Source organism: Bufo gargarizans, chromosome 2 (genome assembly GCF_014858855.1).
Source record: "Bufo gargarizans isolate SCDJY-AF-19 chromosome 2, ASM1485885v1, whole genome shotgun sequence".
NCBI lineage: Eukaryota > Metazoa > Chordata > Amphibia > Anura > Bufonidae > Bufo > Bufo gargarizans.
Genome location: NC_058081.1, coordinates 61,533,472 through 61,677,650, shown reverse-complemented (window position 1 = coordinate 61,677,650; position 144,179 = coordinate 61,533,472). Strand labels below are relative to the sequence as shown.

At 42.2% G+C, this 144,179-nt stretch overlaps 1 protein-coding gene across 5 annotated transcripts; it reads right to left on the bottom strand.

The window, feature by feature from the left end:
• Positions 1-32,301: 32,301 nt before the first annotated feature.
• On the bottom strand, positions 32,302-114,608 carry FGFR1 (fibroblast growth factor receptor 1). Of its 5 annotated transcripts, none has more exons than XM_044279029.1 (18): positions 114,018-114,608; positions 99,738-99,903; positions 73,457-73,720; positions 70,580-70,666; positions 67,722-67,888; positions 66,941-67,064; positions 53,808-53,998; positions 50,086-50,230; positions 47,658-47,860; positions 44,964-45,109; positions 44,754-44,875; positions 42,404-42,514; positions 41,481-41,671; positions 35,930-36,052; positions 34,531-34,601; positions 34,289-34,426; positions 33,859-33,964; positions 32,302-33,715 (listed from the first exon to the last, which is right to left on the bottom strand). In XM_044279029.1, the coding sequence occupies exons 2-18, from the start codon at positions 99,826-99,828 to the stop codon at positions 33,551-33,553; spliced, it is 2,445 nt and encodes an 814-aa protein (XP_044134964.1). In that variant the 5' UTR covers positions 99,829-99,903; positions 114,018-114,608; the 3' UTR covers positions 32,302-33,550. The 5 variants fall into 5 exon arrangements, with proteins under 5 accessions (XP_044134964.1, XP_044134963.1, XP_044134966.1 ...); XM_044279028.1 differs by having other exon boundaries at positions 114,022-114,608; XM_044279031.1 differs by having other exon boundaries at positions 44,754-44,901; positions 45,065-45,109; positions 114,022-114,608.
• Between the last annotated feature and the right edge of the window lie 29,571 nt (positions 114,609-144,179).

Below are 144,179 nucleotides of genomic sequence, written 5' to 3'. Positions count from 1 at the left end.
AAGAAGCAGAGTGTATATTTAAAGCACTAGGAGTCAGTTACTGCGCCCAATGTCATACATTTAGGATACTGTGATGGTAGAGACGCAACAGTTGTGCCCATTGGATTACCCCCGGGAGGCAGGTAAGGTCACAGAACATCCCAGCCTTTTAACCCTTGTGATGCCGTGGTCAATCATGATTGAAATATAACAAGGCACTGGTAATAGCCTGTACCGATGTAGTCTGCAGGCTTTCCTCCGTGAGCACAGGGCAGTAGCACCCATATCACATCGCTGCTCTGCCTGTGTCCGCTCTGCTAAAGCCTCAAATGCTATGGATGTGAACAGCGAGGTGACGGGTCAAACACCTCCAGAGGTTCCGGTCACAGACTAAAATACATGTTAGGGTCCATTTGCAGCATACGGGTAGGCTACCCGACACTGCTAGATTTGAATGTGTAGTTCCCTTTAAACAAGTCAGGCCGGTTACCGGCAATCCTTATCATAGCCAGCAACGGGAGCCCCCAGTTCAGTATAAATAGGCTAGGGCCTAGCTCAGGAAGTGAGAAGTTTCCAGACTCAGTGCAGAGAGGGTTCCCCTCCTGAGTCCGTATGCATAGAAGTCAGAAGGGTATAGCTAAACAGCCTGAAGACACAGAATACCACAGAGGCCAATCTGATAAAGCAAGAGGTACTCAAGATAACAGAGGAGGTACTAGATAAAGACAGCTTCAAGGGTACGCCAGCTATAGGGCATTGGACCTTGGAGGATAAGTCACATGTTTCAGGACCAGTCAGGAATAGTGTGCAAGCCGCCTGTACTGCATCTCCTGTAATTAACACTCTGTAAAGAACATTGCTAAAACCGGCCATTCTGTACTTCTAAGAACCAGCTGTATTCAAATAGAAACCAACTGTCTTCCATGGAACGGCGCTTCCAACTGCGTCCATGTATTATAATCACTGACATTCAGTAAAGTTCCAGTTTTTGGTTGGCTATCCCGTGGTTGCTTCCGTTATTCTACACTACTTTATACGGCGTGTCACCGTTAAACTGACACTGGCGTCACGAACATTGAATACCTGCCTGTTCCAGTAATTGCCCCAATTGAAGACGACAGTGGATCCCAGGTTAGTGAGTCAATCTGCACTACAAAGCCCAGCATACACTACTGACCCCCTGGGACACTGCACATTCACACGTCCGCAAATGGGTCCGCATCCGTTCCGCAATTTTGCGGAACGGGTGCGGACCCATTCATTCTCTATGGGGACGGAATGGATGCGGACAGCACACAGTGTGCTGTCCGCATTTGCGGAGCGCGGCCCCCGATCTTCGGGTCCGCAGCTCCACAAAAGATAGAACATGTCCGATTTTTGTCCGCAGCTGCGGACAAGAATAGGCATTTCTATAGGGGGTGCTGGGCGGGTGTGTTGCGGATCGGCAATTTACGGGTCCGCAACACACCACGGATGTGTGAATGGAGCCTAAGCTGTTTGGTCGAAAAACACTTCCAGACCCATGTATGGCGGCCTGTACATCGCTCAGTGTGGCTGGAGGGAAATCCGTAATCCCGTACACAGCAGTGCATGAGGGTATGGATTCTAGAGCGCGATAGCTATCTGAACTTCAGGCGCCTATTTCACTAGGAAAAGGGGGGGGGGGAAGTACGGTACATTGCAAAAATCATCAAATTTAGAACACGTTTTAACAGTGGCGTAGCTAGAGATGACCAGGCCCCACAGCAAATTTTTGAAAGGGCCCCCCTCTCCCTGCAACGTCTTCGCAACTCCTGACTCCTGTGCAACCCCCACTCCTGAGGCTAGTCAAGATCACTCTCTCAGATGAGGCCCGGCAGCCGCTCCATCCGTTTCCTACAGTGTCTCTGTATATAATGTCATTGTATAATATTGTTGAGGGGGCTCTGACAATAAAATCTTTCAGTCCTCCTTCTAGGTGGGCCCCTTCTGAGTTCAGGCCTCAAAGCAGCCACTTCCCCTGCTTCCCCTTTAGCTACGCCCCTGGGTTTTAATGAAGTGTGTGTGAAGGTTTAGGTACACTTTAAACATCATTTTTTTTTGGGGGGGGGGAATGTTTTTTTTTTACATTTTTTCATGTCACTATATATTATATTTTTTATATATAATCCTGCAATTTCCACACTGTCCACAAGGCTAAAATATGTTAAAGAAGTATATCTGTAAAAAATAAATCAAGGCAACTAGACGTACTGTAGATTTCTTGAAAACGTTTTACTCGTTCTTCCAACGAGCTTTCTCAATTCTGAGTGACTGTACAAGAATTCTGGTTTGTTAAAGAAGACCTGTCACCAAACATAAAAAAAAGAGATATTTAAATAGGGTCCGATTGGCCAAAGACCCTACAGGGACACTTCCCGGTGGGCTGAAGCCCAGGGGGCCACCTAAGCCCTCCTTATGGCCACCAACCAGGTAAGTAGTGATCTGACGCTCCTCTCCTGACTCCTGAATTCAACTGTATTGCCATCCTGAGGCAACTGGAGTAGGAGGACAGAACATGGCGAGGGCTCTTCTCTGCAGAGGTGTCTCGCTCAAGTCCAAGTGAGAGGATGTCTCTTTGGCAGCTATAGTACTGCTTGGTCTTGTAAAAAGTCATAAGATCACACTGCATCAGGAGGCTGTGTTACAGAAAAGGTCACCGCGGGAAGAAACCTACCTCGCAACGAAGAGAAGTGACTAGCCACACCTCTGCACACACTTCAGACATTACTGCCAAAAGTGGTGGTGGTGGTTGGGACGCATATTAACAAGTGAAATTTGCCATACTCAGGGAAGCATAACCATCTAGAATATATCTGCATAGACCCAATGGCCAGAGGGGACCTCACTGACTTCTGTGGGGCCCTGGGGGAGTTTTCTAGGCATGCTCTGTAACCTGTGCAGAGGTCAGGAGGGAGTAGACAAGCTGTGATATCACCTATTGTCAATGGTAGATCCAGTGTTATCTATACTGAGGTTGATATCTGTCATTGGAATCATGACTGTGGTGATAACAAACTACTGAAAAGTTACCTGTACAGAACAGTATAAGGCCTGGTGGCCAATGAGAAAATTGCAGGATTATATAAAAAAATAAAAGTAAAAAAAAAATAATATGTTTAACATAAAAACGTGATTTGAACAGTAGGCTATTTTCTAATGACATATTCCCTTTAACTGTACTCCATCTTACTTGAGATTTCCTGCTGGTAGAGGAGGGGAGAGAGCTGCTCCATTTTGTGTATGGTTCTAGAACTGTTCTCATGGCTTCTGCAGCTCAAGCTGTGAAATCCCGGTAGTGATTTACTATAGACAATACGACATGATGATCTTCTTCTGGGAGGTATTTGGATTTACAATCTCATTACATTAGGCTTTGTGCATATATACATGAAAATATATTAATAGTGATCAAATGAAAGGAATTTTTACTCTCGTCAAAGCCTCAGCGATAAAAAATTCTAATAACCAAGGTCGGGTTTGTGTATTTTTGCGGGTTCAGATAGGTTTTAAATAGACGCAAAGTATACAATAATTAGGAGAATGGACTGTTTCCAGTACTGGTGCCAGCTATTATAAGCCCTCCGCTCTGCACATCGCTTCTCTCATGGGCCGCAGCACATTGCCTCTTTATAGGCTGCGGCAATGTGATCAGCTCAGGTTTGATCATTCGCCACCCACCAGAGGATATTACTAGCGTTTTATGCTTCGTGGGGTTTGTGTGCGAGATTTATGAGCTCGGACTTTTCAGGCCGGGTCTGGAAACCTGTTAATGATCCTTTACTATAAAGAAAACATGGAGATTTGCTGACAAGGTGTAATGGGCAGAAGAATGTGCGCCGCAGAGAGGAAGTGGCTTTGTGCTTTCAGCAGCTGTTCTGAAGGAATTGCTAAATGGCTCCGATCCCAATTTCAGATTGGAAAAGACCCTGGAGCATTTGGCGGATGAATGACTCTGTAAAAACAGGGAGAATGTCTATCTATGGAGATGTAAGTGTGGTATAATGACCGTAGGAATACCCCGATAGTCTACACATTGCATAATAGCAAAGTATGAACCTGTGCTGACAAAGTATAGAACTTTGTGGGTGCTATATGGGCACTGTATAGCGCTGTGTGAGCGGTACTAGGCTCTATGTGTAATGGTCTGATTCCTGCCATACCCAAGAAAGAACCAACTGGACAGAAAATGTTCCCACTACTTTACAGGGAGTGCAGAATTATTAGGCAAATGAGTATTTTGACCACATCATCCTCTTTATGCATGTTGTCTTACTCCAAGCTGTATAGGCTCGAAAGCCTACTACCAATTAAGCATATTAGGTGATGTGCATCTCTGTAATGAGAAGGGGTGTGGTCTAATGACATCAACACCCTATATCAGGTGTGCATAATTATTAGGCAACTTCCTTTCCTTTGGCAAAATGGGTCAAAAGAAGGACTTGACAGGCTCAGAAAAGTCAAAAATAGTGAGATATCTTGCAGAGGGATGCAGCACTCTTAAAATTGCAAAGCTTCTGAAGCGTGATCATCGAACAATCAAGCGTTTCATTCAAAATAGTCAACAGGGTCGCAAGAAGCGTGAGGAAAAACCAAGGCGCAAAATAACTGCCCATGAACTGAGAAAAGTCAAGCGTGCAGCTGCCAAGATGCCACTTGCCACCAGTTTGGCCATATTTCAGAGCTGCAACATCACTGGAGTGCCCAAAAGCACAAGGTGTGCAATACTCAGAGACATGGCCAAGGTAAGAAAGGCTGAAAGACGACCACCACTGAACAAGACACACAAGCTGAAACGTCAAGACTGGGCCAAGAAATATCTCAAGACTGATTTTTCTAAGGTTTTATGGACTGATGAAATGAGAGTGAGTCTTGATGGGCCAGATGGATGGGCCCGTGGCTGGACTGGTAAAGGGCAGAGAGCTCCAGTCCGACTCAGACGCCAGCAAGGTGGAGGTGGAGTACTGGTTTGGGCTGGTATCATCAAAGATGAGCTGGTGGGGCCTTTTCGGGTTGAGGATGGAGTCAAGCTGAACTCCCAGTCCTACTGCCAGTTTCTGGAAGACACCTTCTTCAAGCAGTGGTACAGGAAGAAGTCTGCAAGGTAAGAAAAACATGATTTTCATGCAGGACAATGCTCCATCACACGCGTCCAAGTACTCCACAACGTGGCTGGCAAGAAAGGGTATAAAAGAAGAAAATCTAATGACATGGCCTCCTTGTTCACCTGATCTGAACCCCACTGAGAACCTGTGGTCCATCATCAAATGTGAGGATCCGGAATGAATGCCCATTGAAAGGCATTGATCCGGATCCGGCCTTAAGCTAAACGTTGTTTCGGCGCATTGCCGGATCCGACGTTTAGCTTTTTATGAATGGTTACCATGGCTGCCGGGATGCTAAAGTCCTGGCAGCCATGGTAAAGTGTAGTGGGGAGCGGGGGAGCAGTATACTTACCGTCCGTGTGGCTCCCGGGGCGCTCCAGAGTGACATCAGGGCGCCCCAGGCGCATGGATGACGTGATCGCATGGCGCTCTGACGTCATTCTGGAGCGCCCCGGGAGCCGCACGGACTGTAAGTATACCGCTCCCCCGCTCCCCGCTCCTACTATGGCAACCAGGACTTTAATAGCGTCCTGACTGCCATAGTAACACTGAACGCATTTTGAAGACGCATCCGTCTTCAAATGCTTTCAGTTCACTCGCGTTTTTCCAGATCCGGCGTGTAATTCCGGCAAGTGGAGTACACACCGGATCCGGACAATGCAAGTGTGAAAGAGGCCTTAGGTTTTCAGGGAGATGGACTAGGTCCCCCACCTGGCTTAGAGGAAAGACTTGTGTGAAAGATCTCCTACACAAGTTCAGTCTCTGAGCATACAGATGCTCAGAAAGCAGCCGTACTACCAGAGTACTCCATAGAGAAGGAGATTACAATGTCTAGAACCCCCAAGGCCATGCATAGAACTCAGACAGCAAGGTATTGTGCTTGTTGACCCCATACTTTGAGACAGATTGGCCTCCTGTATCTACGTACTGCACCCCTCAGTCCAGGACCTGCAGAAGGAGTTAACAAAAACCTTATTGCAAGCCTGTGGCTCTGCTGAGAGACTGGAAAGTGTCTTTAGAGACAGGGAGTACTATAAAAACTATCATTGTTGCTGTTCATACGCTGCTATGGGGAGAATATTACACTGTGAAGTACTTTGAAACTTTGCCTTTTGCTGCTATTTGTACTACGACCACTATCATAAACCTAGTAAAGAGAGACTTTATTTATTACAATATCCACCAGTCCTCACTTGTACCCAACCAATCTATCTACCATCAAGGGCACCCCAGCTACTACCAGGCTGGAGCCCCAATACCAGAATGTCCCCAAGGGAAATGCAGTAAGCCGGATTAGACTAATGCACACTGGCGCAATAATATGCACTGACTGGGTCAGGTATAGATAATAGTTAAGAGTTTTTGTTCGTGACGCCAATTGCAGTGTGCGCAGGCTATAGTCTCAGGGCCCTTTAAGGTGTTACAACTCACGTACCTGGTATGCCAGAGTGGTGTAATGTCTCTGTATGGTAGTAGGTATAGTGTCAACGGTGTCTCCTACCTTGGTACGGCTGGACTCCTGGATCCTGCCTCACTTGCAATAAATTGAGTGTTGCTAGTAGGAGTAATTGAGGAATTAATGAGATCCAGACTTGCAATATAGTTCAACTTGTCTTTACTGGATGCAGCATAAATCCACATGAGATACAGCAATAGTCCTTTAGGTCCCAGCAGGTATTGGCAATATGTGGCAGGGATCAATATCTCTTCTGCTTCTTATCATATGCCTGGATAATATGGCTGGTATCTATCTTCTGCTCTGTCTATCTTCTGCTTGGTGTGGGCCTGACTAGCTGAGGAGGAATTCGGTTTCTCCTGGTCTCTGGATATGTACTCACAGCTATGTTCACAGGGAATGCTCTTTCTGGAGGACTGGAGGTGGCTGCTTGCTTGTCAACCAGCTGAGGCTGAAGGCTCAGGCTGGGAATGCTCTCTGGTCTCAACTGAGACAGGGTCCTGGTTTGGGATCCCTAGAACTGGGAGCTCCTACTAACACAACCTTCCCCTAGCTGGGGTGGCTGGTACACTCACTAGAACTCCCCCCCCCCCATGAGACAGGATGTGGGACCAGCCCACTTCTGCTCACAGAGGGGGAACTAAACTGGAATGTACTATTTCAGTTTAGAAACACTAAACTGTCTAAGTTCCTGGTCACACATTGTTGCCACCTGCTGGTGTACATGGAAAACTACAGCAAAGGCATAAAACAGGCCTAGAAAATGCATATAATAAAAATAAATTAGACAGACTGACAATAACCATACACTTAACATGCGGTAGCTGGGAAAAAGAGTTTGGTAACATACTCTGGGATGTTACAGAAGGAAGGGTACGCCCTCCAGTCAATGCACAGTGGAGATTGCCATTTTGATTTGTGAGTATTACAACCCCCCACCCCCGTCAGAGCCACAACTACCACTCCTGTCCTCCATGCACTGGAGAAACTGTATGCCTGGTAATTGACTCCACATCATCTGCTGGCCCATATTTACCTCAGCCCTCCCAGAAAGTGAAGGGTGTGCCCCGTGGAAAGAAAGGGTGCTCCCTCTATTCCCTGTATGGTCTAAGGGAGTGTAGCAGTGAGGACAACCATGTGAAACACCACCATCCTACTATGACTACCACTCTCTTCCTTCCAGCTCTCTCCCTGCAGGCTCACTGCGCATATAGAAGTAATGATTGTAAGTGATAAGGAATGAATGGTTTGCTACCAATCATTGCCCTTGTATATCAGTTGTGGGGATTCGCTCTGGTAGTTGGGATAAGCGGGTGCAGTACAGAGGCAAAGTACAAGTTCGTAATTCAAATGTCCGTGTTTATTCACACATAAGGTCAAACAAAAACACTCTTTGCAAGGTTGGTGTATGTTCACACCGAGTAGTTCGTGGATAACAAAAACGTCACCTTGTCGGCGGTTCTGCCTCCAGCAGTCCAAATGCAGGCTTTAGGTGGCCTGCACTCCCAACACACAGGTCTCAGCTTTTTAGCCCAGCACAGGGCTCAGTTCCCACACCAGCGATTGCCAGAGCTCCTCTGTCAGAGAGGGGTAATTACTCCCAGCTGACACTGCCGGCTGTTTTTTTTATAGGCCAGTCAAGACCCGGCCTGGAACATGGGGAATAGTCACCCACCCAGCACTTTGACTGCTCCCAGTAAGAGCCGTCCCGGATCAGCTATACAGCCATACTAAAATAGCAAATTGTCAATCAGCATTAGCTGCTGCTGACACCTGAAAATACCGACTCTTACTTCACCGAGGCCAGGAACCTCTGTGACACATACCTTCCGTCAACGACAGACCTTTGTGCCTTCCGACACAGTACATGTAGATGGGCCCTTAGACTGTGTTTACACGTCAATTTTGCATATTGAAAATTCGAAGCATACACTCGGATTTATGCCACAGATCGGCTGTGAGTGCAGTGATGCAGTGGATCACTGCTAAAGGGTTAATACTGTGGATCACTATTAAAAGGTTAAAGATAAATACACAACTTCTCTACTTTAAAATGTTCACTTTGATGCTTATTGTGGTGTATGCACTGTGAACTCCAAAAAGCTATGTATAGGAGAAAACAGTTAAACTGGCAGTTCTTTGGGTAGTTGCTGGGAGACATGCTGGGCCTGCCCCCCTGGCTACAGTTAGTTGAGATTGTGCTGCTGATGAAGCTAGAGTGAAGACCTGCTTTAGTATGGTCTGACAAGTAGGCCCTGAAAGAACTGGTTTCCAGGATGGGTAAGACCATTCCTGAGTGTAAAAGTTGCCAGAAAGAGTAATTTTTCTGAGAACTACACATGAGGGAAAAGGAATTAATATTTATCCAGAAGATTGAGGACCAATTTAAAGGGTCACTAACTTTCCAAAAACATTTGAAACATTCGAACATTTTATCAAAAGTTTCAATTGGTGGGTGTCTGAGTGCTGAGACCCCTAGTAATTGTACACTTGTGGTTATTAGGGAGAATTTCTTGGTAAGAATAGATAGAGACTTAGAGAGGAATGTTATACTGCCGCCCCCTAATACAGAGCCTTCTAGAGAACTACTGCCTTGTGAACTACTGTTTATATTTGACCTGCAACTCTCATCGTCCATTCAGTAAAGAGAGTCTTTATTTGTGCCAACCAAGCTCGTCTGATCACTGCCTCCACCATCTGCAAACCCCTTGCCCCAGTCCTCCTGCCTTGAACCCTGCCAAACATCCACCATCAAGGGCAACCCAGTCACCACCAGACGGAAGCCCCAAGGTCAGGGTGTGCCCTTCTAACCACTGCAGCCAAAGTCTATGGGAGAGTTGGAGTCAGAATTAGCCACTGTGAGGAATACAGCCACACTCATATGCCTCAGCGACCACTCCCATCCTCTACAGCCCCTCCACCATGCCTTCCCTTTGGTTTTGGGCACTGAATGAGTTTGCAGCAGATCTGCATGAGGATTTCTGCCTGCATAGTAATGGGTTGCAGAAGCCACACTCACAGGAACAGGAAGCAGATTTTTTGTTGGATTGGATGTTAGATGTGCATATCTGTGCTGAAATCCACAGTGTCGGACTGGTGTTTCTTGGGCCCACTGGATGAAATTATTCTTGGGGCCCAACCCCTATATCATAAAAAAAAGTCGAATAGGTTTTAAAGTAAAGAAATAAACCCTAGTGGCATGTGATTATCTCCAAAGACAGCTCTAAAAGGGATCTTTTTCCTGGACCTTTGGGCCCACCAGAAGATCCTCTGATACTCTGGTGGGCCAGTCCAATCCTGTGAGCACAGTCTTAATTATTCGCCTTGTGGTTTTCCAAACTCAGACTTCAGTGTTGGACTGGTGTTTCTTGGGCCCACTGGATGAAATTATTCTTGGGGCCCAACCCCTATATCATTAATAAAGTCTAATAGGTTTTGAAGGAAAGAAATAGACCCTAGTGGCATGTGATTATCTCCAAAGACAGCTCTAAAAGGGATCTTTTTCCTGGACCTTTGGGCCCACCAGAAGATCCTCTGATACTCTGGTGGGCCAGTCCAATTCTGTGAGCACAGTCTTAATGGTTCGCCTTGTGGTTTTCCAAACTCAGACTTCACAAAAATTAGATCACAGACTGAAAAACTTTAGTTACGCCTGATCTTGAAATTTATACCTAATGATACAAAATCATTCATCATAAGGCACAACTGAATTTTGGGTAAGGGAACAATTGGGAGTTTTGGTCCACGGCTCGTCCCTCCATATGAACCTGCTATTATTCCCTTACTTAGTGCCTGTCTACTTTATGACACTAAGTACATGCTGATATATAAACTCCTCAATGTGAAAACCCTAATCGCTCAGTCGTTACAGAAATTTATTGTCCCTGTTGGTGCGGGGGACTGAGTGAAACAGTAAATAAGCTGTTTATATGCTGCTTGTGGCTCTTAGAGGAGGATCGTTCATCATATGAAGTCATCTAGATTATCACACATAACTGAGCACTCATTTACACGGTAAACGTGCTCCTCATAATCCGTCTTCTTAATATACAAGAAGGAGTCATTGGTATGGAGACGTTACAGGTATTTTCACATCGCCAGAGGGCTGGCCATTCAGGGGCCCGGTATTAGCAGTATAATAAATGAATGATTGACGGCTCATTGATGCTTTGAGGCTGCGATCATATTAAGTGAGGAAACATTTCAGTACGTCATCCTCATTATATGGATATGAGTGAGTGATATACCGTAACCTGTACTACGCTTCTCAAATGGCCTTCTGGGGTATGTTTAGTTAAAAGAGTAGTTATCCTTAATGAAGAGGTGTCACTTGGAGCTCCAGGGCCCCAATGCAATATCAGAGCAGGGTTCTGTCCTACCATACGGTGTGTATAAAGCCTCTTTCACACTTGCGTTGTCCAGATCTGTCGTGTACTCCTTTTGCCGGAATTACACGCCGGATCCGGAAAAACGCAAGTGAACTGAAAGCATTTGAAGACGGATCAGTCTTCAAAATGCGTTCAGTGTTACTATGGCAGCCAGGACGCTATTAAAGTCCTGGTTGCCATAGTAGTAGTGGGGAGCAGTATACTTACCGTCCGTGCGGCTCCCGGGGCGCTCCAGAATGATGTCAGAGCGCCCCATGCGCATGGATCACGTGTCCATGCGATCACGTCATCCATGCGCGTGGAGCGCCCCGGGAGCCGCACGGACGGTAAGTATACTGCTCCTCCGCTCCCCACTACACTTTACCATGGCTGCCAGGACTTTAGCGTCCTGGCAGCCATGGTAACCATTTAGAAAAAGCTAAACGTGGGATCCGGCAATGCGCTGAAACGACGTTTAGCTTAAGGACGGATCCGGATTAATGCCTTTCAATGGGCATTAATTCCGGATCCAGCCTTGCGGCAAGTCTTCAGGATTTTTGGCCGGAGCAAAAAGCGCAGCATGCTGCAGTATTTTCTCCGGCCAAAAAACGTTCCGGTCCGGAACTGAAGACATCCTGATGCATCCTGAACGGATTTCTCTCCATTCAGAATGCATTAGGATAATCCTGATCAGGATTCTTCCGGCATAGAGCCCCGACGACGGAACACTATGCCGGAACAGAACAACGCAAGTGTGAAAGAGCCCTCATGCTGGTAGGTTCTTTTGTGGTGTTGCCCTCATGAACTTTATTTTTCAATGGGCTGTAGCTATCTATCTATCTATAAAAATAAATACACCGCAGCACTTCCAGTAGGTGAAACAAGTGGGATCCTTTTATTCACCCATGCAACGTTTCGATCCACTTGCTGGGACCATTTTCAAGCGATACATCTCAGTGCAAAGTGCCTATTTATGAGGTCTCATCATATTAGCATACATAACTATCAATCAACTTTACATTAAAAAATATACTAGAGGAAGCTCATGTGTACATATAAAAACATAGTGCTAAGAAGGAGATATCATTTTGCGCATAGATCAATACACAAAATTTGTCCATATGCATTAGTATCGAAAAAACACCAATATTTTACATAAGTGGTAATTCATAGTGATTAGTAGTCACCTGTGTGTTCAAGAAAAAGTGGGAGGGCCAGGCATGGAGTAAGGCGTGCTCAGTGGTCGGTGGATTCCATATCGCAGGACTGAAACTCGTGGATACAGCGTTCCGGAACTCGAGTTACGCATGTTCGTGATGTCACTCAGGGAAATCACGTGACCCTGAGTGACACGTCACGCGACCGGTCACATGATCACTCACATGAACGTAGGATCGAGCGAAGGTAAACAAGTCAAAATAATATGTAATGTAATGGGCCAATCAGGACAATTCACCCTAGGTATTGTAGCGGAGGATGTGCTGTCCTTTGACGCACTATCCTCCGCTATATGCAAGTGAAAATAGCAAGGGCCAGCGTCAGCTATTCCCTGCATATCTCAGCCACACGTCACTAACCTGTAGCAGGCGATAATGTCCAAGGTGGCCGTAGTAAACGTTATTAGAGCAAAACCATTCATAAAACGCACACAGTGGAAAACCCACCAGATATATGTCTAAATGTCACGGAGTATACCGCTAGTATCCTAAAGAGCATCCATCCAACTGGTGAGCTGAGCCTCTCTATCCAACTGGTGAGCTGAGCCTCTCCATCCAACTGGTGAGCTGAGCCTCTCCATCCAACTGGTGAGCTGAGCCTCTCCATCCAACTGGTGAGCTGAGCCTCTCCATCCAACTGGTGAGCTGAGCCTCTCCATCCAACTGGTGAGCTGAGCCTCTCCATCCAACTGGTGAGCTGAGCCTCTCCATCCAACTGGTGAGCTGAGCCTCTCCATCCAACTGGTGAGCTGAGCCTCTCCATCCAACTGGTGAGCTGAGCCTCTCCATCCAACTGGTGAGCTGAGCCTCTCCATCCAACTGGTGAGCTGAGCCTCTCCATCCAACTGGTGAGCTGAGCCTCTCCATCCAACTGGTGAGCTGAGCCTCTCCATCCAACTGGTGAGCTGAGCCTCTCCATCCGTTGGTCCTGAAAAAGTGAAAATTAAAAAATATATTATTAAAAAAGGGACAATTTCTTCAATACTTCAGCTGACAAGGATTAACATGAGATCATATAAATAGCAAGGGTTTGTATTCCACGTTTAACCCCCCTAGTTAAACTGTTTGCAATTTAAAAATCCACTCAGATTCACGCTTTTTTAACATTTTAAGGCGATTACCCTCCGTGCGTGGTAATGGGACATGGTCGAGAATCATAAATCTAAGATCACTCTCTCCATGAGCCTTGTCTACAAAGTGGTGGGAAACCGGCAGATCTTTCTGTTTTTTTCTGATAGAGTAGCGGTGTTGATTTATGCGAGTTTTTAAATCGCATGTGGTCTCGCCCACATAAAGTAACTTACATGGGCACCATAGAACATAAATAACGTAACATGAATCGCATGTCAAATAAAACTTAAGGGTATAGGAGATCCCACTCGACCCTTCACCATGTATTTGCAATTTACACAGTGAAGGCACGGATAGCTGCCACATTTCTTGGGGGCCAAGTATGATTGTTGTATACCTTTATGCGAGCCAATATTGTTTTTTTACCAGCTTATCCTTTAGGTCGCGGGCCCTTCTATATGACATTATGGGTCTATTTGAGAATTCTAAAATGTTCTTGTGCCCAGTGTTCAGAATTGACCAATGTTTGTTAATGATTTTATTAACATATGGGCTAGCTTCACAGAAAGTGGATACAAAGGGTATTTTATTAGAGTTATCTCTCCTGGTACCTTGGAACAACTGGCCTCTATCTCTTTGGTCAATACGTGTACGTTGCTGTTGTAGTGTAGAAATTGGATAGCACCTCTGTCTGAAAGATTGTGTCATTTTTTCCAGAGTCCTATCTAGTATAGATGTATCACTAACTATCCTCTTAGCTCTGATGAATTGGCTGTAGGGAGGTGATCGGACCATCATCCGCGGTTAAGCACTGTCATATCTGAGGATGGTGTTACGATCAGTAGGTTTTGTGTAAACTTCAGTATTCAAAGTGTTTCCAATGCGATTTACACTCACCTAAAGAATTATTAGGAACGCCTGTTCTATTTCTCATTAATGCGATTATCTAGTCAACCAATCACATGGCAGTTGCTTCAATGCATGTAGGGTTGTGGTCCTGGTCAAGACAATCTCCTGAACTCCAAACTGAATGTCAGAATGGGAAAGAAAGGTGGGCTACAACAGCAGAAGACCCCACCGGGTACCACTCATCTCCACTACAAATAGGAAAAAGAGGCTACAATTTGCACGAGCTCACCAAAATTGGACTGTTGAAGTCTGGAAAAATGTTGCCTGATCTGATGAGTCTCGATTTCTGTTGAGACATTCAAATGGTAGAGTCCGAATTTGGCGTAAACAGAATGAGAACATGTATCCATCATGCCTTGTTACCACTGTGCAGGCTGGTGGTGGTGGTGTAATGGTGTGGGGGATGTTTTCTGGGCACACTTTAGGCCCCTTAGTGCCAATTGGCCATTGTTTAAATGCCACGGGCTACCTGAGCATTGTTTCTGACCATGTCCATCCCTTCATGACCACCATGTACCCATCCTCTGATGGCTACTTCCAGCAGGATAATGCACCATGTCACAAAGCTCGAATCATTTCAAATTGGTTTCTTGAACATGACAATGAGTTCACTGTACTAAAATGGCCCCCACAGTCACCAGATCTCAACCCAATAGAGCATCTTTGTGATGTGGTGGAACGGGAGCTTCGTGCCCTGGATGTGCATCCCTCAAATCTCCATCAACTGCAAGATGCTATCCTATCAATATGGGGCAACATTTCTAAAGAATGCTATCAGCACCTTGTTGAATCAATGCCACGTAGAATTTAGGCAGTTCTGAAGGCAAAAGGGGGCCCAACACCGTATTAGCATGGTGTTCCTAATAATTCTTTAGGTGAGTGTATATTGACATCCAGAAAATGGAGTGAGTCAGTAGAGAATTCTAAAGTAAATTGTATGTCTATTTATCTATCTATCTATCTATCTGCCTTCTGTGACCCGTCACTGATAACAGGTTAATGCTATTATATTCGGGTTCACTATTTTAAGGGTTACTGTTATGCCACCTGTGATTTATGCACCATGTGATCCAGCAAGGCTGTGTGTAGGAGGAAACAGTTAATCTAGCAGCCTTGGCAATCAGTTGCCAAGTAGTGGGCTGGTCCCACTTCCCCTGGATAGGGTATTGTAGGGAGTTCCTAGCAAGCCAAGCTAGACTGAAGACTTGTTTTAGTGTTTTTCAGTACCCGCACCTGTCCTCCTGCCAACCATCGATCATCAAGGTCAACCCAGCTGCCACCAAGCAGGAGGCCCAAGCCCAGGCTGTGCCCCATTGGAACAAAGGATGCACCCCTTCCATTGACTGCCCAAGAGGCCTGGGAGAGTGCTGGCACTAGGGTTATCCAACTTAAGTACTACAACCTTGCTCATGACCTTGGCCACTATTCTTCTTTACTTTCCATCCCCGCACCAGTCTGAAGGGCATATCTATCTTTCCTTATCGTCCCTCAGGCAGCACACACAAAGGGATATATGTGCTGCCTTTGGACTCACGGAAAGATACATTTCGATAAGCAAATTTAGACTATCTATCTGTCATATCTCTCGATCTATCTATTTTTCTGTCTGATACAATGGCGTCCCATGACTGCCACAGTGCTTGGGCACTGCTAGGGTTCATGTCTCTGTGTCCAATTGCAAATCAGCTGCTCCTACATATACCTTGCTAGGTCCCTCTTTAGCTAGGTAGAGTCTGTTAGTCTGCTATTATCTGTTAGCCTGTTTCCTCGTTCCTAACCTGTTCTCCGTACTGTTCCTAACCACCTACCCTGACCTTTGGGTTGTTGCATGGATTCACATGAACTCTGCCAGCCCTGAACTCTGCCTGTTCCCTTGGTGCCATGTACCGGTGTCTCTGATCCCTGTGGGACTATTCCAGGAGGTAGCTGCCTAGTAGCTCCCCTACAGCGAAGTCCAGATCACTGTACAGAGTTTAAAGGGTTAATACCAGGATAACACTCTAAGGCAGTGATGGCTAACCTCCGCCACTCCAGCTGTGGTGAAACTACAACTCCCAGCATGCTCCATTTATTTCTGTGGAGTTCTGAGAACAGCCAAGCAAATGTGCATTGTAGGAGTTGTAGTTTTACCACAGCTGGAATACCGGAGGTTAGCCATCACAGGTCTAAGGTCTAGCCCAAAGTCAAATCAGTTGGTTAGCACAGTGGTTCCACCACCATTGCTATAATGCTATCATAACTATTGGTGATATCTCTCTATCTGTCTATCTATCTAGCTATCTATAGATTTCTACTATCAGGACAGAAGAAAAGCGCACTTGACCCTTAGAAGGCTTTAAAATTTGAAAAAATCCAACCTGAAGAACAACACACAACAGATTTCACCGTGTCATTATTTATTCTACAAAAATTAATCCAAAATGGAAAAACACACACACCGTGAATAAAGCAATAATTTGAAGTAATCCTTTTCTCTATGACTTTATTAGTCTTTCACATTGTTCTGGAGGAATTTCGGCTTAATCTTCTTTACAGCGTTGCTTCAGTTCATTGAAGTTTGTGGGCACTGGTTTATGCGCAGCTCTCTCAAAGGGGTCCTCTCACTTCAGCAAATGCCATTTATCATGTAGAAAAAGTTAATAAAAGGCACTTACTAATGTATTATGATTGTCCATATTGCCTCCTGTGCTGGCGTGATTCATTTTTCCATCTCATTATACACTGCTTGTATCCAGGGGTTATGACCACCCTACAATCCATCAGCAGTGACCGTGCTTGCACACTGTAGGAAAAATGCCAGTCTATGGACACTCTTGCGGTCCTGGCCAACAGAAAGGCCAGCACTTTTTCTGTTAATGTGCAAGCATGGCCACCACTGCAGAATTGTAGGGTGGTCGTAATCCCTGGACACGAGCAGTGTATAATGTGATGGAAAAATGAATCAAGCCAGCAAAGCAGGCAATATGGACAATCACAATACATTAGTAAGTGCCTTGTATTAACTTTCTCTACATGATAAATGCCATTTACTGAAGTGAGACAACCCCGGGGATCAGACGCGCTCTTACTTTTCTTCCCGCTCCGAACTGTGATAAGAATAAGCCGGTTGTAGAGACAGAGTCAGAGCAGGGAGAGCGCCAGTGGCAGGGGCAGACTGGGCATGCGCTGCTCTTATTAGGAAAAGCAGCGCATGTGCAGTTAGAATAAAGCCATGGACGAGCTTTCTCTAAAGCTCCTCCATGTCGCGTGCAGCCATGGACGAACTGTCTGCACGCAGAGAGGGGCTGAGCTCATTATAAAAACATTACCATTAGGATTTTTTTTTAATAAAGTATATTAGGAAAGCCATACTTGTTCAGTCTTTCTCTAATTGTAATGTCATGAACTTAAACATTTAGCATGCTAACTGAGGCCTGTAGAGTCTTAGGTAAAGCTCTTGGGTTGGTTTGCAGTTTCTCTGAGCACTGCATGGTCTGAACTTGGGGTGAGTTTGCTGGCACGTCCAGTCCTGGGAAGATTGTCAGCTGTCTTGAGAGTTTTCTACTTGTGAATAAATTCTCACTTTAGAATGATGGACTTCAGATTGTTTGGAAATTTCCTTGTAACTCTTCCCAGATTGATGGGCATTAACAATTGCTTCTCCAAGATCATTGCCGATGTCTTTCCTCTAGTGTTGAGCGAAGCGGGGTTGGACTGCTCTGTCCAAACCTGATATGTTCCTAAACTTCATTCATAGTATGCGTTACATAGAGCATTACAATGTATGGGTTCCGCTGAGGCAATCTTCTTATGGCCACCAGTAACACGAGACTGGTTTAGTCTCATGGGTTTGTGGCTTGCGCCACGGTCATTAACGAACCCGAATTCGGATTTTGAAACATTAATGTATGCGCTGTAATGCCGTGTGTTCTGCCCAGCAGCAGGGTTAGAAAATGATTGTAGTTCATTCTGCAAGAGTCTTGGTATTTCTCAAGTGGTTAGTGTGGTGTTAAGTTGTATTACACTTTGTCCCTGAAAAGGGCTAAAGAGATGCTCACTCTATCTTATCTGAGGTTGCACAAAATCACCTCCAACAGCCGTGAGTTAATGGAGGCCTTTTCACCCCAAGACCATTCAAATTATCCAAAGGACTTGGATCTTAGCACCGACTCCCTACCCATGCAGCGGAGCCTTGGTTTGCTCTGGGATTTAAACAAGGACACATTGACCTTCCAAATCAGCAAGGAAGAAAAGCCCTTCACACGAAAAAGGACCTGTGGACAGGTTGGAAGAAGTCTCTGACCAGCCTTCACGTGGCACGACCTTATGCTTCCATGCCATCTACTAAAGTCAAGATGCCAAGACTATATATCTTCTGCGATGCTTCAGTCAAGGCAGTTGAAGCCGTAGCATACCTAAAGACCATAGACGTCAAAGAAAGATGCCATATAGGATTTGTCATGAGCCAGACCAAACTAGCTCCACTCCCGAACACACGATTCCCTGACTGGAGCTCTGCGCTGCTGTGCTTGCAGTGGAGTTGGCTGAACTTATAACATCAGGAATGAACCTGGAAATCGACGAAGTCGAGTTTTATACGGACAGCAAGGTAGTCCTAGGATATATTTGCAACAAAACCAGACGCTTTTATGTCTACATCTGCAATCGAGTGCTAAGGATCAAGAGATTCACTTGTGCCTACACAGCATATTCCTGCAGACCACGCGACTAGATCAATTGCACCAAGCCACCTTAAGGACACAACATGGTTTACGGCTCTTGCATTTCTGTACCGTTCAATGTGTTGCAGCATGGGATCCAACACGTTTGAATTGGTAGACCCAGATGCCAATGAAGAAATCCGACCTGAAGTATCTGTTCTACGTACGGTGACTTTGGACCACCAACTCAAATCCCATTGTTTTAAAAGGTTCTCCACCTGGGTGTTGCTCGTGTAGCCTGTGTAGTTCATATAGCTCAGTCTTACAAGTTGACATTACCTGTGAGCCAGAAGCCCTGCAAAGGTTGGCATCACTGCAAACACGCCTTTACCGCTCCTAATCTGAAAAGGTCCAAGAACATAATAATTTGCACGATATATGTCATGCTAAGGAAATAGACTTACCTCAGCAAAGGTCAAACAGTCTCCAAGAATAGCGCTTTGATGAAGCTTGATCCCATCATTGACCAATATTGGTTGCTAAGAATGAAGGATCTAGTAGTGGACACATCAGCAGAGCTGTCCTATGCATGTCTCCTTCTCAAACGCCACCATCCTTGTAAATGCATATCTGGTGAGAGATCTACCTTTGTTTCAGGGACATCATGTTATGCAGAGCTGTTCAGCTAGTTATAAGTGTTACTCAGGGTGTTGTTATTACTGTTAGCTAGCCATGCAATCTTATGTACAGGCAGCCATTTTACCATGTGCTTCAGTGTTAATGCAAATGTAGTACATGCTATGCTATGCCTTATACTTATACATGCTGTTTGTATTCTTGTAGTTTTACCACACTTGTACAATCTCTCTCACACGCATCGCGCAGAGGTTGACCAATAAATAAGTTAGACTACAAAGAACAGTTCTCTTATTTGTAAGACAGGAATGGTTTATGCTGAATTTCAGACTGCACACTGTGTGAAAGTGTATGAAGACAGAATACCGTGGGCTCCTATGACCAGTGTTGAAGAAAGGCAGGGACACAACAAAGTCACTTTAATACGGTCTATTGCTTGTTCCAGCCAACTTACAGTCCAGTACTGCCGGATCGCAGCCGGGTCAGGTAATTAGTCCAGGACATCCAAAATAAATAATGCAGGCTCGGGTCTTCTTTAGATCTGTACAAAGGCCAGTGTTGCTCCACACGTGGTTTGCCCTTAGTGATCTGTAGCCTCTCACACAACAGACACACCCTGCTTCATGCTGCAGACTTTTAAACACAATCGTGGACATGGGCCACGTATAAAATCTGGAGTGGATCGTGGGGAGTAAGCACCCACCCAGCTTTTTGTATACTCCCAGTAAAAGCCAGGCCCAGATTAGCTGATACCAGCTATACTAGGTAGCAACAGTGTCCACCATCTATGTCAGTGGACACTCTAGCTAGTGGCTTCTACTCCACCAAGGCCGAGTACCTTGGTGGCACATTTCAGATGCATCACAGCAAACCAGGATATGTATCCCCTCTAATATGTTTCCTGCACCATTCTCGGAGACACATACCTTCCTTCGTATATGAGGCCTGTCACTGCCACACAGCGCAGAAACTAACTGCAACGGGCCAGGCACGAGACTAAACAAGTCTCACATTACTGGTGGCCATAAGAAGATTGCCTCAGCGGAGCCCATACATTGTAATGCTGTATGGAGTGCATATTATGTATGAAGTTTAGGAACAAATCGAGTTTGGACAGAGCAGTTCGAACCTGCTTTACTTAACACTACTTTCCTCCTTGGCATTGTATTAACACACGCCTGAATGCCCTAGACTAGTGATGAGTGAAGTATTGTAAAATTCGATTCGGCTGCTTTGCCATATTTGACAAAATAATTCATTTTGTAATGCGCATTTTTTTGTAAGTAGTGAGTGCAATGACAGGGAGTGGTGATTGCACTGCTCCCCCTCAGATGCCGCGTTCATTGAAGATCTTGCGCACCCCCATGATGATGTCATCAGTCACCGCGCAAATGATTTCATGTAAAATCTTCAATAAAGAGGGCGGCGGCCAGCTCGTCACAATCAAATTGATGAGGTAAGTATGATTTTTTTTTAATTTTTTTTTTACTGCCGTTCAGGGAAAATCGATTCTCTACTACGAAGCACGAGGAAATTCAGCTTTGTGGTGAATCGGATTTTCCCTAAAATTCGGATCGAAGTCCACTTTGTGGACTTTGATTCACTCAACACTACTCTAGACCAGCAAACTGCCAAAACATTAGCTTTTATAGATGTGGCCACATGTGCTAATGATCGAGCAGCACTTGACGTTTACTTACCCTCCTATTTGCTATGGAAGCAGTAAGGGTGTACTTAATTTTTCACACACACCCTTCTGCAAACATCTTCTCTTCGTCTAGGTGGCCTATTAATTTAAATAAGAATGGAGTAATCCTCAGTTTCCCCTGTAGGGGTTGGAACCAGTGGCGTACACACAATCGATGGGGCCCCCTCCCCATCCATCCCAATTGCGGACAAGATTAGGCATTTTCTATTAGTGCTGGCGATGTGCGGTCCGCAAAATGCAGATTGCACATTGCCGGTGTCCGTGTTTTGCGGATCCGCAAAACACATACGGATATGTGAATGGACCCTAATACTATGCAACCCCGTCAGTGCTGGGAGGTCAGGATGGAAGCAGCTGCATACTCACACTGGGAGTCCGATGCATGGAACTCGCTCATCCAGAAGGTGCCTAAGGCCCCTTGCAGACGAGCATGTGTCACGCTGCTAGTCCGCAGCGCAGCTCCCGGCCTGAACTCCCAGCACTGATGGGGTCGCATAGTATTATACTAATTTATGATGCTATGTAACCCTTACGGCTGTTTCACACGAGCGGATGCCGTGCGTGACATCCGCTGCGTGAATGACAGCCAAGACCCGATGCGGACAGCAGAAGCACGGAGCAGTAACATGATTGATGATGCTCCGTGCCGCTCTGTGATCTCTTTACTACGAAATCACGGTGACAACTTTATCTCACCGTGGTTTCGTAGTAAAGAGATCACAGAGAGGCACGGAGCATTATCAATCATGTTACTGCTCCGTGCTTCTGCTTTCCGCATCGGGTCTTGGCTGTCATTTACGCAGCGGATGTCACGCACGGCATCCGCTCGTGTGAAACAACCCTTACAGTTCTGGAATGTATTGGATAACATTGACAGCATTATGTCAGTGTCATCTAATACATTCCAGAACTGTAAGGGTTACATAGCATCATAAATCAATATAATTCTATGTGACCCGCCAGACACACGCTCGTCTGCAAGGGTATGTTCACATGGCAAATTCTTAGTGCAGATTTTGGTGGTGATTCCATTCCATTGGTGCGGAACATGCAGACCTTCCCTATGGATTTCATTGGGGAATCTGCATGTTAATTCAAACATCACCTGGAATTTTCCGCTTGCGGTTTTATAAACCGCACTGTGGCAAAAGAACTGTGCTGTCCAACCGCATCAGTTGTTTTTTTTTAACACAAAAATACTCCATGTGAACATGCTCTAAAAGTGGACAACCCCGCTAAAGAACTGATCCAGTGTTGTGGGCCACCTACGTGCCCTCATTCTGCATTTTCCAGTTGGCATCTCCATAAAGGATGCAATAATGTATTCCGATGCGGCAGGAAATGTACTGTGACAGATCAGGCTTCATTGTAATGGATCATGATAAAAGATCAATGCAAAACACATTTCTTCCCTTTTTTTTTTATAGTGCGGGCTGATTATTTATGGTGTTATGTCATCTACCCACAGCTTTAATTAGACAAAGCAAAACAAGCGCGTCTCTGCAATTTCCCGAAGAGTCCATAGAAAACGAAATGAGTCATTAAGCCCAGTTAGCTCATGGAAAATCTACACACCTCACCCCTCCTTCTACCCTCTACCTGATCAACCGTCCTAACGCCAAATGCCAGCAAAAGACTATTTTCTGCACCGCTGCTGAAGACGACATGATGACTATTTATAGACAAACTACTCACATTTTCCATTTCTTTCTCACGTTTTCAAATTTTCTTATAAAGAGAACAAGGTGCTTAAAGAGGACCCCTCACCTCTCCTGACATGCCTAATAAAAGTTATGAATGAATTACTAGAAGCTTGCAATGAAGGTCCAGCTGGGGGCTACCAGTTGGGGGTGTGTCCCTGCACAGTCTGACACTGGCAGCACTGATTGAGAAAAGCAGAATGATTTGAATTTTTATTTTTATATATTTTTGAAACATTTTTTATTCTTCACACTTTTTAATAGTTCCCCTAGGAAACTATAATAAGCAATCATTAGCATTGGAGTCTATGAGAATTGCACTATGTTCCTGTGGAGCCCTGCCACAGATAGGCTCTCCTTAGGAACTTATGTGTGCCAGCCTTGGATCATTCAGGAGGACCGAGGCTGCCGCACACAACATCCGGCTCCCCCAATTTGTGCTAGTGAGAGCCAGTGAGCGGTCGGGAGTGCGATCACGGGTTTTAACATCACAGATGCTGTGGTCACATTTGACCAATCCATCTGAGCGGTTAAATGTTTGTGATCGACGTTATCGTCAACCGCATACATTAGCTCCGGGTGTGGCGCCTGCGAGTGGACACCATCTTTAAACATGCAGCTGCTGACGTATATATACATGAGGAGGTCGGGAAGGGGTTAAGGTGAGCTGTGCGCAGGCCCAACATCCTTCTCTCAGGCTTCTTGCACACGACCGTATGTATTTTGCGGTCCGCAGAAAACGGATCTGCAAAAAATACGGATGACATCCGTGTGCATTCAGTATTTTGCGGAACGGAACGGCATACCTGTAAAATTGGTCTCTGAACACCCAGGGTCACAGTAGTTGAGGGGTTAGGCAGTTATATATATATATAAATCTGTACACTAATGTGGGTTAAAGTGGTTGCCTCATTAAGACAATTTATCTCCTATCCACAGGCGGTTGGACCCGAACCGGTCATGAAAATGGGGACCCGTGCTGCCCAGTTTGAATGGAGTGGTGGTCATGCAGATAGGATGCGGACCGAAAATCCGGTCGTGTGAATAGGGCTTTAACAGCATTCAGAGAGATGCTTTACGGCAGCCACATGGTCTATAAGAAACAATAGACAGAATATGTTAATTGACTTATGGGAGAGTGTTGTGGGCATGCTCTGTGACCTGTGCCGAGGTCATTGTGCAGGGAAAGGGAAGGTGATCCTGTGCCTAGAGATGAGCAAATTTTTCTGAAAAAATTCAGTTCGATCCAAATATATTTGCGGTGAATTTCATTAAAAACTGCTATTTCCGGGCTGCAGAGAGCCTTTATAGTGGTGTAGAACACTGTGCCTTCCAGTAACACGCATAGGGAGTCTGCTGTGGTAGTGAAATAATACTGTGAGTCCGTATGACATGCAGATGACAGACGTCGCTCTTAGAATCACTGCACACTTCACTTATTAGGGCAGTCACGGGGCCAAAACTGACCAAATAATTCAAGTGTGAACTCAGCCTTACAGGTCGTTGTTAGCGCCAAGAAGAAGCGCACTCCTTTTACACCGTCACCAGCTGATTCCACATAGATGTCTACAGAACCTGTTCTATTAAACGCTTATACAAGTAGAGCCCCCGACAGAGTGGAGAGGGTGTCAGCAGTAAGTTTGTGTTGACGTCACTGATTATTTTGCCCTTCCTCTCATCCATCAGAACAATAACCCCAAAAATAACGGATCCTGTCTGTGGAGCATCCGCCTTCACTCGGTCAGCATTTGGTCAGTAATCCATCAGTATTACTAATGCCAAAAAAACAGGAGTGGATCCAAAACAGATAACACGTGAACAAAATATTTGCATGTCTTCTGTGTTTTGTACCCACTACTGCTTTTGGCTACCAAATCATAAGCCAATTCTGATTGGACCATACAGGCCTTACAGCTGCTACACAGAGAGAATCCGTTGTGCATCTTATTTTTCCTTCCTTCTGACAGATCAGAAGAAGGGTCAAATAAATGATGTCAGCCAAGCCAAAAAGGCTAAATAGTGGCCCAGTCATGAAGTGGGGAGGGTGGGAACAGCATGAGAAGTCCACAGAGTGGCCCTATGACATAGTGGTGAGGTGGAAGCAGCATGAGGAGACCACAGAGTGGCCAAATGACAGAGTGTGGAGGTGGCGGCAGCGAGGAGCCACAGAGTGGCAAGGTGACATATTGTGGAGGTAGCAGCAGCATCAGGAGACCACAGAGTGGCACAGTGACAGTGTGGAGGTGGCAGCAGCAGCATGAGGAGGCCACAGAGTGGCAAGGTGATATAGTGTTGAGGTAGCAGCAGCAGCATTAGGAAACAACAGAGTGGCAGGGTGACATATTGTGGAGGTAGCAGCAGCATCAGGAGACTACAGAGTGGCACAGTGACAGTGTGGAGGTAGCAGCAGCAGCAGCATGAGGAGGCCACAGAGTGGCAAGGTGATATAGTGTTGAGGTAGCAGCATCATCAGGAAACCACAGAGTGGCAGGGTGACATATTGTGGAGGTAGCATCAGCAGAGGCGGCTCTAGACTTTGTCAGGCCTTAGGCGAAACTCAAATATAAGGCCCCACAAAGATCATTGGGATGCTCGTGATCTCCCGTACGGAGCCCCGACTCAGTCCTCAAGAAATAAGCTGTGTCAACCACTGCACGGAGCGGTGGTGTAGTCAACACTCCCCCTCTATGTATCTCTATGGAAGACTCAGAGATACACAGGTGTTGTACCTGCGGCTCTCCCATAGATACATAGAGGGGGAGTGTTGACCACTGCTCCGGGCATGGGGAGATCCGGAGTACCATACAGGAGATCATCCTGATCAGACACTTATCTCCTATCCTTTTGATAGGGGATTTATTTTCCTATCCCGGAGTACCCCTTTAATATGCAGTGACATCACAGTAAATGGTTACTATGCACAGTGACAACACAGTACAGGGCGTATATTCACAGTGCATATTAACACTTTGCATTAACCATGGCCCAGTTCTCTAAATCGACCCTCCCCCCGCACACCGCATTTTGCTGTACTTGCTATACAGCAGCACATACCTGTTACATCCAGGGCCTTCCAGGTGACGTCTCCTCCGATGTAGATCTTCTCTGTCATCGTCTTCTCCATTCGGTCCGGACAACTTCTCTCAGCTGCCTCGTCTCTGCAGAGTGTGACACACAGAAGCTGTAAAAAAAAAAAAAGGCCCCCATTTTGGACCGGTAGCGAGGGTCCAAAAAGGTGGAGATCCAGAAGTCATCCCTCTGCCGAATGGTGACAATTCGGCTGTCACTACCCAAACAAGTGAGCATGCAGCGGGCCCTTTGCGCAAGTGACTCGGAGGGACTCCCTGCCTTAATCTCCACTGCATACTGCCATGGTGTGTCTGGGTCCTCTGCCTCATCTTCCTCATCGCCCTGTAGCTCCTCCGGCTGCTCCTGCTCATCCTCTCCTATCACCTGTGTAGAAATGCCACCCATTTCGTTACACATTGCTTGTGCTCCAATGTCCTCCTCCTTCTACTCCGCCTCCAATTCAGCCCCCACAGGGCTCATGTGGCCATGAGATGTAGGCACCACGTCTCCAGCCCCCTGACCAGCCAGATTTACAATCATCTGTTCCAGGACATGAAGCAGTGGAATGACGTTGTTCATCCCGTAGTCCTGGCGACTGACAAATAACGTGGCCTCCTCAAAGGGCCTAAGCAAACAGCAGGTGTCACGCATGAGCTGCCACTGGCTGACATCGAAGTTACACAAAGGAGTACTCCTGTCCACTTGGATCATCAATAAATCGTTGATGGCCTTTCTCTGTTCGTATAGTCGGTCTAACATATGAAGGGTGGAATTCCAATGGGTGGAAACATCGCATATCAGCCTATGTTGGGAGATTCTGTTCTGCCGCTGCAGCTCAAGGAGGATGTGATTTGCGGTGTACGAGTGGCTAAAGTGCATGCAAAGTTTCCTGGCCATTTTTAGGATGTTTTGCAGATTGGTGGATGACTTCAGGAACCGCTTGACAACCAGATTGAACACTTGTGCCATGCAGGGCTCAGCCCTCCTTGACGCAGCGCAGACACCATGTTCTTCCTGTTGTCAGTCATCATGGTTCCGATTTTGAGTAGTCGCGGAGAAAGCCAGGATTTGATTTCTTGCTGAAGGACACGGAGCAGTTCCTCCCCTGTGTGACTCCGTTGGTCCAGGCAAACCAGGTGCAGAACAGCATGAGAGTGATGAGAGGGGTCGCATATGGCTTGCATACATTACATGCCTCCAACATAATTCTTAGATTTCTACAGAGTCCTTTTGTTATGGCTTTGCACAGGGAGCAAGAATGTTACGTACAATTCTGATGGAACTCTAATCTTAAGAAACTGGACTTGGGCTCCAAAGCAGAGGCTCTCCTGTCATGTTTTGTGTGCTGTGGAGATCGAACGCAGATGGAGCAAATCAAAACACAGGAATATTTTCAACTTACTGAAGCTACTTGATTTAATTGTGAATAGATGGTAAAGGCAAAGTCTGCTGGTATGTTGTCACCACAACGTAATTCGGTCCATACCGCAAAAAGGGCTTTATAACTGCACCGCTGAACGGCAAATAGGCCCTATTTTTTTTCCACTTTACAAAACGCTTTTCAACATATAAGTGAAACACTGAACAGCGTATATATTTTTATTTCGCCACTAATACACTGCAAACAGGGCTGTAGAATATATCACTGCACCGCACAAGGGCAAGTAAGACTTACTGTAGAAATATTTCCTTGTAATAAACCCTGTTATTGGCTGTATCAAACAGCACTAGCAAGAACAGTTTGCTGGAATTACAGAGCTGGCAATTTGGATCCCCAGTCAGTGCAGCAAGGTGTAATAGGATTGTTCCTATTACCCAGGCTGTAACCTCCCCTACTGAGCCCTGTTCTACATAAATGCTGTGGAATGATTCCTCCCTATCCTTTCCCTGCACTTTGAATAGTTTTTTCACCACAATCAAGTCTTTTCTATCACTGTCCCTAGCGCCTGCTGACGTCTCTCCCTGCACTAAGTATACTCGTAAATGGCTGAATCCAAGATGGCTGAGGCTAGTTATAGGGCTGTGACATCACCGGGCTGACTGGCTCATGCATGGCATTATGGGTGATCCCACCTTCCCAGAGTTCCTTGCTCCATGTCCTCATACATGTAGCAGCCATTTTAGGGAAAAAAAAAAATGCGATTCGTTACCACGAAGCGTGAGGAAATTCGTATTCGTGCAAATCGAAGTTTTCCTGAAATTCGGATCGAATTCCACTTCGTCAACTTCGATTCACTCATTTCTATCTGTCTGTGATAATAAATGAGATGCCTGCGAAGAAGTGATCTCTGCAGCCAATTGTGAGGTGTTTTGAAGTTTTTTTTCCTCACAATATATATAGTGATCTGGAAAATACTAAATTCTTAAATATGTTCAACATAATGCCTTGATTAGGTTATTTTCTAATGGATCATTCCATATTAAAATTAATTTGTGTCCGCGTAATGCAAATGCAAAAACATGACTGCCCACTCCAGAGCGAGAGCTGCAAGAACTCTATTACGTACCTGTTCTGATAAGGCATGTGGAAATGCAAAAACCCTTTAACTGCTCTGCAGGTCTTCTTACTTGCAGTACCACTTTTTACCACTTTAGTCAGCAGCAGCTTTCACATTGATAGCAATGAAGCAGCACCCCCAGGTGGAGACAATATTATATATTTTGTGTAAACAGAGCAACTGTCTACGCTTACACGCTACCTGGTAGAGAAACAACTTGAGCATCGTATGTTCTGATTTTCTAACTTCCTTAGTTTTACATGATATTCTCATTATCAGGTTATTTTATGCTGCTGCTCCTCCTTTTTAAAGGGGCTCAAAGGGGTTATTCCATGATTAATGTAAAACATGAGAATAAGACATCATATAGTACATGAAAATCTCTTTCCAACAAACCTAGAACCTCACATGGATCCAGAGATCTGCCCATTCATGGCTCTAGTTCAGGGTTGCACAGCCTGCTGCCCCCAGAGGCAAGGTTTGCGGCCCCCGTCCTGCTGGACAGAAACACAGCTGATTGTGCGATCAGCTGCGTTTCTTCCTGGAGCGCCACACAGGGAAGGCTGACAGCTCCTGCCCCTGCACTGTAGCAGGAGTCCGGATCAGGACGGGTCCCTGGCTATTGGTGAGAGTGGGGGAGCCGAGGAGAAGGCAGGCGCAGTTTATCAGCGCTTCTGCCTGTTCCTTAAGGAGCGCTCTGCAGTTTAAACCATGTCTTGGGGGCAGAGGAGTGCAGAGCTGCAGAGTCAGAAGACCCTGATCAGCTCTGCCCTGTACAAAGTCCCCCTTCCCCACAGAGCAGGCTGGTTTCCCCTGTAACTGGGGCTCCTTTGGATTCTCCAGTTACAGTGGAAATAGTAAAAAAAAAAAAAAAAAAGTGTCCCCCCAAGGTCTTTCATGGACCTTTTGGGGACAAATTATGTGGCAAAAAAATTATATATATATATTTTTTTAAAGTAAAAAAAAAAATAGAAAACGCAATAAAAAAAAAATTATAATACAAATAAAAGGGAAAGTGCAAAAAAAAAAAAAAATAAGTCTGTGTCCCCCAGAGGACTTTTGAACACACAGTGTTACTAAATAAATATATATACACACACACACATTGTATATATATATATATATATATATATATATATATATATATATATATATATACACACACACATACATACATACATACACACACACACATACACACATACATACAAAAAAAAAAAAGAATTTTAACAAATAATGTAAAAAAATAAAATACAATAAAAAGGAAAAAGTGCTTAATAAAATTGTTCACTGTCCCCCAATGCCTTTTTTACGACCTCTTGGGGGATATATGTGGCAAAAATATATAAAAAAAATAAAAACAAAAAAAAGAAATAAAGTCATTATATAAAAAAAAAAAAAAAAAAAAAAAAAAAAAAAAAAAAAAGGAAAACTAAAAAAAAAGTCAGTGCCCACCAAAGGTCTTTTTGTAGCAAGTAAAAAAAATAATTATAATATTACATAAGAAATAAAAATGGCCACATAAACCAAAACCATCACTATCATCACCCCATTCACATGAAACTATACATATTATATAATAAAACGATCCAAAACAAAATAGGGAACTACTTATAATAATTTGCATATTTAAAGAATGAGCTATAGTTTGAATAAAAATGACAGTTTCCTGTACAAAAAATATCAAATAAACTAAGGGTACTTTCACACTTGTGGCAGTGTGATCCGGCGGGCAGTTCCGTCGTCGGAACTGCCCGCCGGATCCGCCGATCTGCCGCTGACAAAGCATTTGTGAGACGGATCCGGATGCGGATCTGTCTCACAAATGCATTGCAAGGACGGATCCATCTCTCCGCTTGTCATGCGTACCGACAGATCAGTCTTGTACATTTTTACCGATCTGCGCATGCCGGAACGACGGATCCGGCATTCCGGTATTCTGAATGCCGGATCCGCGCTAATACATTCCTATGGGAAAAAATGCCGGATCCGGCGTTCAGGCAAGTCTGCAGTTTTTTTCGCCGGAGAGAAAACCGTAGCATGCTGCGGTTTTCTCTTTTGCCTGATCAGTCAAAACGACTGAACTGAAGACATCCTGATGCAACCTGAACGGATTACTCTCCATTCAGAATGCATGGGGATAAAACTGATCAGTTCTTTTCCGGTATAGAGCCCCTGTGACGGAACTCTATGCCGGAAAAGAAAAACGCAAGTGTGAAAGTACCCTTATATAAAACTAAAAAATATAATAATATATTAAAAAGCCCTGTGTCATAATAAAAAGCTGCAGGTTATTTTGGTAGTCCAACAACTAAAAATGTTACAAGTGTTTGAACCCTGTGCTCTAAAAGTGACTGGTCATTAAGGCCTTTTCAGGCCTGATCATTAAAGGGTTAACCAATAAGTGTTTTCCCCACTAATAAGGCCTCATGCACATGACCGTACCGTGTTTTGTGGCCCGCAAAGCACGGATACAAGCCTTGTGTGTTCTGCAGAACTGTTTTGCGGAACGGAGCAACGGATGCGGAGAGCACACGGAGTGCTGTCTGCATCTTTTGAGGCCCCCTTGAAGTGAATGGGTCCGCATCCGAGCCGCAGACCAAAAACAACGGTTGTGTGCAATACAAGTGCTTCCTTGTAATTGTAGGGCACCTACAGTATATCTAGGGGTGCAGGAGGCGGTAATAACCAGTGAGTGCCGTCCTCTGCAGTGTAAGTAAGTGCTTACTGGTTATAGTCTCGCCGTCTCCATCTTCCGATCTCGGAGCACCTCTCCAGAACATGACCGACTTCAGCGGTGAAACACTGCTTGTGGCCACATCACCACTGAAGCCAGTCATTGGCTGGAGCGGAGCATGTGACTATACCCATAGCCAGCCGGATGTGAACAGCGCAGGGACCGGAAGATGGAGACAGCGGCAGGGAGCAGGTAAGTATGATTCTTCTGTTTCAAGGCCATGCTGCAGGAATGTGTCAAAAATCATTAGTCTTCATAGCAGCGCTCATTTCCGATATCTGGTATAATCATGCCGCTGATCAGCTGATAAACAAGCGACCACTCGTTTGTCGGCTGATTTGCATGTTTTATCAGGATGAAAGGTGTACAATTATTGTCAGCACATCTCACTGTGTAACCAGGAATGTGCTGCCAATAATCAACAGAACTGAATGAGGGAGCACTGACTGTGGTAGCGATCATTCCTCCCCATTCACTTTGCATCAGCCTGTGTAATAGGCTGATGCAAACAAGTGCTGACTAACTTTTATTTTTGCGGCCCCTTGAAAGAGAGCAATGTGACAATGCAGCCCCCAGACCAAAAATCGTTGTGCACCCCTGCTCTAGTTGCTCTACTAGATTTATTGCAAGCTGGCAGTTCAGAGGGGGATGCTCTTTATTCTACAGATCTCTACCTATCTCAGCTCAGGGGATGTGCCCTTTCTGCTTCAGCTATCTCCCTGTAACGGTCACAGAAGATAAGGCTGTTGGCAGTCTAAAGAAGGAACTGAGCATGTGCGTCCATTCAGCGAGGTGGACAGAGAATTAAGGAAAAGAACAAACAGCAGGTGACGCTAAACAGTTTTACTGAGTAACTCAGTGGCTATACTAATTTTTGTAATTACATGCAATTACTAAAGCATTCAGATCCAGGTACGGCTTTAAAAAATATAGAATATTTTTCATCTGAGCCAACCCCTTTAATAGGGAGACAGTAATGAGCACCTGAAGCTTATGTCCCTTGAGAACAAAAAGATTGGGCACCTGATACCTGTCGTTGAAGGAAAGCCCAGGACACCCCCCATACACATTACACAGTCCCATTTTAAATCCTATTTATGACCACCAACATAAAAATAAATGCATAAAAAAAAATAAAAAATAAAAAAAGACCTTCTGAAGCAAGCCCACAATGACCAATTTGAAACCATATATAAAAATAAGAAATTAAGCCGAATCTCTTTATTAAGGGACTTGTACTGGAAATAAGAAAGTTTTAGAACATAATTTAAAAAAATACAAACTGAAAACATAGCAAAATATATGTTTTTTTTGTTTATAGCAACTGAGAGCTACCAGCCAATTTACTACCAAACTGGTATATATTTCATAATATTTTTTTCTTAAAAAGACATGTAAATATATAATTCATATTTATACATTTTCTAGCTATATACACAAGGAAAGCATTTACCATTCCGCTGCCCATATTTATATTACATAACTAGCATGAAACCTGTTTAAAAAAAAACAAAAGTCCCCCATGTTTTCTGGATAATCTAATCCAGGCCTTTTATTCTGGAACTTTGCCCCTGGGTGTAGGTCTGAGCTATGCTTATTCTAGAACCAGACTACCAAGAGGCTTTTGGGTAAGAGCTAAAATATAGGCCTGACTCAAACAATCAAAAAACAGCGATAAAACTGGAATATACCCCCGTACCGATAGCTGGCCAGCAGAGTTTCATATGGAATAAAATCAGTGTGCGAGATTTGGGAACAGTCCATTTGTGGTAGGTGCTTTTAACATTCCTTCAGTTTATTAAGACATGACACATTCATAATATATGAAGAAAAGTGGTGTCCATATCAGTGTGTCTGCATTTAGGATTCAGTTCAACTAATGGTGGACAAGGCTGCGTAGAGACTTCTTTGGAGAAAGACCTTATCCCAACTCTTCATGCCGTAGCATATGGTCAACTGCATTTGTATCTTTTTAATGGCTAAGGCATTCTCGTAACGTGTAGAAAACTGAAAAAGAGCAAGATCGTTATGCATAAACAGACTCCAAATCACAGGTTTATGGAGACGTGAAGGTAGACGATCATGACTTCAGATGGCATGGGAATAAGCTTGAGGAGAATATAGATGCCCGTCCAATGAATACGTATGATGAGGTCATGCGTTTTCCCACAAAAACTTCTAATGTTGTACCTATAAGATCATCAGATGTTCTGGGGTTGACACCACCAGCCATAAGTTATGTAATACTTGGGCCCCACCTCCATTCCAAACATCTGAAATATAAGGAGTTCCATCAATGCATGAGGTAAGACTAAAGACACCGGCTCAAATGGTCCATTAGGTCTTGGAAATTGAGTAGTTTGAATGTTTTTCTTCTTTTTTTCAGGAATGCATAAAACCAAGTGTCCTTTAACTGGGATGATGACCTAGGATAAGGTGATCAACGCTTTTTAAGTCCTCCAATAGCATATTTGGGAAGACATGGTTCATCTGGTAAAGGATCATGAGAAAAAACTGAATCTTCCCCTGATGAACACGTGGAGCTTCGTGTATCGGGGAAACACGGAGAATACTGACCGACTGGCATGACAAGGTCGAGGTACTCCTAAAGAAAAGAGAAGGAATATGTTGACATAGGCCTGATTCGGTCAATCAAGAAAACCAGCAATGAAACTGGAATATACCCAATATTAATAGCTGGACAGCAGCATACTGTTCCACCTCCCTAATATGAAAGCCAGCCATTACCTGGTTAGAGCTTAGCGCTACAATTCGGTCTAAATCTTCCACCAGTTGTACAAAGGTAGGTCTCTGGCTGGGGACGGCATGCCAGCAATCTCTCATCATCATGTATCTGAGAAAATAGGGCACAACATTACAGGATGGAATGACCCTTGAGTAGAGTTCAACCTGATATTCCCACCCAAAAACCCCCAAAATTTCCAGCAAGATGTGGACAACAGCAATAAGTGAGTAACAATTCTGCTGGTCTGTTTGCCAAGCAGGATCTATGCCAAAGTACAAGCGAGAATGATGGTTGGGCATACATCCAAATGAAAAGCACAAATGAATTTAGAAAAGGGGATAGACACCCACTGTAGAGATATATATTAGGCATCAATACAATAAATGAAACATCCATAAGAGGACTTCTTTAAAAAAACTGTTCTGTACTCACAACTCATTGGTGCAATTTGTTGGCTTGTCCATCCGATGTCCTTCCTTCAATAACTTAAACAGTTCTTCCATTGGGACACCAGGGTATGGAGAACCTCCAAGTGTAAAGATTTCCCACAATAAAACCCCAAATGACCACCTAGAAGATAATATCAATATGTCTGTGTTAGTTAACAAATCCATACATCCATATCAATGATTTATGGATTACTTAAGAGAACAGCAACATGAAATGATACTTACACATCACTCTGATGAGTGTATATTCGATCAAATAGAGCTTCTGGTGCCATCCATTTTACTGGCAAACGACCCTATAAAAATAGAGATAAAGTCAATGTAAAACCTTGCCAAAAAGAAAAGAAAAAAGATGAGGTGAACAGATATTCAAATATAGCGTTGATAACCAGGCCCACTATTACAACCAGCATTGCTTGAGACTGACATTAAAGGCTATGGATACCTTTGGAGCAATTTTTTTATGATTGCACTTTACTAATTGTGGGCTAAAAATATATTTTTTTAAATTAGTGTTTATTAAAAATGTTCAGCCATTTTGAGCTGCAGGGGTTAAAGGATCATGTGTTTGCAGAGTATCACTTCTCAGTCCTGTCAGCCTACACTCATGTAAAGCCTCATCTCTGATCTTCTGACCTCATAAACCTTGATTATGGCTAAACTGATCAAACGGATCAGAATATGACTTGAAAGAGTGTTTAGGAGGTCAGGAGATCAGCGATATGGCTTCACACGAGTATGACTGACATGTGATACCCTGAAAACAGACTGATTTTTTATTTTTTAACCCCTTTAACTGAAAAACACCTGAAAATGTTAAACACCAATTGAAAAATGATTTTTGTGCAAAATGGGTAAAATGCAATCATAAAGAAATTGCTCCAAAAAGGTGTCCATAGCCTTTGAGTTTGCTGGCAAATCATTATTTTTTGCCAGTTTCATCACTTACCATATAACCACCTCTTAGGAAATGGGAATGACCTATAGGCCGTCAAGCTTAATAGACCTTTCCCTTTTACCTTCCCCTCGCTGGGAACATGTAAAAGTTGAGGATGCTGCAGTCTGTTTTAGGCTGGTGCTGCGAGAGGGGAGGAGGGAGCTGACTGGTGAGAACACTGCTCTTCAGATACACCACAAATAAATTGCCAACTGTGCATATTCTGTCTGTCTGTCAACAGCTATTCCTCCCACCCCCATCTCTCTATGCTAACTTTCCTGAGTGTACACGTGTGCTGAATGGGGAGAGGGAAGTAAGCCGCTGCCAGACACCTCTGGGGGCAGTTTGTCTTCCTTGAGAGCAAAAGTACCATGTCTGAACCTTCTCTCCCCAACACTATCAAGGGAGAGTCCGAACACACAATACACATCATATAGATGGACAACAACGCCAAAATTATTATTGGGTTCAGCTTATGTTAACCCATTGCCTATTGGCACCATTTACAGAAACAACGGAGAGGAAATGAAGAGACCAAAGATCTACAGGTTACACACATTTCAGGCTTCACTTGATGTAATGCACATCTACAGCTGTTTCAGGAGGGATGTAGAATGATCAATCGGCTATGGATAATCATGAGCAGGTACATGAACTTCTGAGGACAAAAAAAAACAAAACACTTACATTTGTTGTCTTTTTGTAATAGTCAATGTGGTGGATATCCCTGGCAAGACCAAAATCGGCAATCTTCATCACATTATCCTCCGTGACGAGAACGTTCCGCGCTGCTACGTCTCTATGAATGCACTGCACAAAACAGTGAGACACATGAAATGACGTATCATTTATCACAGGACTGAGTATGAACTGAAACACAGTGAACTGTACAGAAATGATTGCGTACATTATTAGGGATGAGCGAATCGACTTTGAATGTTTCGCATAATACTTCGTTTGAATACTGTACTCCGTACAGTATTAGAATGCATCTGCTCCTCTTAGCCGAAGTTATAACTTCATAAATCAATTTCTACTGTAAAAAAACATTTCCCGAACTCTGGTTCGGTTCCACGCTCCGTACAGTATTAAAACGAAGTATTATGCGAATCGACTTTGGATGTTTTATCCGATGTCAATTCGCTCATCCCTAATTATTATAGGTGTTAGGAATATTTTACCATAATTTGTTACCTACAGTAGGGGCCCTGTCATAGGGAGATTGTGTGTGTGTGTGTGTGTGTGTGTGTATATATGTGTGTGTATATATATATATATATATATATATATATATATATATATATATATATATATATATATATATATACACATATATATATATACACATACACACACATATACATGTATATATATATATATATACACACATACACACACACACACACACACACACACATATATACATATACACACACACACACACACACAGTTGCAAGAAAAAGTATGTGAACCCTTTGGAATGATATGAATTTCTGCACAAATTGGTCATAAAATGTGATCTGATCTTCATCTAAGTCACAACAATAGACAATCACAGTCTGCTTAAACTAATAACACACAAAGAATTAAATGTTACCATGTTTTTATTGAATACACCATGTAAACATTCACAGTGCAGGTGGAAAAAGTATGTGAACCCCTAGAGTAATGACATCCCCAAGAGCTAATGGAGTGAGGTGTCAGCCAACTGGAGTCCAATCAATGAGATGAGAATGGAGGTGTTGGTTACAGCTGCCCTGCCCTATAAAAAACACACCAGTTCTGGGTTTGCTTTTCACAAGAAGCATTGCCCGATGTGAATGATGCCTCGCACAAAAGAGCTCTCAGAAGACCCACAATTAAGAATTGTTGACTTGCATAAAGCTGGAAAGAGTTATAAAATTATCTCCAAAAGCCTTGCTGTTAATCAGTCCACGGTAAGACAAATTGTCTATAAATGGAGTGGCCGTCCTGTAAAGATGACTACAAGAGCACAGTGCAGACTGCTCAATGAGGAGAAGAATCATAGTGTCAGCTAAAAATGTACAAAAGTCTCTGGCATATGCTAACATCCCTGTTAGCAAATCTATGATACGTAAAATACTAAACAAGAATGGATTTCATGGGAGGATACCACAGAGGAAGCCACTGCTGTCCAAAAAAAAACATTGCTGCACGTTTACAGTTTGCACAAGAGCACCTGGATGTTCCACAGCAGTACTGGCAAAATATTCTGTGGACAGATGAAACCAAAGTTGAGTTGTTTGGAAGAAACACACAACACTATGTGTGGAGAAAAAGAGGCACAGCACACCAACATCAAAACCTCATCCCAACTGTGAAGTATGGTGGTGGGGGCATCATGGTTTGGGGCTGCTTTGCTGCGTCAGTGCCTGGACGGATTGCCATCATCGAAAGAAAAATGACTTCCCAAGTTTATCAAGACATTTTGCAGGAGAACTTAAGGCCATCTGTCCACCAGCTGAAGTTCAACAGAAGATGGGTGTTGCAACAGGACAACGACCCAAAGCATAGAAGTAAATCAACAACAGAATGGCTTAAACAGAAGAAAATACGACTTCTGGAGTGGCCCAGTCAGAGTCCTGACCTCAACCCGATTGAGATGCTGTGACATGACCTCAAGGAAGCGATTCACACCAGACATCCCAAGAACTGAAACAGTTCTGTAAAGAGGAATGGTCAAGAATTACTCCTGACCGTTGTGCACGTCTAATCTGCAATACAGGAAACGTTTGGTTGAAATTATTGCTGCCAAAAGGAGGTTCAACCAGTTATTAAATCCAAGGGTTCACATACATTTTCCACCTGCACTGTGAATGTTTACATGGTGTGATATATATATATATATATATACACACACACACACACACACACACACACACAGTAGATATAAAAAGTCTACACACCCCTGTTAAAATGTCAGGTTTCTGTGATGTAAAAAAAATGAGAAAGATAAATCATTTCAGAACTTTTTCCACCTTTAATGTGACCTATAAACTGTACCACTCAATTGGAAAACAAACTGAAATCTTTTAGGTAGAGGGAAGAAATAATAAAAATAAAAAAATGTGGTTGCATAAGTGTGCACACCCTCTTATAACTGGGGATGTAGCTGTGTTCATAATTAAGCAATCACATTAAAAATCCTGTTAAATAGGAGTCAGCATACACCTATTATCATGTAAAGTGCCTCTGATTATACCCAAATAAAGTTCAGCTGCTCTAGTTGGTCTTTCCTAAAATTTTCTTAGTCACATCCCACAGCAAAAGCCATGCTCCACAGAGAGCTTCCAAAGCATCAGAGGGATCTAATTGTTAAGGTATCAGTCAGGAGAAGGGTACAAGGCATTAGAACACATGGAACACAGTGAAGACAGTCATCATCAAGTGGAGAAAATATGGCACAACAGTGACATTACCAAGAACTGGACGTCCCTCCAAAATTTATGAAAAGACGAGAAGAAAACTGGTCTGGGAAGCTACCAAGAGGCCTACAGCTACATTATAGGAGCTGCAGGAATATCTGGCAAGTACTGGCTGTGTGGTACATGTGACAACAATCTCCCGTATTCTTCATATGTCTCGGCTATGGGGTAGAGTGGCAAGACGAAAGCCTTTTCTTACGAAGAAAAACATCCAAGCCAGGCTACATTTTGCAAAAACACATCTGAAGTCTCCCAAAAGCATGTTGGAAAAGGTGTTATGGTCTGATGAAACCAAGGTTGAACTTTTTGGGCATAATTCCAAAAGATTTGTTTGGTGCAAAAACAACACTGCCCATCACCAAAAGAACACCATACCCACAGTGAAGCATGGTGGTGGCAGCATCATGCCAAGGGGCTGTTGTTCTTCAGCTGGAACTGGGGCCTTAGTTAAGCTAGAGGGAATTATGAACAGTTCCAAATACCAGTCAATATTGGCACAAAACCTTCAGGCTTCTGCTAGAAAGCTGAACATGAAGAGGAACTTCATCTTTCAGCATGACAACGACCCAAAGCATACATCCAAATCAACAAAGGAATGGCTTCACCAGAAGATGATAAAAGTTTTGGAATGGCCCAGCCAGAGCCCAGACCTGAATCCGATTGAAAATCTGTGGAGTGATCTGAAGAGGGCACAGGAGATGCCCTCGCAATCTGACAGATGTGGAGTGTTTTTGCAAAGAAGAGTGGGCAAATCTTGAGAAGTCAAAATGTGCCATGCTGATAGACTCATACCTAAAAAGACTGAGTGATGTAATAAAATCAAAAAGGTGCTTCAACAAAGTATTAGTTTAAGGGTGTGCACACTTATGCAACCATATTATTATTTTTTTATATTTTTTTCTTCCCTCTACCTAAAAGATTTCAGTTTGTTTTTCAATTGAGTTGTACAGTTTATAGGTCACATTAAAAGGTGGAAAAAGTTCTGAAATGATTTATCTTTGTCTCATTTTTTTACATCACAGAAACCTGACATTTTAACAGGGGTGTGTAGACTTTTTATATCCACTGTATATATCACACATACATATTTTTTTTATTTTTATAAATCTGTATGTCAGCTCCTTCTAGTGGTGGCTGAAGGGAACCAGAATTAGATAATTTAACTCTATGTAGAAAAACTAAGTTTTGACCTCTTTAAAGATGATTTGGCTGTAGGCCCTCAACATACAATACCCTGGGCCCTCAGTCAGTGTCCAACTATCCAAACAATCAGTCTGCCTATGACAAACAGTTTGTGTAGTCTCAATGTATACCTTGACATACACTATTTTACAGCAGAAGTATACAACTGGTGGCTCTTCAGCCGTTATAAAAACTGCAACCCCCGGCATGGTCAGATAGCTGCATGGTAGGTTGGTTTCCCACGGAGCAGCCGCAACCTCGCCCACCCATTGAAACCAATTGTCCACAAATATGAGGGTTAATAGAGGCATTAACCCTTGCAACCATGTGCATAAAACGAAGACTAAGGACACGTGCACACAACCTTTATTTTCCATCCATGTGCCATCTGCATTTTTTGTGGCTAGCACACGGATAGATTCATTTCTAGGAGTCTGCCAATTAATGGTGTGCAGTCCACATCTGTGTTTTCATTCAACAAATCTTAGAACATGTCCTATTCTGGTCCGCATTGCAGATGAAAATGGCCATTTCTATTAATGGGAGTAAGAAAAATGCGGAGTTCACATGGAAGGTATACGTATTTTGCAGACCAAAATACGGATACGTTCATGTGCATAAGGCCTAATACTTCACTTCTGCTGTAATGGCCACTGTAGGTGAAAAGAGCAACCAATGACTTTCAAGCTGATGTTTCCACGGGCTCTCGGGAGTTGGACCTGAAAACATTAGCAGATTTCCACAGCTGCTCTCATATTAAAGGTGTCATCCACCTTTGATTCGGCATTGTGTCACTGGGCCTACGGAGGGAAGCATACTCACCTGCTCCCTGCATCACATCAATGGGTCACGTAATACATAGGTGTATGTCACAACTGTGGGACACATGCCCTTCCCATCAAACTGGATGTTGAAAAGTTGGACCTGAACAGGCCAGAAGGGACCGAAGAAGCCGAGACATTGTGGCAGGGTCCTCAAAAGTGGATAAATCCTTGAAGGCTGCCCATACACAATGTGTTCTGTATACAGGGGCTTAGCTATAGGGGAAGCATCTGCTTTGGGGTCCAGACCCACAAGGGGCCCCCTAAGGAGGAAGACTAAAGGATTTTATTGTCAGAGGCTCCCGGGCCTTGTCTGAGAGCTCGATCTTGACTAGCCTCAGGAGTGGGGTTTGCACGCGAGTTTGGGGTTACGAAGAAGTTGTTGCTGGGGTGGCCCATTCCAAAATTTGCTGTGGGGCCCAATCAGTTGTAGTGACGCCACCATCTGTATAGTATGTACAGGAGTGGCCTGGCATTTGGTGGTGATCTGCATTGTACAGGGGGAGACTGTAGCTGAGGTGCAGTTTACGCTATGTTGGAGGAAAAATACATGTGTTTTTGCTATTGTTTTCTATGCTTTTGCATGTTTTAAAAGGTGAAACGTTAAAGAAATGCATTTCATCTGTAAAAATACAACTGTATAGAAAACCGGAAAAAAAAAATAAAAAAAAATAATGGGAATTTTTCTGATGTGGTTTTAACCACACCTCAACTGCTATGTGTGACTAGACTGTAAAGTTGTCTGCGACGGTCAAGTTTGACTAAGCAAATTCATAATTTGTAAAATACCTTTTTAGAAGCCAGATATTCCATGCCCCGAGCCACCTGATAGGCACAGGAGACTAGATCTTTGAAGGAGAGCAGCTCGTCAGGGGCGCAGATAGGATTGTAACAATATTCCATTCCTGGTGGACGTCTTGCACGCAAGTACTCACGCAGGTTTCCTTTGGAGGCATATTCTACAATCACATATAGAGGACCTAGAAAACCAGACACGACAAAAAAAAAATTAAAATAATCAGAAACATATGACTGATCGATCTGGATATTGTTACAACTTATTTTCTAGAAGAGAAGTCTCTATCTTGCCTTGAATTATCTTCCATGAAATTTTGCAAAATTCCTCACTCTTTCAGGTTACATTTTACAGTCTTTTGGAGCTTTAGGAGTATATTCACACATGGCAGATTTCTTTACTATTTGTTTACACCTCCCATTGAGAAAGTAGAGCAAGCTGAGCTAGGAATCCCTCTGTCTCCACTTAACAGCCACAGGCTGTGTGCTGGGAGCAAGGGTGCACCACCAATGAGGCCAGGTGAGGCGATCGCCTCAGGCAGCACCAGGTAGGGGCAAGAAGGGGGCAGCGGAAGGTCCATGGACAATGAGCGCTGTCATTGTGGCAAATTGGTTAGGTTAAGAAATTGGCATTTGGGGGGGGGGTTGCCGTTTCAGTTTTTGCCTCAGGCAGCAGAAAGGCTGGGTGCACCCCTGGCTGAGAGAGGGGAGGAGGAGGCCGACATGTGAGAACACAGCTCTTCAGATACATCACAGGGAATTCTACATTGCCAGCAGCCATCCCTCCCAACCCCCTCCCCTCATAGCAAGAATGCCCTTGTTATATGAACACAGTACACACATTAGCCATGTTGATCATTTTTTAGCTCAGTCAGCTACTATTTTTACGCTATATATTTGTCCCTGCAAAAACTTACCATCTTGCGTGCAGGCTCCAAGAAGATTAATTATATTTTTATGCTTTCCTATCATTTTCATCATTTCCATCTCAGAAATTAGATCAGAAAGGTCCTTCTCGCTGGCGTCAGCTAAAATAGGAAGAGTACAGGTAATGATATGGTAGGAATGAAAGCGGAAGACTCCATCACCCTCCCTCCCAGTCACCAGCTTTTCCTTTCAGATGTTCCCAATATCATAGTGGCCCAGAGCTAAGCTCTGTTCAAACTGGTATATATGTCATATCCATAGGACTTCATTCACTGATATCCTTTGGGCCTCCACCAGTCTGATAGATGTCGGAATACCTGGTTTTAGCTCAGTTTAATACACTTTTCTATGAAGAGGCATCATGCATTCATTTTCTTGGGGGGGTGAAGAAGGCCACTCTATGGTCTATACAACAGCATACATCAGAGCCTTCATCAGGCATATTCCTGCCATCTGATGGAAGGCCCAAAGGTGATGGGATCTATGAGGCAGTCTTCAGATAGGAGACACAACACTTAACTGCCTCCTCATTTCAACTATTGTTGGGGAGTCCACACCACCTAGGCCCCACTGATCAAATCTTTTGACAAGTCACTAAGTCATACACATTTTTTTTTAAGACAGTTCCACTTTAAAGGGGCTGCTTACAGTATTAGAAAGATATGGCTGCTTTCTTCCAAAAACAGTGCCAGACCTTCCCACAGGTTGTGGTTGGTATTGAAATTTAACCCAATTCACTTCAATGGAGCAAAGGCTACTTTCACATGTGTGGCACAGCTCTCCGCAGACTTTTCTGGCAGAGAATGCCAGGAATTGGCCGGACAAAAAATGTTGCCTGCAGTATTTTATGTTCTACCCAATCCCAGCATATTTGCCAGGGCGTGGCCAGATCTCTGCCGGATGCCATTAAAGTCAATGGGGTCCGGTGGGCTGGCAGCACTATCTGACAATACCAATCCAGAGTACTCCGGCAGGCTGTTCTGTGCCGAAACAGCCTGGCAGAGAGCTGTGCCGCAGATGTGAAACTAGCCTAAGCTGCAATACCAGAAACAACCCATGGATAGGCATGGCACCATTTTCAGGAATCCTTAGGCCTCCTGCACTCGACTATAAGTGAACGCACATAACCCTGGGTTCAGACCTGAGCGTTTTACAGCGCGTTCCTACGCGCTGTAAAACGCACAACAGGCAAGAACCAATGATTCCCTATGGGAATGGTTCTCACTTGGGCGTTTTACAGCGCGTACGATCGCGCTGTAAAACGCCCAACGCTCAAACAAGTGCTTGAGCTTTTTTTTTGGCGTTTGTCGCGCGTTCCCGCACATAGATATTCGGGAACGCGCGACAATGTGTGCACGGCTGTCTCTGTATGCGCGCTTGTATACGCCCGTACAAGCGCGCATACAGAGCGCTCCTTTCGGAACGCTCAGGTCTGAACCCAGGGTTAGATCTGCACAAATTTCTGTGCGTTTATGCAGCATATCCTCACCAAAATCTGCAATGTATAATTGCAGACTTGGGTGCGAATTTAATGCAGTTTTGCCAAAGATCTCACCATTCCATTAAAAAAGGGTGAAATCTGCAGCTAAAAAAGCAGAAATAATTGCTGTGCCATTTAATTTGAAATCCACACGGCAGGTCAATTTCCGTACGGAAAAACCGCACTTATTCCGCAATGTGTGCAGGTAGCCTTAGGGTATGGCCACACGGTCAGGTTTGTGCATGCGGTTTTGGAAGCCAAAATCAGGAGTGGATGGCAAAAGGAGAGAACGTATAAAAGACAGATAAAGCTAATCTTTTTTGAATTGACTCCTAGCTTGGGCTTTCAAAACTGCATGCAGAAACCTGACTGTGTGGCCGTACCCTTACTCATTAGAAAGATCCCTTGGCAAGAAGCTAATTACAAAATGTTCCCCTGTTGGCACTGTCAGCTGTAATCGGTAGGGAAACCTGGCAGTAAGTGTTCCATTTCCCTGCAGCGCCACCACAGGAAAGAATAAAGCATTGCACAGTGCATCACATGAATAGATTGTCTGTGTAATGCAGGACAGGTTCTCTGGAGCGAGTTTTTTTTTTTGCAGAAACTCTTGACCCCAACCAAGAGATGATGATCCTGAATGGGTGATCCAACCCGAATATTAACTCAGGACTTCCTAAAAGGGGTTTTCTAAACTAGACAGCTCCTTTAAGGACACCTATCAAACAACCCATCGCACTGATCTTTGAAAGTCAGAAATGATGAAACAGATCAAATATCCAAACAAGCCTCAAGGAAGTGGATCCAGTGGAAAGGAGAAAGTCTTATATAGCAAATGCTTCTCAAAACCCAAGGAGACTTACATTTTAACATCTTCACTGCAACTTTGGTGATTCTGTTCGGTTTTTCCTTGTCCAGACCTATGGCCTCTGCCATAACTACTTGACCAAAGCAGCCTTCCCCAAGCGGCTTTCCAAGGATTAACCTGCAGCGAAGAGCAGTGTCAACCATCTGTAAATGGACAAGGCAGTATAAAGTATTAAGGGAATGGACCATGATTAGGGTCTTCTTACCTGTCTCTTGCTACCTCCCATCTGGGGTCTTCAGGAAGCTCATATTCTGACACTCCAGCCAGTATGGGTGTACCACTTGATGACAACCGAGAGGGTCTTACCAGTATCACTCCTGAATTCATCGAAGAACTTGAGTCTGCCGACACCTGTGTCAGAATGTCAGAACCAGCAGGTTACCATCATACCACCATTATTCATATACATGTTTTGTAAAGAGTTGATGAAGTGTTCTTTAAACTAGGAAAGAATTGACATCTCAATAATGAAGGGTGGTACTTCCATCTGATTGAGCCAACGATCTGCATATAGAAGCTCACCCAATGATCAGAGTTGCCAACCGTCCAGAAATTTCTAGACAGTCCATAAACATAGGTGACTTTTTTACTGTGTGTTCTGTGCACACCTCTAAAAGTGTCTGTGCGTGTTTTTTTTTAGGCTGGTGGTACTTATAGTGAGCTGCAGACCTGTATTACTTTTACTATTCATTAAGTTTTTCCAATTTGTCCATAAAAGAAAGGTTGCCCCTATGTGATTTTTGTGCAGAAAAAATAAAATAAAATTCTGGTTGGCAACCCTGCAAATGATCTACACTTTGCAAAGTAGAATTTGGCTAGATTGTCTAGTTACCAAAAACAAACAGAAAAAGCAGATGAAAATAAAGTTGTGGTCAGTCTGTCGGTCAATGGCATCTGGTTTAGCGGATGAGTCAGAGATAATAGTATTTACCTGGAGGTGTTACAGAGGAAATGGCAAAGTATAGGGATTGCATGACACAAAGCAGTTATTTCAAGTAACAGCCATGCAGCTATAAAAGCTTATGTATCCAAAACAAAACCCTGTCCATATGTCCCTGTTAAGATATATGGATCTTATAGAGGGGCCTCAGATCAGCAGAACAAAGGGCCCCTTCAATGTCATTAGACACACTAGCTCATACCAGGCACAGTCACAGGTGCACTATACGTAGGTAAAAACGGAAGGGACTGAGGTGTTGCAGAGGTCAACTGATCGTCGGGAGTCTCATAGGGGTTAGACCTCCCTCACCAATCACACATTGATTATCTATCCTAAGGTCATCAGTGGTGTTATCCCAGACAACCCCTTTAAGGCCTCTTTCACACGACTGTATGGCTTTTTCAGTATTTTGTGGTCCATTTTTTCATAGAACTGTTGTTCCGTTTTTTGTTTCTATTGTGTTTCCGTTCCGTTTTTCCGTATGGCATATACAGTATACAGTAATTACATAGAAAAAATTGGTCTGGGCATAACATTTTCAATAGATTGTTTTGCAAAAACGGAACGGATACGGAATACATACGGATGCATTTCCGTATGTCTTCCATTTTTTTTGCGGACCCATTGATTTGAATGGAGCCACGGAACGTGATTTGTGGGCAATAATAGGACATGTTCTATCTTTCAACGGAAACGGAATGCATACAGAGTACATTCCGTTTTTTTGCGGAACCATTGAAATGAATGGTTCCGTATACGGAACGCAAAAAACGGCCCAGTAACGGATAAAAAAAACGGTTGTGTGAAAGAGGCCTTAATGATACAAATCAGTGTTTTGTATATTCTATCTTTGTGGGTTCATGTACGATGACTTATATTTAATGTAAGAGTCACCAAAAACAAAAAAGGAATTCTTGCGGCTCCTGCATTGGACGTAGTAATAACCACAACTCCAATTAGGATGCATAATGAGATGCATTTTTAGGGTGCATTTTAAAAGGGAGTCTGTCGGCAGATTTGAGTGCTGACACAACTAGGTGATCCAGAAAGGTTCCTCACTATGTAGTGATCAGTGCTGAGTGGAAGCTGTAGTAGTCTCCTGGTTGCATGCTCTAAGTGTCACTCAGAGCAGGGGGTGAGGGGTTGCAAAGCAATTTACTGCAGAGAACTCTTCACAGTGAGGGTCCACCTCCTGGGCACTTGCAGAGTGTCGAAAAATAAACCCTCACTTTCTCACTCCTAATTATAAAATCTGCAAAAAAAGTATGACTACTCACCTGGCACCAAACCAGTCAGCAGTTTTGCAGGGTCAAAACTACTGACAGACTCCCTTTAAAGCACTTTTATAGCTAAGGATAGGAAACTAATTTTCATGTACTCCATTTTGTGTTAATCGAGGGGGAGGGTATCCTCATCTCTTGCCCAGAGCAGAGGGCGGTTACACGAAATGTCTCTCTATGGAGAACCTATCATGTAATGTCCTTACACAAACATCTCAATGACATGAAGGGTCACTGAGCAACAATCTATTCCCCCTGTGGTGGCACTGCAGAAATATTAAGCTCTTACTGCGAGGTTTCCTCACAGATTACAGCTACAGGGCAAAACGGATATTCGGTTATCTGCTTATTATCAAAGGACCCTTCTAAAATGTTCAGTTTTGCTTTAGAAGAAATAGTGTACTGAACGACTATGTGGACTATGAAATACCAATTATGGATAGGTTACAGTAGTCCAGGTGAGAAATGATTAGGGCCAGGATTATTTTTTTTTTAAATAGGGACAGATGTGGAAGTTATATTTTAATGTAAGTTGCGAAATAAAGTACAGATCTAGAATTCAAAGCAATAGGAAAATGCAGATGAACGGATTATTTTATGTATATCTAGTGCATTGCAATCCACTAGACCATTGAGAGTGTTGTGTAGGTAATGCATTGTAAACCCCCTATATACTTTCTGTTACCTGTCTGCGCAGTGGTATGCTCTTGGCCAGTTTGTGGACAGCCATCTGACTATTAAATTCGGTCTTCTTGGACGGATGTTTCATCTTAAGGATGATGATGGTCACCAACATGGCCGACACAATGGCGGCTCCAGCACAGTAGATTATAATCTCCAGATGTAAGGACGTCGTCATAAGTGATGGTCTCTCTTCTGTAGCTGTACTCATGCGTACAAGAAGTTTATTACGGTTAAAACATTTTCAACATTTTTTTCAATAGAATTATTCTCCAAGAAAATGCGCATAAATCTGCATATATGGTGTATTACTCATAACCAGTGTAAACGTGTAAATGAACAAAAAGTTCATGCATTTCATATCATCTAATAGCTAAAACAGTATAAAAACAAAAGGAAATAGTTCAATTATTGCATATTAATAAAAACGCACAAAGGTTTGAATTAAAAAAAAAACAGAGTTGAAAGTAAAAGAAAAATTTATATATATATTATATATATATATAGAAGAAAAAAATGAGAAAGTATAAAGCCATATACCGTATACAGATTACCCATGCAAGATGGACAGAAAAGGACACAACAAGAATACTCTGTTGGCTACCAGTGCTTTTTTTATTTATTATTTTTGTTAATTTATATATTACATACAATTTACATTTATCTAAATTTTTGTCTCAATTGCTAAAAAAAAAAAAAATGTAGAAAATAATGTAAAAAAAAAAAAAAGTAATTTAAAAGGACAGAAAAAAAAACACTGGAGCCCTCAACACAACACATGCATTTCATATCAGCCAAAAAGAATCCAGTTTTTGGGACATTTCAAAGCAAAGCATTTTAGAACTATAAATTTAGTTGCAATTCCCCAGTTACGAGTTAAGTCAGGATAATACAGGTCACATGGGCCTGCTAAACACTAACTTTACCGAGTTGTCAAATAAAATCATTTGCTCATACAAAGTCTCAGCCTACAGCGCATACTAGACTGAATGACCAGAAAAGGTGAGGGTTAAGTTCAAACAATGCAGGAAGGATTATTGTTTTTTCACATTTTACGTTAAAAGACATATAAAATTAATTTTAAGTTTTTTTCTCATTTTGCTTTATGTTCTCTTTGCTGGCTATGTAATGGATTATACATACGCCATACAACCTACCAGAGTAGTCACTAAGATCAGCATGGCCTGCGAGTTAAGAGGTTACTTGAACCCGGAATGGTTTTTAGCATTTTTTTTGCTTTAAGGTGTTGTACGGTATTATAAAAAGATGTCCGATTTCTTGCCGAAACAGCACCACACCTACCCATGGGTTATATCTGGTATTGCAGCTCATCTCCGTTCTCTTCAAAGGAGCTGAGCTGTAATACCCGACATATCCCACTGACAGGTGTGACATTTCTGGATGAAAGTGGAAATGTTTATTAAACCTTTTGATATCCCTTTAAGGGTGTTATCTAGTTTAGAAAATTAATTTTCTAATATTTTACACAGGAGTCTCCCCATTCAGGACTCTAACTATTGGCAGAGAACGACTGCAAAGAATATCTCTAATTCTGGAGGACCCAGCATATCTATACATTACATTGATAGCTCACTCATTTCAATGGGTGTGGTGTAATGCTTCATTTTGCCTGTGGGGGTGCTGTAGGGAAATTAAATTATTGCTAGACAGTATGTAATCTGCTAACCATAGATGGATGCCTTTTAAACAAGCATTCGACAATACAACAACTTGCATTGACCACCAGGTGTGGCACGGCACATAGCACACAAAGCTGTCTGGATTTTCATAAAATTGTTATGATAACATTGATCCAAATTTGTATTCATTTTTTACTGTGTCAATTATTTAGGTTTAGAATTAAGCTGAAGTCGTTTTTAATAAAAAATGTGGCTCTAGGCAACACCGGGGCTTTTAGCCGATATTAAAAAGGGAATTAAAATCTATGCTTGTATACAGCTCGGCTGACTCAAAAAGGTATAATTACTCACCATGAAATTGCTAACACAATATCTAATACAGAGTGTTATAATTTAGACAACTTTAATATGCATAATACATGTATTGTCCTTTGGGTAATCCTGCTCAATAACTAAGTTTGTTTCTTTGCAGAACACCATCCTATTTGAAAACTAAAATTAAGGCTTTCCAGTCAAGAAAGTTTTTGACTGCTTTTTTTTTTGTTGCAAAAAAAAGGACCATGAGTTGTGTCTAGTACAGCAGCTTGGCTTCACTGAAGTGTATATGGCTGAGCTGTAATACACACACAAGCTGTGGACAAGGGCAGTGCTAGAGAAGCCTAAAAAACTAAAATGTGAAAAAATATTGAAGGTGTAAAACTGGGTACATAATTCTAGAGCTGGATTCTTTTGGGTCTGAAATGCATGCCACATTTAAGAAGATAGAAGAAAGAGAACCTTATATACCTTCAAGAACGGTCAACCATGCAGAATGATAAGAGTGCCCAATGGAATTAGCAGCCAAGCAGGTATACTGGCCAGCATCCTCAAAAGAAACATTCGTCAGGTGGAGAACCTCCATTTCCTTGTCGGTGGTGTTGACTCCTGCAGTCTATAGAAGAACAGCATCCAAGAAGGGGGGAGGAAATGGACAAGCGAAATGCCATGAGAACCAGAAGAGATGTGGGCAGGTGCTGTCCTGGAACCATGCAAGGTGCCATGAACAGCAAGAGAAACCACTGGAAGAAATCTGGTTAGAAGATTTGAGGAATACGTCTCCTTTTAGCCTGACCTAAAGAGAGGCTACCTTAGTTAAACCCGTCACCAAAATCGAGACCTCCTGCCCACTTAAAACATGCTAGAGATTGGCAACATGGAGAAATGAGACCTGAGTGTGACAGCCTTGTTTGTTTCTAGAAAAGGGAAACATTTAGAAGAGGTTAAATACAGAAATAAAGAGTCCAAAAGTATTATGGATAATTTTGAGGAAAGCTGGGTGACAACCAATATGACCAATCACTTCAACCCTTAAAGCTTCCCAAGATAAAAAAAATATTGAGACATGGGAGTAGCTATAAGCGGTGCAGGGACCCTCTACCAAGGACCTGATACCTGAGATGGCCCAAACACCTCTCTACTAACGGTCCTAAAAGACACCATAATTATAAATGGTCCAAAGTAGATGGGTAACCTTGTTATAGAGTCTGCATTGGGACACAGAAGTTATAAGTTAAACCTCTAGAGTTTGAGGATGCACCGTATAACTGGGTAGACTTCCCCTCAGAAAATTACAAAATCTGGGAGAAGTAATGATGGCCATAGTTGTTGTTACAAAAGTTTTTCAAAGACAGATATAACAAACAAAAAGATGAACAGATTGTTTTCAATACTGGAGAGATTCCAGGGAAGATATATTGGAAATGTTTCAATTTTGGATAGAAATAGGATTAAGATTTCGATATACTCAAAATCCTTTATAATTACGTGCATTGAAGAAAAGTGACTTTGTCATGAGTGTCTAACTTTACAGCAACGGATTAAATTCCACTACTTCCTGCTGCAGCCATTTTGGAACACTTTTGTTATCAACATGACTAAGATGTGCTCCAAGAGCCAAGAAGAGTGGCCAAGCAATCCAAAGCTATAAAGATCTGTTTAGCTGGAACAGAGATTTTCCACTCTTGATGGACAAAGACCTCAATAATTTCCAGATGGTCTGTTACGATGTGTATCATTTATGAATTCCAGTGGTAATGTAAAGTAGTTTTGTAGGAAAGATTAACCTGGGCAATGGTCTCCAAACTCTCTCAGGGGAGTTGTAGTTTCCCAACAACTTGAGACCACTGATCTATAGGAATATGTTAACGTTTGATTGGAGTAGTTTCCCCGAGAACATCAGCATCTTGGATGCAGTGGAGAACACTAGGTGGTCATTAGAAGATTAGTTTGGTAAAGAGTAGAAAAAAAAAAAAACTAGAAACAGGCATCAGAAACGAAACCAGGCTGCACACAAAAGTATTTTTCCATGGAAATAAAGCAGACAAAAAAGGGGGAGAAATACAATTTGCCCGCTGAGAGTTTTGCAGAGCAATTGTTCCAACAAGGTTCTAAATTTCATTTGAGTTTTCTGGTGTTCTCAGGAGGTGTCACCGATTTTTCATTATTTTTTTTTTACCTTGTATCTCGGGTCTGGTGACGGTAAGCCACGCAGACTGATTGGCCTCACCAATATAATTGGACACTTTACATATGTATTCCCCACTTTCTGCCTCTGTCACATTGTACAAGGTCAAAACTTCTGCGTCTGAGCTATATATCCCAGAGTGCTGAAATAAACCGATAACACGAGGGGTCAACACAGCAACATCATCACAAGTATGAGTGCAAGCTCTGCTGATCTATTGAAGTGTATTGACTCTTAATTGGAAGATGCTTAGAACCACTAGGGCTTCATTATTATAGCCTTTGTCCATAACATGGCTTCTTTCTTCCAAAAACCGTGCCACATATGTCCACAGGTGATGAGCGGTATTACAGTTTAGCATCATTCACTGCAATACCAGACAAAACCCATGGACAGCTGTGGTGGCGTTTCATGGAGTTGCCATGTTTTTCTAATCCTGGACAACCTCTTTTAAGAGACTACTGCTGGACACTATGACCGCCAGTAACATTCATCAAGTTGTGGTTGCTATGGGCAGAATAACAGTGTAGTTGCCCTAGTGTACACATTTTCATACGTGGTGCCAGAGAAGAGTAGCAGTAGTCACCGAGTCTGGAAGCTCTAATACTGCTGAGCAACCTTGTTTATGTGGAGAAGTCCTTTAGGAGAAGTCAGCACAACAATATGGCTTCAAAATTCTTCCAGCATGGACCATAACAGTTTTAGATGATGCACTCAGCACATTGAGTATATTCAAAAAGTCACTTAGGCACCATCACAAGAAGCACAATTTGCTAATACACAAGCAACGGTTGGCCCTACCAGGCCCTTTACAGATGGAACAAACTTTAAAAGGATCGTCTCACTTCAGCAAATGGCATTTATCATGTAGAGAAAGTTAATACAAGCCACTCACTAATGTATTGTGATTGTCCATATTGCTTCCTTTCCTGGCTTGATTCATTTTTCATCACATTACGCACTGCTCGTATCCAGAGGTGGTCGTGCTTGAACACTACAGGAAAAAGCTCTGTTCTATGTATATTTCTGTATTCCTGCCAACCAGCGCAACTGGCGCATTTTCCTACAGTGTGCAAGCACGTCCACTCTTTTGGATTGCAGGGTGGTCGTAACCCCTGGATGTGAGCAGTGGTGCAAAAGAAGGAGATATGGACAACCACAATATATTAAGTGCCTTGAATTAACTCTGTCTACACGATTAAATGCCATTTTCTGAAGTGAGATATCCCCTCTAAGGCTACTTTCACACTTGCGGCAGGACGGATCTGGCAGGCTGGTCTCCCTGTCGGATCCGTCCTTCCGCTGTTTCGCCGGACCGCCGCTCCGTCCTCATTGGCTATAATGGGGACGGGGGCTGAGCTCCGGCGCAGCACGGCAAAAGCCGCCGGACTAAAAAGTCAGACATGCAGGACTTTTTAGTCCGGCGGCTTTCGCCATGCACCGCTGTGCTGCGCCGGAGCTCAGCCCCCGTCCCCATTATAGTCAATGGGGACGGAGTGGTGGTCCGGCGATACGGCGAAACAGTGGAAGGACAGATCCGACAGGGAGACCAGCCTGCCGGATCCGTCCTGCCGCAAGTGTGAAAGTACCCTAATGCCATTTTCTGAAGTGAGATATCCCCTTTAAGTCTGGGTTGCAAACTACACAGTCTTATGTCTAGACTGAGATTTTCCAGCTAATTGCAAACTACGTTCTGCATATGAAAACTCTGATTTCATAAAACACAAGATCAAATGACTTAAGGTAGGACAAGCAATTTAGGACGTGGTGTAAGGGTTAACATCCCTATGATGCACTGGATCACGGTGTGTGGTTAGGCTATGCTCATAGACGGATCTATATTTAGCAAACCCTGAGTTAATAAATAATACATATCCTGTCTGACTTGAGAACGTGCCACATACTCAGTGCATGGAGCTGACAGCTTCCAGACCACAGAACATAGACATCATCAGCACACCACCAGTTAGGACACATTTTTAGAAACGATTTGCTTGGTACATACCTTTAGGATCTCCACATAGGGCAAGCCATCAGATCCTATTTTGCTCCCATTGATTTCAAGGTGCCGGAGCCATTGGATGTGAGGTTGAGGGTCACTGTAAACCTTGCAATGGAACTCGGCGTTGCTTCCTATAATGGCCGTCATATTTGCCGGCAGACCGGCCTGGAGGATTGGCCGATGCGGAGAACGTTCTGATGGAGGAAACATTTTTTTTTAATAGTTGTGATAAAGTTTTTGCAGCAGATGCAAAAGTTTTTCAACCAATAGGCCAGATTAAATAATTCAGATTAAAAGGGCCTCTGTCAGCAGATCTGTCCTTATGACACTGGCTGACCTGTTACATGTGCGCTTGGCAGCTGAAGGAATCTATGTTGGTCCCATGTTCCTGTGTGCCCGCATTGCTGAGAAAAAGGTTTTAATATATGCAAATAAGCCTCTAGGAGCAACAGGGGCGTTACCATTACACCTAGAGGCTCCACTTTCTCTGCAACTGGCATGTCCTCTGCACTTTGACCTTGTCAATCAAAATGGAGGGTGAGCTGCAGTTGCAGAGAGAGCAGAGCCTCTAGGAGTAATGGTAACGCCCCCGTTGCTCCTAGAGAGCCATTTGCATATAATAAAACCTAATTTTTCACAGCAATGCGGGCACATATGAACATAGGACCAACACAGATGTCTTAGCTGCCAAGTGCACATGTAACAGGTCAGCCAGTGTCATAGGGACAGATCTGCTGAGAAGATGCCCTTTAAGGATACTTTTTGTTCAGGTTTTGAGAAGCAGCAGAGGATCTCAAAACCTGAATAAAGTGCTTCCGTTTTTATTTAATACATCCGGATGCATCAGTTTTGTCCTGATCCAACTGTATCAAATAGAAACTGAATAAACTGGATCTGTCAATGGGAGCTGGATCTGTTTTTTTTTTTTATAACGAAAAAACGGATCTGGACCATTGACTTACATTGACTTTCACGCCGGATCCAGTTTGTTCAGTTTTGCTGAATGGACACACAATGCAACAAAACGGAACTGATGCATACTGTTCAGTTTTGTCCCCATTGACAATAAACGGGGATAAAACTGAAACGTTTTGGCTTGTTTTTGAGATCCTATGCCGGATCCCAAAACCAGAAACCAAAAACGCTGATGTGGAAGTAGCAGAAAATCTGTGGAGGCAAAAAGCCTACAAAGAAAAGTGGCCCATGTACTCTGGAAAAGGACCACACCCTGCTCCACAATTAATCAGAAGAGGTACTAGAGGTATCAGAAGAGATAAAGGGGTTGCCTAGGATTTATTTTTTGGGTGGGACCTGTAATTAATTACTTACCTGCTCCTCGTCACTCCATTTGGGCTCTGCAGTTGACTGTCTTCATTGGACATCCGTTCCAGGCCTGTAAACTTCCTTCATGGACAGGGTCCCATGCGTCATTGAATGGCCCCAGATGTAATGTGTCCCTAAGCAGCATGTGACCCAGCAGTGACATGCGGCTTAGGAACACATCCATATAGTAAGTTTACAAACGCTGAAGACGGCCTTGGAGAATTGGCTTACATAGAGAAGTAAGGGCCCCATAGCAAGCATTAAACTAGGCCCCCTACACAGGACAGAAGGGTTTCTGCCTAAACCCTTTTCAGTGACCCTTGGGCCATTTTTTCCTCTGCCTAATTTGCTAAAGGTTGTTCCTTTACAGGGCAGAGTCCTGACCAAGCTTTCACATCCAGTAGAAGAGGAGATGATCCCAACTACAACTGGGCCCCCGGACATCCCCTTCAACCCTTTAAGGACCCATGACATAGCTGTACGTCATGGGTCCGATCCCTAAACATGGCGCCCGTTCGCGCGTGCAGCTGGCGCCTTAGCCGTGGGGTCTCTGCTATTTTACCGTTCAGATCCCGTGGTCAAATGTGACCACGGCATCTGCGCAGACCAGAACCGGAAGTCATGTGCTTCAGGTCCGGTAACAGTGTTCCCCGGCTGAGATCGGGAGACCTGTCACCTTGAACTAATTGACCGAAGCCTCAAGCCTCCTTCAGAGTCAATTAGATGTATATATCAATACAGGCCACTAGGTGGCAGTCTTGTATAGATATAGTGCAAATGAAGTCTTCAATGATGGCTATTTAGCCATCACTGAATACTAAGGGCAATCGAATGATTGCCAGTTATTGTCACCCAAGGTGACTGAAAAAAAGTAAAAGTTTTTGCAAATATAAAAAAAAACCTAAAAAGTTAAATCCTTAAAATAAAAATACTTAACTAAATAAAAAAATTAAAAATATCATATCATGGGCATCGCCGCATGCGAAAATGCCCATACTATAACAATATAACAATATTAATGCCATATGGCAAATGGCGTAGCGGGGAAAAAAATAAAAACAGCCAATTTGCCATTTTTTGTCACTTGAACTACCCAATAATTTAATTTAAAAAAAGTGATCAAAAAGTCACACACACTTAAAATTGGTATCGCTGAAAAGAACAGATCTTTCCTCAAAAACGTAGCCCTCACATATCCCCGTACACATAGCTACAAAAAAGTTGAAGGGGTCAAAATATGGTTATGAAAAAAAAAAAAAAATTCCTCAAAGCTTTAAAAAAAAAAAAAATTTCAGTATTAAAACGCAAGAAAAATTATACAAGTGTGGTATCATTAGCACCGTACTGACCTGGAGAATGAAGATAACAGGTAAATTTTACCACAGTGTACAGTATAAAAAAAAACAAAAAAAACTTTATTTCTACTACATGGTATGCAACCGTAAATGGTGCCATTAGAAAGTACAACTTGTCCCGCAAAAAATAAGCCCTTATAAGGCTATGTGAATGGAAAAATAAAAAAAAGTTAGGACTATGGGAAGGCGGGGAGTGAAAAACGAAAACGCAAAAATGGAAAATCCCAGGGTCCTTAAGGGGTTAAGGACTTTTTGACAGACACATCTTACAGTAGCTATCTAAACAGAGTTCCATTTGTCAATGAAGAGCATGGCTGAACTATTAAAAGGTGGAATACTAAGGGAAAAAAACAAAAAATAAAGGCTAGAGGCTAAATAAACTCAGCACCTCAAGTAGGCCTCACGTTGCCCCCTGCACAGGAAATATCTGAAATTTAATAGGATCTGTGAGGTGGAAATGGGGGAAGCTGAAAAAAAAAAAACTAAAATATGTTGGCTAATTAAAGGCGGATGTTGAGTGAAAGAAATATTTGTGAAGAGAATTGGCTACTTATTGGAGGAAATGGAGATAATTCCATGGTTTGTTAGACATAGGCCAGAAAAACTTTTTTCTTCCCCCCTTGTGCATGAGTGCTATCACAACATGCACAAATGCCTGATTTCTTTCCATTCACGTCTCAAATAACACAGCTGTTTGTGAAATGTTTGTTGTGATTTTTTATATTTTTTATCTGGAGCGTATCATAGAAGACATCTGTGTGGGGGAATTAGAAAAATGTCCAGCTTAGATTTATTAGACGTCGTTCAACCATGATATACCACAGTCGAAATCACCAAATTACCTCAGCTCCAAAGCACATGCAATCAGTGCTGTTTAATGTAATGCTAGGCATTTATTATCTTACGGACGTAGGCCCGAAAGCCTTTATCACTCAGGAATCAAGACACTAAAATACCGGGTGTAAAATAAATGGTTGCACATGGTTACTCCATCCCACTGACCTGTATAAAAGCCTAATCTATCTATCAACATTGAACCTATCCTAGATTACATCATTACAGGCCGAGAACAATGCGGCAGATTTATTACCCACAGCAACCAATTGCGGCTCAGCTCTCTTCTTCCCTAGAGCAGTTTAACCACCTCCGGACCGCCTAACGCACATGTGCGTTCCGGAGGTGGCAGGCTGGCGCACAGTCACGCATATATGCGTCATCTCGCGAGACGCGAGATTTCCTGTGAACGCGCGCACACAGGCGCGCGCGCTCACAGGAACGGAAGGTAAGCGAGTGGATCTCCAGCCTGCCAGCGGCGATCGCTCGCTGGCAGGCTGGAGATCCGAATTTTTTAACCCCTAACAGGTATATTAGACGCTGTTTTCATAACAGCGTCTAATATACCTCCTACCTGGTCCTCTGGTGGTCCCTTTTGTTAGGATCGACCACCAGAGGACTCAGGTAGGTCAGTACAGTCGCACCAAACACCACACTACACTACACTACACCCCCCCCCCGTCACTTATTAACCCCTTATAAACCCCTGATCACCCATGATCACCCCATATAAACTCCCTGATCACCCCCCTGTCATTGATCATCGCCCTGTCATTGATCACCCCCCTGTCAGGCTCCGTTCAGACGTCCGTATGATTTTTACGGATCCACGGATACATGGATCGGATCCGCAAAAAGCATACGGACGTCTGAATGGAGCCTTACAGGGGGTGATCAATGACAGGCGGGTGATCACCCATATACACTCCCTGATCACCCCCCTGTCATTGATAACCCCCCTGTAAGGCTCCATCAGACGTCCGCATGCGTTTTGTGGATCCGATCCATGTATCCATGGATCCGTAAAAAATCATGCGGATGTCTGAATGGAGCCTTACAGGGGGGGTGATCAGTGACAGGGGGGTGATCACCCTGATTACCCTGATCACCCCCTGTCATTGATAACCCCCCTGTAAGGCTCCATTCAGACGTCCGCATGCGTTCTGTGGATCCGATCCATGTATCCATGGATCCGTAAAAAATCATGCGGATGTCTGAATGGAGCCTTACAGGGGGGGTGATCAGTGACAGGGGGGTGATTACCCTGATCACCCCCTGTCATTGATAACCCCCCTGTAAGGCTCCATTCAGACGTCCGCATGCGTTTTGTGGATCCGATCCATGTATCCATGGATCCGTAAAAAATCATGCGGATGTCTGAATGGAGCCTTACAGGGGGGGTGATCAGTGACAGGGGGGTGATCACCCTGATTACCCTGATCACCCCCTGTCATTGATAACCCCCCTGTAAGGCTCCATTCAGACGTCCGCATGCGTTCTGTGGATCCGATCCATGTATCCATGGATCCGTAAAAAATCATGCGGACGTCTGAATGGAGCCTTACAGGGGGGGGTGATCAGTGACAGGGGGGTGATCACCCTGATTACCCTGATCACCCCCTGTCATTGATAACCCCCCTGTAAGGCTCCATTCAGACGTCCGCATGCGTTCTGTGGATCCGATACATGTATCCATGGATCCGTAAAAAATCATGCGGATGTCTGAATGGAGCCTTACAGGGGGGGTGATCAGTGACAGGGGGGTGATCACCCTGATTACCCTGATCACCCCCTGTCATTGATAACCCCCCTGTAAGGCTCCATTCAGACGTCCGCATGAGTTCTGTGGATCCGATCCATGTATCCATGGATCCGTAAAAAATCATGCGGACGTCTGAATGGAGCCTTACAGGGGGGGGTGATCAGTGACAGGGGGGTGATCAGGGAGTCTATATGGGTGATCACCCCCCTGTCATTGATCACCCCCCTGTCATTGATCACCCCCCCCCCCCCCCCTGGTAAGGCTCCATTCAGACATTTTTTTTGGCACAAGTTAGCGGAAATTTTTTGTTGGTTTTTGTTTTTTCTTACAAAGTCTCATATTCCACTAACTTGTGTCAAAAAATAAAATCTCACATGGACGCACCATACCCCTCACGGAATCCAAATGCGTAAACATTTTTAGACATTTATATTCCAGACTTCTTCTCACGCTTTAGGGCCCCTAAAAAGCCAGGGCAGTATAAATACCCCACATGTGACCCCATTTCGGAAAGAAGACACCCCAAGGTATTCCGTGAGGGGCATATTGAGTCCATGAAAGATTGAAATTTTTGTCCTAAGTTAGCGGAAAGTGAGACTTTGTGAGAAAAAAACAAAAAAAAAAATCAATATCCGCTAACTTATGCAAAAAAAAAAAAATTCTAGGAACTCGCCAGGCCCCTCATTGAATACCTTGGGGTGTCTTCTTTCCAAAGTGGGGTCACATGTGGGGTATTTATACTGCCCTGGCTTTTTAGGGGCCCGAAAGTGTGAGAAGAAGTCTGGGATCCAAATGTCTAAAAATGCCCTCCTAACAGGAATTTGGGCCCCTTTGCGCATCTAGGCTGCAAAAAAGTGTCACACATGTGGTATCGCCGTACTCAGGAGAAGTTGGGGAATGTGTTTTGGGGTGTCATTTTACATATACCCATGCTGGGTGAGAAAAATATCTTGGTCAAATGCCAACTTTGTATAAAAAAAATGGGAAAAGTTGTCTTTTGCCAAGATATTTCTCTCACCCAGCATGGGTATATGTAAAATGACCCCCCAAAACACATTGCCCAACTTCTCCTGAGTACGGCGATACCACATGTGTGACACTTTTTTGCAGCCAAGGTGGGCAAAGGGGCACCTTTCGGATTTCGCAGGCCATTTTTTACACATTTTGATTGCAAGGTACTTCTTACACATTTGGGACCCTAAATTGCCAGGGCAGTATAACTACGCCACAAGTGACCCCATTTTGGAAAGAAGACACCCCAAGGTATTCCGTGGGGGGCACGGCGAGTTCCTAGAATTTTTTATTTTTTGTCACAATTTAGCGGAAAATGATGATTTTTCTTTTTTTTTCTTTTTTCCTTACAAAGTCTCATATTCCACTAACTTGCGACAAAAAATAAAAAATTCTAGGAACTCGCCATGCCCCTCACGGAATACCTTGGGGTGTCTTCTTTCCAAAATGGGGTCACTTGTGGGGTAGTTATACTGCCCTGGCAATTTAGGGGCCCAAATGTGTGAGAAGAACTTTGCAATCAAAATGTGTAAAAAATGCCCTGCAAAATCCGAAAGGTGCACTTTGGAATATGTGCCCCTTTGCCCACCTTGGCAGCAAAAAAGTGTGACACATCTGGTATCACCGTACTCAGGAGAAGTTGGGCAATGTGTTTTGGGGTGTCATTTTACATATACCCATGCTGGGTGAGAAAAATATCTTGGTCAAATGCCAACTTTGTATAAAAAAAATGGGAAAAGTTGTCTTTTGCCAAGATATTTCTCTCACCCAGCATGGGTATATGTAAAATGACACCCCAAATCACATTCCCCAACTTCTCCTGAGTACGGCGATACCAGATGTGTGACACTTTTTTGATGCCAAGGTGGGCAAAGGGGCACATATTCCAAAGTGCACCTTTCGGATTTCACCGGTCATTTTTTACAGATTTTGATTGCAAAGTACTTCTCACACATTTGGGCCCCTAAATTGCCAGGGCAGTATAACTACGCCACAAGTGACCCCATTTTGGAAAGAAGACACCCCAAGGTATTCCGTGAGGGGCATGGCGAGTTCCTAGAATTTTTTATTTTTTGTCGCAAGTTAGTGGAATATGAGACTTTGTAAGGAAAAAAAGAGAAAAAAAAAAAAATCATCATTTTCCGCTAACTTGTGACAAAAAATAAAAAATTCTAGGAACTCGCCATGCCCCTCACGGAATACCTTGGGGTGTCTTCTTTCCAAAATGGGGTCACTTGTGGCGTAGTTATACTGCCCTGGCAATTTAGGGGCCCAAATGTGTGAGAAGTACCTTGCAATCAAAATGTGTAAAAAATGGCCTGCAAAATCCGAAAGGTGCACTTTGGAATGTGTGCCCCTTTGCCCACCTTGGCTGCAAAAAAGTGTGACACATCTGGTATCGCCGTACTCAGGAGAAGTTGGGGAATGTGTTTTGGGGTGTCATTTTACATATACCCATGCTGGATGAGAGAAATATCTTGGCAAAAGACAACTTTTCCCATTTTTTTATACAAAGTTGGCATTTGACCAAGATATTTTTCTCACCCAGCATGGGTATATGTAAAATGACACCCCAAAACACATTCCCCAACTTCTCCTGAGTACGGCGATACCAGATGTGTCACACTTTTTTGCTGCCAAGGTGGGCAAAGGGGCGCATATTCCAAAGTGCACCTTTTGGATTTCACCGGTCATTTTTTACACATTTTGATTGCAAAGTTCTTCTCACACATTTGGGCCCCTAAATTGCCAGGGCAGTATAACTACCCCACAAGTGACCCCATTTTGGAAAGAAGACACCCCAAGGTATTCTGTGAGGGGCATGGTGAGTTCCTAGAATTTTTTATTTTTTGTCGCAAGTTAGTGGAATATGAGACTTTGTAAGAAAAAATAAAAATAATAAAATCATCATCATTTTCCGCTAACTTGTGACAAAAAATAAAAAGTTCTATGAACTCACTATGCCCATCAGCGAATACCTTAGGGTGTCTACTTTCCGAAATGGGGTCATTTGTGGGGGTTTTCTACTGTTTGGGCATTGTAGAACCTCAGGAAACATGACAGGTGCTCAGAAAGTCAGAGCTGTTTCAAAAAGCGGAAATTCACATTTTTGTACCATAGTTTGTAAATGCTATAACTTTTACCCAAACCATTTTTTTTTTTGCCCAAACATTTTTTTTTTATCAAAGACATGTAGAACAATAAATTTGGCGAAAAATTTATATATGGATGTCGTTTTTTTTTGCAAAATTTTACAGCTGAAAGTGAAAAATGTCATTTTTTTGCAAAAAAATCGTTACATTTTGATTAATAACAAAAAAAGTAAAAATGCCAGCAGCAATGAAATACCACCAAATGAAAGCTCCATTAGTGAGAAGAAAAGGAGGTAAAATTCATTTGGGTGGTAAGTTGCATGACCGAGTGATAAACGGTGAAAGGAGTGTAGTGCCGAAGTGTAAAAAGTGCTCTGGTCATGAAGGGGGTTTCACCTAGCGGGGCTGAAGTGGTTAAAGGGGTTGTCCCATGAAAAATATTCTACTTTTTTTAAACCAACACCTGGAGCTGAATAATTTTGCAGCTGCATGTAATAAAAAAAATTTAGTATAGCCCCTGAGCTATTCACCTAAAATGCACCTGCATAGCGCCACCTGCTGTTTGTTCTTTTCTGTTTATATTACTGACATGGTCACACGCGCTCAGTTTGCAGTGATTCTTCAACTGTCACTATATATGTCTTCCTTTAGAAAAGGCATCCTCAAACTGCGGTCCTCCAGCTGTTGTAAAACTACAACTCCCACAATGCCCTGCTGTAGGCTGATAGCTGTAGGCTGTTCTGGGAGTTGTAGTTTTGCAACAGCTGGAGGCCCGGAGTTTGAGGATGCCTGCTTTAGAAGCTGTAGCTGTGATAGGAAGAGGGCTGCAGCAGAAAGGAAACACCTCCTGAGCTGTGATAGGGAGAGAGCTGCAGCAGAAAGGAAACACCTCCTGAGCTGAGATAGGAAGAGAGCTGCAGAAGAAAGCAAACACCCCCTGAGCTGTGATAGGAAGAGAGCTGCAGCAGAAAGCAAACACCTCCTGAGCTGTGATAGGAAGAGAGCTGCAGCAGAAAGGAAACACCTCCTGAGCTGTGATAGGGAGAGAGCTGCAGCAGAAAGGAAACTCCTCCTGAGCTGTGATAGGGAGAGAGCTGCAGCAGAAAGGAAACACCCCCTGAGCTGCGATAGGAAGAGAGCTGCAGCGGAAAGGAAACACCTCCTGAGCTGTGATAGGGAGAGAGCTGCAGCAGAAAGGAAACACCTCCTGAGCTGTGATAGGGAGAGAGCTGCAGCAGAAAGGGAAACACCTCCTGAGCTGCGATAGGGAGAGAGCTGCAGCAGAAAGGAAACACCTCCTGAGCTGTGATAGGGAGAGAGCTGCAGCAGAAAGGAAACACCTCCTGAGCTGCGATAGGGAGAGAGCTGCAGCAGAAAGGAAACACCTCCTGAGCTGTGAAAGGAAGAGAGCTGCAGCAGAAAGTAACACTACTCCCTGAGAATGGATATGCCATCTGAGCTGACATTTGGAAATAAATTTAGTAGAACAAATGGAGCAATGAATGAGGAGATCTCTGGATCCATGTGAGGTACAGGGCTGGTTCTAGCTTTGATAGAAACAGATTGTCATCTACTAACTTATGTATGATTTTCATTTTTTTAAATCATGGCATTTAAGAAATTAAAGCTGATCTCAGATTGCTTGCTATGAGCAACACTTCTTTTAGACGACAGTACATCTGTGATTTTGGTTATTCCAGAATCTTGCCCTTTTTAATTCGCTCCTATTGCATGTTGTACCTGACAAAAAAATCATTCACATCTCCCGATCTGTTCAGACAAAATGGCTCCATTCAGTGTTCTTCCAGTCTATGGCTTGTTTAATTTGGGACAGGGTGACATCCGCTACTGCAACTAATGATTAGCTTCAGCAGGAAAATGTCCACAAGCGACATGTCACTGCTGATGCCAGTCATTGGCTCCAATGGTGCACATGACCCCATGTGTACCCCAGACAGAAGTCAAAAGCTGGGGACTGGAAGAGTGGAGTGCAAGCGAGTATGATTATTTCATTAGGTACACATGCTACAGGGGCGAATAAAAAAAATAATAATCAGCATATTGGCGGCCAAAAGATGTCTCCTGCGCCATTGGCTGCAACCGGATACCCCCCAGTTGAGTGAAGGGATAGACCAAGTAAGGAGGTGCGCAAAACTGGAATTCTCGGCAGCTGAACAAACGAAGGAGAAACTAATAGGGGGACCTATGAAAAAATTTAGAGATTTTGTCACCCTCGTGTTTTCCAATGAAGAAATCCAACTCCTGATCCAGCCGTATAAGACAACAGCCTGGTACTTGCGGGAGCAGCTTAAAGACGCTGGGTAAATTGGGTGACACCGGGGTGATACAGACTACTTAAGTCGCTTTGCATATATGTACATTGGATAGCAATAGACCTATACAGGACACGAGTCCACTTAAACTGGATGATGATGGAGCACGTTGGAACGGGAGGAGGGAGCCATCTCCTGGAAGGATGGATACGAGCGATTGTTGTGTTTTCTTATGTATGGCATGTCAATGCATTTCACCATGAAGGTGAACTTTTCTGTGATTTGTATAACTGTACGATGAAAAACCAATAAAGTTTTGTTTTAAAAAAAAATAAAAAATCCGGGAAAACCCTCTTTAAAGTGAAGCTGAAATTTAGGCTTATAGCAACTAACATTACTAAAAAAGTGTCCCTAATGCCACCATTCCAGAGATCCTCATTGACCCCTGCTAGGTGGCAGCCAAAGTCTTTGTCAACCATGATGGCATATCACCATCTCTTTCCTCACTGCATGAGATGGCCTCAATGGGAGTCTATTGTCACATCTCTATTCAGTCATGAGCAATGAGGATAGAAAGCGAGATCTGTGCTAGCTTCTGTCCCCTCATTCTAGGGATCTTTGGGAACAGAAGAAAACTTTTGATATGTCTCTGACATATCAAATATTTTTTTGAAAAGTTAGTCACTCTGTAAGTTATTTGATATGTACAGCTAACTTTAGGGAAATTTATTGTGAGGACAGGGTTTCCATTAAAGCATGTAGAATATCATAAGACTAATAAGAAGGTTGATTATCAATTCCTATCAAGTGTCAGACCTTCAGAAAATTGTCCTGCTGTACCAAGTCCTTTAAGCAAAACCTTTAGGCCAAACTGGGTTTGGTTCTATCAAAAACTTGTTCTCAGGAACATCTAGACGGACTACACAAGACTACAGATCAATAATCCCCAGCATGCACTGGGGACAAACAGCTGCCAAAGTTGTCTAGTCCAAGACCAACCGGAGAACAATGGCAACGTTAACACAAGTGGTCTACGAACAGCTGATAGACGGCTGCCAATGTAAACTTTGTTGACATGCAGTAGGGAAAAGAACTGGGAAAAAATTGCCAAGGAAAATCAACAAATGAGAAGATGACATTTCATGAAATATGTTTACAAAAGTAAAAGTTTCTTTAATTTGGTATCTAATATTTCACAAGAATAGAAGGAAAAGACTGAGAAGAGCAAACCAATTATGAGACCACAGCAACACAAAAGGTGGGGGGGGAAAAAGGACAACTTCTGATATTTAAAAAAAAAAAACTTCATATTCTAGCACCTCCTAGGGCCCATGGATGGAGTATTAAAGGGATTGTCACTTTACAAATACTTATCCATTATCCAGTTGTCACACCCCCACGATAGCAAATGGAGTGATGGTCACGCATGTACTTTGCCGATCCTGAGTACAAGCGCTTCTAAAACCCTTCTAAAGGAATTGCATTGTAAATTGGAAATGCAACAGTGTCATCTTTATAGTTACTGTGGATGTTTGAAGACACATTAAAAGCGGTCTCATCTTGCCAACCCTTTTTTCCATTGAAGCAGGTCTGGCGATGGCCTTGGCAATCAGAGAATTTGCCCCTGGCAATATCAACTGATGTAGGTGAAATGTCATATTTATCACATACTGGTTATTTAACTGAATGGCCAGCCATGAAATACATGGACAGATTTGGGTTTAGCAGAGCAAAAGATAGTCCTTGTTAGCAGCCCTCAGGTCTGGCTCAGGGATGGGTGTCCTAAGCAGGACCCTTCCTCCTCTGAGGTCCATAGTCTCTAATAGATCATAGTGAAAGAAGTAGTAGACATGAATAACCCCTTTAAGGGCTGCTATAAAAAATATATTATAAAGGCATTTGTGTGAATACGGCCATTTGTTAATTCACATCAATGCCTTGTATCAATACTTCGAAAAAAATAAAATACATTTTTAGAGCCAATTACTACCGTTGCATTAGCAACCTGTGAGTACTCAGAGGAATATATAAACAGTCATAGATGCCATAGGATTATATACACTCCTTCATAGAGGGGCAAAGGTTGAATTCACAATTTTTGCAAAAATGTATGCGATAGTCCCATTCATGTCTCAAGCACTCTTCTTAGCCTTTCTAGCATTTGTTACACCATTTGACTAAAAGGATTAGTTGTTTTGGACAGGTTTCAGTAAAAGTCCTCAATTAGAGAACACTCAAAAGTTAAAATTAAATAATAATCAAAAGAGAAGATAAGGATTATCAAAAAGAAAGAGAAGACGAAGAATATTGCAGGTGGTGAGTCACCATAACAATCAGACCTACTGGAGACCCTAGTATCCACCCCTATAGCAATAATTTGGCTTCCTTTTAGTTTGTGTACGTAAAAGGTAGCCATTGATAGAAAAATATATCTCCTACAGATGCTTTTGATTACATTGAGGCACTGGAAATGTTGAGTTCTTACCGACTACATCCAGCTGGTACGTGTGGTTTATGCTGCCATATTTGTTTTCCACAATACACGTGTAATTTCCCTTATCAGATGGGACCACTGAATCCATAATAAGGCTCCAAGATTGAGAACGGACCTGGAAGTGATCAGAGCATATGATTACTTTTTGGTCTAATACCTATAAATTGATGATAATCGTGATTGCACTCATGGCATTTGTCCTGACCCCAAAGAGGGCTGCGTATAGTAGACTTATGAACATCACTTCTAGACCAAAAAAGTCAGGGATGGAGTATTTGAGTGATAAGACATCTGAAACATCTTAATGAGAGGGTACTACTGAGGTAGACAAACCTACATGTCCCAGACTATAATGCAGGAACTTGTAGATCTGATAAGCTTATCATCTACAAGATGGACTTCAGCAAATCAGCAATAGAAGAACATGAGCAATAGGTGGGAGACCAGCACTGTCACCACCATTGCTTCCTTCTTTCCATCCATTTGTTAATTACCCTCAGTTTGTGGAGCCATCTAACGAGCTCAGTAATCAGCAGGGGGATAGAATAATGAGCATCAGCTTCTAAACCTGCTCAGACAAGTGGGAACAGCATGCTGGGAAGGGAGAAAGGATGTCCCCAGTTCAAAGCCCAGCCTGGCATGCAAGGTGATCTCATATTCTGGCAGCAGCCCACTTAAAGAGGAGCATCACTGGGGTTGACACGCAAACACCACAAGACATCATATTATGTATTGAAGACTCAATGTTTTATTGTAGCATGGCTGTTTGTACCTTATATCCTCCAATCCGATGATCAGGTTTGAACTCTTTGCCGTTCTTCAGCCACCGTAGAGTAGGCACTGGTGTGCCCCCTGCCGGACATCGGAATCTTATGGTCTTTGCTGCTGGAACAGCATGAAGTTTCTTCTCCATCTTCTCTGGGTTTGCCCAGTAAGGCCCTATAGTTAATGAAAAAGAAAAATGTATTTGGATTGTACTACATTGTCATTTGTCCTGGTTGTTACGGGAAACCTTCAACCAGCATGGGGATTGACACACATCCCTAACACAGAAGTCAGTCCTGCTAGATACTGTGTAATTACATCCATAAGTTTCTGTGGCTTTCTGCATCTTTGGCAGTGGGAAGAAAAGGTGGAGCAGTGGATTTTGGAGGACAACACCAAAATCCACCTACTAAGAGGCCACAGAAACCACCATGGATCGTGGGAAGAAAACCCTTGACTGCATCTTATCTCTTGGGAGAACAAAAAGAGTGGACCAGCTCAATGCACCCAATCCTTCTCTCCCCAGGAGAGAGAGAGAGAGGGTCAATAGCTACACATACATATTAGATTGTTGGCTGGTCCCACCAAAATGGGTGACAATAGATTTAAATATGAAGCAATTCATCAGCTTTGCTTTAAGACCTCATTTAACTCCTGTGCAAAAAACAAAACAAAAAAGTATGAAAGCATCTTAGATGGGATAGCTTGCTTTATTCAAGCCTACAAGTTAGGGACCCAGAAGTCAAAGTGTTAATGCTACACTACAGCCAGTCTTCATTCAATTAGGATGGCATGGGGCCTGGAAGAATCCCACAGGAATTTAAGGTACCGTATGTGTTGTCTAAACGCAAATTGTTACCGGAGAAGAAGGGGATCATATGGCAGCCTGTCCTGATGGTTTCATCATTAGTTAGGTTTTGTTTAAAAAAAAACCAAAAGGCCTATTTTGGGGGATAAGATTAAAAAAATACATTTGAGGGAAACTGTACCAAGTCTTACAAGAATTCTAACAGAGCAGGGTGTGTAAACTTTTAAAGGTTAGTTTTTTTAGTTTTTTTTTGTGTTCAGAAAAATCTGCTCCGTCTGAGCAACAATTTCCATGCATGCTTTCTAAATTATTAAGCAAGTATCCATTTAGATTATAGATGCGCTGTAGAAGACCTATAGATTGCAGTCACAACATCACTGTCACCTGCTTTTTTTACCTGTACCCACAGAAGAGTGCATAGAAGAGAGTGGGTCCCATAAAAAAAAATAAAAAATAATAATATGGGTCCCCCCAGTTAAGGTTTTGGGTTTTGCCACTCAGGTACCCATGGGCCAAATGTTTTTTTTTACCTTCAAGCCATGGACCAAATTCCCACCACTCTGACAACAATGGAGCTCCTCTAGAGAGGGGAGGCTGGCACCCAGTAATACATGGGACACCATCAACCAGATTTGGGCCCTCCTTTCTCCAAGTGCCTATAGTAGCCATATGGTCAGCCTCTATAATATTCATGTTCCAGTGTACTCACACAATCCCATACATTTTAATAGTTCCTTATCAGGGGGAGACCTATAGCTATGTTCATCCGAAGCTTCCTGGTTCAATAATAAATATGGCAAAAATGAAGACTAAGAAAAACCTTTCATCAGCAGATTCAGGATTTAGGGGCAAATGCCACCTACGTTCTGCTAGTAATGAATGTGAAAGCGATATATTATGTACACGAGTGACAACACCATAATATACAAGACCAATGAAAAAAAGCTGTTGTCAGCCCATTCTCTTATGGGAGGTCGCTATGAAACAGTCTAATTTTAGGAGGCATTTCATTAGGCCCCATGCATACCACTATCTGTTTTGCGGTCCATAAATCGCAGATCCACAAAATAGGGATGCGTTCTGGGTGCCATCCGCATTGTATTTGTAGACCCATTGTTTTCAATGGGTCTGTAGTCCCTATTTTGCAGAATGGACAAACGGATGCAGAAGGCACATGGATGACTTGTGTCCTTTCTGCATCCGTATGTCCCTTCTGTAAAAGGATAGAACATGTCCTAGACTTGTCCGCAAAATACAGACTGCAAAATGGGTCTGCTAAAAATACAGATGCAACACACACTGCATCCGTATTTTGGGGATCCAAGATTTGCAGACCGCAAAACGGATATGGTTGTGTGCATGGGGCCTAAAGAAGGGACAATAATAAGCAATTACAAAGTGACATTTTAGGATTAGATGAGTCTTCTAGTGGAAACCATTCATTGACAATTAATCAAGCCATAATATCCTAAAGAATCACAGCTAACCTGGGTCTACAGGGTCCATTAAGAGGGTTACCAGCTACTTAAAAATATAATGGTAGCTTGGATTTTATCAGAAGATCATGAACAGCTCAGACAAGAGAGCACTGCACATCCAATAACCCATTCTTTCCTTCATCGAATGGCGTCATTAGTAATACGTAAGAAGCCAAATCAATGAAGGCTTTGGTGCTTAGATTTATTTTTTTATCCTACTTCTATTGTCTCTTTATTCAGAAATGTCAAGGCTTAGAGCATTGTTACATGTGAAATGTGCAGACTGTATTCTATCTCTGGTTAATAATACATTATCCTATTAAACAAACCAATCTAGAACACTAATGTAGACTTTTCCATTGCAACCTCAATTGAGGTCTCAGAGAATACAGGAGAAATAGAATGGTTAACAGAGCAAAAAGTTCTATAAATCTCCCTAACAATGGCTTCTAATATGTATTTGATATCCCTTGGAGGTTATGCAGAAAAAGTTTCACTTTAATATCAAATTTGGAGGAAGAGAGCTCATGAAATTTGCCAAAAGACATCACTTCAAAAACTTGCTTTTCTATTACTTACGGTTTGGTTTGGAGCTCTCTGCAGCTTTCTCTTCCGAAGAAGAATTATCGTCGTCATCGTCTTCATCTTCGGCAGACGATAGTGCATCTGTGATGGCACAACAGAAAGAATTCAGTGGACCCAAACATTTCCAGAATCATCAAACATAATGAATAGAAATTCCCTTAACAGGACACATAGTTGGACATACATGGTCATACTTTGGACAATCCAGAAACTAAATGTTCACTTTAAGGACCCAATAATGTAAACAAACAGTGGCCTTGTTGCCCATAAACATTCAGCTTTTATCAAGTCTAAGTCTAAAGCATTGTTTCCTCTGGGCAGTAAAAACTACTTTTTGAAATGTGAGGCAAAAAGAAGAAGAAAATGAAACTATTTTGACCACAACATAACATTTTTGGCAGCTTTTAGAAAACTGCCTACCCTCGTTTCTTTTTTGGGACAGCAGGGAATAAAAAGATAATTGGGGCAAAAGAGAGGCTTTAGAAAATAATATTAGTTTTTTTGTTGGCTCCTTGGTCCCTCAGCTCTCAGCCCACGTGAAGCAAAAAAATAATAATTGGGCAATGTATATAAACTTAAGTGAAATCCCACCTCTGCTATTGCCTATTTTAAACAAAAAAATGGTCAGAGAAAATACAGTTCCATATGTTAGGCTAGATATACACATTAGTCTATGTTGGCTTAACCCAACCACCCTGATTTCATCCAACCATCTAATATGTTTGGGGCCTCCTGACTCTCTCCCCACGATTGATGTCAGATGAGATAAAGATCAGGTACACTGGATGTCAACTGCCCGATCCTTATCTCATTGTGCAGAGCATATGTGTGGGAGGAATGGGAGAGATAGCTGATGGCTGAACGTATAGGCAACAGTTGGGGCCCTATTACACGGTAGACAGAGCAGACGATTGTCTGGAGGGAAGCATTACCCCTCCGTCAATCGCCTACTCACTAGAGGAGACTACTGCTATTACATGCAGTGATCTCGACCGATCGCTAATGCATCGCTCGTCCTTATACTGTCTCATTGTTTGCTGTCAGCAGAGCGCCTATTACACGACACGATCTGCCACCGCCAGAGCAGGATTTAACATGTTAAAAAATCCAGATTACTCGATGAAAGAGCGTTTGATCATTCATCGGGTAATCAGTGTCAGTATTACACTGCCAGATGATCGCTAAAGAACCTTCATGCGGACGCTTGTTACCATGGTCTATAGACAATTGACCGACAAGAAAAATCTCCATTATACGAGGTGCCAATAACTGATAACACCTGTGGTTACACAAAAAGTCAAATTAAACTGATCAGCAATTTCAAAGCAATGTAGCCAAATTAAGGGCAAAGAGGTCTGATAAGAAACCATGTCATGATAAATACCATGTCTCCGTTGTCATATACACATTGCACCCCAAGAGATGACATATCTGGAAAAGGTCTACAAAAGCTCAGCCAAGGCATAGGTTATTTGCAGTTATGAAAGTCTTTTAGCCTCTTTGAGCAAATAATGGAAGTCAAATAAATGGCCTTTTTCACCAGTTCTATATAAAAGTGTTAATGCTATGCATTTCATTACAGATTAGCGTGCAAAGGCCATTTACAAGATAGATATACTGCAGTGATGCAGTTGCATGTCACATGAAATAGAAACAAAGGACATTGTGGCAGTCAAGGTAGGGTGTGCTTCTAATTTATGAGGCCATTGATAGGGTTCAAGGCATTTGCAAGCAGCTTGCTCAAAAATATGTAAACCGCAGTTCCATACTTTCATTATTAGTATGTTTATTAATCTTGTAGTGCGAGACACGATTTGACTTCTTTCTCTACTTACATCCTCGGTATTTCAAATACCAGTAGACATACGCTACTGGCCGAAAGTGGTCAAACTAAAACCTGACTATACAATGGAAATTTATAGTCATAATTGGGGATGAGCGAATCGACTTCGGATAAAAGATCCGAAGTCGATTCGCATAAAACTTCGTTCTAATACTGTATGGAGCAGAAGATCCGTACAGTATTAGAATGTATTGGCTCTGATGAGCCGAAGTTATTACTTCGCGAAGTCTCGCAAGACTTTGCATAATAACTTCAGAAATTAATATATACTGTAAAAAACATTTCCCGAACTCTGGTTCGGTTCCAAAGTGGTATATTCATAAAACCTGGCTCCTGCTTGAATTGTGGTGCCACTAATCCAAAGATCTGTTCTACCAACTTTTTCTATTCAAATCAGCTGTTGGAAAGTAACTGCTATTGGTAAGTCTATTATACAACACCCTTCCTACTGCCCTGAGAAGAACCAGGCCGGATTTTGTTGGTGTTGTTTCCATCCCATCTGTGTCTTCTTCTAATCTATCCCAGGGCAGTGGAGTAGAAGAGGGTCTTCTTATTGCTGAAACCAACTCCATTGGTGAGTGTAAGATTTTGGGGTCCATTTTGGATAGAAGTCGGGGGATCAAATCTTGGAAATGGAGGCACCAAACTAAAGTGGAGGGCATCAGGCATGATGACTATAAATTCCGAATGTATAGTGATCATACTTTTGGTTTGGGACTGAAAAGTCACTTTAATGTTCATTTTTTAAAAGATGAACAGAGGAATTGGCCCCAAAAAAAAAAATCTAACATGGCAGATTCTTTGAAATCACCCTTTCCTTCGAAAATGGATGCACAGAAATAGCCAGAGAAATACTAACTTCCTCCTTCCATATGTCGAAGAACATTGCTTAAGACTGAATTGAATGTAAATTAGAAATTAAGCTATTTGGGCCCCATTAAGAAATTTCTGGAGAATCTCTTTAAGTTTACCCCACAAAGAAAACAACATTTTACAAAGACAAATTCAGGTGGACATCGGCTACAAACCTGAAATGTTAACTTTGAATAAAACAGTATCTGTTCCAAATGGGCCACTAGTAACGCAGACATACAACCCAGAATCCTCCTGCCTGGCGTTGAGAATCTGGATAGCAACGCCTGTTATGAGAGTGCGGTTAGTCTCCGAAAGCTGAACTCCGTTTTTCACCCAGCTGATGCTCTGAACATCCTCTCGAAGCCTGCACTGTAAAATTATCGGGTCTCCAGGATGAGCCAAAAACGATTCCATTTCTTGTTTGGACTCTGGGACAACTGAGTGGGGGGAAGAAAAAAAAAATCTGAATTAAAATATATTTGTATTTAATATAAGGCTTTATATGTGAGCCTTAATTTTTGTAAGGAATGGTAATTTAAAAAGGAAAAAAAAAAAGAGTTGGGACTGGAGTGAGATGAACTAGCTTTAAATGATGTGACAACTGTGAGGTTCTTAAGGTTTTTTTGAAGGTTACCAATTAAGGTAGATCCATTCATCACAGGATTTATGGTAAATTTTGATGGTCTGACCAAATAGAGAATGCTCTTTAAACAGATCCTTCCATGCATATGTGAATATTCCTAAAGTCCTTCCTACTGAGGAATCAGGTGGAAAATATAAATGTTATGCAGGTACTTCATGGGTGAAGAACAGGTTGGATAGCAAGCTAGAAAATGTTAGTGTTAATTAAATATTAGAAGAAAAGCATAATACCAAAGCTGCAATTAACAAAAACACAAACATACACTAAAGGCTTTCTGCTTTAAAAACTGATAGTCTGAAACTACCTTTAGCAATCAAGTTAGCATACAAGTGAAAGTGTCAAACCTGTGGAAAAGGTCCTGAAATTGATGTGGCTCTATAACATTTTTAGATGCCATATTGATATTAACAGACCTTCGAGAGACCACCGATAGATTTTCTGACCAAATGATTTCTACTGGTAGGAAGCACAGACATGACCCAGATTGCTTACTATAAAATGGGTAAGTCCATTAATGACCTCTTGTTTCAGTAACCCTTTAAGGCTGGGTTCACATATTTTCTGTGAACTCCGGAACTCTCTTTTGGTGGAGGAGCAGACTGATTGAATTCACCGTATCCCGCATATATGCCAGCTTTTGGCCGGACCAAAAAAATAAACTACATGCAGCATTTTTTGTACGGCTGAAAGCCAGGATATATGACGGGGAGATGCCGACTCACTGCCACTTCCCATTACAGTGAAATGGGATCCGGTGCTATACAGCGGATACAGTGAATTTTGGCAATCTGTTCCTCCTCTGGACAGACTAGTGTTATACAGCATAGGCAATATTAGTTTTTGCGATATTTTGCTAATTTTTGGCATAATATTCGCAATAAATTTGCGAATTCTAGAATTCATGATCTCCAGTCATCATTTTTGTGATTGCACAAATCGGCACTAATGATGCGCATATTTTTGGCGCAATACATGCAACTTCACATTTTATCAGGTCTGAGTAGATATTACTGATTGGTGCAGTATTGTTGTGACATCACAGCACTATGTCTGTAGCCTGTATGTATGGACAGCAGAGAAACAATTCCCATCACACTACCTAACACCCTGCACTGGAATCTATCAGCTACACTATATCACTATCTAACCTACACTGACTATCTCCCACTAACTATCTGTATTATATATATGATCCAGGGCCATCTTTAATGCGGGGCAAAAGGGGCAGCTGCCCCTGGCTCAGTTGCTCCTGGGCGGCTCAAGATAGCTGCCTCTTGAGCCCCGCTGGCCAGTGGCGTAGAATGGGGTGGGGGCTGTTGCCCCGAGTGCAAAATTCCAGGGGGCGTTAGCAGAGCCGGAACGCCAATCAGGCAAAGTGAGGCGATGGCCCCAGGTGGCGCGGCCATGGTGACAAGTGGGGGGGGGCAGGGCATAGTCATCTGTATCGCCGTCCTCAGAACAGCGATACAGATAGATGTGCTGCGGCAGGGCAGAGGAGAGAGAGGAGTCTCCCTTCCCCGTTCCTCTGATAGGCTGCAGGCCTAGTGCCTGCAGCCTATCAGAGGCCAGTGCAGGCGGCGCGACTGTCATTGCACCGCCTGAGCCCTACAGCGCAGGACACAGGCCTGAAGAGGCTTGCATCGCATTGCTGGCAGCCTGATGTAGGTAAGTATAAGTGTTTATTTTTTTTATATGGTACTACTTACTGACACATGATTGGGGGGGGGGGGGAATCTCTGGGGGCAATTGTTACTTGCACATTATTGGGGGCATTACTGAGGCCACACAGAAGGGGTATTTTATATGGGGGCTCTGTATAGGAGCATTTTATACTGGGGCACATTATGGTGGGTGGGAAGGGGAGAGAGGAGTATTATGGGCTCATCTATGGGGGGCACTAAGAAGGGGTATTTTATATATGCAAATTATGGGGGGACACTGAGGGCATCTACTGGGGCACTATATATGGGGCATTTTATACTGATACATTTTGGGGGGCACTAGGAAGAAGGGGGATAAGAGCACTATGGGGGCATTTACTGGGGGCACTATGTAGGGGTATTTTATACTGGCACATTATGGGGGCACTATGGTGACATTAGTTCAACTGGGGGCATTAAAAGGGGGTATTTATTGCACTGGCACATTATAAGGAGAATTATTACTACTGGGGGGCATTATGATGGGCTTTACAACTACTAGGGGTATATGGGGAACATGATTACTAGTATGGGCACTATGGGAGCCTTATTACTTCTAGGGCACAGTGGGGACATGTTGGGGGGCACTGTAGGAGCACTATTACTACCATGTGTGCTCTAGTAGAGAATTATTCCTATTGGTGGGACTTTTAGGAGCACTACTACTGTGGGAGCACCTTGGCACAGTATCAGCTTACCACAATTATTTTTAGGGGACGTTATGTTTACACTATTAGTGTCAGGGGCACTATTTGCTGGGCAGTAATTTTAGGGCACTGTGTGCCAATTATTGAAAGGTACTATCTGCATGGTACTACTATTATCAGGGGATTTATCCGTTTCTGCAGTATAGTATTTGGGAGCACAGCGGCACAGTATTGGGGGTGGTAGGATGATTTGTCCATAAGATGGGGGGGATGATGGGAAAGTAGTAAACTAAGATTTTGTTTGTCAAACAGCAGAGACGAGAAATGGCAGAAAAATGGTGGTCTGGTCTGAAATGAGAAGATAAGGAAAGAGGACATCTATATCAAAGAGACGTCACTGGATGTAAGAGGTATGTGGCGCTGTATTACCCTGTATGTAGGGGTGGATGGAGGGGTTAGTAGTACAGTACTATCTGCATATTGTAAAAATAAATAAAAAAGTAATCAAAATACATTTGTGACAGTTGTGCTTTTTTTTAAAAAAAATTATAATTATGATACAGCCATTTTATTTGATACTTTTGGGCAGATTCTTTCCCCCCCTCTATATCAAGGGACACTATAGTCACTAGAACCACAACAGCTAAAACGTAGTAGTTCTGGTGTCTATAACATGTCTCTGCAAGCTTTTTAATGTAATCACTGCCCTTTCAGAAAAAAAGCCAGTATTTACATTACTGCCAAGGAACACCTCTAGTGGCCACTCATCATGGAGTGTGTGTGTTGTGGTGGAGGGCGTGATTGCATGCTAAGGTGTGGGAAGGCGGGATCCAGGGGGCCAAGTAAATTCTTTCCCAGGGTCCAATAAATATGAAAGACAGCCCTGGTATGATTAAAACTAACTAATGTAATTGGATAAGGAATAGGATCCAGATGAAAGCACAGAGCACAGCAATGTCACTGCTCTCTCTATCAGAACTGCAAAAAACTGCAGGAAATGGCTGCTGGGGAGGTTCTTGTATAGTAAGGGGCAGGCAGCTTTCCTATTGGTTGCTAGGGATGTTGCTAACCTCAGACAAAGACATTGCAGCCTTCTCATTGGCCCACAAGCAAGAAGGGAGGTTACTGATGAACAAAAATAAATAAATAAATCATACCATCTTTGCAAATTCTCGAAGTGCCGATATTTATATAAAAATCTGTGATTAGAATATTCGCGATCAACACTAGAACAGACTGCCAGAGTTCACAGTGCCTGTGTGAGCCCAGCCTAAGGACTAGATTAGACCTGCAGATCAGCATTTCGATTGTTGGGGAAAGAGGTGTTCTTCAGGTAATCGGCGGCCCTTTTGCACAGGCAGTAAATCGCTAAAGGACTAATAGACCTATATGAAGAAAGCCACCTGTTTTTTTTAGGCCTTTCTTACACCAACAGATTATCTGTCCAATCAGACCAATAGTTGGTGTGTATAACAAAAGATGTGTGTGTGTTGGTCAGAAAATCTGTTTGTCCAGTTCTAATCACTGTCAATAAGATAAGGGTGGTGCACTGTGCACTGTGACCTTAAGCAAACCTTTTCTGGACACACAGGAAGTGAGGGGGAAAACATTTATATGGCAGGTTCTTCTATTATCATAAGGAGTGGAACACCTAATCTTGGTGGCACTGAATTTTTTTTTTTTTAAAAGGTCTAATGTCCCATTAAATGCCGTGGATCTACTAATTCTAAAGATGGTGTAAGCTTAGAGCAGCGGTCTACATCTGCAGCAGATTTATCACAAATGTAACGCCCCCAAGTGGCATTACCACTCTTATGCCCTGCTTCTATCTCTGTATGCTAATATTATTTCATCTATGCATTTATTCCAAGTACTCCACATTGTGCATTTCCTATTTTATGCAACTGTATATGTTCATGTTATGTAATGTACCTGGCTCACCAGTAGGTGGCAGCAAGCATAGCAGAGCTACAGTTAGAGAGAATGGAACCCTTCTTTCCATTCTAACCCTCTCTCTAAGGAAGGGTGGAGACTAGTTAGAGGTCAGTCCTAGCTTACCCCAAGCTAGGTGAAGGTGTGCAGGGCCACGTATCTTCGGGACGTACCCAAGCCCAAACCAAGCCAGCCGGAGCACCCTAAGCTCAGCTGGACATGGAGGCAGAAGCTTGAAGCCTCAGAAGCCAGATAGAAAGTTCCCTGGTATAACTTTTAAGAAAGACTACAGAAGGAAAGTGCAGCATACAGGCCAGTTTGAAGACCGTTTCTGATGAACGTTTATTCATGTAAACTGCTGTTCAACTACATACAAGGTCTGGACTCAATCATTTCTTCAAATCCCTCAATTATTCAGCCTGTTTGTCTGCTTCGGAGCCAACGCCTGGGGACCAGTCGTGTTCAGGTAGGAGCACTGTAACATGTGCACAAAACATTAAGGGGCATTATAGGCCACCCTATACCACTTGGCCATTCCTATATCTGGGTACCAACACCATTCGTTAAAGGGAAACACTTATCTCATCTTAAAGGAACCCCATGCGGACAGCGCCTTTGTTAGACAGAGACTCTGGCTGGATGATAAATGTGGAGCAGGAATAGACACTTTTCTCTGTACCAACTATTGGCTGACTTACTTTCAGACAGATTTTTATGCCAGAATGGTGGTGCAATTTTGGTGCATCTTAGGCCCTACTTCATTATCCATGAAGCACCACCCCTTTTCTGCTAAGCCGAGCATGCATGTGTAGAAACCCAAGATGTGCCAAACTGTGCCACTCTTATAGACCAAATTTTGGTGCAGACATATTAGTAAATATGGGCCAATACTCTGTCTTGTTACACAGACACAATACAAGTTCTATTTTTATAGCAACTTTAAGTTTGATAGAAACACAAATTTTAAACCAACAACTTTCCCTGTAAAAATGATGAACAATGCCTTTTTATTAGAAATGTTCTCCAGAACACAAGTTGATCACAGTCACTTCCATTGCATTCTCCCTGCAGCACCTTCGCAGGGAGATAAAAAAAATTACTGCATTTCCATTAAAATCAGTGGGTTGTCTACATAAGGGCTCATGCACACGACCGCAAATTGCGGATCTGCGAAACACGGATGCTGGCCTTGTGCGTTCTGCAATTTGCAGAACGGGATGGCCCATGATAGAAATGGCTATTCTTTTCCACAAAACGGACAAGAATAAGACATGTTCTATTTTGTTTTGTGGGGCCACAGAACGGACCAGCGGATGCAAACAGCACACAGAGTGCTGTCGGCATCTTTTGCGGTCCCCTTGAAGTGAATGGGTCCGCATAAGAGCTGCAAAAAATAAATAAAAAAATGGTCGTGTGCATGAGCCCTGAAGCATAGATGAGCCCGGTCCTCCAGAGTGAGGTGTATCTTTTGTAGCTGCTCACCCCCCTGAATAGATGGATAGAATTGGGTATTCAGAATGGGTTTTCTAAACTGCACAACCAATAATGGTGACCATATTATTGATCAACATTCAGTGTATATATATATATATATATATATATATATATATATATATATATATAGATCCATAGAAAGATTCAGGCAGCACTCCCTTCAGTGCAAATATAATAGTGCAGGTGCCCGCGGTGGTCCCTCGATATGGGACAAATTCAGTAGAGAAGGAAAGTGCGCAGCACTCCTTTAAGTAAAAAAGTGAAATTTATTCACACATGTCAGACAACGTTTCGGTCCTCTCACAGGGCCTTTTTCAAGTCAAGTGCTCACTTGACTTGAAAAAGGCCCTGTGAGAGGACCGAAACGTTGTCTGACATGTGTGAATAAATTTCACTTTTTTACTTAAAGGAGTGCTGCGCACTTTCCTTCTCTATATATATATATATATATATATATATATATATATATATATATATATATATATATATATATATATATATATATATCGTAAAACTTGATAGATGACAATAACTCTTAAGACCCATATAGATACTTCACACTCTCTAGTTTAGGTTATAATACAGTATTACAAACACATACGAAAATGTATTCTTGGAAAAACGAATTCATATAACATGACCTTTACACGCAGCCTTTATGCACCACCCCAGCATAGGCCAGAGTCCAGCAATCTATGAATCAGTACCGAGTGTACTTTCAAAAAGGCAAAGTGCAATACTGAAGGAATTAAACAGCGAGTACCGGCTAAAGAGGTAAACAGATTTATGGGACGGTCGCTGTATTTAAAAGATCTTCAAGTATTTAGCACCTTCACTTTTATCACACAACCAAGTAAAAACCAGGTCCTCACAGTGTACTGCCACACTTTGTCCCCCAAAAATGCTTGACTAGTGCAGCTTTTTAGTCTTTTTTTTTTTTAGGCATTTTTGTGGTGTTTTGTCCAAATATGAGCACCTGGTGTTTTTATTTTTTTCTTTCCTCATGGCATTCATTTTTATATAGGACAGTATGTATCCCCCTCTGATGTCACTATCTCTAGAGCAAGGTCATTGACCATATATGGAACTCCAGTGTCAAAAACCAGCACTGCAAATAATATTTCCCCTACACTTTCCGGGTCATTTCTGCAGCTGATTATTTTTGTGTAAAAAAAATGCAGCGAAAATTTTGTATAACCAATGTGTTATTCAATAATATGTATCTGTATAGTGCCGCTGCACTTTATTCTTTTTCTTATTTCTCTGTCCACCTCACCGAGGTGGACGCACGTGTTCAGTTTTATACTTCAACTGCCACCAGTCCTACCTTTTGTTAAAGGCTGTGACTAGTGTTTAGTGAAATGAGCTTCGGGTGTTGCATCCTTGAAACTGAACTCTGGTTCGGTTCCGAGGTACCAGTCGGAACCGAAGCCTAGTTCGGTTTCAAGTTTTTAAGTGGTTTTCCACTTTAAAAATCAAACTACCGAAGTTATTCAACAAAGTCGGAGCAGATACATTCTAAGGGTCCATTCACACGTCCGCAATTCTGTTCTTTCTGCATTAATTTCTATGGGGCCACATGATGTGCTGCCCGGATCCGAAAATGTGGACCCGCACTTCCGGGTCCACATTTCCATTCCCGAAAAAAATTGAATATGTCCTATTCTTGTCTGCAATTGCGGACAAGATTAGGCGTATTCTATTATAGTGCCGGCAATTCGTGGTCCGCAAAATGCGGAACACACATTGCCGGAGTCCGTGTTTTGCGGATCTACAAAACACACACGGATGTGTGAATGGACCCTAATACTGTATGAAGACGGATCTCCGCACAGTATTAATCCGAAGTTTTGAACAAAGCGATGTAGCATCCGAAGCTGGCTTCGCTCAACACTAGCTGTGACAGTAACAGGGAGATGGTTGCAGCAGAAAGGACACGTTCCCCGACAAAGGACACACCCCCTGAGCTGAACACCATTAAATCTAGCAGAGCAATGAATGGCGAGAGCTCTGAATCCATACAAGGTACAGGGCTTGCTCTAGTTGCGTGTGCATTCGAAAGATTGTCACATACTATACGATTTCTGATTTTTATTTTAAATATCAATGATGAGATAACCTTTTTAAGCAGTTTTCAGTTAAAACGCCACTGTTTTACTGACTGAGAATATGGGTACAAATAATTTGGCATAGAAATAAAAAATAAAAAAATCTAGCAAATCAGTCCCTACAGAGTATATTCAGCTAAAGATCATTCTACAATGAAATGGTCCTCGTTGGAAGCAGAGAACTAAAAAAAAGCTTAGATAAAAGGTAAAGTCAACTAAACTGCTATTTTCGTTGGGACCGGCTGACTATCTTATGTATGGGGTTGAGCGTAATCTGTCAGGGGTAAGACGGATTGGCAAATTGAATTTGGTCCCCAATTCTTCTGTTTTCACTGGAGTTAAAGGGGTTACCCAGAAAAAAAAAGATATTTATGACTTATCCTCAGGATAGGTCATCAGTATCAGATCTGTGGGGGTGCGACACCGGGGACTCCCTCCAATCAACTCTTAGAAAAGGCCTTGACGTGGTCTAATTGCATCTCAGCTCCTTTCAAGTCAATGGAACTAGGCTGCAATACCATGCACTGCCACTATACAATGTACAGCGCCGTCCTTGAAACCTTGGAAGACTGCATCACCCACCAGAACTCCGGTGAGCGCAGCGGCTCGCTGAATTAGCTAATCGGTGGGGATGCTGGGACTTGTCCTCAGGATAGGTCATCATTATCACATGGGCGGGGGTCCAAGTCATCATCATCTTTTCCAGGATAACCCCTTTAAGCCACCACCAGAGGTGTCTGTAGGGAATTACTCCCCTCTCCTGTGTGAGAACATATGGACACTCTGTAGAACCTAGCATGAATGGGCTTCTGAGGGCAAATGTAAGGGCACCTAGATTCCATTGCTACCGCACAAAATACATATAATCGATTTTTTTTTCATTATTTTTTGCTATGCCAAAAATAAAAATCATACAGAATACTTTTACGCTGTTTAAGCACTGGGAAATAAAAAGATAAAAAGAAACAGAAGTGGTTATTTCTTCTAAATGACAATTGACTTGGCTCCTACAATCAGAAGCTTCAATAAAGAAGCTTTAGAAGGCAGTAAGTTGCTAGGTAACCATTATTAAATCGGAAAGACTTCTACGAGCTATTTAGCATTTTGATGGCACTTTTTTTTTGTTCTTTATCTTTAAGAGTTTCCAAAGTGACAGATGCAGCTTTCTTTTTTTTTCTGCTGGTTTATATGGTCATAAAACACTGCGTTGAGGGACAGACCCGAAGATGATTTGAATACAAGTGAATAACCCTGTTACACCCATAATGGGGCCATTACGGGAACGGCCCTAAATGAGGTCAGATGGGCTGTAGATGCCAGACAAGCCCATTTTTTTATTGTTTAAATGACATTAAATGCCACTCCTTTTGATAGGTTAGGTGGCCGATCACTTAAAGTTATTGGCAATTGCGGGTTTTCAGACCATCGAGGCAAGAGTCTTATTTAATCTGTTGTTGTTCTCCTTGTGACAGGAGAGACGGTGGGAAAATTAACTTAGGTGCTCAAATTCTTGCTCAAGGCAACTGATGTAAATGATGATGCTCAGGTGGCAAGACGGACACAGGAGAGGATTTAATTTCAGACCTGCTCTGGGCTACTTATATCAAAACAGGAGGACAACAATCAGCGAACAGCTCAATCATCGGAAAAGATGGTAGTCTTCAGGGGAAGTCTTGCAAAAAGAAATGCTGTTTTCTAATACAAACCTTGATTTTGAAAGAAGGGAAATTGGAATTAATACTGTCCCAATAGTGGATAAATACCACCACACAATACCCAAATGATACTATTATATAGTGCTGACAATAATATGCCACATAGGGAACACATAAAAGTGCCATAATATGTGGAGGAAAAAAAATCCTAAACAATGCCGGAGCGAGCCTAGGCCATTGGAGAAGCTCAAATTTCATTTTTGCCCATGGTTAAATCCCTGATGAAACATATAGATACAGGTGGACAATGCTCAGCAAAATCTTTGTAGACCTACAGAAGAAACTGAAGCTTCTGCGTACAGTGTGTAACCGATATGAGAAAAGTGGGACATCTCCACGTGCCTAAAGCCCAAAGTAGTGAACATATGATCTGAAGCCTTTGTTCCCACGCCATTTGATATCTTATTGTAAAACATTCTTTGGTTAAAGAATCGGTACCGTATATGACAGCTCATCCGTGCCGTCAGTTTCACACATACATCCTGAAGAATGGTCAGTCTCCATGTCTGTGTGTTTCCTTCCTGAGGTGCTAACAAAGAGGCTTCTCATATCAGGTGTCTGTGCAACCCTTACAAATCAGTGACAAGTCACTCAAAGACCTGGCAATTAACAAGCGAGAACACAATATATTTCGGTAGTAAGAAAAGAAAAGAAAAAAAATAATAATATAAATTAAAAAAAAAATATATATATATATATATATATATATATATATATATATATATATATATATATATAGATATATATATATAGATATATATATATAGATATATATATAGATCAAGCACATTAGATTCCTCAATCTCAAGAAGCCAATGTTTCAGTGCGTAAGCACACATCACCTAAAGTTAAAAGGGGTTGTTCCACAAAGAATAGTCAATATTCAAATTTTTTTTTTTATCCAGGTCCTGGATCTAGATACTTAATATTTTGTATAGACAATGAGTTATTCGATAAAATGCATCTGTATAGCAAAACCTGCAGTTTTTTTTTTTCTTGCTTATTTTTCTGTCCACTTCGCTGAGGCGGTCGCACATGCTCAGTTGCATTCTTTAACTGCTACTATTAGAAGCTGTGACAGTTACAGGTAGACAGCGGCAGCAAAAAAGGTCATACCCCCTGAGCTGTGATAGGAAGAGAGCTGCAGCAAAAAGGTCATGCCGCTTGAGCTGTGATAGGAAGAGAGCTGCAGCAGAAAAGGACATGCCACCTGACAAAGGACTCAACCGCTGAGCTGTCAGCTTGAAATAAAAGCTAGCAGAGTAATTGGAGCAATGAATGTGGAGATCTCTGGATCCATGTGAGGTAGAGGTCTGGTTCTAGGTTTGTTAGAAAGATTATCATGTACTATATGATGTCCGATTTTCCTTTTTTTTTTTTTTTACAATAATCATGAGATAACCCCTTTTATGGGGGCTGTGGACTACTTCAATTGAGGTCCACGTCTCCCAGTGTCTTGAGATAAACAAAATAAGAAGACTAAAATGCTGTCACTATGGACGTGGCCCATCGCTTAATAAACTTAGCAACGTCAACAACTGCATATTATACAGGACACTCAGTAATATAATAGTATGCAGTAACATCCCTAGCTCCCCCTAGTGGCCAGTGCAGACAGACAGAAATGCATCATTTAAAGCTACGGCCAAGGGAAATCTGTATCTGAAAAATGGAGCTTCGCCTGCTACTAGAGATGAATGAAGTTGACAAAAATAAAAATTAAATTCGGCTGCTTTGCTGAATTTTGCAAAGAAATATGCTTTGTGGCGATTGCGCTGACCCCTGACATTGAACCCCTCAGATGCCCCATTCATTGCTGATCGAGATAAAAAATGAAGGCTTTAAAGGGGTTAATCAGTTTGAAAAAAATATATATAATCTTATCCATTTGAGCGCAAAGAGGCTGCCGCGGCCATCTTGGTTGCAGATCCAGCGCGAAACCATACATCATACGTCACTGTGCACGAGATTCCACATGGGCTCTTCAATCAAGATGGCCGCAGCGGCCTCTTCGCGCTCAAATGGATGAGACGAGTATGATTTTTTTTTCTACCGCTATTTAAATGCAAATTGATTCGTTACCACTAATCACGAGGAAATTTGGCTTTGCGGCGAAACTAATTTTCCCTGGAATTTAGACGAAGTCCACTTTGGATACTTTGATTCGCTCAACACTACCTGCTACGTAGCTATACTATGGAACGAATCGGCACAGATTGTTGGACCTAAAACCGCTATGGCGGTATAAGGTGGAGAGTCACTGGAAAAGGCCAATTTGTCATACTCCGAAATAAATTTTAGTTATTGATCATTAAAAGCAAAAAAAAATATATATATAAGAAATCAGTGACTGGTGCAATGACACTTGTGGAGTTGCCATCATAATGAACATGACCATATATATATATATATATATATATATATATATATATATATATATCTGTACGTAAAGCTCTCATTAATAGCATTCCTGAACTGCAGTGCGCTTTACTTTGTGGGCAGCTAATCACTCAAGCTGATAAACAAGAGGACTTCTGTATCACTAAACATTATAATACTTCATTAACTTAGATTGCATATATAACGAGTCATCAACTCTTACCCTGTAAACCTCGGATAATGTTTAACCCTGTTCTGCTTCACAGAACAGGGTGAAGAGTCCACAGTCATACTGCAGGCTATAATGGAACAAACAAGTTCAAATGGACACCAAATAGTATCTGTTGCGTATATATATATATATATATATATATATATATATATATATATATATATATAAATATATAAAAAGAGGGCAGCACGCCAAGATAAAAAAGAAAAAAAACTTTTATTCACCCAAGTGGTACAGTGACGTTTCAGCTCAACAATAGAGCATTTCTCTATTGTTGAGCTGAAACGTTGCTGTACCACTTGGATGATTAAAAGTTCTCTCTTTTTTATCTTGGAGTGCTGCCCTCTTTTTGATTCTTATATTGTGGGTAATTGCTTATTCCCTTTGGGCTTTGCACCTATTTGCTATTGCTTTTGGGTCTGTGCTGCCAATTTTCTTTATACACACACACACACACACACACACAGTACATACCAAAAGTTTGGACAAAGAGTTTTCTTTATTTTCATGACTATGAAAATTGTAGATTCACACTGAAGGCATCAAAACTATAAATTAAAACATGTGGAATTATATACATAACAAAAAAGTGTGAAACAAAGTAGCCACCTTTTGCTTTGATTACTGCTTTGCACACTCTTGGCATTCTCTTGATGAGCTTCAAGAGGTAGTCACCTGAAATGGTTTTCACTTCACAGGTGTGCCCTGTCAGGTTTAATAAGTGGGATTTCATGCCTTATAAATGGGGTTGGGACCATCAGTTGCGTTGTGGAGAAGTCAGGTGGATACACAGCTGATAGTCCTACTGAATAGACTGTTAGAATTTGTGTTATGGCAAGAAAAAAGCAGCTAAGTAAAGAAAAACGAGTGGCCATCATTACTTTAAGAAATGAAGGTCAGTCAGTCCAACAAATTGGGAAAACTTTAAAAGTGTCTCCAAGTGCAGTCACAAAAAACATCAAAGTACTACAAAGAAACTGGCTCACATGCGGACCGCCCCAGCAAAGGAAGACCAAGAGTCACCTCTGCTGCGGAGGATAAGTTCATCCGAGTCACCAGCCTCAGAAATCGCAGGTTAACAGCAGCTCAGATTAGAGACTAGGTCAATGCCACACAGTTCTAGCAGCAGACACATCTCTAGAACAACTGTTAAGAGGAGACTGTGTGAATCAGGCCTTCATGGTAGAATATCTGCTAGGAAACCACTGCTAAGGACAGGCAACAAGCAGAAGAGACTTGTTTGGGCTAAAGAACATAAGGAATGGACATTAGACCAGTGGAAATCTGTCCTTTGGTCTGATGAGTCCAAATTTGAGATCTTTGGTTTCAACCACCGTGTCTTTGTGCGACGCAGAAAAGGTGAATGGATGGACTCTACATGCCTGGTTCCCACCGTGAAGCATGGAGGAGGAGGTGTGATGGTGTGGGGGTGCTTTGCTGGTCACACTGTTGGGGATTTATTCAAAATTGAAGGCATACTGAACCAGCATGGCTACCACAGCATCTTGCAGCGGCATGCTATTCCATCAGGTTTGCATTTAGTTGGACCATCATTTATTTTTCAACAGGACAATGACCCCAAACACACCTCCAGGCTGTGTAAGGGCTATTTGACCATGAAGGAGAGTGATGGGGTGCTGCGCCAGATGACCTCGCCTCCACAGTCACCGGACCTTAACCCAATCAAGGTGGTTTGGGGTGAGCTGGACCGCAGAGTGAAGGCAAAAGGGCCAACAAGTGCTAAGCATCTCTGGGAACTCCTTCAAGACTGTTGGAAGACCATTTCAGGTGACTACCTCTTGAAGCTCATCAAGAGAATGCCAAGAGTGTGCAAAGCAGTAATCAAAGCAAAAGGTGGCTACTTTGAAGAACCTAGAATATGACATATTTTCAGTTGTTTCACACTTTTTTGTTATGTATATAATTCCACATGTGTTAATTCATAGTTTTCTTTGTCCTGTTGACTCTCAAATACATCTCATCCAAACAGGAAGTTTCCTCGGCCTCTTCTATGATGTGCTGGTTTCTTAGGAGGTGGCAAATAAGATTTCCTTTCAAATTAAATCCTTGACGCCGCCTTCTGACTTTCACACAAACTGAGAGAAAACAAAATGAAATACTATAATCACGTTAACTTTCCAATTACATGTGCAAAGACAGCACATACAGTCTTGCCAGGAAATTTTCCATTTTTTTTTTTTTACAATCAAAGAGTCTTCCTTTGACAGCCTTTATGTTGATGCATAGAAAAATAAAATTTAGAAAAGATAAATCATTTCAAGAAATTTCCTGCACCAAAGAAATGACAAATTTCAAAAAGATTGCAAAAACAAATTAAAATAAAATTTTTAATAAAAACAAAAACCAAAAAAACGGGGGAACATTTATTAAGCGATATACGCCACAATAGTGGTGTATTAAAGTCACAGATTTTGTTGCACATCAGTTTTGCGTTAACATCTGCTACTTTTCCCCGCTCACACCAATTTTCCAAAGTGGCCAGGAAAGGGGGGCGTGGCATGGGCGGAAAAGCAGGCAGGCCGGCAGGTCCAGCTCATTTATCATTTTCCACGCTGGTTTTTGGCGTGGAAAATGGCTTAAGGCCCCTTTCACAAGAGCGAGTTTTCCCGCTCGGGTGCAATGCATGAAGTGAACGCACCTGCCTTGAATCCTGACCCAGTCTGTGCACCTGAGCGTTTAATTTATTTTTTTTTTCACACATCATTTCTGCGTTGTGTGAGAATCGCAGCAATAGGTCATCAGTATCTGACAGGTGGGGGTCTGACACCTGGGACCCCTGCCGATCAGCTGTTTGAGAAGGCACCGGCGCTCCTGCGAGCACCGTGACCTTATCCATAATTACCAAGCTCACCGCCGTACATTGTATTGGGGGGATGTGCTTGGTCTTTCACTGAGGATAGGTAATCAGTATTAAAGTCTTGGAAAACCCCTTTAAGTCTGTCTCATGGCCTGCCGGAGGAATGACCAAATTTATGTAAAGGCTTGCGCCTCTACATAACTTTGGCTCTTCCTTCAGCAGCAGAGAGGGCCTTGAGACCGGTGTGGAAAATGCTGGTCTTAATAAATGTCCCTCACTGTGTATATGCGGTGGGGAAGATAGAAACTGCAAAGGAAAACTGGCTTAGTTTCCCATAGCAACCAATCAGATTCCACCTTTCATTTTTCAGAGCTCCCCTAGAAAATGAAAGATGGAATCTGATTGGTTGCTATGGGCAACTAAGCCAGTTTGCCTTTACAGTTTTGTTTAAAGGGATATTACCATTTTGGACATTGGGGCTATTTTGCTTGGATATGCCCCCTGTGTCTGATAGGTGTGGGTCTCACCTCTGGGACTCGCACCTAAACTTAGAACAGTGCCAAAGGGCGCACTGCCCTCCATTTATTCTTACGGGAGTTCCAAAAATAGCCTAGCGGCCCGCTCAGCTATTTATAGAAGTCCCCATGTAATGAACGAGAAACACACCGCACAAGTGTGGCCACCACTCCATTAACTTCTATGGGGCTCAGTTATTTTCGGTCCTCCCATAGAAATGAATGGAGGGTGGCCACGCATGCAGCACGTATATACGTGTACGCACACATACGTATACATATGCTTGCCTGCAAAACAATTTTCTTTTACATGGGCTTCACAGAAATGAAGGAATGGGAGGGATGAAAAGGACTAGGAAAGTAAAAGCAGGGCCTATATATACACAGCACATGGAAGGAATCCTTATTAATACACACTGAGGGGAAACTGACGCAACATGTTTTGAAGAAGAAAAAAAAAGCTAAAAGTAAAAAAAAAAAAAAAAAAAGTTGAAAACATTGGTGCTTTCAAATGCAAATCAAGCAAAGCATGGGATGCAAACTTTAGCTAAGCTGATGCTGATGGAGATTTAGCCATAAAGGCCTTAAACAAAGCCTAACTAGGACAAAAGCTTAGTGAATGGTTCTAAGCAGCAGGCACTGGCTGGTTTCCATGGAAACGCCAATGGGGCCTAGTCAGATTTTTCCCTTCTACTTCCTGAAGCATACAAAAAAGGCCTGTGGGTACCCTAATCCCAAAACCTTAGCAGAGGAATGGGGGGTCAGAAGTTTCCCACATATTAGAGAAGGGATAAAGCAAAAGCACTCAGCCACGTAACACCTTTTTAATCCCCCTTTCAATGACAGGAAAGCTGTATGTTTATATGTTACTCATCACAAACACAGGGTTAAACCCGCAGCTAGGTCATGTGGAAAGACACATAAAATGTGATCAAGACATACAAGAGATGTTTCAAAATTTAGTAGAAAAAAAAATGCCTAAAAACTTTGGTAAAACTGGCAAGAATTACTATGGCACATCTTATATATGACGCAAAAAGATCTTTACAGAGCCAAACGCAAACAATTGTGGTACATGGTAAGTGTAAAAAAAATATATCCACCCCATAAAACGTACTTTATTGACAGTATTATTATTTTTTTAATATTGGTTTAATACTCATAGGAAATGCAAACTTAGGCCTTGGTACAAGGGGATATTACCGGTTCCGTATACTATCTGATCTCTAATACGGCACCCAATGTCTATAGGAGTATGCTGTAGCCCAACGAGCCTTCATTGAATGGTCCTTTTGTTTGCTATACTTCAACTTTCTTGCTTTCTTTTGTTGTGTACTACTGGACTATTGGATGATCATGGATGGAAACCTGCTCTGGGACCAATGTCATGGATGTCAGAGAGAGTGCTGGGCTAATCAAATTCTACACAATCAGGATAATAAAAATGACTGCACATAAACAGTATTGTAGGTCATCACCACTCGGCACCAATTATGACCCCACTATGCATTTGTGCTTAATTGGACATGCCTAATTAAAGTATCGATCCAGTCCATACCTAAAACATGAGTCATGCCTTGTAGCATACCTGGTGCCCTCCGTTCTAGTCCCTTTTGTATTCCCTTCAAGATGGCCACCACCATCTCAGGCTTCCCCATACAGAGCACTGTAGACAAGTTTAAGGCCTGCCAACAACTCCACTGAACTTGGAAGGAAATGTATAGAATTATGGCTCCCCACAACCCTTCCAACCCCTGGTTGAATCTGAGAGACATGTCTTTTTCCAACCACACTATCCAACTATAACACACCACCTTTGTCATCACAGCTGGTTCATCTGAGGGCAGTGTGTGGGTGCGTAAGGGGTGTGTGGATTTGTCTTAGTCTTCGGTTTAGGACCGGGTTTAGCTTTTTAAATATAGAAAAACAAAACTATCATACTAAAAATTTATAAAAATACAAATCTTAAAAATAATTAAAATAAGCAAAAAATGTATAAAAGCGCTCTGTAGTATGTGGAATATTCCCCCTAAAAAAACAGCAACTTGAATTTTCCAGTATAAATTATTGTAGGCAATGTTATATCCATTTGCAGACACTAAGGTTTACTGAAATGTGTCTACGGAGAGACAGTACAACGTATCTATAAAATTTGGCTGGCTAAGGCTTGTAAGTGCCAATTCCACAAATGATACTTCATTATTTATATGCATGCTGGGATAAATATCATTTAATTGCTAGTAACTAATTACATCTTGGAATCTCCCCAAAACTTGTTTCCCCCAAGAAAAAGTAGAAAAAAAATGTTTTCTAGTTAAACACTTAAATCCCTTATCCATCCTGACCCAGGAAATACCTCTAGGACAAGCAAACACCCTTTGTCTGCTAGGGGTTGGGGGGGGGGGGGGGGGGGAGGGGGGAGGCGATTCATTAATTCTGCACATACAAGCCCCAGTGCTTGACTACAAATGCATCTGTATAAGTGATTATACAAAACATGGATTATCTCTGTACTTAATTGGGTTAAACAAAAAAAACAGCACAAAAAAGATAGAGGAGTGCACTTACAGGTAATGAGCAACTTACAAAAACCAAGAGTTCATAGGGAATCCGGCATATACAGTCAACAGTACGTTAACATTATTACCCATGTATGAGCATTTCTGTATAATATATACATAGATATTTTGGGTGCTTAGACCAGGCATGTATAGATGCATGCAGATATAGCAGAGTTGAGTTTATGGGTGACTTCCATTTGATGGAAAAACTATTGAATCCCATACATATGAAAGTTAGGTCTCCTCCACAAAGAAGAAAACCACCTCATATTAGCCAAACAAGACAGTGGTACAAGTTAGTTTCCTACTGAAGGAACGATAATTTACATATTTTTCCTATGAGGCATTGCCTGGATCTCTTTAATGACACACATAAGGATGGGCCATCAACGTGTGATCGGTGGAGAATCTGGGAGGACAGCGGCATGAAGGGAAATCCAGAGAATGGTCATGTTCGGCACACACAAGCCGTTGTCCCTGGAGAGTGCCAGAAACCTTTCGTTATCTTGCCTGGTGGGTTATCAAGGTGTCTAATCCTCAGTGATCACAAAATGATGGCCTCTCCTACTTCAGGAGAAGTCCACTTAATGTTAACTGATCGCATGATTTGTGAGGAATCTACCCATATATTTGATTGTGGGCTACTAAACTTCTTGAGGTGTCTACTCTCCAAAACTACTCTTGTGTTACCATCATGAGTTGTAGGACAGATGGAAGTTTGTTCAATTCATTGTACGGTTTCCATAGATGCCATTCACATGGAGAGTGAACCCATGCACCACCTCCTTCTCTATTCATTCTCAGGATTAGTGTGGATCCCAGTGGCTGAACAAATTGTATGGCTTTTCTAATCAAAAGGTCATAAAATTTAATTCTCTGGATTATTATTGGCTAAATCATCTTTGCTGACTATCCTTTAGATAACCAAAAATCTTGAAACGAATCAGGAGATAATCTATATAAGAAAGTGCAGCATCTTCACCCAGACCTCCATTATTACACCATTCCACTTCCATCCTTATCTTTATTGGTTCCTTTTGTGCTTGACAAATACTGATAACATCCATTCCAAAAAGTAACGTTATCACTAATGTGCATCACATAGGAAGTGTCAATGCTGCAGACATGATAAACCTGTTTGCACTCTTCCACTTGGGTTCCTATGTTCTCAGGAATAAAAGTCAAACAACATTTGGCGGGGTGAATTAGCACAGACAAGTCAAGAAACTTTGGAACTCCATTGCTTAAGTTAGTCATTAGGTGATAAGTAATATTCAAAAGTTAGTTAACTTATGTAATCATTTAATTGTTGCAAAGTATATGTAAATGACACAGGGTCTGGCGAGTTGGGAAAACCTTAGAAACCACCACCTCTGATCCAAGAACAAGGTAATGTCTCAATGTAAGGTGACCATACCCATCAGAAAATGCCATCCATGTTATGTGGATTGGGGTGTCCTGGCTTTCCTTCGACAGCAGCTAATGGGGAAGAGAAGGATCGGGCTTTTGATTTTCATCTTGCGCAATCCTTATATTCTCAGGGGAGATCAGCAGTCATCATGGGTCTGGCAGTAGCTGACTCTCTTGTCCCCGTTAAGAACACATACATGCCCCATTAAGCTCAGCATGCATTATTTAGGGAAGGTGGCTGGAAGGAATAGCCGTCAGCCAAACAAGATGGAACATCCTCAAAACACCCAGTGTGTAAGCAGACTATTGGGTGCAACTGGGTTGTCCGCTTGCGACAATGCAAAATTGAGATCAAGATAGTATTAATAATATGAACTGTCTTCTACCTGAATTTTGTAACAATTTGAATTGCATCTGACTTTTTGGCGATTCGATTTTTTTATATATATATATATATATATATATATATATATATATATATATATATATATATATATATATATATATATATATATTACAGTACAGACCAAAAGTTTGGCCACACCTTCTCATTCAAAGAGTTTTCTTTATTTTCATGACTATGAAAATTGTAGATTCACACTGAAGGCATCAAAACTATGAATTAACACATGTGGAATTATATACATAACAAAAAAGTGTGAAACAACTGAAAATATGTCATATTCTAGGTTCTTCAAAGTAGCCACCTTTTGCTTTGATTACTGCTTTGCACACTCTTGGCATTCTCTTGATGAGCTTCAAGAGGTAGTCACCTGAAATGGTTTTCCCTTTACAGGTGTGCCCTGTCAGGTTTAATAAGTGCGATTTCTTGCCTTATAAATGGGGTTGGGACCATCAGTTGCGTTGTGGAGAAGTCAGGTGGATACACAGCTGATAGTCTCTGGGACCTCCTTCAAGACTGTTGGAAGACCATTTCAGGTGACTACCTCTTGAAGCTCATCAAGAGAATGCCAAGAGTGTGCAAAGCAGTAATCAAAGCAAAAGGTGGCTACTTTGAAGAATCTAGAATATGACATATTTTCAGTTGTTTCACACTTTTTTGTTATGTATATAATTCCACATGTGTTAATTCATAGTTTTGATGCCTTCAGTGTGAAACTACAATTTTCATAGTCATGAAAATAAAGAAAACTCTTTGAATGAGAAGGTGTGTCCAAACTTTTGGTCTGTACTGTATATATAAAGAAAGTCCTAGGAGATTTCAGGCCAACTGGGGCACTTTCGATTCAGGCCTGAATTAAATCGGTCAACTTATAAAAATGTTGACCGACTTGCTCATCTCTAATAGTAACGCTATATTATGGAATAGCTTTTTTAGCAAATCCTAATATATTCATGTGGGTTCAGTCTACGAGCAGAGATGGCGTGGAATCGTGGGAAAATTCTAAATAAGTTCATAGTGCAAAGCAATACATAAAATGGAAGAGGATGCTCAGTGATTATAACCATGCAAAGCTACTAAACTTCTCTATGGTCAGGAAATAATTGTCTCAGGAAAGGTCAGAAAGGTGCTGCACGGCTCAGCGATTTATATTTTCAACTCTGGTGAGTAAAGATTTTATTCCTCAGAAGAGGGATTAATTCCTGAAGGAGGGAAGAAAAAAACATACAACATAGGACCCCAGCTGTTCCAGTTGGCCTCTGACCCCCTCCTTCACGAAAGTGTGATTTTTTTTCCCCCTCACCCCTCTTGAGAAGCTTTCGCTCCCCCTCCCCCCCCCCCCTTTCCTCACAAGCCCAGACACAAAAGCTTCCTCAGTGCCTCTTGTTGAGGCAGCACAAAAATGTTTCTGGCCCCTTTGGCTAATGAAGTGTGTGGGTCAAAATGACTGTTTATATATGTTAATCTACTTCCTCTCTGTGCTGGAGACAGGCCTCTCATTCTAAACACAGGCTGAGGCAAGAGCCATTATAAATCACTCACACGCATGTGATAGGGTAAGTATTACCCCTATAGTAGGCCCTTTTTTTAATATCCATAAATCTGCAGATTCTGGTCAATAAGAAGATCATTTAGTCATCACAGCAAAAATGTAAATCTAATTTTTTCACAAACCATGAAGCATGATGATTTTTGCTATGAACTGGGCAAGGTTAGGTTTACATATGCAATTAAACTAATCCGGTAGTCCGACACAGAACAAACTACCGTATCCGGCATAGCTGCACGCAGCGGTATTTGTCTGGACGAAAACAGTCATATCCCATTATAGTCAATGGGGATCCCGGTCGTGGGCAGCAGATGCCTGGAATAGACTACCACAGGGATGCTCAACCTGCGGTTCTACAGCTGTTATAAAACTAAGACTCCCATCATGCCCTTCTGTAGGCTGATAGCTGTAGGCTGTCCAGGCATGCTGGAAGATGTAGTTTTGCAACAGCTGGAGGGCTGCAGGTTGGGCATCCCTGGAGTACCAGATTAGTTTACTGGGGGTAGGGCTGTTGGATGTGGAAGAGAGAGAAGGATTGGGCAGTCGGATTTCAACTCCCCCAGTCTTTTTGTTCTCGGGGAGAAAAGACGCTGCCAGATACCACTCTCCTCTACCCGTTCAGGAAACATACAGGCTTGGCCAAGATAATCATGAATGAAGGGGTTCTGAGTGATAGTGGTTGGGTTGACAGCTCTCACATGTGTATAGCCAACATGCCACCACATGACTGGCCATAGGACATATTCAATAGCTATTGGCTTAGAGCTATTACTTCTCACCTCTTTGTATGCATACGATTCAGTGTGCAGTTGACGAAGCTACTACCAGATACCTTATTGCCCTTGAGAACAAGGGTCAGACCTATTCTGATTTAGGCTAGTCTCACACCAGTGGTGATGATCCAGCAGGCTGCTCTAGCAGGGGACCGCCTGCCGGATCTCTGTGCATTCCGGCATTGTCAGAAGTTTGTATGGCTCTGTCGAGCCCACAGCGCTTTTATTCTGGCTGATTCGCTGCATATTTGCTGGAATGCAGCAAGATCTTCACCAGTACCCATTATAGTTAAGGGAAACAGCCTGCTGGATCTTCACCGCTAGTGTCAAACTAGCCAATCGGCACAACCCTATAACATAAGAAATCAGCAGGTTCAGGTGACTTTGCTCACATGTTTATGGGAGCCTTAAGATACAATCACTGATCAATCTCTGGTTTGATCTGTGACCTGGGCAGACTTAGCTGGGCCTAGGACACAAATGACGTCACAAATCTTGTCAGCAACTGTATCCAACAATGGCTGAAACTAGTCTAACTCTACAACATAATAGACGGAACTATATAGTTCCGGCTCTGGTGCTACTCCTTCAGCTAATCGGTGGGGGTGTAGGTTGTTGAACCCCTCCGATGAGATATTGATGGCCTATCCTGAGGATAGTCCATCACTATAACAAAACTTGGACAACCTCTTATTTAACTGATGCTTCATACAACCAAGTTATCATACATCTGTCATGAAAGGAAAGGCTACATACGTCACCTATATTCATCCCATGAACAAAGTTGGAACAGAGCAAGACTTACTCAAGGCTACTCAATACATCTCATTTAATTTGCAACATGGCCGAACATCAGTATTATACAATTAGTGTATGGGACAGTTAGCCAGAAATGTTAAAGTGTTCTACATACAAGTCAATCTTTACACTGTAGCTAATGATTGCCAAACAGCCAACTTCTTATTAGGAATCATGAACTTCTTGGTTTAGAGGTGCAAATCTTTAACCAGGAACATCTCCTGTGCCAGATACAGAGTGCTAAGTGACCTGGACAAAAGAGGGTTGGTGGGAAGGTAACCCCAGGTGGACTTCAAATTGTGGTGAATAACTGAAGATTTATCAAGCAGAACTAACTGGCATGATACATTTTTGTGAGACACTGTATGGCTTATGGGGAACAGTATTTAACACTGAAGCTCTGTAGGTGAAGTGAGTTATGGTCAGGAATTCTAGAAGAGATAAACCAGATGTTCCCAGTCAAAAGGAAGAAGTATATGCAAGAACATGTTTTAGAAGAGAGTATTGGGAATGGTCTCTACTGCTCAGAAATGCTTATCATGTAATGAAAAAACTACAGAAGGATCACACAAGTCCATGGGAATCCAAGGTGACTATAGAGAATGGGTGCGCCTTCTGGTGCTGGTTCTAGCTACACCAACCCCTTGGGCGCATAATTTGCTCCTCTTGTTTTCTATTTTATTATGCTCCTTTCACATTGAATTCTGCAAAGTACATCCAAGATTTATACTTTGTCAACGGAAATTTCAAATGTGTAGGTTTTTCTTAGTTTAACATATGGAAAGGGGGCCACTGAAACATTTACTGAATAAACAGTGAAACGATCTACCTCAGCTTGCCTCTAGAGTCCGTGTTAAGAGGTAGTCCTGCAGAGACCAACACTGACCATGGGGATGAGTCAAGATCTACATGGTCCTTTAATAGCCATTTCTCCCACATGGCCTCTCTCTAGGGCAGGCGTGTCCAAACTGCCTCCAGCTGTTGCAAAACTACAACTCCCAGCATGCCTGGATAGCTTACAGCTATTAGGGCATGCTGGGAGTTGTAGTTTTGCAACAGCTGGAGGGCCGCCGTTTGGACATGCCTGCTCTAGGGTATTTGCAAACCTTCCCCCCCCATGGCTTCTACAGTATTTAAAACCCTTGATCTGCTCAATGTGCCCCTAAAAGCTAATAGATTTCCCTGCGCCCATAGAAGGTACTTTTACATTATATACATTCTTGTGCTAGCCTTTAATTTCACAAGTGTTGGTGTACAGAGGAGATGTTTCAATGTAAACTGTAATTTTTATCCACCCACATCAGATATCTATCCTATCTATTTCAGTGTATAGAAGGATCAGTAACACAGGGCTGCATTCTGGAAGCTTCACAAGAGACTGCCAGAGAGGTATGCAAGTGTTTACCTAGAAGATGAGTGCAGATACCCTGGGGCTATGGAAAGGAAGACAAGTTCTTCGTTGGGACAAAGGCAAAACAGGAAGTCTGTGCTGGATTATCTGAGCCCCAAGGCTGGAAACCTGCTTTGCTCTATATGGTTTGGCAGCCATCAGGGATAGAATTTCCTTCATCGCCATTGACAAACATAGGTGAGTGGAATGCATAAAGAAGGTGCATAATGATCCACCCATTATCATCCAACCATGAATGATTTATGACCTTAGCACGTTTAATATTAACTACAATCTTTAAGCTTCAATTGGTCGATTAATGTCACAGATGCCAACGTTCAGCCAAAATTCTCAGTTCCTATCACATCTATCTAAGAGAAAGGGCATTATAAAGGCGCCCATACAACATACATAGCTTTCACCAAGCATGCATATCTTTTCAAAGGAGAGAGGAGAGTAAAGGCTGTATTACACCAACAGATTATCTGACCAATTTCTGTCCAATCAGACCAATAGTTGGTGTGCATAACAAAAGATCTGTGTGTGTAAACGGCCACCTGACTAATGGTTGGTCAGAAAATCAGTCAGATAATCTGTTGGTGTAAAACAGTACTTAGATACTGTCAAGACATGTCCAATGGTGGCTTATCTCCCATGAAAACAAAGGATTGGGAACAAAATAATTCATGCCCCATCCTTCTTCCCCCCCCTCAAATGTAATTAGTCAGGGATACAGGCAAAATGATTTCAGACATCCAGTTGCAATTAATCATTTTTTTTTATTACTCCAGTGCATTACAGTAACAATATTTCGGGCCATAACATGATCTTGCCCTTTGCCAAGCCAATTTGTTGAACCCTGCTTAGGTGCAAACACAAATTAGCAGCCGATCCTAAGCAAGGTGCAAACACAAATTGGCTTGGCAAAGGGCCGGATCATGTCATGGCCTGAAACCTTGATACTGTAATGCACTTTTCAGCTAGAGTATATTACTTGCAATTGGAGTGCTGTCTGAAGTTGTTTGTCTGTATTTAAGTTACAAGGTCCTTAGGTGGAGTAGGACCGGAACAGGACGAGCACCCTAAAAAAGCCCCGAATTGGATGAGTGCTGATATATTTATTGAAATGTTTGCCCCAGTCATTAGTCAGGGGAGAATCAGGACAGCCCCATACACATCAAAATAGTTGGCTGGTCCTGCTGAAATTGTCAGGTCTGGCCGACTTATGAATGGACATCTTCAGACTATCTAGTAGAATGAAGATTCTGCTCAGTTGAATGTATTTAAAAAAAAATATATAATCAGGGGACTTCAATGATAATCTATGACTACTTGCTACCCATTTTGAATGACAATAAAACATAGCAAAACAGCAACAATGACTTACCTTGGTCTGACAAGGTGGAAGGGGGCCGGGCAGCTGAGAGAGCAGCGCCGAGTAGGACACCCCAGAGAAGCAATGACCTTCCAGAGAACATCCCCACTCGGCTAGTGCAGGCCAACGGAATCCATGAGGCCTCCAGTGTCAAGAGGAGACGAGCCTCACGCTGTTCCTGAATAAAAAAATAAAAATAAAAAAAGAGACACAAACATGTTATAGACCAAGCATTCACAAGCCTACTATTTAATAAACCCAACAAAACAAAGTCAATGGGACATGCACAATTTGTAGCAGATGTGGCCTGCTCATACGAATAACCACATAGAAGGCCATCCACTTTCTACCATCTAACTGTATAATACTCTAAACTCTGGTTTACAATTCAGAAATATGGGCAATTTTCAGTAAAATCAGCTTTTATATTGGCTCATGATCAATAGACAGCAGTGGACCTTTATTCCACCTCTATAGATCATATTAGAAGCAGGAAGGTAGAGAACATGAATAACGTTTCTCGAGTCTATGTGAGGTGGAGCAAGAACAGACAGGAAACATATTAGGCTAATAATGTGTTTTAAACAAAAGAATGGAACTGTGATTATGTCTCGGCCAAGATTTAGATTTTTTTCTGAATGCCACACCACACCAGCACTGCAACATGGTCAAAGTCCGACATTCTACTTACAGTAGATGCAACAACTGACTGAGGTAAATCTGAAGCATATACAAAAATAGTCAACAAATTTGACCGGGTTACTTGTAGATACATACACCAAAGATATAACTGGGATCAGCTGACCATCTATTGTATATAGAATATAATATATATTGTATTCAGATATATTGGGCAGACTAGATGGGCCAAATGGTTCTTATCTGCCAACACATTCTATGTTTCTATGTTTCTATGTATAGCAGCAGACAATTCATATAGACTGAAAGAGATACTTTTGTCTGTCATTTCTTTTCTGGATAGAATGGTTTTGAAGTCACTTTGTATGTCCCATTTCCAGTCCTGGCTCTTTAACGTTCTCCTTTGTTTGGACTTATAGCAGACACTCAACTCTCGAAGGCTGAGTTCACACGGGCGAGATTTCCGCGCGGGTGCAATGCGGGAGGTGAACGCATTGCACCCGCACTGAATCTGGACCCATTCATTTCTATGGGGCTGTGCACATGAGCGGCGATTTTCACGCATCACTTATGCGTTGCGTGAAAATCGCAGCATGCTCTATATTGTGCGTTTATCACGCAACGCAGGCCCCATAGAAGTTAATGGGACTGAGTGAAAATCGCAAGCATCCGCAAGCGATTGCGGATGCGGTGCGATTTTCACGCATGGTTGCTAGGTGACAGTCTATTCACTGTATTATGGACCATGTGATCTGACGTCACCACAGGTCCTTTAGCCGGTAGTTCATCATTAAAGAAGTAAAAAAAGAGACCGGGAACTACGCGATCAAGAGGAGAAGGTGAATTAATGTTTTAATTTTTTTTAACCCTCAATTGACCACCTACTAAGCATTCTGTATTCAGAATGCTATTATTTTCCCTTATAACCATGTTATAAGGGAAAATAATAACATCTACACAACACCGAACCCAAACCTGAACTTCTGTGAAGAAGTTCGGGTCTGGGTACCACAGTCGGTTTTTTATCACGCGCGTGCACATTGCACCCGCGCGATAAAAACGTAACATCGGAACGCAATCGCAGTCAAAACTGACTGCAATTGCGTAGCTAATCACGCGGGTTTGCCACAATACACCGGGACGCATCCGGAAAAAAAAAAACAGGGCACTCTGGTAATTGTTCTAGAATGTACATCAAACTTAGGCAACAATACTTGAAATACTGTACAGGAACAAGGTGGGCTGCTGGAGTCCATACCCACAGATCTTTTTATACCTATTACCCATTTACTGCTATAATCAAGATAAGTTGCTTTGAAACAAATACTTCAGGACAAACAATCTGAAGCTCAAAACTGCCACCAGAAGGTAAAAAAATGTGAATGAAAGAATGAAAGAAATGAGGGCTTCAATAAACAGTATAAAATACCACTGTCCAGTAAGCAGCTGCATTATATTTTAGATGGCCTTTACAAATTGAGGTCTAAAGAGAAAACACATTAAATGCTATAAAAGAAAAGACTTCCTTTCTACTATGACCTCCACAGCCTGACCTCAAGTCACCTTTCTGTCTAACTATCCTTTCTCGAATGCTCTGATGATCTCCGACAGCAAGTAGAGCAGCATATAGAGGAAATGAAGGAAGTTCTACACGGTACAAAACAATTGTCTCACCGGATATGAATTACTGCGAGATTATACATTGGGGAATAAAATTAAATAAAATAAAAAAAGTTACCAGAATAATTCTTAGAATTTAACAGTCTAATAAAATGCATGGCCAGATAGGACCTCATGCACATGGTCATGTTACAGCTCTGTTGTATAGAGCCATAATGGGGACAACTAGAGGTCTAGGAGTCCATAGTCAACCATAAAGTAGACCAAATAATGTGAATTTTGGGAGGCAGTTAGTTTACTCCTGAAACCAGTTGACTTTTCTCTTAGTTGCTCGGACAAGGAGAACATTTATAGGCAAAAAAAGGAAAAATGAGAGAAAAAGTATAGGCACCAGTCTACTGGGATTAATTCAGCTTTGATCGACCAGTGCATGTAATAGTGTGGCCAAAAATTAACTTAAAATGAGTTAAAAAAATATATATTGTGCAGTTTTCAAACCAGCTCCTGGATCTGAATACTTTTGCAATTGCTAGCGATGAGCGGCATAGGCAATATTCGAATTTGCGATATTTCGCTAATTTTTGGCCGAATATTCGCCATAAATTCGAGATCTCCAGTTATTGTTTACTTGATTGCGAAAATTGGCAATGTAATATATTTGCGATAAATTTGCGATTAGAATATTTAACACTATTTGCGAATACGAATATATAGCGCTATATTCTAAATATTCACGAATTCTAGAAGTGACGATATTCGCGATAAAAATTCGTGATTCTAATATTCGCGCTCAAAACTAGTAATTGCATGTAATTAAACATTTAGTCTAGCCACTGAGTTATTCAATAAAATGTATCTGTATAGGGCCACCTGCTGTTTGTTCTTTTTCTTATTTTTCTGGATACCTAGCTGTGGTGGATACAAACACTTCATCCTTAACTGAGCTATGATTGGGAGAGATCTGCAGCAGAAAGGACATGCTCCCTGACCTTCAGCTGAGAGAACACTCGCCCTGAGCTGCCAGCTTGATATATATTAGGCAGAGCAATCAGAACAATGAATAGGGGGAGATCTCTGGATCCCTGTTAGGTAAAAGGCTGGTTCTAGGTTTGTACTATATGAGGTCTGATTTTTATTTTTTACATTAAATCGTGGAATAATCCCTTTAACACATCAAACCTGACCAACTATGTTAATCTACCATGTTGATCAAGAAGTAGACCAATTAAAAACCTTGCAGGTGTCTAAACTTCTTCTCACGGACATGGACAATTCACCGTATCTCCATACACAGCAATTAGATTGAAACGTCCATCAATCACCAATACAGCTCACATCCTATTTGGACATGTGGTGCAGCTGCACAGATGGTCATGTGGTAAATAGGAGGTGAAAGGGCTTTAGGGCATATTTTATTTTAACGATATTAAAAGATCTGACAGAACTAATGTACAGATGGAATTTGTAAAGTGCTACCAATTAAAAAGCAGCTATTGTTTACCCACAGATATTACTAAATGGATGGAACCAGTAATCTATAAAGAGCTTCATTATATGGACTGGAGGACATCACGTAGCAATGTTCTTCGACGTTGCCAACATGTATACAAATTTAAAATATCATATCTTAGTAAATCCAAGCAGGTCACCCAAGAGTACCTCATGTTCCTGAAGAACCACAATCTAAGCCAACACAAATGGATCCAAGGACACCATCACAGTCAAGCGTTGCTCACATCTTTCTTCCCTTATGGCCTAAAAATGATTTACCATGTTCATGTAAAACATCAAATGTGGTGCTGTTTCTGGAACCATGTTTTTGTTGTAACCCTGGACAATCCTTTCAAACCATTAGTTAGCTTTCCCTTAGCATAAATGTTCCATAAAAAGCACAGCCAGGAAGACTGCAAACTAAACATGTCAAACAAGGACGACAGACTTCCTCAATTGATCACAGGGCACGTCAAGTATCAAGAGATACATAAACCACTCAGACATATCTTAACTGCTGAGTGATGGCCTATTCCAGTGGGATCATCTGCTTTCCCTCATGTTACTGATTATTACATAGACCTTAAAATTGCAGAAGATAAGGTTAGATAGGTCTACCTCCCAGAAAACTCGATGGAGATTGGAGTCTGGTCCTCTAGAGAATGCCAATAAATATAGCGCCAAGGCTTCTAAATGATAAAGAAAAGATGATTTGAATTCACCTAGACAGGCCAATACTAACCATTAAATCAAAGGGTTGGTCTTAAGGCCAACAAAGACATCAGCTGGCATTACTATTACATTTCAAGTCTGAAGTAGCAATATATTAAAATATAGGAGGTACAATTCACAAATATGAAGGCACCATAAACATGAAAATTGCCAGAAATTACATAGGTCCGTTGAATTAAGATTTCTATGATGGAGTCTGACATCCTAGAGAAATCTACTATATGTAGATGTCAGTATTAACTAAGACATGTACCTCCTGCTGGATCATCTTTGAGGGTAGGTCCCAAGGTCAACTATGACATGACAACCATTACTTTGATTACAATTTGTAAGTTTGAAGAAGAGCCCTAGCACCACCTGAAGGTTCAATTCACATATTAGAGACTTCCAATTTTAACCTTTTCTACATCGACTACACATAGACAATGGAAACAGAGCACAATAGCTTCTTGTAGTCCATTGGGACACACCTTAAAATTTGATATTTCCTATGGAAATCATCAAAATATCAAGTTTTAATACACCATACGTCTAATACTAGTAACAAAAACTTTGACTTCCTATTTTAACATTTTGTTTTGTTCTAGGTCAACAATGAGAGATCCCCAGAGATACATTGTACCAGTCCACCCTGCACTAAGAAAAAAAAAAAATCCTTGTGAGAAAACTGTATATGCCTTTAAACGCAAACATTATTGGAATCAGACGCCAGCGGCTGAACTAAGTATTTAATATTACTCTGTCAAATATAAAAACCTAACTGGGTTATGAGCAATGTGTTATTAAATTCTGACAAATTAATATTTTCCAATGCCTGCTCCAAAAATAATTTGCAGAAAACATACAAAGAAAAGTCTCTAAATTTGCCAGCAGCACGTAAATACTAACTTCAAGCGATATGGTTTTAACCCTTGTGCCACATTCTGATAATGCCATGCCATCCTTGCTACCACTAGTGTACATTAGCATCTGCCGCTGCCAACAGGCAGGCATACGTCAGTGCAGTCTGCGTTTTCCGTGGACAGCACACATACCCATTGACTGTAATGTGTGTACCGTAGGTCAGTGGTGACACCATGAAAGCATGTCCTAATTTGTCGCACACATTAAAGTCTTTGGGTCTGTGAAAACCACAGATACAACATGGATGCAATCCGTGTTTGGTTTGTGGTTTTCATAGATCATTGCTAGGAGATGCTCTGGAAGCTAATTTTCAGCCTAGCAGTGTCTGTGAAACACAGATGACACATGAGGGGCAAAAAATAGACCAAACACGGGTTATTCATGGACATCTTCACGGATTAACCACCGACCATATTATCAAGGACACGAAAGTGTGAATGAGGCCTCAGGGGACCAAGAACCTGTTGCTACCAATTTCCCAGTTGGGAAACATCCATTATCAGCTGATCTGATATTGCTGAATAGTTTTCCTTCAGCATTTAAATCAGTCTGGATGAGATTATTATTTCTAGTCCATGACAAGTTTTTGGAAATTTCACTCGTGGGGCATACAGAATGGTATAATTGGGTAGCCATGTCAACCATAGTGATGCTTGTTCTGAAGGTACAATACTTACCTCTATCATCATAGGTATTTACAACAGCTAATGCTTAGAGGAAGGAATGTGGTCAAAGTGACTGGTTACTGGAGGAAAATTACTAGGAAAAACATCCAGACTTTCGTGGAATAAAGAAGCCCACAATGTGAGAACTGTAGGCCCAAACTGGTTTGGAACCATTGAAATGATCCGGATCTCTCCTTGAAGGAAAGCCAACTATATACTTTACTTAGACTGATGTAACAGAGGGCAACAGTATGCAAAATGTCTCTGGCGAGAATCATTTTTCGGCATGGATGTGTAGAAAAGGCCAAGAGATTATAAGCGAATAAAGAAAAGCCAGTCCGGCCAACTTACACTCGTAGACCATGCCATAATTGGCAGTTTCTTAAAGAGCAACTCTCAACATGGCTGCTTTAGTAAATACTCGTACTGCATATGAAATATGAATTCTGTAGCAACTTTTCTTTGAATTGTGGTGTTCCTCCCAGTTATTTATGAATACATTGACAACTGGGTGTTACCACTTTCCCTTAACCAAAGGGATAAGTCCTACACCATCTGTCAGTGACAGAACAATGCAAGACTGTGCAGGGAGACACCCCTAACTAGTAACACCCAGTTGTCACTTTATGCATACATTTCTCAGAGGAATTAAAAAGAGGAATGGCATAATGAGAAAATATAACCCAGTAATTACTAAAAACAGACATGTAAGCAGAGATGGGTGGATTGTCCACCTTTGGAGAGTCTATCGCCTTTGACGTCTACTGAAGGGCCCCATCTCTATATCTGTGTCTTACTGGCTCTTGTGCTTATATAACCTTGTCCCTCATAGATATAATTAGTAGCTTAGAGTGTTTTGCTGTATGCTCGTTTTATAGTTATCCATCGACGCGTCCGTTAACAACACATATAGGTGAGAACAAAGAGAACTGAAAGCCTGGAAGCAGCAAGCTATGAAATGCACATTGATATGCTCTTATTACCGTACACACCTGCAAGGCAAAAAAATAATAATTCAGCAGCCAGATGGCACCAGCCTGCGACAATCAAAATAATTTATGTTTCCAGACGTGCAGGTTATTAGTATACACTAGATTATCAATTACCCAAAGTCTATATTTAGCATACAGGAAAACTGGCATGTACTTGGAGCACCACCAGGGGCTTAACGAGGACCTACGGGGCCCCATAGCAAAACTTAGAATGGGGCGCCTCACCAACAATAGGAGAAGCTTACAATTATGCTGTTTTTCCTAATGTACGGGGATAATGCATACAGTAGTGTCACAATGGTGAGATAAAAAGGTAAACCCTGAAGTTAAGGTCCCTTTACATGGGATGACAGAGCAGCAGATTATCGGGAAGGAAGCGACAATCTGTTGCTCGCTGGTTGAGGAGACCGCTGTATAAACATGCAGTGATCTGCTCCAGAGTATGGGGAGGAGCGATTGCTAATACTATGGCTCTTCCCCAAACTGACTTGTTCTTTAGACAGCGCGATCTGCTGCCGGCAAATGGCAATTTTTGCATACACACAAAAGATCAGATTACTCGTTCATCGGGTAATCGGCAGTACAGTTACACCACCAGATCTTTAAGATTCTCGAGCGTGTAAAGGGCTCTTTACAGCACAGGCATAATGTTCTCAATGATGTCATAATACAGTGATAGGGCTCATAGTGGTATCACAATAGTAAATAATACACATGGTGATGTAAAGAAATCAGTGATGTCACAGCACGGAAATAGTGCAAAAAGTAATGCACTCTTCCATTGCCCACAACATCACAAACTGCCCAAATGACTTAGTTATTGAGGCCCCATAACAGCTGCTATGCCTACTACCCTGGTGGTTATGCCAGTGGGCACCACAATTTACAGAGCAGGATTTTTCTGCCCACTGGTGGAGAACATATTACACGTTACATAAGCATTCAGATGAAAAAGCAATACAATTCAGACACGACCTCCAATTTAGCCATCATCATCTGATTAGGCATAGCCTAACAGTAATAATATGTTGATGATAGCTTCTTAACTGGCTCCACCAGAACTTTACAGCTCCGTGCCTTGATGTGACGCTTCTAGGGCAATACACTCCAGCTCATTTAGATCAATGCCGGTTATTGGTACACTATATTTTAATAAACTGCACCCTTTATGGTCAACGGCCTCAAATAAATGAACCAGGACAATAATAAAATCACATGACATGCAAATGTCAGCAGTTTAGATTTGTAGCGTAGGTACTGTGTGTAAGAACCTCATGTCACCAGTTGGAAGGTAGCTACCCTACAGGTCAACATTTTACCTTTTAAATAGGCCTTGAGACATAATTTAGGATTAAAACCATTCTTTGAAAGATGTGGAATCAGTCAATGACATGGTCATGGATAATGAACTACAACTTCAAGCATTTGAACTTACTACATTGTAAAAGGGTTGTCTCAGCGTGTGCACTAGTGGATGTTCAACCACTGTGACCCAATACCTAATATGAAGGTATCATGCCACTTCATCTTCTGTTGGCTTCCTTTGACCATCTTCGAAGGCCAAATGGTCAGCCCACTATGGTCAATGGTCCACCATGTGTCCCCCTAAAAAAGCCGAGCTGAAATGACTGCCATCATTTTATTTTGGCAGGTGTTGCAATAGATATACCACCAATGTCCATGCCAAATCAACTCTTTCTAAAGTCGCAGTGCCGCCGCAGCCTTCTCTCTACTCCCCAAGCACAGCGCCAACCAGTTCATAGCGGGTTGCTGTGCTCGGTATCACAGCTCAGTCCCGTCCCATTCACTTCAATGGCGCCAAGCTGTGCCTGGGCCATGTGACCGATGAGCGTGACATCACATGACCATGGGAAAGTTGCGAGAAGGCTGCGGCAAAACTGCCAGTGCCTTCTCAAATGAAACACATTAATAAGCACATTCCAAAATGGGAAGCACATCAAACAATAAAATGGTATACAATTTTATTGGATTGATTAAAAACAATTAGGCTGGGTTCACACGGGCGTGACGGATTGGCTCCGGATGCGTTCAGTGAAACTCGCACTATTTTGCAAGCAAGTTCAGTCAGTTTTGTCTGAAATTGCGTTTAGTTGTTCAGTTTTTTTCCGCGCGAGTGCAATGCGTTTTGATGCGTTTTTCACGCGCGTGATAAAAAACTGAAGGTTTACAAACAACATCTCTTAGCAACCATCAGTGAAAAACGCATCGCACCCACACTTGCTTGCGGATGCAATGCGTTTTTCATGCAGCCCCATTCACTTCTATGGGGCCAGGGCTGCGTGAAAAACGCAGAATATAGAACATGCTGCGATTTTAAAGCATTGCAGAAGTAATGCGTGAAAAAAAAAAAAACCGCTCATGTACACAGCCCCATTGAAATGAATGGTGCGGGTGCAATACGTTCACCTACCGCATTGCACCCGCGCGGAAATCTCGCCCGTGTGAACTAAGCCTTAAAACAACACAGAAAACTAGAGAACTCCAAATGCATAATAGGAGAAACTCCCCTTACAGCACAATTCATGATACAACCATTAAAAAGAGGTCCGGGCAATACTAATACACTGATTGAAGTAAGGCCTATTGCACACGACCGTATGGCTTTTTCAGTGTTTTGCGGTCCGTTTTTCATGGATCCGTTGTTCCGTTTTTTGTTTCCGTTGTGTTTCCGTTTCTGTTCCGTTTTTCCGTTCCGTTTTTCCGTATGGCATATACAGTATACAGTAATTACATAGAAAAAATTGGGCTGGGCATAACATTTTCAATAGATGGTTCAGAAAAAACGGAACGGAAACGGAAGACATACGGATGCATTTCCGTATGTGTTCCGTTTTTTTTGCGGATCCATTGACTTGAATGGAGCCACGGACTGTGATTTGCGGACAATAATAGGACATGTTCTATGTTAAAACGGAACGGAAAAACGGAAATACGGAAACGGAATGCATACGGAGTACATTCCGTTTTTTTTGCGGAACCATTGAAATGAATGGTTCCGTATACGGACCGTATACGGAACACAAAAAACGGCCAGTAAACGGGAAAAAAAAACGGTCGTGTGCAATAGGCCTAAGAATGTTGACCATATTTTTTTTTAAAAAAGAGTCAAGAATCACAATTCAGCTTTACCAGGGGCCTTCTCAAATAGCTGATTGGCGGGGATCCTGGGTTTCGGACCCCCACTGATCAGTTACTGAGGACCTAGGTCATCCACAAAAATATCTCGCAGAACCCATTCAAACCCCCAGCCTTCCCCTTCTGCTCAGCCGATATACGTTTAGCTAAGAGACAACTATAATGGCCACCATTACAGCTCCAGCAGGGTTTATTACATTACTTTTTCTATTTTTTAAATGGCAAATATGTTTCTCAGAAACTAGTATAGTGGCCTTGGTGGAAGATGATGCGACTCGTGGTTTTATATTTTTCAAAATTTCAAGGCACGGTTTGTTACAGGCTGGTACAGGGTTAATGGGACCACTCTCCTGAATAATCAATATTGCCCATTGTTTTATTACATTTCCAGTGCCAAGCACAGAAAAAGGAAATCTTTGATTGTTCATAATTGCATAAGAAGGATATATAGGGCTTTTCTAGGCCTTTTATACTGAAGGCCTAAGCTCTGGATCAAAATCTTATCACTGGGATTCCGATACCTCACATCCCCGCCAGTCAGCTGAAGCCCTGGAGCAGGAACTACATAGCTCCATAAATCGTGTAGTGGACTAGGCTGGTCACTGCAGCGGTGCCCAAGTTAATACGGCAGCAACCAGCCCTGTCTACCACACAATGGGTGGAGCCGTCTAGTTCTGCAGAAGAAATTATAGGTGGGAGAGCAGGGTGTGGGACCCCTGCTAATCAGGAGTGGACAACCCCTTTACGACTCCTACTCTAAATTCTAAACCTGATCTAGAAGGAAGTCACAACCACTGCAACATTAACCAATGTGTTCAAGAGTGTGCAAAAAGAAGTAGACATAAGTGTTGCTCACACTTAATTTTTTTTTTTTTAAAGCTGCAGTTTTTGTGACAGTTTTTCATGTAGTCTTTTAAGCTAAACCCAGGAGTGAATTTAAAAGAAATGGGAAATATAAAAGGAAGGCGTTCTACTTCTCTTTTCTGATGGATCCACGTCTGGTGTTGGCTCAAGAAACTGCATCAAAACAGTTTTTTTTTATGTGTGTGTGAAACCACCCAAAAGGAAGTCTCATCTAAAGTATTTAGGAACATATGTATTCTCTCCCCCCCCCCCTCTGCCCCCCCAAACTCATTTACCAAGCTCAGATTGGTAGCTACATGTCCTCTGTAGGTCAGTTTTAGGGACAGTCCATCTGGAAATCTAATATTTCCATGGGTTTCCAAACCACCTGGGAAAACAATTTCATGGTTAGGATCTTGTGGCCTACAGTCTCTTCACACCTAACCTTATGTTTCTATCCAGCAGGGCTACTTCAAAGGCTGGTCATGAAAGCAGATGGTTATTGTCGCCTATTTGGAACAGGGAAACCCTGCAAAACAGCCAGTTAGACCTGAAAAACAAACAACCCTTCCATATACAACCAGGTCTTAAGTTCCAAATTAACATGTACTCTAAATATGCACATCACTAATTGCATACAATGCAGCTGTTTCCTATATGTTTTAGGCCAATGTTTTTAGATTTTGGTGGACATCAGACCATTACAGAATGTCCCATCACAAAAATGATATATAGAAACCTCTAATCTCCTTGATGTTGACATTTGGTGATCCTTTTTGAAGGACAACTTTTGTATGATGGGCGACTGTGCCGACTTACTGCCTGAAGCAGTTGTGTTATGGTAGCCTATTGTGTGCCACCCAAAGTAGCCATGACAAAAGCCTTTGGGCAAGTTGCAGGAAACTACAATGTAGCCATGATATCCCCTGGAGCAAGTTAACAGGAGAAACAAACAACAAGGAAGGGATATCTGTTGCCGTGAGCAAGACTGAAGGTTGACTCAATGAATGTCTGACAGTCATCACCCCTGACTGCCCATCAACATGCAGATTAGACTTGGCCAACGTGCTTGTTATTTTGATAGGATGGAAAGGATAAAAATCTGCTGTTGGAACTGAAGTAATTGAGAGATCAAGAATGGAATAGGTTAAAGACTTGCAAGATGCATGGTAATCTGACAGCAGAAAACCATCTACCTGTCCCAGTAGTCATTCAATTTTCAATAGATCCTAATGATATTGTCAGGATTGACTGACAAATTTTTGGGAATTTATCCACAAAGATTTAAATATGTACCAGGCTGGGACACCATGAATTGACCAAACCCATTTGTTTGCATATGGACAATTGCAGAAAGTGCCAAACTTTCAATGCTCAAATCCCCATATGTTCTCCAGCAACACAAACAATGAAACATATCATCTGCCATGACAGTAAATTACTGCATGAAGCCAACATACGCAATAGAGTTTTCTAATTAGGTTCCCAGGTACTGAGACGTCACTGTAAAGTCACCCTGGGGCACAGAACTGTAAAGGTTTCACAGGCACCATCTCTTCAGCCAACAGGTTGAGATAAGCAAGACAAATTATCGACGTATGTGGAACGCCAGCATTTAATCTAATTATTTACTGCAAATCAGACACATTTGTAACACACGGATGGAAACAATGGACCGAGGACTGAATGAGCAAGACCTGGAGACGAGGACTTGCCGGAAACTAATCGTCACCTACAAAATTTCCAAACCACGTCAGTGCACGGGGTGAAGAGAACATTTTTGCCACACTAACTCATCTTGTTTTAAGATGCTGGATCACACATGTCAATGTGTCACACTCTATAAAATGTATACTCTGGAAAACTGGCACATATTTTGCCAATTTCTGGGACATCTACCAGCAACATTACTATTTTTGGTGCCTTTGTAAGGTATCCACCTTCACAGCCTAGCAGTGCAACATCTTGGGTTAAAATCCTCAGGAACATAAAAGACTGTATAAAGAAAGGGCATAATACTAGGAATCACACAACGGCATCACAAAAACATCCAAAGAAGCTAGCAACCACTAGACCAAAGATGGTTCCATGCTCTTCTGGATGGTCTTGCAGTCCTATAACAGCTAGTAGTCTACTGATTGTCTAAGGTGCATGGCTTTTGGAATAGCCACATTGTCCAGGTTATTTTTTTAAGCCAAACCCATGATTTTTTTATTTTATTTTTCATATCTGTCCTTAATACCTTTTCTAGATTTTGGCTTCAAAAACTGCATAAAAAAACCCGAACGCAAGGCAGCACCTTAGTTCCCTGCCTTCAATATTTGTCATCTGAGGTTTGCACCTGCACAAACACAAAAAAAATAAAAAATCAGAGCTTAAAAGAGATAAAAAGGTACGAAGAGGAGACTTTAGATAGATAAAGTTTTTATATTGAGGAGAACAAGTTACTGAGCCTGACCCAGCAAAGTAGTTCATCTACAGGTTGGGTTTATAATGGAGTCATGGAACATTCTATTACAAACACTTTCCGTACTTCTCTCTCAAACACTTTTTGTGTCTGGTGTAGAGACTCTCTACGACCAAAGGGGAGATATAACATATTCTTTGATTCTCACGAACAGCCCCACCACACATGAGACTACTAATGTCCTTGCAGGTAATAATTCACCATGAGCTAGCTACTGTGGAACTACAATAACCAGAATGCCCCCCAGTAAGGAAAGCGTGCTGACATGTTTCAGAAAACTTTTTGGAAAACTGGACAGAGAGAGGTAATAAGACCATGTAGTGTAGACTCTCAGACTATTACTTAAAAAATGTAGATCTAATAAAGCAAAAATAGATGTGCAATACAATACGGATAATGAAAACTAATAATAATTATAAATGAAAATAAAAAAAATGCTATTGTAGTTCTCATTTAAAAAGGAAAATGAAAACTCCTGGCTGGAAAGTTGAATGACTAGAGAGGCAGACATTGAAGTCACCTATTGTACAAGTATGAAAACATAGGAACTGAGCAGGAAACTGTGATAGAAAACATATGTGCTGAATGGATCCCCCTGACTTACTTCATCATCATCAAAGCAAACGAACAGAATAAAATAAAAGCAAAATGCTGTTTTAATACAATCACCTAAACCTAGTTTAGCATAAAAAACCTTAATGAAATAAAAATAAAAACATCCTGAATCAACAAACCTAATACTAGCAGCAAACACTGGCGTGTAAGTATAAAGGGAAATATTTACCCACTTGGAATGCTTGATTCTTGGCACTGAAGTCTTCTCCTTTTATCTTCCTAAAGATTTCAACGGTTACAAAAATAAAAAATATATATAAAAAATAAATTAAAACTTATATAAAAACAAGTTTAGTTTTTCGCCCAACTTCCAAAATGTCTTAACCCTTTAGTTGGTTGCTCTCAGGAAAAAGGATATCGGGAGAGGGTGGATTTTTCTTGAAGTAACAAAACTTCTTGAAGAGGCAAAAATAAATTAAAAAAAGTCTCGGAAGTATTGGAAGAATAAAAAAGGGGAGAGAGTTTAATTTAAACCATCTGGTGCCCTTAAGACAAAAATGTGGGCTGTATGAAGCACCTCGAGGAGATCCAGGGAGAAGAGAAAGTTTTAAAGATGGAAATAAAAAATAAATAAAAAGTTTTCCTTCCAGTGATCAAAACCAAAAAGAATCTTGAAGATGAAAAATAAAGACGGTTTGTGAGACAATGTATCCAGCTCTGCTAAGTGTGCATGAGGCAGTAGTGTATCCCTCCAAGTGTGCAGGATTTCTTGAGCATGGGGAGAAGTGAGGCAGCTCCTATTCAGACTTAACAATACACTGCAGTCCCATCCCCCATGTTCCCTACAAGAATTTGCCGCCCCTCCCAGGCAGAGTTCATTTACACAATCCCCTCCCAGCCTCTCAGATTTCTCCCTGTGCACACTGGGTGTTGTAGTTTACATGCCAGCCTCCCCCCCCCCCCCTCTCTCTCTCTCAGGCTGCACTGAATATGAATACACATACAAGCAAGTGGTCAGGGAAGAGGACGCGGAGACTGTACTTCTGTCCAGTCCTGGCTCTGGGAGCAATGCTGCTGGCTTTACATGTGGCTTAAGCCTCATTCACACGTCTCTGCTTAAAGGCTCATGCACATGAACTTCTTTTGTTTCCGCTCTGTTTATTTTGCGGAACCATTCACTTCAATGAGGCCGCAAACCCCCCCCAGAAATGACTCTGTGTGCATTCCGTTTCCGTATGTCCGTTCCGCAAAATAAATAGAACATGTCCTATTATTGTCCGCATTACGGACTGTTCTGTTAGGGGGCAGCTGTTCCGTTCCGCAAAATGCACACAGACGTCACCCATATTTTCTGCGGATCTGTGTTTTGCAGACAGCAAAATACATACGGTTGTGTGCATGAGCCCTAAATCCGTGAAAAGGTGATGCCTCCGTGAAGATGTCCGTGACGGATCCGTGTGTCCACTTTTTGCTGAAAAATGATTTTCAAAGCATCTCTTCCTAATGATCCGGGAAACACAGATCGCAACCGTGTTGCATCCGTGGTTTTCCACGGACCCATAGACTATAATGGGCGTGACAAAATAGAGCATGCATCTGTGCTAAAAAAAACTGACCCACGATCCGTGGTAAAAAACGAATGTGTGAATACACCCATTAAAATGAACGGGGACGTGTGCTGTCCGTGGAGCACATGTACGTGGAGCACTGACGTGTGATCGAGGCTTTATAAGTTTACCTCTTTATCTCCATCTATGGGCTTATTCACACATATGTATTAAAAATCGCCTGTGCTGCATTTGCAACACAAGGATTAAATTTAGGACTCGACTACACAGTGAAATTTTTTGCAGAAAAGTCGCACAACATTTTTTGTAATGATAGTCACTGGCGTCGCAATGCGACATGCTCTGACTAGCAAAAATCTGATTTTTTACCGACTATTGTGTCTCTGTTGCAGCATGTCACATGGCGATACCGTTGACTATCATCACAAAAAAAGGTGCGCAATTTTTCCTGCAACAAGAATTCACACGACAAACGTCTGCGAACCTTAGGGCTGCTGCCCAATGAAATGAACGCGTGGTACAAAGGACGCGGCCGCAGGTAAAACTTCAGTGTGGGGGACCGCTCCAAAGATCCACGGCAAAAGACACTGAGGGAGATTTGTCATAACTGGTGTAAAGGAAAACTGGCTTAGTTGTCCATAGCAACCAATCAGATTCCACCTTTCATTTTTTAGAGCCCCTTTGGAAAATGAAAGCTGGAATCTGATTGGTTGCTATGGGCAACTAAGCCAGTTTTCCTTTACACCAGTTTGATAAATGTACCCCACTGTGTGAACATACCGTTATATAGCGCTGACATATTCCACTGCACTTTACACACATTATCATCACTTGCTCTCTTCTGTGGAGCTCACAGTCTAAGTTCCCTATCAGTATGTCTTTGTAGTGTGAGAAGAAACCGGAGAACCCGGAGGAAACCCACGAGGAAAACATACAAACTCCATGCAAATGTCGCTCTTGGTCAGATATGAACCTAGGATCCTAGCACGGCAAGGTGCCAGGGCTAATCTGTCTGTCTGTCTATCTCCATACCTTCTAACTTTTGAAAAACCCACAACATCAGTGGTGCACATGGTAGCTCGCAGTGGCAAATTTTGAAAACACATGCCTCTAGCCCTGCCCAATGGCGTAACTAGAACTGACTGGGACCTATGGCAAATTTTTGAAAGGGGCTTCTCCCCTTGGAAGCAGACCTCAGACCGGACCAAATAAACCCCCAAAAACTCTTCTCCTCCTGCAGGCGCCTCTGCTTTTTGTGCAGCACTGCATCCAGGCATGCACTACACTGTGACTTGACATCGCACACTACGTCCCGTCCAGAAGCTGTGCACTGCCAGGACTTAGAGAAGAAGACCAGGGAGTGGTGAGTAACACCAGTGATAGGACTAGAAGCACCATACTCACCGCTCCATGGGCCCTAAAAAAAAAAAATCATTTGTCCTCCTCCTGGGCCCCATCCTGAGTTCGGGCCCCGTAGCAGCGGCTTCTCCTGCTTCCATGGTAGCTAAGCCGCTAGTCCTGCCCAATCCCAGCCAGTCCCCTTTGTGGCCCCACATAGTAATAGTGTCCCCAACCTAGAAGCCCCCTCACAGTAAGGGCTCATTCACAAGAATGTACTTTCTTTCCATGTCCGTTCCATTTTGTTTGCGGACCGTATGAGGAATTATTCATTTCAATGGGTCCGCAAAAAAAATAAATAGAACATGTCCAATTTTTGTCCACATAACAGACAAACATAGGACTGTTCTGTTAGGGGCCAGCTGTTCCATTACACAAAATGCGGAATGCACGCAGACATCATCTGTATTTTCCGGACCGCAAAATACATACGGTTGTGTGCATGAGCCCGGTTACCATATCAGTGCCCTCATACACTAATGATGCCCCTGACAAGTATGATGCCCCTTTAAGGCTCCTTGTGATTTCCCTTAGGCCCCTTTCACAGTCCGGATGCGTGGTGAGCGCGGTGACGTCAGCGCAGGTCCTGCTAAATGAAGATAGAAGGTCATTAAAGGTTCTTTTGCAGGTCCTGAAAGATGAAGAAAGAAGACGGCTGCGCGAAAAAGTGGATGGGGTGAGTAAATTTATTTTTTAACCCCTAAAGCAACATTTTAGTAAGCATTCTGTATTAAGGCCTCATGCACACGGCTGTTGTTTTGGTCCGCATCCGAGCCGTCGCCATTCACTTCAAAGGGGCCGCAAAATATGCGGACAGCACTCCGTGTGCTGTCCGCATCCGTTGCCCCGCTAAAAAAATATAACATGTCCTATTCTTGTCCGCGCTTTGCGGACAAGAATAGGTATTTATATTGAAGGCAGTCCGTGCCGTTCTGTAAACTGCGGACCGCGCACGAACGCCATCCGTGTTTTGCGGATCCGCGATTTGCGAACCGCAAAACACACCACGGTCGTGTGCATGAGGCCTAAGAATGCTATTATTTTCCTTTATAACTATGTTATGAGGGAAAATAATACAGTAAATTGACTTTTATCAATTTACAAACAACATCTCCTAGCAACCATACGTGAAAATTGCATTGCATCCGCACTTGGTTGCGATTTTCATACATCCCCATTCATTTCTATGGGGCCTGCGTTGCATGAATTACGCAGAATATAGAACATGCTGCGATTTTCACGCAAAGCACAAGTGATGCGTGAAAATCACCTGCTCATCTGCACAGCCCCATTGAAGTGAATGGGTCCGGATTCAGTGCGGGTGCAACGTGTTCACCTCACGCAATGCACCCGCACAGAATTGTCGCCCGTGTGAAAGGGGCCTTAGGGCTCCCTCACAGTATTGTGCTCCTAAGCAGTTAGGCCCCTTTCACACGAGCATGACAGATTGGCTACGGATGCGTTCAGTGAAACTCGCAACATTTTGAAAGGAAGTTCAGTCAGTTTTGTTTGCGATTGGGTTCAGTTGTTCAGTTTTTTCTGCGCGGGTGCAATGCGTTTTGATGAGTTTTTCATGCGAGTGATAGAAAACTGAAGGTTTACAAACAATATCTCTTAGCAACCATCAGTGAAAAACGCATTGCATCCGCACTTGCTTCCGGATGCAATGCGTTTTTCACTGAAGCCCCATTCACTTGTATGGGGCCAAGGCTGTATGGGGCAACGGAGAACTGATGCGTGAAAAAACAACGCTCATGTACACAGACCCATTGAAATGGGTCAGGATTCGGTGCGGGTGCTATGCGTTCACGTCACGCATTGCACCCGCAGTGGAAAACTTGCTCGTGTGAAAAGGGCCTTAGAACGGATGCCTTGCAGCCCTGGGATCCTTTTAAATGCAATAAACCACCTTACCCTGCTGAAGTGTACGGGCATGCTCAGAGGTCAGCAGCGAATTCAGGAAACCAAATCCGGGACTCTGGTGACTTCACGTAAAGCTTCCTCCTTATTGTAGAACACAGATCAAATAGCAGCACAACTTCACTTATATACAAATACCATTTGGAGTGTTAAGCACGCCCACCACTGAACTAGTGGGTTGAAAGCACGTGTCAGCCTAACCCCATACACACCACACTAATGAGAGGAACAATCTCATGGAGCAAATATTGTAGTAGAGGTAGATATATGTGTAATATGAATAATAAATGGTTTGTTTCAATAGACAGACAGACATGAGAATATAGCCTCCAGCAGTATGCCAGGTCCATGTCATACATAGACATACTCGTGGGACTGGGGCTTAGCAGTTTTGGGGGGGTCCTAGGTTCAAATCCAACTAAGTACAATATCTGCACAGGTTTCCTCCTACTACATACTAATATGAATCTTAGATTGCAAGCTCCATTGGCTGTAAAGCACTGTGGAATATGTCAGCGCTATAAAAGTGAGTAAAATAATAAAAATAAGTTCCCACACACAATAGAATGCCTCCTAAGTGCACCCCTTACATGTTACCATAAGTGCCCTTATACAGTATGATCCCCCTCAAGTGTACACATATAGAGGGATGCCTCCTAAAAGGTCTTGTCTCACCTCAGTTATTGGCTGCATAAATCTAGTATATGTTGCCAATGTCAGATAGGTGTAGGACCCACTGTTATCTTCAGAATGGGACCCACAAAGTGAACAGAGGCTATGTGTGGCCACCCTCCATTCATTTATATTCAATTGCTGGTTTAGCTATTTCTGGCAGTCCTATAGAGGTGCATGGTATGGTTGCCATTAGTTTTTTTATTTGACTTCCAAAAATAGCGGGAACCCATTGACTTCTACTTCACCTTTGTAAACCTGTAATATTGCTGTGTCCATCAGGCTTATGAGGCTTGGGAAAAGGAAGCCAAATACCTCATTACCTCCTTTACAAGCAGTTTAAAAAAAAAATATGATTGAATATCTAAAGGTGGCCATACACATGAGATAATTGTCTGCTGAAACGTTTGGCCAACAACCGGAAATGTAAAAAAAACAACACATGGTCGTTTTCTCGTGTTACGGTGACTAAAAGTTGTAAGTTGTCGAAGATAGCATGCTGTGCTCTCCATCCGTCAGGTATGACCAGAGGCAGACTGGGATCTTAAAGTGACCCTGGAAAAAAAACTAAAAGTTGCCCCAATGTTGTGGGTAAGTCCAAATTGACAGAAGGTGGGGCAACGCAAGTAGATGCGGCCAATACAACTTGGCAGGGTCAGTAATACGATAGTAGAGCACAAATTATCTCTCCGGAAGCTTGTCTCTCTTTGGTGGCCATCAGTAGCCACCAGTCCTCCTCCTCCTCCAATTGTCTCTGATATGGAGCAGGGGGTTTAGAAGGTAAGATGCGGACCACAATACCAAGCCAATCCTTCTTTCAGCATGCTGCCTGGACTTCCTCTAATAATGACCCCCTATAGTTCCCCCAGTAGTATGTACCTGGCAGTGAGAAGGGCTTGGGTGGCTCTATGGGCATTGGCCCACCAGGAGAATTCCCTGTAGGGTCTATGGCCAGTCTGCTCCTGGGTATAACAATACCATTCATTATGACTACATGGTCAAACCTTTGTGCAGTACAGTATGGGTTTGTACTCTGTGTCCTTAAAAAGTTGTGCAACATAAGACATGCATATACTACCACCAAGAATGTTTCATCTAGTTTTAAAAGTATTACTGTGTGGAAAGTTCTAAATAGGTTTGCCAAAATACCAAAAAGCATTTTTGACCACTTGGCGATCTCTTGATAGTCCAGAACTTTTTTCTCTCTTGTTAGATTTTTGTGGGGGAATGGCATCAAAATATTTTCATGGAGGGCAAAAGCTTCAGCTACAAAAACAAAGTTTAAGGTGGTCATTTATTATCCTGAAATACGTCTATATTAGGCGTATTTCAGGCGCAGACGGTTAGTTCTGCTGCAATCTGCGACTTTTTCCTACTCACGCCAGGTCTAAAAAAGTCATTTATCATTTTCTACTCCTGTTTTAGGCGTAGAAAAGGGTCTAAATATAAGACAGCTAGGAGGCTGGCTTACATTTACACTGTCCCTGGATGCGCGGAAGTTATGTAGAGGCTGGCACCTCATCATAACTTCAGCGGATCCACCGCCAGTTGGGGTTATTAAGACCGGCATCTAAATGTCGGTCTTAATAAATGACCCTCTAAATTTTCTGTCTCTTGGCTCTTGTGTCGTAGTTGAGGCTGGTGGTTTTGTAATTTTCTGTAGAAATCGATTAGCTCCATAAGGCTTAGCTCCAAAAGTTCACTGTTTTGTTTAACAAGTAATAATTTTTTTTGAGCATCCGTTATGCTTAGTTATGCTCATTTGGCATCTGTTTTAGCCATTTTGGTCTCAGATCCGTTATTTTAAACAAAAAAAAAGTCCTTTACAAATTACTTTTTTCCCGTCTAAAATAATGAATCTCGGATGAAAATGGTTAAAACGGATTCAAAATTAACATACCTGAGAATAATGGATGCTCAAAATAAATTATCAGTTTTTGTTGTTGTTGTTCTTTTCTGTTCTTCTAACTCCAGGATCTGAAACAACCCTTTGTTCCTATGTCCATCATTAAGGAATTATAACGGGCATTTACAATGGCCAATAACACAATACTAAAGTACCCTTTGTAGTTATAAAAGCATGAACCAGATTGTGCAGGTGCAATAATGCACACGTTTGTCCCTCTGCAATTTGAAAAGGTCAAAAATTCTTCAAACGGTTTTCCTGTTGCGAGCCACACTTTTGTACTTGTCGGAAACAGGAAAAAAAAAAGATATTGGGCTTTTTAGACTGCCACCTTATCTCAGACAGAAGACCAGGATATAGAACAAGAAACATAAGAAATTTAAGAAAATAAAATGTAAAAGGAAAATACATGAAGATGACCAAGAGACACTGCATGTATGAGCCAAAAAGAGGACGAACTAGACTTCTACAGCAAAACTGTTGCCAAGAAAATTACGCAGGGAACCGCTAGAGGGAAGACTGGACTGTGAGCAGATTGTTAATGATATTTTGCATAACCTTCTTAAAAAAAATTTGATGACTCATATCACTAATTCCCACCAAACCACTAATGCAAACCAACCTCTCGAACAACCACCCTACATCCCAAGTACTCCCTATCATGAACAGTTATTTCATCATCTTCGTCTACTGGTAATGATTCCTGCTACACACACCTGTAATTGGTATTTCACTTATTTATTTCTCAACAGTAGTTTTTGTAGTTACACACATTCATATATTCTTCTTCTAATGTCTTTATTATGGCTGAACATGTCTGCGTTATAATGTGACCAAGCATCTATGCACATATACCAGTCGGCAACTTCTTCAAGAGAACACCCGGTAGCCAGAAAGTGCAAGGTTGCTATAAAACGCTGTTCATCCAAAATTGTTTTGCGCATCCAAGTTTCCTGCTTGGTCAACAAAGGTGCCACCATCTGAAGTAGACTTTGAAAGCTTGCATCACTAATGCGCCAATAGTTTTTTAAATCTTCGGGAGAACTATCACAGAGTTTCTTCAACAACTTAAGCAGTCAGTCCTTTGTCACTGGCATTTTTACTACATTTCTGATTACTAATATTCTTAAAAAATAGAAGAAAAACATATTCTGAAGGAATTCTTCTGAAAATCCTAGTAGTTTTGTATACTGTACAAGATATGCATGTTGCAGATTTGCAGAATACACTTGGGAGAATTATATTCTACTTCCTCTGGTCCATTCAGGACTTCATCCGGCAAAGCTCACCTCACCAGGGAAGCCCATGAGATACCTCCTTAAATCTATCAGCTTCTGTCCACATGACATGACCAGATGCACAGCTGGATGTCAGCTCTGCATGACATCTTCACCTTCTGTTGTCCCTGGAGGGTTAGCTATACACTTGGAAGCCTCACTCCCCTCCCCCCCCCCCCCCAAAAAAAAAAAAAAACATTCACCTTCTGCTTTTCTAGTGAGAACATCTGAATGGTCCTACCACTCTGCACAACATCAATGAAGATTTCCCACCATCTACTTTTAGGTGGTAACAGCTGAACATATATGTGAGGGGTGATTTAAAAGAGAGTGAAGGTTGACACATAGCTCTGGTTTACGAAACTTACATTAAAATGAAAGTAGAAATAGATTCTAAATTGTAATGAATTATTAGGCTTATCATCATCAACCTTCTGCTTTTTGATTCTTCTTTTGAAGCATTTTTTAGAAGTGGGAATTGTCGGTCTAATGTTTTGGCCTAATTCAATACTATGGTCATGTATTAGGTATGTTGTGTACTTGATGACCAACATTTAGAAGAGAAACTATATGGGCATGCATATTAAGCCCATTAGCAGACAAAAATGTATGACTTATTATGGTATAAATTAGAGTTGATCGCGTATATTCTAATTGCGAATTATTATCGCGAATATTTGTACTTTGAGAATTTGCAAATATCTAGAATATAGTGCTATATTTTCGTAATCGCGAATATTCAAGATTTTTTTTCATCAGTACCCATGATCCCTCACTGCTTTTTGCTTGTGGGCCAATGAGAAGGCTGTAATATCTTTGACTTTAGGAGAAGTGTTGATTGTAAATTTTCGTATCGCAAATTTTCGTATTGCAAATTTTTATTGAGAATTTTCTGATTGACGATTTTTGCTATAAAAAAAATAATGGCTGGAGATCACGAATTCTCGAATTCGTGAATATATGATGAATATTTGCCCAAATATTTGCAAAATATTGCGAATTCCAATATTGCCCCTGCCGCTTATCACTGATATAGATACATGATACTTTGTCTATAGATATGTCCAACTTGTGCATTTGTTTCCTTCCAATTTTACATGGAGGCATACAGAGGTTTATCTCAGAATGGTATCAATGAGAAAAATTGTGACATCTGCCATCCACAGGATAGGGTATAGGTGTCTGATTGGAGGGGGTCCAACTACCAGGGGCCCCTGCTGATTACAAGAACTGGAGCCCATATTCCCCATTTGAATGGAGCAACAGATATGCATGCGTGTCTGCTGCTCCATTCAACTCTATGGGACTGTTTTAGATAGCCGAGTGGCTCCGGCAGCCCCATGAAGCTGAATGAAGCATGCATGTGTGACCACTGCTCCATTCAAACTGGGGAGCATGGGCCCCTGTTCTTGTTACAGTGGTCAGAGTCCAATTGATCAGACATATTGCCTATCCTGTGGGATAGTCTTAATGGTATCTTAATGGGACAAACTAATTATTTAATTCCCCATTGAGTTAAATGGGTATTATCACAGATTGCTTATTAAGATGACACAGATGCCCACTGACACTCTCACCTGATGGGAAAATCTTTTCACCTTTATTCTCCCATTAGGTTGAGCTTTACACCTATCAGACATACATGGCATACAGTATAGTGTACAATGTGAGTATCCTGAAGGCATTATCCAGGTGATCCCTTGGTTTTAACCTTTTAACACCTATTCAGGGATCTGATCTTTGCTGCAGGGGAGCCACCAGGCTACTGCCTCTTAGAATTGTCCAGTGTGATTGGCTGCTGACCCACAGGGGACAGAGAAATCGGTGTGAAGAACCAAGCGATCGGGCAATACTTGTAGTCAGAAAACAGGCAAAAGTCAGGACAGGCAGCGCTCTTGAGAATTCATGAAACAAGTCCAAGGTCAGGGCAGGCAGCAAAAGGACAATCTGGTAAACAGGCAATGGTCAGGACAGGCAGCAGAGGGTCTGAGTGAATAAACGGTCAGAGGTTGGGCAGACAAACAGAAGAGCACACCTTCACAGGGAGATAGCAAGCTAGACAGCTCAAAGGTCAGACACTCTTTCCTAAGGGAAGGTGACTTAAATATTGTAGGGTAACCAGTCATTGGCTGGAGAAGACTAGGATCCACATGCGCTGGCCATTTAAGATTCAGAGAGCATGCATACATGTGTCCCCTATGAACAGACCAGGGAGGCCTGACAGGGAGGTGCAGGCTACAGCCTGCAGCCGGAAAAGCACTGTGAGATGTTGACGGTCATGTCCACTGCTGGTGGGCAAGTGGGTCCATACAACTGTCTTTGCCCCCTCGAAGGATCAATACAAGGGCAGGCATGGGCCACCAGATTAACAGTGGGAATAGTCTATTAACCAAATATAGAGCTCCACATTTTAATAATGACTGTAGACTTGTAGATATATGTGTTACCACAATACAGTTTTGATCACACCAAACAGTACACAGACACGTGGTATGTCACACAATTTTTTGGATGTAATACTTTTGTAAAGTGTACAGAGGCATGAGGAGTCCCTATGCTTCTGTACTAAAGAGCTGTAGACACTCTATGTGCTACAATATGGTGCTTTTGTATAAGAATAAGGCTTCTGTTGACAATACCTTCATATGTCAGCCAATTCAGCAAGCTATTATTTTTTCCCATGTACTCTGTATGAAATGGAAGGTATACACGGTTAAGATGTCCATACACCTTCAATAGTTGTCAGCTATTTTTTACAACTCACCCATACACATACATGCTCAGATGCCCCTGGCGGTGGCTTGTCTTCTCTGTAAACAAAAGGATCGGGCACTGAAATTAAACATGCCTGATCCTTTTTTCTTAATCATCTCTTTGGGAAGAGGTGGGAGTCCTCCATACACATAAAATTGTTGGCTGGCTTGGCCAATTTTACTCTGATGTTATGGTCCAATGGTGCAACTGGTCACATGCAACCAAACCATGTCCACCCATGGCATCCAATGGGTGCACAATTTAACCACAAAATAGTGTGGTCATTGACTTTTGCGGTGGCTGTTGCTTGGCCACATAAGGACAGCCACAAAATTGGGCCTTACCCCTATGACCCATGTCTATGGTAGCCATATTGTGGATTTTTACAACTCAATATGTACATAAGTTCATAAGAAGATCACACACATTAGATTTAAATTTGGCTGAATGTGTAAATTTCTTTGCGGTAGGCCAACAGTCTACCCTAAAGCCTAATGTCAGGAGTGAGAAGGATCATGTATGCCAGAAGACATGTTCAGCCAACACTCAGCTATTGTACATGCTTGAGTAGCACCGTGTAATATTCAGAGTTGGTGCACATCCTTTTGGTGGGCTTGGAAAGACTCACCTAGACTACAAGCAATAGTCGAATTCAAGGTTTTCGACAGCACACGAAAGCGGCAGGAATTCAGTGGATGGTGAAATCCAACATGCATCATTTTGGCAAACACTATATCATGCTTGATAAAGGGATATTTCCCCGAACGTTTGTTGCATGTTGGATTTACCTTGCATTGGACGGTGAAGGTTTTCATTCATTCAAGTCATGGTGTATGAGTAGTAATAAGTCAAAGCAACTGGACTCTCAATTTCAAATAGTGAAAGCCAGTCAGATGACTAGCAAAACATCTTCATGATCCAAGGCCAGTTGCTTCAATTTATTGCTACTGATATACTTGCAATGGACTTTTGAGTTCTTGGAAAATCCTTCAAGAAACTAATGGGCTGGTTATAAATTTTTTTTAAATGCACAAATACACTGAACAAAACCTTATTGTAAGCCAGCATCTTTTACCATAGAGACAAGTGACCTCAACTGTGTGGTCAACTTAAAGGGACACTACTATTTGCATTTGACATGACCACCCCCTGTAGGGGAATAATGACCACCCCATGCACCTTTTGTTAGCCAGGAAAGGACTGATTCTTCTTTTATATTGCATGGCTGTTTAATGTGGACATTATACCCAGATGTGGGACATGCCATGGCTAGTACAGTATGGATAACATAGCCTGCCCTACTGCCAGTCTTCATTTGCAGTTGTGTGTGTATTCAAAGTGACAATTCTTTAAGTCAAAGGCCCCATAGGAAAGCTTCCCTGTCTTATCATAGGATGCATATTCTAGGTAAGGGAAGAAGAAAGGAAACTGTCATGGTCTTCAACTTCTTTCCTTAAGGTCCCTTTACACAGGACGATGTACCAGCAGATTGAAGGGAGGGAAGCGTTCCTTCCTGACAATCTGCTGGTCACTAGCGGAGGAGACCTCTGCTATTACATGCAGCAATCACCTCCAAAGTATGGGGAGGAATGATCACTAATTTCATTGCTATTTCCCATACAAACTAGTTGTTTCCCGGCAGCAGATTGTGTTTATACAGCATGATCTGCCACTGGGAAAGGAGGATTTTTTTGTTCACAGAAACGATCCAATTACACGATGAAAAAGCGTTTCGCTCGTTCATCGGATAATTGTCCCATGTAAAGAGCCCTTTAAGACTGTATTACACAGCCCAATGTGGCAAACTATTGTCAGGAGGGAAGCGTTCCCTTCCGGCAATCGCCTGCTCGGTTGCTGAGGAGACAGCTGCTATTACATGCAGCGAGCTCCTCCACAGCATGGGGAGGAGAGATCCCTATGCCATCGCTTGTCCCCATGTTGTATAGTGATTTGCCGGTGGCAGATCCTTATTAGACATCATAATCTGCCGCCTGCAAATGATAATTGTTTAACAATTAACATGTCAAAAGATTTGGATTTCCCAATGATCAAGCGTTTGCCCATTCATCGGGCAATCGTTGGCTTATTATACTGCCAGATGATCGCTAATGAGCATCATGCAGTGTAATACAGGCTTTACTGCTTTAATGGGATGTTATGATCCCCACTCCAGAATCTGATCATCGTTATAGGTTGGATGTGCCAGAATGGTCCAAGAAGATCCAAAATCACATCTATGATGGCTTTTCCTTATCCCTTGGTGTGAAATAGAAGTATACCTTTTCCAAGTGCAATGGACTGTGATCCATGTAATAGATAATTTTAAATTTATCTTTGAAAATAGATGGACATATCATTTCTGCCTGCCTCACCCACAGAGAGCCCAGTATGTCACCGGATCTCAAGAAATTCCCTTGCCCTGCGCGATGCAGCGTAAAAAGCTCCGATGCTCCACTCATTCATGGGATTCATGGTGGTTCAGCTCGGAACCCGGACAATGATTTTAAGTGTTTTTTTCAATAAAGTGATTTATTTTAAACATTTTTTTTTTTTACAGTGAGTAAAACAATCCTTAATATCTGGGGTCTAAATTAATCTGGGGTTCGATCAGGGTCGGAATTACTTTAGCTCCCTGATCTGGGGTCTGTATGAATTTTGGGGCTGATCTGGGTTCTGAATTAATGTAGCACTCTGATCTTGGATTTGTATGAATTTAGGAGCTGATCTGGGATCTTTACAAATTTGGGGGCTAATTTGAGGGGTCTGTATGAATTTGGGAGCTGATCTGGGTTGTGAATTCATGTAGGGCTCTGATCTCTGATCTGTATGAAGTTAGGAGCTGATCTGGAAGTCTGTATTATTTCTGGGGTCTGGTCTTGGGGTCTGTATTAATTATGCGGTCTGGTGTGGCAGTCTGTAATAATTCTCGGATCTGGTCTGGGGGGTCTGTATTAATTATGGGGTCCGGTCTGGGTGTCTGTGTTAATTCTGGGGTCTAGTCTGGGAGTCTGTATTCATTCTGGGGTCTGGTCTTAGGGTCTGTATTAATTATGGGGTCTGGTGTGGGGGTCAGTATTAATTATGGGGTCTGGTGTGGGGATCTGCTTTAATTCTCGGATCTGGTCTGGGGGTCTGTATTAATTATGGGGTCCGGTCTGGGAGCCTGTGTTAATTCTGGGGTCTGGTGTGGGGGTCTGTATTAATTAAGGGAGCATGGTCTGGGGGTCTGTATTAGTTTTCGGGTCTGGTCTGGGAGTCTCGATCGATTTTGGGGTCTCATCTGGAGTCTGTATTAAGAAAAAGTTGTCCAGCCATGTAAAATTTACTTTTGAAAACTAATTGGATTGTAATAAAATAATAAAAGTAGTGATACCTTTCTGATTCCTGCTGCTCTCCTTCCTGTGCCCTCGCTGATCTTTGTACTTCCAAGTCTCTCTCCACTCGGACATGTGCCCACTCAGTGAGCGTCAGGGATGAAAAACGTATAAATACTTTTATTATTTTATAACTTTCTATTTAGACAGGTTTTTACAACCCTATGTCAGAGACACTCCTTCGTATCTTGGGGATACCTCTACAGTGGTGACACTGTTAGAAAATATGTACTGTCACCCTGATTGGATGCTTGCTACATTGGACGTAAGTTCTCTGTATACAAGCATTAACCACAATCAGGGTATACAGGCAGTGTCCAAAATCCTATCTCAAAAAGGGAATTTGGCAATTGAGCAACTCCAATTCATACTAGATGGGATCAATTTTGTGCTGAACCATAATTATTTTCAATTTGGGTCCAATTATTATTTACAGACTACGGGCACCGCCATGGGTACCAGGTTCGCTCCGAGCTATGCCAATTTGTTCATGGCAGCATGGGAACAAGATACCATCACCCCAAAGCTTGGAGCGGACCTGGTCCTATGGCGGCGCTATATAGATGACATTCTGTTAGTCTGGAAAGGATCTCATTTATCATTGTTAGAGTTTGTAAACAATCTTAATACTAACAAGCTAAATTTGAAGTTTACAGCCAATATTGATCCTCATACAGTGGATTTTTTGGATCTGCATATTGAAAAGAAAGAGGGATCTTTTGCCTGTAGCACATATCAAAAAGATGTGGCCAAAAACAGCTTCATTTTGAACACAAGTTGTCATCTTCCGAGGTGGCTCTTAAATGTCCCTTTTAGCCAATTTAGGCGTTTAAGAAGAAATTGTACGGCAAAGGAGAAATTTGAGGCAGAGGCACTGAGTATGAAAGCACAGTTCTTACAAAAAGAGTACCCTAATGAACTACTGGAGAATTCAATCCAAAGGGTAAGACAACTTGATAGAGCCCTATTTTTTAAACCCAAAGAAGTATCTACTGCTATACAAGAACAAGACATTACAGCCAAAATAATCTTACCATATAATAAAGATTATAAACTGGTGAGTAGTATTGTCCATAATCATTGGCACTTATTGAAGGAAGATAAAGTTTTGGGTCCTATACTTCCGGTACATCCGCCAATAGTCTATACTCGGGCCCCTAATTTGGGACTTTAAGTGGCTCCTACTATAAGAAAACATCAAACAAAATCATTGATAACCCCATGGGCTAATTTAAAAGGTTTCTACAGGTGTGGCTGCTGTCAAAATTGTAGACAGACACACTTTGATAGAAACATAAAACAGATAATGTCAACGTCCAATAACTTCAAATGGGAAATCAAAGAAATTTTGTCATGTAATAGTAAGGCAGTAATCTATATTATTCAGTGCCCATGCCCAAAACAGTATATTGGCCGTACAAAAAGGGTATTTAAGACCAGAATAGCTGAACATATCAATAACATTAAGAAACAATCTGAAACGCATCCTTTATCCAAACATTTTAAATTATATCATGCAGGTGATCCAAGCAACATGAGCTATATGGCTATTCAATCGGTCAAACAAGACTGGAGAGGAGGTGACTTTGTGGCCAAAATGTCTAGACAGGAGTCCAGAAAATATTAGAGTTTGGGTCCTTGATGCCTCAGGGTCTCAACTCGGAGATTGAAATTTTTGGGTTCCTTTAGGAGAGATGGGTTGGTTTACACGGGGAGTCAATGCCGGGCTGTTTTTCAGCGCATTGACCCCTCCTGCATCCCTTCCCTTCTCTTCGTTAATGCCACACTCCAGATATCCCAGCATGTGATATAATGTAATCCTTTAATTGTTAATTTTTATTTTCCATTTTATTATTTATTTTTATGTACATATCTATATATTCATATTGTGAGTATTCATTTACAATATGTATTTGTGTAACGCAACATTGAAAAATGTATGCAGCAATGTACTGGTGTTTATTGATCATCTACCAATATGGAGCGAAGACTGAGACTGTGTGGCCAGCCCAGTCTGTAATCCGACCCACATTTGCTATCAAATTCCCTTAAAGCCACTACCCAGTCATTCTAGCATCTGTTACAATTTAATTTTAATTGTTTTTATTTATTGTTTTAAATTTCAACATGTATTTTGCACATGTATATATATAATGTGATAGCAAGATATCACATTATATATCACATATGCGGTTAATCATTGTTTATGCTATGAAGGGTGAAGATTGCGGCTGTGCAGTAAGCCCAGTCCGCAATCCGATCCATATTTTATATCAAGCTCAAAAAGGGTATTTAAAGTCATGACTTGTGTCTGCATTCAGCATTCTATAACTATCTACTGAGGAAGGAACTTGTTTCCGAAACGCGTATAGTGTGTATAAAGACCAGGCTATCGGTGCGGTTTTACACGCAAGAAGAGGATTCTGCTTCAAATTCTTAAGCATTAGAAGACGTCTCATACCGCTGCAAAAGACTCCATTCACCAACTATTCACAAAGCGGACTAAAAACTGTGTTGATACCTTTAACATTGCCGCAAATACAAGGTAAACTCTGCTGTGTCCACTTCCGCTGGACTGACAGGTTCAGGCAATCACCAGCTCAGCTCAGCTTTACCAGCTTCCGTTGGCCTGACGGCTCTAGGCGCCTACGTCACAAACCAGTGATCGACTATCTGGCTGGACACGTGGGACGCTGAGCGAGCGGGTTTGAAGGATTGCTCTGCAAGTAACAAGTAAGTGGAACACTGCTGATCGGAGGAAGTGCGGTTACTATTTGTCAGACGACATTTGAACACAGAGTTTCTCGTATGGGAAATTATAATTAGGACGTCTTTGAACCTTTCTGGTTCCAACTATTCGGCAAATTGACATCCAAAGTCATGGACATTTGAGCGGTTCAATTGAATACCTCTTGCAAACCTCACCCTAGCCATTAGGTTTTTTATTCTTAGGAGTACTCCAGCTATTTAGGTTGTGCGTGAGCTCCGCACTCATATACCTATTTTACTTATGTATGTATGCTGATATGCTGACATATAGTCAGTTTGTTTTGAGTTAGTGTATCAATAAAATTTTATGCAAAAATACTGTGAGCCGGCCTATATTAATATTGATTTATTCCTTTTTTTCAGCTGGTAACTGAAAGGCTGAGCTCCAGTAGTTTGCTGGTGGAGCTTTTTCTAAATATTTGAGAATAACTTTCTATGCAGTTTAAAAAAAACAAACTGCATGTCTGAACAACCCCAATAATGTTGTGTTCTGACCTGGCGTTTGAATCCGTTTTGGGATCTGGTCTGGGGTTTGTTGCTTAAAGTTTACTTTGATTCCCATAATTTTCTAGTTCTGTATCGATGTTCTTAGGCACTTGTGTTTTTGCAGTACAGCATTTCGATTCATTGGGCAGCACTTTACAAAATGTGGGCACATGGGGAAGCAACAGACACAGTATTGGTGGAAGCTACAGGATGGCAGTGTTATAGGTGGCAACTTGATATATATTTTTTGGGGATGGAATGAATCTCCTGGGCCTAATGCTTAATCTGTGACAGGCCCCATGTACAGTGTGCGATTTATTAATACTGATATCTTCTTATATGGCAGAGGGGGATACACACCCCTGGCCAAAGAAGTCGGACCATGATGGGCTGGAGCAAATGGAGAAGAAAAGGAAAGTGAACTCAACTCTGTGGAGTCATCACTTGTAAGTCACTAGATTTACATTTGCTATGCCTGTGACTGTTTCTTATAAAATGTATTTAAACCTCTTTAGAAGAAAGTAAGGTCACATTAAACTAATTCAGAGAGAGGAACGCAATTTGGCTAGGGCACCAAAATACCTTGTCCCAGCCATTTACATTGTAGCTGAATTTATACATTCAGTTGTTCTTTCCATCCATGATGACATATCTGCTCATGTCCTTGCTTCTTGTAGACTTTTCTCTTCCAGTCCTTGCAATCTTCCAATATGCTGGTGGGCCTAGATAATTGTTTATTTATTTATTTTTTTGTAGAAGGCCTCTTGTTATTTCTGCCATGTTATCCAGGCAGGCAATTAACCACTGAAGCCCTTTATCAGCATCTCCTCAGTTCTTACTGCCCTGCCATAAACTCCATTACAAAGACAATCCTTTGTCTCCCAAGGTCCTGGTTTATGTGTCATTTATTGCTAATAGATCTTGTGGTCTTAAACCACCCATAATAGTGACTGTGACTAATGTGTAGGATACATAGGATTCTTAGCTGTGTTGGAGGACAGCATGATGTAGACAGACAGAGCCTGTTAAGATCAGAGACTGATTAATTTGTGGCTCAAGGAAGTTTTCAATACTTAAGAGGCCATTATCCCCAAACCTGAGTTATTCAAGAACAATAAATGTTTTCTTTTACAGCACTTGTTTTGTCTCGCTGCATTAAAACCATGCTCCATCTGTGTAGCCAGCTATCATGTTGTGACATAAATTCACCACTAGGAGCACTATTTCTGATTTCCCGGATAAAGTAAATGCTGTGCACTGGAGAACTTGGATGCCTTTTGTTTACTGTGAATCCTGAGATTCGAGAAAAAATAGGCTTAACACAACTTAAGTGAGTAAAAAACTTACTAAACGACTATATGATACGAATAGAGGTGGTGGTAGCAGGACACATCTTACCATAATGATGTCCTCAATTTGTTACATAGCTAGATGTTTTCTAGACTCCTGGCCCTCCTAGCCCCTCCTAAAGGTCTTCAGTGTGCAGTACACATGTACAGTTACTTCAGACTTTAGGAATGCGGCCAGGTAGCAGGTACCACTAACCAACTACATTACATGGAATTAAAGGGGAAAGAATCGCTAAAATATCTTGTTATACACCTTCTCTTAGAACAAATCAAAACTTCAGCCTTGTGAACAGTAATCCAAGATATACCATGAAAGGTTACCCATAGACATTAGTTAGCTGTCGGAGGAATGCTTGTTTGTCCGATACCTATCTCATCCAGCCAAACATGCATTTGGCAGCTTATCTTCCAAAGAAAAAAGGATCGGGCAGTAAAGGGAATATATCATAACATAATGCCCTGTTGTTTAAATCACATTTTTATGTTAAACATATGTTTTGTTTAACAATTTTGACTTTTTAAGTATTCCATGTCACTATCGATATAAAAAAAATTAAAATAATAAAATCATGCAGTTTTTCACACCAGCCACTAGGCCTAATAATATGTTGAGACTTCCTGTTCTGTAAAGATCACATTTTAGCAGCCATCACAATATCATCACAGGCAGGATTACAATGACAGATATTACCTCTATATAGATAACACAAGATCCACCATTCAAAATAGATGATATCACAGCTTATCTTCTCCCTCTTGACCTCTGCAGAGCACGCCTAGAAAACTCTCCCATAGAAGTCAATGATGTACACTCCAATTTATTGTGTCTATGGCCCATGTGGCTGCTCTGAAAGAATAGGAAAATGTTGACATATTTTAGGCCTAGTGGCCAGTGTTAAAACTGCACGATTTTAGGATTTTTTTTAAAATAAAGATATAGATAGTGACTTGGAAAAAATAAAAAATAAAAATCACTAGAAATTCTAAAAAATGATTGATTTGATGTGAACAACAGCACATTTTCTGATAAAACGTTCCCTTTAAAATCCAACAGCCCAATCATAATTTTTTTCTGGGACATCTGTCATCATGGGACAGTCAAGAGGACCCCTTTAAACATCAGATGTTCGCTGCCGGCTTCGGAGGGTTCAGACAACATTAATCTAATGTGGGTGGTCTGCTTAAACCTCCCATAAGACAAAAAATAGGCCTACACTTTGCCTAAGGGCTCATGCACATGAACATATTTTCTTTCCGTGTCCGTTCCATTGTTTTTGCAGACCGTATGCGAACAAAAAACGGAAGTTACTCCATGTTCATTCTATTTCTGTATGTCTGTTCTGCAAAAAATTAGAACATGTCCTATTATTGTCCGTATTACGGAAGAGAATAGGACTGTTCTATTAGGGACCAGATGTTCCGTTCCGCAAAATACGGAATGCACACAGACGTCATCTGTACTTTCTGCGGGCCGCAAAATACATACTGTCGTGTGCATGAGCCCTAAGTAATACTATCATAATGACAGATAACTGTACCTATTGTATTCAGACCCCAAATAACAGTGCCGTACAATGATCAAATTATTTGTATAGTGCCCTCATATATGACTCAAATAATGGTGCTATCCAAAATCTACATAGCGCTGCCAGTAGAATGTACACAGCTCATGCAATGCTTTTAGGAAATACCCCCACCCATATAGCATTAAATGGCACTTATAAAATCAGAGGCACATGGAGGTACAGTAGAGGCCCCATGAACGTCTACCATTGCTCTATTATGACTACGTACAACATGGAACCTTAATACGATCACGGACCACTATAGGAGCAGAAGACAGTCTATTCTGGAGGTATCAAAGGGAAGAGGTTAGATACATTTGGTGTTTTGTGACAATTGCGAATTAAAGACCCCTAAATACTTGGTGTCCCGGACATTTACCTTTTGTCCCATGCTGCAATCCAACCTTGTCATCTCTTACTCAGTAGATTTTGTCACTCCGTGAATGCCAAAGTCTACATCTGAAGAGTCAGTCGATAAAATTTGTTTAACAAATTGTGATTTTAAATAATCCCTCCACTCATCTTCTCAGCTCCACAATGAGAAAAGCAGTGAAAACTCAGTGTTGACAGCTATAGAATGAACCACACTGAGATATCACACTTGTGTTGTCTTGATGATACTGTAGATGCAGAAGTTGAAATGAAGATGCTCATTATATTAGCCACATGGCTTTTAGAGTAATTGGCTAGTTCTGAAAATGGGAAGTACCCAAAAGTGTGGATTTCATGGAGATGGCTTATGGGAAATTAATGGTGGTGCTGTTTTTCAGATATAAGATCTCAATTTATTATCAATATTCAGGTAATGTACTTACCTCTTTATGACCCAGCACGTCTCTTCTTCCTCCCAGTCAAAATAATGAGTCAAATGGAGTGGTCTCAATATTATAGCCTTGGATTCGCTGCTACTTGAACTGTTGTGTTCCAGATTTTGCGACTGCTCTTTTGGATTCTTCATTGTACTGCCTCCTTATCCTGCTTGACCACAATTACCTGACCCTTGGCTCATCTGGCCATGCTCATGCCTACTCCAATCTACCGGATACCAAATCCTGCCTGGCGTACTGGTCTGTTTGTTCATGTTCATGTCTACTCTACAGTGCTGTATACCCTATCTGGCCTGACATATTGGCTTGTTGGACCAACGTTATCCAGCAGCAACGTATTCTTGTTGAGAGCTCTCCTCCGAAAGATGGGTTTGACAAGGAGATTTTCACTTTTTCAGTTGTCTGATTGTCATTACAGACCTCGAATGTTACACTATATATGGACATCTTCAGTGGTCTCCAACCTGTAACTGTCCAGCTGTTCCAAAACTACTACTCCCAGCATGGATGTTCCCGCCTGGTCCTTTGTAAGATGTTGGAAAGAACGAATAAATCATGAACCAGGTATCGTTATTACAGACTCTTCTTGTTAGAGAGAACCCCCATCCCATTTATGAATCTAGTTGTCCACCTATGAACCCTCTCCAGCTCTTCTATATCCCTTTTTTTGTTTACGATTTGGAGACCAAAACTGAATCCCATATTTGAAATGAGGCCTTACGAGTGAGTTATATAGGGTCATTTGGATCAGATGTTTTTGTCTCTCTTTTTATACACTCTAAACCTTGCATGCTTTCGCAGCTGCTGGTTGACATTGAGTACTGCCACTTACTTTACCAGCAGCTGGTATACTCAAGTTTTCTTTTGTCTGTTATCCATAGTTTTGTTTATAGAAATATTGATTCATTTCTTCAAGTTTTTTTTTATGTGCATTATTTCTCCTTTTTAACCCTTTTGTATTTGAACCCTTATTAAACAGAGTCTTACAAGGTAGAGGTGAGTAACACCAATGCTACTTGATGTATATTACCATAAATGAGGTTATCCATTCACCGGCTGAGGGCTCCTCTCTTATTACCTGGTAACACTTTAGGTGACATAAGTGCCACTAGTTCTGCACAACTGACCATATGGCGGTGTTTACTGACATACACGTAAGTGTTTGTGTACAGGCACAAAATGTCATTTTAGCACCTATGCGTCATTTGTTTAAGCGTTATGATCATTTCATCAGTTAGACATCAAAGATACAAATATACAAAGACAGTAACATTTCTTTAATCCACCATCTAATAGTTTAGAAATTCTGATTGTCTGGCACTTATTTCCCACACAGAGCTGCACTATAATGTGGATACAAAAGATCAAGCAGAGATTGAAGGTGGACATGCACCTTCAACGATTGCCAGCCAAAAGCTTATTATGCTTCTACACTTTGAGATGGTTTGGCCAACACATCCTATATCTGCACCCCTCATCCTGAAAATTGCAGAAATATTCAACAAGAACCTTACTGCATGCCTATAGATCCGCAGAGAGACAGAGAACTACAACCTCTATTATTGTTGCTGTGCATACGCTGCTACTGGGTAAGGATTGCACTGTATTACATGCTTTGGAACTGTGCCAGATGTACTACTACTGCCATTCTGCACTTTAGTGAAGGGAGAATTATTCACTGATACTAACTGGCCTGGTTACTGACTCCACCATCTGCCAGCCATGACTCCTGCTCTTCTGCCTTGCACCCAGACAAATACCAAATATCAAGGGCACCTCAACTACCATCAGGCAGAAGCCCCAACTCCATGGAATGTCCGAGAAGTGAAAGAGTCCTCTAGCTGCTCGGCCCCAGGGAGGGGGGAGACCACTATTGTGACCTGTGAGTACCAGAACCACTTCCAGGCCATACATACCACTCCAATCCTCCGTCAAGCGTTCCCCAGTAGGTTGATGCGCAAACACCCATTCACTGACTGAAACATCAGTGATGTGGTTAGCAAAATCATTGATTCTGGGCAGCAGATCATACTGTGAAAGAAGGTTTGTACACAAACATAGAAGAGGATTCTTTACGGTAAGAGCTGTGAGACTATGGAGCTCTCTGCCTGAGGAGGTGGTGATGGTGAGTACAATAAAGGAATTCAAGAGGGGCCTGGATGTATTTCTGGAGTGTAATAATATTACAGGCTATAGCTACTACAGGGAGTGCAGAATTATTAGGCAAGTTGTATTTTTGAGGATTAATTTTATTATTGAACAACAACCATGTTCTCAATGAACCCATAAAACTCATTAATATCAAAGCTGAATATTTTTGGAAGTAGTTTTTAGTTTGTTTTTAGTTTTAGCTATTTTAGGGGGATATCTGTGTGTGCAGGTGACTATTACTGTGCATAATTATTAGGCAACTTAACAAAAAACAAATATATACCCATTTCAATTATTTATTTTTACCAGTGAAACCAATATAACATCTCAACATTCACAAATATACATTTCTGACATTCAAAAACAAAACAAAAACAAATCAGTGACCAATATAGCCACCTTTCTTTGCAAGGACACTCAAAAGCCTGCCATCCATGGATTCTGTCAGTGTTTTGATCTGTTCACCATCAACATTGCGTGCAGCAGCAACCACAGCCTCCCAGACACTGTTCAGAGAGGTGTACTGTTTTCCCTCCTTGTAAATCTCACATTTGATGATGGACCACAGGTTCTCAATGGGGTTCAGATCAGGTGAACAAGGAGGCCATGTCATTCGATTTTCTTCTTTTATACCCTTTCTTGCCAGCCACGCTGTGGAGTACTTGGACGCGTGTGATGAAGCATTGTCCTGCATGAAAATCATGTTTTTCTTGAAGGATGCAGACTTCTTCCTGTACCACTGCTTGAAGAAGGTGTCTTCCAGAAACTGGCAGTAGGACTGGGAGTTGAGCTTGACTCCATCCTCAACCCGAAAAGGCCCCACAAGCTCATCTTTGATGATACCAGCCCAAACCAGTACTCCACCTCCACCTTGCTGGCATCTGAGTCGGACTGGAGCTCTCTGCCCTTTACCAATCCAGCCACGGGCCCATCCATCTGGCCCATCAAGACTCACTCTCATTTCATCAGTCCATAAAACCTTTGAAAAATCAGTCTTGAGATATTTCTTGGCCCAGTCTTGACGTTTCAGCTTGTGTGTCTTGTTCAGTGGTGGTCGTCTTTCAGCCTTTCTTACCTTGGCCATGTCTCTGAGTATTGCACACCTTGTGCTTTTGGGCACTCCAGTGATGTTGCAGCTCTGAAATATGGCCAAACTGGTGGCAAGTGGCATCTTGGCAGCTGCACGCTTGACTTTTCTCAGTTCATGGGCAGTTATTTTGCGCCTTGGTTTTTCCACACGCTTCTTGTGACCCTGTTGACTATTTTGAATGAAACGCTTGATTGTTCGATGATCACGCTTCAGAAGCTTTGTAATTTTAAGAGTGCTGCATCCCTCTGCAAGATATCTCACTATTTTTGACTTTTCTGAGCCTGTCAAGTCCTTCTTTTGACCCATTTTGCCAAAGGAAAGGAAGTTGCCTAATAATTATGCACACCTGATATAGGGTGTTGATGTCATTAGACCACACCCCTTCTCATTACAGAGAAGCACATCACCTAATATGCTTAATTGGTAGTAGGCTTTCGAGCCTATACAGCTTGGAGTAAGACAACATGCATAAAGAGGATGATGTGGTCAAAATACTCATTTGCCTAATAATTCTGCACTCCCTGTAGAGAGGGGTCGTTGATCCAGGGAGTTATTCTGATTGCCTGATTGGAGTCGGGAAGGAATTTTTTTTCCCCCTAAAGTGAATAAAATTGGCTTCTACCGCACAGGTTTTTTGTTTTGTTTTTTTGCCTCTGGATCAACTTGCAGTATAACAGACTGTACTGCATGGACAGATGTCTTTTTTCAGTAGCATGAACTATGCTACTATGTTACTATGAAAAAAGGGATATTTTGCCATGAACAATGAATCTATATGGAGGAGTGATCGTTCGTTCCTATACAGTGGAGGTGATTTCAGCATGTGAATGCAGCTCTCACCTCCACTGACAACAGTTACATTTTTAGGAGCCTTAGGTTCGTTGACTGTCACTATACCCGTGTAAAGGGACCTTTATTTATGTAAATTGTATATCTGCATTAAAAATATCAAAACTGCACAGAAAAGTAAAAAAAAGGAAGGCTATACCTTTTCTTAAAAGAGCTTGTCACCATAATGAACCCTTGTAAAGAGGTGTTAGAGTTAGACATTTGGTTTCTAAGGGCTTAAAATCTAAAAATTATAAACTTTTTAATCTACTTCCATTTCAAAATCCCGCTGGGTATGTGATGCTAGTCACTAAGTCATCCACTGAACTCGAATATCTAGGTATTGTGCACATTTATGGCAGAAAAGCTTGGTTGCTGTGGAGAGGGAATACTGCTAAAGCATCCTCCATACTTTGAGATGGATTGGCTGCCCATATTTAAGTTCTGTACCCCTCAGTCCAGGAACTGTAAAAGGAGTTTATACAAACCTCATTGAATGCCTGTGCTTCTGCTGAGAGACTGTAAAGAGTTCTTTAAAGAGAGATCGAGAGAGCAAGCAAGGGAGTACATCAGTGTAATCGAATGTGTATGACTGTCACCCCAGTTGGGCAGTCCCTTTGTGTTAGAAGAGTCTGTCGATAATAACCTGACATCTTGCTACGAGGACCCCTAGCATTTGGCTAGAAGTTGTGTGAAGACATGGCAGCAAGTGTTCTATTTTCCTGCAGCGCCACCACAGGGGAAAGGAAGTATTACACATCACACATTGAAATGAATGGGCTGTTAGCATAATGCATGGACATAGTGGGCTCTAAGAATGAGAGACGCCCATTGTAGCCACTCTCATCTCTGACTTATGGATAATGTTCCTGGTCAGGGACTCCCAGAATGCCCAAAAGGGTGTTTAAAATGGGTTTTCTAAACCAGACAGCCCCTTAACATTAGCTTTTAAGCTAGTTACCACAAAAATGTGGATGTATGTTTTTTACACATCCTGTCTGAGTGTAATCCTGTTAATGGACACTGCAGGGGGCTTTTTAGAGGTCCTAATGGCTCATAGTAGAGTACAATGTCTAATGTTTAACCTAATGCTTCCATGCCCCTGTTCTCCCAACCCAGGTTGATTTACACCACTCAAAACTGTTGACTGTGAACAATTTCCCAAATGTTCACACTTCTAATGTGTTTGGGTTTAAAGACTCCATACACATTAGTGTTTTGTTTGGCCGACCCTTTAATGTGTATGGGGAGCTCCCGACTCTCCCCCAACAGATGATGGCAGCATAGAGAAAAATCGAGCTAAATTAATATTTTCACCCAATCTTTGTGTTCTCCCAGAAGATAAACTGCTACCAAAAGTGCCTGGCATAGGCTTCGTCTGCTCTCCCCATACACAATACACATACACGTATGGCTCAGCTGATGTGTATGTGCATAGAGGAGTTGTTAGGAAGATGGGCTGTTGGCTGATTGTTTGGCCAAGAGCTACAGTATTTAATGTATATGCCCAAACTGTAAATTGAGATCTATGAACCTATAGACTCATCATCTCTAGCAGAGATTCTGGAAGGAACCTCTATCGTAGGTTCTGGCAAAAAACAAAACAAAAGGCCATACATTTGTATTTTGTCTGGTAGAATGCCGGTATCTATGCTGGAAACCTGATGGTCTCCTTGATAGTCAATGAGATCTGTTGGGTGACAGTAGAACTAGCATATGCCATATCCGGTGATTCTGGTATTCTGATCCTACAATTTGACAGAATACCAAAATTTCAGTGCATAGTTGACAGGGCCGGTGCAAGGATTTTTGCCGCCCTAGGCAAAGATCCATTTTGTCACACCCTCATGTTACTCACTCACTGACAGACACACACACACACACACTGACAGACAGACACGCACTCAGACATTCACTGAATGACGTACGCATACACTCACTGATAGACACACATACACTTACTGACAGACACACATACACTCACTGACAGACAGACACACACTCAGACACTCACTGAATGACATACACAGAAACTCACTGACAGACATACTCACTGACAGACACACATACACTCACTGACAGACAGACACACACTCACTCACTGACAGACACTCACTGACAGACCTACCCACTGAAACACACACACACGGAAACTCACTGACAAACACACAGACACTTACTGACCGACAGACATCCACACTCACTGACATACACTCACTCACTGACATACACACACAGACACTCAATTACAGACACAAATACATTTACTGACAGAAAGACAGACATACATACACTCACTGACATAAATACACAGGCAGACACTCACTCAGTCAAACACATAAACACTCACCTTCCTGGGGTCCAGTGTGGTGCAGCTCCTCAGTCCTCCTGCGCGCCGTTTAGTATGCCGGTGCCGGAATGACGTCATATTCCGGCATCACAGAGGGCGCACGAGGGAGGAGTGGGGAGCTGCTAGAACAGCCTCTCTTGTCGCCCGCCTCCTCTCCTCCGGTAATTTACTGGCAGAGCAGACACCTGCCATCAGAGTAAGCAGATGCCTGCTCTGCCATATTTAAGAAGGACCTTCACCTCCTGGCCCCCCTGTAACGGCACTGGGGGCGGCTCAAGAGCCGCTCGCCCTGTCGCCCAGGGCTGCAGCCCCAGTCAGGGGGAGCCCACCAGGGCGCCCCCAGCAGGCCTAGTTCGCCTATATGGTTGCGCCGGCCCTGATAGTTAAACTTATCCTAAGGCCTTGTTCACATCGTTAGGAGATCCAGCAGGCTGTTCCTGCACAGAGCAACCTTCTGGATGTATTTTGCCAGATCGTCTACTTTACCGTCAGATCCCCATGGAAAAATCTGGTTGATTGGGTTTTGACAGACAAAAATTGTTGTATGCAACGGTTTTGTGTTCGACCGACAACCGGCATGCCGGATCAAGCAGCTGGATTTCCTAAATGGAGATGTGAACATAGTCCTAAGTGGCAAGTTTGATGTTCTGCTGCTGGCCTTAGGGGTCTTTTACATGGGCCAAGGATGGGGACAATTATTGGAGATAAACAAACAAATAAATGTCCGTTCCTGATAATTGTTCGATGTAAAGGTACCACCGATACCCAACAAATGCTGCTTTGTCGGATGATGACATATTTCATGTGGCACCAAAAATCATTGCTTGTTGGCAGTACATCACCCCCTGTAAAGAAGGATGTGCTGCCAACAAGCAAATAATCTGTTTGGGGATGAATGATCACAGTAGCTATTTTTGAGTTGGCAGTTAGGTCATGGAGGGTCTTGAGCTGGACTATACTATTGGCTTTGTAAAAATAGGGTACACTTCTATGAACCACAGTCAAATTGCTGGAAGGCTGATCCATCACTGGCCCTTTCCAGTGGTTCCATATTAGTGGGATGGTTTGTTTCTATGAACTAAATGTATTAAGTAGCTGATTCCCTCTATTCATTTTGGCTGTCCAACATTGGTCTTGGGATCAATAATGAAATATTCAATACATTTTTGACTTCCTCTATTCTGGAATTACAGGATGAAGAATTTGGCATTGGACCCTTTTACAACATTTTATGTACAAGGCACAAGAGTAAATACATGAACGCAGGTTGTTTAGCCTTGTAGATGGTACTCACCAGGAGGAATGTGACTAAGTCTTAGATCTCATTATTGACTGTGTTTGTTCTTTTCGCTCCTTTATAATCTTCATAGACATGTCCTGGGAAGTATGCAGCTGCATGAGATATCTATGTGTGTGTAGTTGTCAACATCAAAAACTCTCCTTTACATGTTTGTCCCCAAGTAACTTATTAAATGAAGCCATTAAGAGACATGTAAAGGAAGAATGTCATTCTGGATACAAGGGATGTATCACAATGTCTGAGATTTTATTGCAGAACTTTGACAAGAAAACCCATCCCATATGTGATAAGGAATCAAATATAACATTTCTGCTACTTATTCATACTCATATACTTGACCGTAGACGGACATAGTAATAGAAGTTAGTTCTGAGAAAGTAACTGAAGCCTTACTGATTAGACAGTGTTCTGCCCAGTCATTCTGGATTGCATATGGCCATTTTCTGAACAACGTGACGATCACAGTTGGTCTGTGAAGGTTGTCATCTCGAAGAACAATGGCAATTCGAACAATATGACTAACTGATCTCTAGTATGATCTGTGGCCTGGTCTTGGCTTTCATTGATGGGAGGTAGATCTGTTGTTAAATAATGTTTCAACTACAGCACCCAGCAACGGCCCAAACAAAATCCAACATGGCAGATATCTGCCATACAGTAAGTAGATAATAGTCCTGCACTGTTCCAGTAAAAGGTAAAAATCAACAGCTATGTAAATGAGGATAGCGTCCGTGCGCGTACCGCAATTTGCGGAACGGCATGAACAGCCTGTAATATAACTGCCTATTCTTGTCCGCAAAGTGCGGA

Bases quoted from the DNA above. Each gene is read 5' to 3' on its own strand.
- FGFR1 (XM_044279029.1), bottom strand. From the start codon at position 99,828: ATGTTCTCTGGAAGGTCATTGCTTCTCTGGGGTGTCCTACTCGGCGCT. The intron at 36,053-41,480 runs GTATTTTACAAA...TGTTTTGTGCAG, and splicing joins AATATCTGGCTTCTAAAAAG to TGCATTCATAGAGACGTAGC. The intron at 33,716-33,858 runs GTAATGGCTGGC...TCTTTTCTTTAG, and splicing joins TAGCGCTAAGCTCTAACCAG to GAGTACCTCGACCTTGTCAT.